The following is a 103,474-nucleotide window of genomic DNA, read 5'->3' on the forward strand; positions in this document are numbered from 1 at the left end:
GTCCAAAAAAGGTCCAAATTAAAAAAAAAGTCCACTTTTTCAAAATCAGCACCCCCTAAAAAATAAATCCTGGCTATCGGCCTGGTCAAGCGTTTTCTATAGTATAGAAAAATGAATGTGTTTTTTTTAAATCTCGCTTGTTCATATAGCGTGTTTCCTGACACTAAGTGTGTTTTTTAAAGTTTGTTCTTGCTGATTTGCATTTAGGACCATGCTAAAAAACTATAGGGGGTGTATTTTTTCAAAAACCTGCAAAGGTGGTACCTTTCAGATAACCTTCTGTAAAAGTATAGCCCCAGGCCTATACAATCTCTTCAGGGCAGGAGTTAAATTTGTTGCGAATCCACGCTACTACATGTTTACGGGTAATTTTGACTCAAAAGGGCAAATCCTGTTTGGGATAGGCCCTATGTTTTGAAATTCTCTGGTCGCGCATACCTTCTCCATGCACTCCGCACTTCTATCGAGAGGCTATCGAGTTAATCAGTTTGTGCAACGCCGGACTAGGCCTACACTCAGAAATTATTTGTTGTTGAGTACAGTTTTACCCGCTGCCTCAACTTTTCTGATTTAGGCCTATATGCTAATAAATTATAGTTTTAAGTAAATGCCAGCTCAAGATCATTTGGTTACTACAACTGAATTGTTTTCTTAAAATTTTAAATTCACATATTAACAGTGAGTTTGGCATATAGGTCTAGTGCAGCAAACTTCACTTCAATAGTTCCCATATGAACAATGAAGTTTTTGTACTGGTTACCAAAATAAAGTTAAAATAAAGCTGAATTTTGTGGGAAAGTGGTCAAATTTTGACAAGTAGGGCCTACCAAAAAAAAGGTTTATTGGGTTATTAAACTTTCTTTGAGTTTCAACAGTAGGATCTACGGTAGGCTTATTTCCAGCTTGAAAAAATGAGCAATATCATGTCAACAAAAGAAAAAATGAGTTAGTCAAGTCTAGCCAACAAAAAAATGTTAACGGATGGGATTTTAAAGCCATAGGCTAATGTACGATCGTATAACATGAAATTTGTTATTTTATTTCAAGCCTGATTTTTTGGCATATTTGTAATAGCCTATGTAGGCCTACATGTCCCAACTTGCACCTAATATAGGTATTGGAATCAGCCAAATTTGTTGTGTTAGTAGGTCAAATTAAAAGAGCAAATTTCGACATAATTATTATGACTTTAAGTCCCGGCTTTAAGTCCCCATAGAACTGCATGTTGAATGGTCGAAATAACCAGTGAGTTTTCTTTAACCTTACCTTGTTATTGTAGCTTAAAATGGACAAAAACTCTACCTGGCAGTTATTCCTAATATTTATTTCATCATTTTGAGCAAAGAATAAACAAAATAAAAATTTGAAAGATTATAATTATAGCTTTTTTGGTCATTTTCTCCAACCTGATTTTTTTTGGACATAATTTTGAATGTTTACACACGTCACAACAATAATAAAAAAATAAAAAAAAGTGGATTCAGCCAAATTCATTGTGTTTCTAGGACAACAGAGCAAACTAGATCTGGCTACAGATCTGGACCTAGCCGGGGCCGGAAATGCCCGTCTTAAAGTTTGACCTTTGACCGGCTATTATGGACATCTCACACCATTAATGGTGCATCACTGTAGCATGTAGGGGCTTTATCCGTCTTCCATAGGCTGAGATACAGCTACTTTTCCGTAATTTTAAACATTTTTGTGCAAATTTGATGTTTTGACCTTCTTAATGACCTTTGACCCCAATATAAAAAAACCTCATATACACCGAGAAAATGCATTGTTACAGTTTAAATAAAAAAATCTACTATGCTTAGTTATGGAGATAAAAATTCTTGAAGTTATTTAGCTTCAAACCGGAAATGACGTCTAAATGACCTTTGACCAAAATAATAAAAATACCGTGCATACATCGAGTAACACTAATGCATATATGAAGTTTATGTCACTCTGGTCTGGTTACGTTTTGAGATTAAAAAAAATGAACATATTTGACGATTTTTGGGTTTTGACCGGAAGTGACCCCTTAATGACCTTTGACCCCAAAACTGTAGACACCCCAAAGACCCTGGTTAGTAGCAATGCATGTGTGCTAATGACAACACTCTGCTATGTATTTTGTAAAAACAGTGATTTTTTGAATATTTTTAGCTTTCAGACCGGAAATGACCCCTTAATGACCTTTGACCCAAAATCGGAGAATAATTTTTGTGTACCTGTAATAGCTGATGCATATGTGTAAGTGACATCATCGTACTATGTAATTTGTGGCAGAAGAAGCATTTTGAAGATATTTGGTTTTATACCGGAAATGACCCCTTAATGACCTTTGACCCTAAATTTGTGAACATCTTATAGACACTGGATATAGCCGATGCATATGTGCAAGTGACGTCATTGTAGGATGTAACATGTAAGAGAAGAAGCATTTTGAAATTTGTTGCCAGAAGAAGAAAGAAGAAGAAAGATCCGATAGCATCACAAGACCTAGCCGGTGTCCCGGCTAGGTAATTAATGACTTTAAATACCCCTTGTTTTATAAAGCGGCTGGTAACTTTGTTATTATTATTATGAACTTGAAGATGATGAAATACTACGCAGCTACGCTAGTACCACTACCATGTCAGCACGAGCCAGTTTAGCCTTCTTCGCAGTCAGTTTCTGTCGTCCTTTCGCGATGAAGCCAAAGGCAGCCTGCAACCCGAGACTAAAGCCATTTGCGTCAATGAAAACGACTAGCCAATCAAATGCAAGCCCGGGAAGCCAATGACCCTGATGCAATCAATTCATTAATATTTGCTCTCACACGCGGTTGCTCATATAAAAATAACAGGGGAGAGCTATCATAATCGCTAGTAAATACTGACTTCTTATTTCTCAGGGGTTTTGTTGAAACAATATCATGAATTGAAATTTAAAGATAAATGATCAGTAAAAGTTGTGTTTTCTTCCAATTATCCTAAGCATTGTACGGTATACATATTTTTAGAATACTGATTGGTTACGTACCATATTTGAGCGGAAGTGCTTACCTAAACAAAAATGGAAGGATCCATCTTCGTGGGACTTTTTTTTGGTCAATGGAGAGTGATACTACATTATTCATATATGCAAATGACCCGGTACTCTAATGTTTGTAAACAGAAAACGCCGGTCGTAGTAAAATCAGAATCGCTTTCGCCGGCATAATAACAACGTGCACGTTTTATCACTGGATATAGTTTTGTATTTTTCTGAACAATATGTCTTCTTAATTTGCGATAATTTTACTTTTCTGTTAACCCAGTATTATGAATAGATGAGTGGGGTTTTATTCTTCGTTGTGTTGATACCAGTTTTGATTAATTTGGGAGAAAACCAGCAGCACGTTTCTTGAATTTGGAGATCTGGAAGAAGAGCATTCCCAACAAAGGTGAGTTGATTTACTATTATTTTACTCATCGTGTAGTATAAATGTTTACTTACGTTTACATAGATACTCGCAAATTATGTAACATACCGGTATTGTAAATAGCCATATCGTACATTTTGTGGAAATATTTACAGGAAAAACGTTATAGTATCGAAACTGAAAACTAATTAGGCTCTACTGTACTTGTAATTTTCCTACTGGTTGCGCGGGAAATTATCACCAAAACTTATATACCACGTGTGGTCAGCGTTCCCGCTAGCAACAATCCATATGGTGATAGAGTTCACAAGTTCACCTTTGTTTTTATTTTCATTAGGCCGTGTAAAATTAATATTTTGGTTCTCGTCCCTCCCTCCTCAATTTCTGGGATTTGTCAGATTTTTTTTTTTTTTTTAGATTTTTCAATTTTTTAGACTTTGGAATGATTTATGAAATCATATAAATAAGTTTATTAGAGAACAAGCATCACTTCCAAGTCTTTTTGTTTTACTCTAGGGGTTTATCCCTCAGAATCTCACATTTGAAAAAAAAAAAAGGGCCTCATCGTTTCCTCGAGCACTGTTGGAGAAGACCGAAAACTACTGACAATGCTAATTTTAATTGGGAAAAAAAAAAAAAAAAAAAACACCTCCCTCCCTCATCAATTCATGAAAATTCTCTGGACGAGAACCAAAACATTAATTTTATACGGCCTTATCTGATTCACAAAACAAATTAATTAACTAATAATTGCAGAATTCACAATCATAATAATCTTTAAGTTCATCATGTTGAAGATTGAAGATTCTTCCGAATATCTCGAATGATATTTACAATACAAGTCATCTCTTCGTCTCATCTGTTTCAGAGCTGATCTTTACTCGTGGATAACATTGAATAACAAATATTTGAAGCTAACATTCTATTGAAAACATAAGGACTCTGTAAGGACTGATATTGGTGGAAAAGACTTTTCCAGACGATGGACAACATGAAGTTCATCACCATAGTTCTGGCAATACACCTCGCCGTATTAGCCATGCTAGTGTATGGAGCTTCGGCAAGTGCTATCAGAGGTAGGCGTTTCACCTTTCGTGTGCTCTTATTAAAATTCCGTAAAATCTTGATTCTGTAAAATTAATCTATTCCCGTGGGAGTCAAACCAAAACAAAAGTAAATTTGATTGCATCATGCATTGTCATGCATTGTAGTTAAAATAGGTACCTGGGCGTAAATTTAGCCATAGGTGACCATAGACCATGACCCAGTAGTAGCACGGGCAAATTTGATTTCTGATTTGATTAATTCGGGCAAAATTCAATTATAATTAGCACAAAAGTTTAACCTAGAAAAGAAAACATATAGAGCTCAATCAAAATTCCTTAAATTCAGCACGAAATTTTAATAAATCAGTCTCGAACATGGACTGGCCCGTATATATGGGGCGTTCTTCACACACACACAAAAAAAACACCGTAATTTGGCGAAAATATGTTATCTTATTTTCGTGATACATTTTCTTAATACATTTGTGTGTTTTTATTATTTTTATCACAATTTTTTTTAAATCCGCTTCTCAGTAAACGACAAGCAACAGCGGCCTTTCCCATTTCCGTCTTTTTGTAAAGCACATTTTCACAATATCAGCCATAAACTAACTTCCTCGATTGTCCGAATCCCGTAGATTTTACCAAATATTTTATATCCTGATGATGTAATTAGTCCAATATTTCAATAATCGTTTTAACGTTTTCGTGGATATTTTTAAGTGCCAGACAAGATAATGTTATGTTAATATATTTTTTCACTAAGGCTACAACACGATAGTATTCCATACAACTAGCCCACATTAGTAAAGACTCCTCCATGTTTGATGTGCGTCATTGAGACAATTCGAATTATCAAGACGACGACGACATCGGCACGTTGATTTCACGTGGCTCATATCGTCTCCTCCGCGAATGATGATGAGGCATTAATTATGAAGATTCTCCCTCCTCTCATGCACGTGCTAAATATTTAAAATTGTTTGTATGAAGTTGATTCTTTATATCATTATGTATAAAGATAAATATTACAGGGTGGTAAACATCATTTGCTTTTACTATTACCATTATAGACTCCTATATTGAAATATGTATAATTATAATAATTCTTGTAAAAGCCCAAATTAATTAATGGCTGCATCAACATCTGTTACTGTTAATAAATATGCGTTAAATTCTCATTGATTTAGCTGTGATTTACGTATCATTTCCATTCACTAATTTTTTTCTAAATTATTCCAATGACGTCGGTTAATTTAGTGAGAATTTTGTTGTTTTCATTCCGTAACAGCTGTAGAGTTTTTCATCCGGGCAAAAAGGTCATATTTGGGATGGATCAATTAATTGCTACATCTAAATATTATCAATCATAATCATTTTCAAAGAAGTAGATTTTGTATTATATCGCCCACCGCGTGCAAAAAGATATTAACATTAGAAGTGTTACCTTTGATCACGTTCGTATACGTCATAAAAATGACGCCGCGTCGCCACATAGGCCCATAAGAAAATTGCTCAAAAGTATCCAGCATACCAGTAATGTAGATTAAAGATTTTTCTTACAAATTGTGTTTTCACAGTTTCCAGGATCTGTGGTTTTCATCATACCTTTTCCCTTTTGTTCGTGTTTAATTTAAAAAAAAGATGCAACATTAACAGTAGTCCGATCCGGTAGTCGTATATTTTCCCCTAACAAAATTGTATAAAATAATAATCATATGATACTCGCATCCTTATCACGGATTCCCTATATACTGTCTCTTTCGCTGTAGATCTTAAGAAACGAGATGCATCCCATTGTACTGATGACACTTTTATGAAAAATGGCCGATGTGTTCCGATTTGTGGACCCGGATATTTTGGCGACAAGAGCACACGGGTGTGCAAACCATGTGTAGCCCCTTGTAAAACTTGTGTTGACTCAGCATCAACTTGCACTAGCTGTACTGAAGAGTCTCAGTACCTATTAGGCAACGAGTAAGTACATTCCCAACAATTTGTTTTCATTTGTTTGTTTGTCTATTTGTTTTTAAGTCTGCTGTAACACAAATATCCACACAAATATGATCCAAATTAGCCTGCTTTGAATATTTTGTTTGAGCTCGATCCCATCAGGACCCATGTGTGTCTCCGCAGTCCGCACGGAGCGACAATGTAACCCTATGTAACTGTAAACAAACGATTTAAGAACATTCTAGTACTAGTGTAAGACTAATAGAAAGCAGTAGAATATTTCTTACGTCATCAGCTATACTGTTAAATGTAAATAAACTCCAACCTACGCAATGCACGTGCACTAAGGCTGAAGTCGTCTTTTCAGCGTTACATCTCCCCCTGCCTTTGAGGCATGACCTACATTCAGTAATAAGACAGTAATGATAATGTAATGATACTATATGTTTAACAAAACCTCAGAGGATATGACTATGAATATTCTATGTCATTATTTTTTTTCACTTCTATGCATGGGATCCGTTGGCTAAATATAACAATAAACAAATATGTTCAGGTTATGTTATAAAATGTTCATTACTTTGATGACGTCAAGGATATAGTAGTGCTGGGTGTCTGTATACAGCACAAGAACTCTCGAGAATAATTTCAGTTCGTTCAACCAAAGATCTTCCCGGAAGATCTTCTACTGATCAGAACCTTTTATTTAAATAACCATGGGTACCTTAGGCACCGTTCAATATTTACGCCAGCGGAGTTGGAATTTTAAGGGGTAATCCGATGGGGGGGGGTGAGTTGGAATCTGATAAGTGTGTAAAATCAAATTAATATTCCAATCTCCAAGGTAAATCAAATGAACAAAAATCATGGCAAAGTTACACAAAATCAACAGAGGAAAACTACATGTATTTTTCCATTCAAAAATCTCAAATATTTCGTGCGTAATGAAGCGATAATGAAATCTAAACAACCAAAAACTAAAAGAGCGTCAAGTTTAGGTGACAAAAAAAGCCCTGTGCGGCGGACAAACCTTTTAAGTACATGTAGGGTCGGTCCAGGGTCACTCCTTGGGCATGTTGGGGTGGGGACAGGTATGCTCCCCCAGAAAGACCCCTGTTTTTAGACCTCGCATCAGCTCCGAAAGACCCCAGCTCTAAATATACACCCTTAAATTGGTCATTCCTCACATTTTTGGATTTTCTAATCCCGTTGGAGCATACCCATCAAAAAATTCATGATGTGCCCCGGGGATCAGGCCATAAAACGGGGTTTTTTACTTTTACATGCATTAACAATCTTTAAGTCCCAACACGGGAAATCTTGGTCGGTCGGGCCTTAGCATGGTTAGACTTAAACCAAGTATAGAATTATGCAAAAGAAGCTCATTTCATTAAAGCATACATATGTATACGAACCACATCCTGGTACCCCTGTCCCATACTGGCCTATTATACGGTATCATGAAAATATCGAAATAATGAAAATAGTATAAAACCAACCTCTACAAATTCACATTTTAAAATTTAATTATTAGTGGTATTTATAGCGAAGATGATTATTACAATTATACAGTTTCATATTATTAATTGAAAAGATTGAAAAGATTTTGATTTTGTTGTCTTTGTTTTAAATTAAAGCTGTGTAGCCGATTGCGGAATCGGTTATTATTCCAAGGGTCCAGCCAGAAGTCGTTTAAGATTGCAAGGTGGAAGTAATAACTTCGAGGGTAGAGTAGAGGTTTTACACGAAGGAGTTTGGGGAACTATTTGTGATGATGATTGGTCCGTTGAAGATGCTAAAGTTGTGTGTAGAGAATTACAACTCGGTGAGTTTACTAGTACTGCCATTGTATTTAGAAATAAATATTACTTAGGCCTACTCAGTCAATTTGTTCATTTATCATGTTTATGTTATTAATTTTTATTCGTAGAATGCAAAATTTTATAGGCCTATAATATGCTTTGATCTTTGTTCGATAAACAATCAATATCAAAATGCTTGTAGAACGCACGGAATGCCAGATTATGATTTGTTTATATTCCTGTTTTCTGTTTAGGCACCGCACTGGATGCTGTACGTGCTGAAGATGCAGGATTTGAACCAGCCCCCTTGAGAACACCGATTCTTGTCGATGACATCAATTGCTTTGGTGCGGAATCCAAATTAGAATTTTGCCAACGCCGTGAGTGGGGTGAACATAATTGTGCTCATTTTGAAGATGCTGGTAGGTTTTAAAGTTTCATATTTTAATTAATGTAAGTGCCTGTCTCGATTAAGCCTAAATTTCGACAATCAAAAGTGACAAAAATTGAAGGTTTATTGTATTAAATGTGGGTTTTTAAACTTTTTTTTAATACATTCTCATTCTTTCTTGCATATTTTTAGGTGTGCGATGTTCCGGACCTGATGTTTCACAACTTTGTGTGAAAACATGCGGTGATGGTTATTACCGAGTACCTAACACAAATCGCTGTGAACTTTGCTCCGAAGACTGCCGAACCTGCCAAGATAGCGCCGATCACTGTCTCAGTTGCGAACACCCGCGTTTTCTGCGAGATGCAAAATGTATGGAAAATTGTGGCGTCAACTTTCACGGTAATACATGGACCCGTATTTGCGAGAAATGTCACGAGAATTGCCTGAATTGCATAGATGATGATCAGAATGACATCTGCACTAGCTGCCGAGATGGGATGTATCTGAAAGATGGAAAATGTGTTTCGTCATGCGATCCAAAACTTGCTAAGAATCTAGCTATTAGACTTGCTGATGGACCATCTGAATATGAAGGACGGGTTGAGGTAAGATCACTTTTATATATAACTTAATAATTATGACTTTGAGTAAAAACGAACGTCAAAAACTGTTTGGGAAGAAACAGAGCTAAAGGGAGCCTGTGCAATCATGGCAAGGGCGCACACCTCTAAATCACTCCGCGCACGATGTAATGTGGATGAGTTCCGGTAAAAACGAAATCTTTTTTGAGGTATTTTGGGCCTTTCTGTGGACTTGTAAGGAAAAAGAGAAGCATGTTATAGCTTAAATAAAAGTTTGAGACCTATAAACGAACTTGGATCCCATAAAAGTTGCATAATCCAATTTTTGAAAAAAGTAGGCCCTCGGATTGAGAAAATGACCAGAAACGGGTTTTCAGAGTAAAAACGGGTCGAAAATGGTCATGGTGCTGTTTAAACGCCCATATCATGAAATCTAATCGGAAGACTACCCGTACATTGAAACATATATTAAATTTTCATCGATTTGCAATCGATTGGTGGTATATTTATGTTCAATTTGTTGCCGAAAAGGTCTAAAATCGGGCAAAGAAGAGACGTGTTTTCACGTGTATTTCAATGGGACGCGCTATTGGTGGTGTGCGCCCTTATAAGGCATGATAGGCTTAATTGGCCCGAAGTAGGCTTTTTACAGGAATCACGTCAAAAACAGGACGGATATGTGTAAAATTCCGATTTTGCGATCTGAATTAAAACTTTACAAGCCACTTAAAGATTTTAAAGTGTTTTATAGTGAAAATGTAATTTAAATTTCTTAATTAATATTGTTAAAGTTCATTAAAGTGATGAAAAGTCAGCAAATTCGGCGTTCTGAGAGTTTTCATTAATTTAATATCGTGATTAAATTTTAGCACGTGTCCTTAAAACGTCTCAAATTTCAGTTTTTTTCGGGGGGGGGGGCAAAATGATGCTTAATATAACAATATGAATGTGTAGAAAATGTTTAAACTTACTTTTATTACGTTTAAAGAAATAAAAATGCAAATATACCATTCAAAAGACGCTGATGCGAGTAACATTTTTGAAGAAAATGACCAAGACTGCTAGAATGGTCAAAATCATAAAAACTGTATATTTTCTGCATTGGACACATAACTTCAAACATATTTTTTTCCAAATCTATTTATCCTAGAGCAATAAAATTTGACAATTTAATCCAAGATGTAATAAAGTTTTCAAATCTATAATGAAAAGAATCGACTTTACAAATGTGCATTATAAGGGCGCACACCTCTAAATCACTCCGCGCACGATGTAATGTGGATGAGTTCCGTAAAACGAAATCTTTTTGAGGTATTTTGGGCCTTTCTGTGGACTTGTAAGGAAAAGAGAAGCATGTTATAGCTTAAATAAAAGTTTGAGACCTATAAACGAACTTGGATCCCATAAAAGTTGCATAATCCAATTTTTGAAAAAAGTAGGCCCTCGGATTGAGAAAATGACCAGAAACGGGTTTTCAGGGTAAAAACGGGTCGAAAATGGTCATGGTGCTGTTTAAACGCCCATATCATGAAATCTAATCGGAAGACTACCCGTACATTGAAACATATATTAAATTTTCATCGATTTGCAATCGATTGGTGGTATATTTATGTTCAATTTGTTGCCGAAAAGGTCTAAAATCGGGCAAAGAAGAGACGTGTTTTCACGTGTATTTCAATGGGACGCGCTATTGGTGGTGTGCGCCCGCAATGGCCACACGTGCGTCATGTTTGTTTACATTATTGTACCCGGTACAAATAACGCACGGAATTGTGGGTAAATTGTTAAAACAAAATGGCAGCCCACACGAATTTCGTTTTTGTTTTTTGCAATGTGCGCGAGGCCGGCGGACGATAAAAGATCGTTTGAATGTTCAAAGTGATTTGAAAAATGATACAAGAAGTCATAGTTACGCTTATGTCAGGATAATGTTGGAATCATGGATTTTTGAAACTGAAGAGTTGGATATGTAACTGGAAGCTTACTAACTTTTTTTACTTTCAGCATGTTCAGTTTCAAGTTCAATTCAACAAGTGCGGCAATTAACAAGATTGTATTATAACCGGGATCAAACTATTACTAGTTCCAGTAACTGCGGCTATCCAGTGTTTCATTTATGTAGTGTATGTGTACATACACCTTAGTACGAGGAACCCATACCGTACTTAAAATAGGGCAGCATCAATAACGAAAATGTCATACCGATAAATGATACGTCTGTTTTGCCCGGTTTTTTTAAGTTTGCCTTGCGAACTACATACACCTTAAGCTAGTCTAAGACTTCTGAAGTTCTGAATATAAGTTCCTCAGTGAGAAAATTTCAGAAAATTGTTGACTAGCCTGCTCTTTAAAGCTATTGAGTATGCATGCATAACTATGTTGTAATAATGCTTTGTCTTTGCATGAGACAGGCATGACCTGTGCATGAGACAAACATACTGAACAATTCTTTAGCTTAGCTATATATTTAAATATCAAGGCACAAGGACTTTTGCATGTTTGATGGCATTTCTTTCAGAATGAGTAATAGGCCTATAGACGGTACCATTGTAAGCAACAGTGACCGATCAACTTTTGTCTTGCGATTTCTAGGTTTACGTTGACGGTGAATGGGGTACAGTGTGTGATGATGAATGGGACATACTGGATGCGGAGGTTGTATGCCGAGAACTAGGCTATGGACATGCTGTAGCTGCTATCAATGCACCGGCATTTGGACCAGGAAGAGGTAATGCATAGAGATCAGCTTTGTCTTTGAATGTTTCAGTTTTGCTCAACTTCAACAGGCTTTTAAAACGTTACTTAATGAAAGAAAAAAAGTTTTAGTACATGATATTATTTCCAATTACCGGTACCTTAATATTAGTCTGTGCGGTTATAAGGATATGGATAAAAGGCACATTCTTTTTCTTTAATTTTGCTCAATTTGGTGTTGTTTTGTTTGTTTTGTCTTGCATACAAGTGTTTCTGTTTGTCAATAAAAATATGATTTTGAGCATTGAGCACCTTCTCCATAGGGGGATTTCGGCACATGACAAAATAGTAAATACCATTATTCATTATTTTGTTTTTAAATTTCAACCTATGCAGGAAACGTTCTTATGGATGATATTGACTGTGATGGGAATGAAGCCGAGTTAATCCACTGCCGACAGAAACCCTGGGGCCAAAATGACTGCAATCACCATGAGGATGCAGGAGTAAGATGCCAAGGAAACACAGCAATGGGTAAGTCTCCATCTACTGAATATATGATTGTGCATACATACATACATACATACACACATACATACATACATACATATAACTTGATTAATTAGATTTGCCTTCAAACAAGCCTACACTTCTTCATTTCATATACCGGTACCTTGAGGTTATTTGGGTGTGTAATTATATTTATTGACAAGTAAGTCGGTAACCCCGGTTACGGTACTAACCAAGCAGAAGTAGAAGTTATCCAGGGTTCCGGTCAGCAAAGCCAAAATGTTGTATACTATTCATATCAAAAGTTAAGAAGAAAAGTTCCAAAGCCTTTATCAAACGAAAGTTACAGCTTAAAAAGTAAAAAAAAAAAATCCTTACCTACATTTGTACCTACCCTAATTTTTTTTATGTTACGCCTAATTTAGGCCTACCTATTTTGTTTTGAAAATGGCACTTTTTTATTTTCACCAGCATCAGTGATTTAGATAGTTAGATTCATTAAATTCAATTCCAAATTTTCATTGGGTTCTTAATTCCCAAAACATAGCTTTTTAAAGGCAACCTTAATTAGAACTGATGAGACATTGTAACAGAGTAAGATATAAAGTAAAGAGTATTATATTACTATTAATATTCTATACAGCAGCTGCCTCTCACCATTCCACTCAAACCTCTTGATGATTTTTTTGGCATGCAGCCAAAAGTATCACTAATTAGTGCTATTTATAGATTTGGACCAGTTTATTTTGAGAAAGAAATATCACACTTTCTTTCCTCAATCAAATGCCTCAAAAATATTAATAAAATTAATAGAAAAACAGCCCAGAGTCTAGTTTTGTACGATCACTTGGGATATGTGTGTTCGGTATATAGCATACCAAAAATACAATGCATTTATTCATGGTTAATGGGGTGTTAACTTGTATGCCATTTTCATTCATAAATTGGCCATTCATTTGATTTCATATTCAAGTGGTTTATTTTATATCTATAATGATTTCCTCTAAGATAGATAATGAGACCCGGTAATGAAACCAAAAGATGAGCAAAACACAAAATAGAAGGGGATTCCCCTTTATGTTTTAAAGTCAGCAATGTTTCTGCATTATGGATCATGTAAAAGTTTGTTGGAAGTGAGAACGCTCAGAGTTCAGGTCACTGAAGTGGCAAATTGCGCCTCCAGGCTAGCAGCCAGTCAAAACACTACGCATAAAGCAGATGTAAATACTACTTGTGCAATGCTATAGTTAGAGCCAATGTCCTTAAAAAGTGATCGGTATTAAAAGCGAAAGAAAATTAGGAGCAATTTTGAACCGACTTTGAACCTGGCTGTGCCAGGGTACTTGCTGTAGGTATAATACCATTATAAACCAATAGGTTTTGCCCTATCAGGAAAGGTCAGTAGACAGTGTGGTATTTGCCTAAGCCTTCTGAATGAGCATCTCAACTGCTGGTATTAGGAGGAGTTTCATGTGTATGAAATGAAAGAATTTAGGTCTGTACATTTTTAAAATGTCAAATTAATGATAATACTATTTGCATTGCCAAATAGAGTGAAGCTCACTTATATCTGGAATATTGAGTTTTACTATGTATGTTTCAGTTGGTATAGAGGAAACTACATTTTGTTGCACTGGCAGAAACTTAAATAATATTTTTTGATGTAAACTGTAAATTTATTAAAAGTGCATACAACCTTGGGTTGTCAAGAAATGTTCTCTACTTACATTGGCAATTTAAAAAGTCTAAATTTAGCAATTCAGATTGATCGCTGGAAGTGACGGCAACATTATGAATTTCCTTTCTTAACCACAAAGTTAATGTTAATCATTCTAGATACAGAATGAGAAAGCAAATGTGTTGTCTTGTTCATGTCTTTTTTTGTCTGCAAAAAACTTACGTTTTTAAATTCTGACTGAGATCTCTTGAACTATTACTGATTTCTTATAAAAATATTTTTGCACATTTAATGATCTCTTGCAAACATCTTCAATGCGGTTGCCAGTACATCACCATTTATAGGTTGAACAAACAAATAGATGTAAAAGGATAAGTTACCATCTTAAGGAGGAGGGACCAATCAGTATTTGGTCATCTCAAATACCCGCCAAATCCTATGCACCTGCCATACTGCAGTTTAGATTGGATAGAAGCCAAGTTTGTGGTTGGAAAAGTAGCCTGCTTATAAACTTCTATCTTGAGCTTAATGAAACCAATACATGTGGAAAATGAATGAGTGCAGTACAAGCATACCGTTTTTCATTTAAGATAGCGCTCATTTGCTACTTAAAACTACCCACCCAAGTAGCACCACACCCAATTGCAAACCCAGCATCAGGGCTAGGATAACCCAGCCATGACCTTATTGGGTTCCTCCCAGGCATTGTCGTCTCTGTTGTTAGTAAACTCAATTACTTCATACATGACTAGACAAGGCATGCTGTGAAAGTGTGGAATTGCAAGCTTAAAACTAGCTATAACCTTAACCTTTAACAACCTTCCACAAAATAATTCCAATTTTTCATCCTCCCTTCAGTATATGACCAATTGGTTTGATTTAGTAAAAATAATGAACAAATTCAGAAATTTATCAAGCCATGAATGATCGGATTGATTAATTAATACAGTCTGCGATTTCTGGTTGCTTTTTTACTTTTTATTTCACATCTATTTTTGTTGATTCCAAAAGGTTAATATTGAAGTTGGGTACAGGATGGGCTGGTAAGGTCAGAAGTTTAAGCTTTACTGACAATCATATGTCCAGGTTGATAGATTTTGTGGTAATTCTTGATAGTAATAGTATCTTACTTCTAAGGCTTCATTCTATTCTAGTATTTTATTAGTAGCCAGCAAACCAGAACTTGTGGTGAAAGACTAGAAGCAGGATATTTGAAAAGACTTCTTTATCTCCAAAATTGGCAAATATCCAATAGTATTTAAAGAAATCCACCGTAACGCCGACTTCCATTTTGCATTCTGCGGTTTAAAGTTATGAATGGTATGTACTGTTGAAATGGTACTGCATTGTAATTTATACACAGTAGCAATCACTTTTAAGTGAAACTGTAGACTCGGGCCATTTCTCAAGTTTAGGAGCCAAAATTTGAGCTAATTTGCAATGGAATTTTGGAAAGGTTGAAACCAGTAACGTTATCCATCTAATTGTCGGCTGCCTTTAGGTCTTTGTTCTATCTGTTTGCATTGACTAATTGATTAATGGGTCAAAGGTTAAAGAAAAATTATTTGAATAGCTAGCCAAGTTTGGATCCTGCACAGGATAGAAATAGATCAAGTAGCCATGTGGGCAAAAGGTCATCTGGAAATAGGTGGAGTAGTAATGTGGCCAAAAGGTCATCTTGTGACATGTGATGAAAGCACGGGATCAATGAAAAGTGTGGACGTGATCACCTTCCAGGATCTGTGACGAGATCCAATTCTGGTGGGTGTGAGCTTTAAGAACAAAATGCATTTCTGACACAGATCAGATAGACTTTTATGTCAATAATGATTTGTCAATTTAATTCTAATTCTAATTCAAACCTATACCTATAAGGTCATGGCTACATTCCATACTGCAGCAGCTTGTTATGAATGCAAATTTAGCCTGATGCAAGACATAATCCTATCAGTAGCAACTACATGTAGCATTCCTCAATTTTTGAAGTTAATAATCTCCGATTTACATTGATTTAAATTCTTTTTGATATTTATTGATATTATTATTACTAATTTACTTTTACTTCTAGCACAGTTGTGGTTTCATGTCGCTTGTACTTTACTACAGATAAACACACCTAAATTTTATGTGGTTTACTGGCATTGTGTTGAATATGAGTGTAAATGAACTTTCTGCATGTGAATTGTTGATTGTATAAATGATCTTAGAAAGTCTCTTCTTCTTTTTTCCAAAATCAGAATTTGTGTTTAAAATGGATGTAAAATTTTCATGTAAAAATGGAAGCTTGCAATAACATCAATTATGATACAGATCAATACTTGTTGCTTAGGCCAAACAAAAAAAAGGTTCATCTCAAAGCTTGCGCGCATTTGTAAAATCGCAAGATTTGGAAAAAAAAGAAATGCGGAAATTCCTTTTATTTCAAATTTTTTTAATAGTTTTTTCTAGAAAAATTCGGCCGAAAATCAGACATTTTTTTTCAAAATACCGTAAAAATACCAAGTCGGGAATAAAAAAATTTAAAAAAATCGCATTTCGCATTTGTTTTCAAATCACTCGTGAGCTTTGAGACAAACCTTTTTTTGTTTGGCCTTATCATCAGGCATTGTACTCATCAAATTTGTAATAATAAATTTCTGAATCATTATACTGCAAATTCAGTGTAAAACAATCCAATTTTTACACTGTAAATGCTTGTTGCTATATCTAGAATGTTTTGTGAATTTTCCAGTTTCATAATGCACTGACAGGGTATATATTCCTTTCAATTTTTGTTTTTGCTTGGATGAAAAGGTTACATTTTTTGCAATAAATAATATCAAATTTTTTTTTTAAATGTTGATATTATTCATTTAGAATTTGGAGCTTCATAGATCTCAAGTTCAAGTAAATTTTGTCTTTTTTTTTTTTTTTAAAAATGCCAAAAATGATATACAACAGGGCAATTCTACTCAAGTCAGTGCATAATGACCAACTTTTGTCTCACTAGTTCTACTAGTTTATTAGATATTGTATTATAGTCATCATGGTAATTTTAGGTGTTTTTGTATCTCTCTCTTTCTCCCTTATACTCGCATATCTCACTCACTTTTGATACTGCTCACTAACTTTACCCCGCTGGGTTGGTGGTGCTAATTTATAAAATCCTGGGTGCTGATGATGATCTGATGATGCTGACCATTTCTGCTTATCCTTCATGCTGTTGCTGATGATGTCACCTCCCCATTAATGCCATGGTGGTTTACTGCTCATGCTTTAAACATAACCATGCATATTCTATAGAGACTATGTGGGGTCCTATTAGACCAGAACTAACAAATGGTAAGTTTGCCTTCCAAAGTCTTTTATTTTATTCTTCCAATGGTGCCTTTTTTTTTTTTTTTTATGTATAAAAAAATTATAAAATGCAGTTCAGGTCAGATTAGATGATAAGGGAAATAAAAGATCTATGTCCATGCATCAAAATGCTAAAAAAGAAATTCAGGTCTAAAAGACAGTGTTAGATATTTAGTTAGTTATTCCTTGGTTAACATAGCTTATACCATTATGTTTTAATTCATTTTATTGCAAGATAACTCATCCTTTTGCATTAAGCTAATAAAGTCATGTTTGAAAATTAACCTCATTTACTAATTTCACAGTAACTTCATCTTCATATGAAGTAGTTGCGTTATTAAATTGGCAGGTTTTGTAGTTATATTTTGTTACAGTTTTTTTAATTTGTTTTTTACCTTTTTAATAAGTAGCTGAATATAAAATAAGAACTTCAATTATATTTAATATTTTTCCATTTATTGATTGAACTTCTTGCGTATAAAACTTTTGATGTACCAGTAATGCAATATAATAAATTGGCACTAAGCCAAAAAAATGGTAGGGTGGGAAATAGAGAAGAACATTTTTTATAACTTCCCCTTCATGATATTATTTTACACTAAAGTATGCTAGTGCCATCTCACTGGTTGGATTTCCTGTCTTCAGTAGATAGCACAACTAAAGTAGGGAATAGTGCATCCTTGATTACCCACTGTGACACTAACTTGGCCCAGGGCCCACTCCCACTATTACCGGTATGCCAGTCAATTGGCGGACTCAGTGCCAACCAGTCACACGTGATGGTATGTATTCTGTCTGACTACCGGTTATACTACTCTTGGCCTTTGTAAGAAGCATTTGAAGCATTGAAGACTAATACCATACTTAGCTATACTTGTAGCCTACATTATACTTTAGGCAGACTTATGATGATTAATGCCATCATGACAAGACAGCGTCCAGATTATTTATAGTTATAACCTTTGCGTGAAACTGGGGCACATTTATTTGTTTATTTATATATGTAAATTTGTTTCTTTAGTTATTTTCAATCCTGGTTTCAATCTTGTCCTAGTAAATACTGGCCAAAATATGTGGGCAACTGTTTAATTGCTTAGCAAAAGTTTGTTCACCTCCAGTTCACATCAATAAGTTCTGCGGTTTGGTCAGTCAAGCACACTTGGCGCGAATCATATTTTCCAATGTTTGTAAACACAAAAAAGGCGGGAAATTTGCCCTCAAAACACACACACATCCACGCATGGTGGCAAGGTGAAAAACCCTGGCCAGACACCTACTCCATGGGTAATCATTAATCGTTTTGTTTTCATTTATTATTACTAATAATACCACATGCCATTGGCGTAAGACAGGTTCTTTGTTTGAGCTTAATGTTATAGAAGTACTTCTTTATAGTCAGGTTCATTGGTGAGGGTTATTCCCAGCTCACTGTAGGCTAGACAACCAATATTTATATGGTTATCCACACATCCTTTAAGGGGACATGGTTCTTAGAAGATGGTAACTTTCGGTTTCCAAAAATGTGGCCAGCCAGCAGGTGGAAGTACTTTTAATTCACCAGCATGTTTTTCTATTTATTTTGATTAATTTAATTTAATTTTAGTTTTAATTGTATTGAAACTTCACAATAAAATCAATAGAAATAAAATTCTTGAAAAGATTAGGCATATTAACCAATTTAATTTAACATACCCAGGTGTTTAACTTCGTGATAATTTTTTGATTTGTCATTATGATCATGCAATTTTCATAGCATGCGCTATTGCCCACACATCATTTATCATATGTAATATAGGTTTTGATCAAAAAAGGTATGTTAAGTGACTGTCCAATATATTTCTTTGTATTGCTGGACAATAACTTGGTACATAGTGACACTGAGTGCTAGAGGAAGTACTTTAATCACGTATTGTCAATAAGTAAGACATTCATGTGGTTAGATGTCTTTTGGCTAAGTTTGTGCAGAACAAAAGTGTGGGTGATGCAATGAGAATGGCATATGCCTGATCTCTGGTTATTCTTGGGGGCATTGACCTGTACAGAAGGAACTAAATGTATTCTACCAATCATTTTTCAATCATAAGTAAATGAAGTAAACTTAAATTAATGGAGTTAATACAATATGAAACAAACTAACTTAAATAATAGAGTTACTTTTAAAAGCAACAATAATTAACATATAATCAAGACTTTGTTATTTGTTATTACATTTGTATCTGTTGTACTACTGTTGTTAATCAAACAGATGATAAAATTATTTACGAGCATAGCGAGCCAAAAAATAGAGGTTTTTTATGCCTTTTTGGCCATAAAAGGTCAAAATTTTAAAAAAGAGTCCAGATTTTCAAAATCTGCCCACTCCCATATAAACCCTGGTACGCCGCCGGGCCTGATGTAAATTGTCCAATTTTTATACCTTGAAATACAAACATTACAATTGTTCAAACTGCTTCTCTTTCAACATAAAATTTTAGCGCAAAAACAAGACAAATCAACCAAACGGAAATGTTGGATCATGTCCAAACAGGGCCAAATTTGTGTAGGCCAGGGGGTGGGCCTAAACATTTCCCGCTAAATCACAGTGGTTATGTAGTTCAATATAATACGATTAAATATTCAATGATATCTATAATGTAAGGTGACCAATTTATTGATAAAGTAGTAGACAATCAATATAATCATCAGTCTAGAGAAACTACATAGTTTACATTTTGGACTTTTGTTATTTTGCAATTTGTGAATAATCTTTTATTTATCAAACAAATTGGTTCTAATAACTGAAATAATACAAATCAGTATGAGTGTATTATGGAAATGAGTTCTGAAAAAGTTGTAATTTTTTAGAACTTAAATAAAAGAATAATGCATGCACCTTTTCTATCCATGTGTGGGCTTAAACAACAAAGTTTAATTGTAATGTTTGACATAAGATATTCATCATTTTAGTAGAACATTTCAACAAGAAATCCTGAGGCAACATAATTGTAAACAAAGTGAAAGAAGAAAAACTTTTTTTTAAATTCCTTAGAGCAAGGCATACTACATTTCCAATGAATAACTAATTCCAGTCGGATCAAGTTATAAAGCTCTTACTGGCGTCTGTTTAAAAATACCACAGATTCCATCTCAAAAAAGACCCAGGAAAAAACTTGGATCTCAAAATTTGTTTTGTATTCTGTTTTACAAAATATGTAGCACTGACAAGTTTAAGCCAAGTATTAAAATAATTTATCAAAATGTAACTCAATTTAAAATATAACCCAGCGATGCCGGTTTTTAGACATTTTGAAATTGTTTGATTTCAATCAATTGTGTTCATCGCTTCCTGTTCAAAGGTACATGAAAAGAAACATTTTTAGGATATTTTTCAAATATTTCAGGACTTTCCGATTCACTGACCGGCATATGTAAATGTGCTATTCCAGTCGAAATCCATACACCCCTATGAAAGACATGACCTTAAAATCTTCCACACAGGGAGTGTGAATTTCAAAGGAGCTTACCTGAATGGGTGACTCCATTTGAAATTCACACTCCCTGTGTGGGAAATTAAGGTCATGTCTTCCACGGGGGTGTATGGATTTCAACTGGAATAGCCCAATTGGATTGTTGTTAAAAATAGTAGTAAATATTAGCTTTGGATAATCAATAGTCTTTAATCAATAGAGTCTGGCTGATAGTCTTTAATCAATAGAGTCTGGCTGATAAAAAGTACTAGTAACCCAGGGTTAGGGGAAAAATGATATACCTGTCTGACTGAGATCCATACAGTCATCGAAAAGGTTGCTCATTAAAAGCTTTTACGTGATATAACAATTTTAGAAGTTGTAGGCGCTGTTACTAACTAAATTGCAGGTGAGAATTTCATATAAAATAGTAATAGATGTAAAAGACTTTAAAAAAGTTAAAGCACCGGGGTACAATACAGCTTCTAATGTTAGTGTTTGCATTATTTTGCAAGGAGAGGTAAAACTACATTGCATATTGGTATTAGTTTCAGTATAATACACCTGTGGGGAAAGTTGCCAGCTAGGCTTTCATGTTGATACCTTGAAATGTGCTATACAATATGTGACAGGTGAAACGCAGAGAAAGAAATAGGTAAATAGGGTATTTAGGGGATGATTGGTGGAGCAGGCTAGACGATGGATATTATTCTTACATGTAATATGACTCTATTGTAAATGTAGAAATATATTTTGTTATAATAGCTGTTGAGTCGTGTTTCAAATACTGATGTAGGGGGAACATTTTCAAGCTGTGCATGTTTGAAACATTGGCTTTCCTCACTTCTTGTTGTATGATCTACAGTAGATAGCTAGACCTAGTAGTAGTGCATGTGTTCTGTTTGATTTGGGAAGAATATTGTTGCAGCAAACAGATTCGGGGAACATATATGATCGTAATTTGAAAACAAGTGCGATTCTATTTTGTTGTCGAGAGTGGACATTTCATGTTTTTATTTAGCAAGTCGCTATGTGTTGTTCTTATCAGGTGCAACAGGAAAGTGCCTGGATGATTGCGGTACGGGCTACTACCTCAAAGATGACTACAATTGCATGTCATGTGCTGCACAATGTTTGAGCTGTAACGACAGCCCCGACCAATGTACGGCATGTAAACCGCCATATTTTCTACAGGTAAGGATCGAGACATATTCAGAGATAATGTTAAGTTTCATTTGTCTAATCACAGATACTTAAACACATGTGTTTAAGTATCTGTGGTATAATGTGGTCTAGGCAAACACGGTCTTTAATATTTTAACTTTCCCCACTCGGATGTCGACTGCAGATGATAAGTTTCAATTTTTATAAAAGTTTTAAAAATTTCAGAATTGTGAATTTTCATAACCATATTTGGAATCAGCATGTAAAATGCATTAAAATGAGTACATCTAGTATTCGTTCAGTGGTTCTTAAGATAGCTCTTGATATTTTATCTCAAAACTCAAACTTTTATATTGAAGCCAATGACCATCACGCAGAGCATTAAGGTTCATTTCTAAGGAAACATTAATAGGAAAGTATGCTTGTTTGGTACTTGTCCATGTACATCTTCCTGTCCAGCTTTTGATTCTTTGTTGCTAATGTTAGCCAGCTTTTGATTCTTTGTTCTATTTTCTTGATAAAACTAATCAGTGCCACTTCCTTTTTGTTTGATGAAATATGTATTTGGTTAAAAGTGAAATAAGGACATCCAGGTTTGTATGGGAAACCAAACCACTTCCTGGAATGAGAAATCCATGGGATATCAATTTGCTTTCAGTGTGTTATTAACCCAGATTTCTCTTAAAACCATATTTACCATTAGACCTTATACATTACATATGTACTAATTGTGGGTTTGTGGTGAAAGTGAAATTTTTTCTTTGTTTACTTGTTGAAGAGTTTTAAAGGGACAATCAAAGCTCCAGTAATTCCAAATTATTCCACACACATCATGCATATGTGTCATGTTTTTGCTCTTTCAGAATATCTACCAATGTAGTAGGGAACCCTACAATGAATATTAAAGTTAGCCACTGCATTATGTCAAAAGAGACAAATCTGAATTTTTGCGATTTCTGAATATTAATGAGCTTATTTGCATATTGCATATTCTTTTTATTTACAAACCTTTGTTATTTACATACCTTTGTGTGGGTGCCACCTTAATTACGAATAGCATAATTCTAGTTTATACCCGTGGATAAGCAATTCTGTGCAAATTCAATAGGGGACGCCATCTCAAAGACTAGCGTAAACTTTCGGTTTTCTCCATAATTTTGGTGATATTTTTTATTGTAAGTGTAGGCTTTATTTTCACAATTTATCAAGGACTTCAGAAAAAAAGTGTCAAGATTTTTTTTGGTCTTTGATGGATCTCTGAAAGTCCCTTTAATTTCAATATTGCTCACACTATTATTATAATTTTCTTTGTTATTGTAGGGTAACCAATGTATAGACCAATGTGCCCCTCTAGAGTACGGCAATACCCTCACACGCCGATGTGAACCATGCGATCTGAATCAATGTGCCCGCTGTGCCGATGGAGAGTCCAATAACAACTGTACCCAATGTGCCGCAGGGACATATCTTAAGGTAGGTTGACTTCCTTGAATCACCCCCATATGAATGTTTGCTTTATGATAACATACCTCAAATGAGAACATAATTGGTAGATTTCTCACAGAAAATGTAATTTTTTTTTAAAGGAAATATTAAAGTATGGCACCCACAGTGAGTTCAGCTCATTACCCATTCGGTCATGTTTCATAATTGTTTGTAAAAGAAACATAAGTCAAGGTTACTTTTGAAGGTAAAAATATTAAAGTGCAACAAACTTGCAACTTGACATTGTTTAAAGTTAATTTAAAAGTAACTATATACATTATGTCAATAAAAGCCAAAACCCCAAGTGTTTTTGTAAGGCCTAAAAAAAATTGTTTGATTGGCGTAACATGAAAAAAAATTAGGGTAGGTCGGTCGGCAATTTTTTTTTTACACACATGTTAAGCTGTAAATTGTGTAAATTTGAACTTTGCATTTTTTTTTTTTAGTTTTCAATTTTTTTTTTTTTTTTTTAATTTAAAATTTTTTTGCAAAAATATAAGAAAAAAACTCTTGGGTCGGGCCTGTTTTTAGGGTCGGTCACGTTACGCCAATCAAACAATTTTTTTAGGCAATTACTCTATAAGTTTGTTTTTCCTCTATATAAAGTAGAGAAATAAATGATTGTATATCTGACTAAAATTTAAACTATAATATTATGTGTATAAATAAATTCAAGTAGGTCAAGATTTATTTTTTAAATATATGTGAACTTTTCTTAACCTATTTACTGCTGTGAAATAATTTGACTAACCCAGTTATAGATTAACAGCGGGATACTATCATAATTAAGTTTGCTACTGCCCTGTATCTGATATGTTATTTCTCTTTACCAGGATATGCTTTGCCTCATATTGAAACTTAATCCAAATAGGTGACCATGATGTCAAGTTATATACATAGTTAAACAAATGATTGGACACAAATAATATTATGATATTTTCACCATGATATACTTTACAGTTTCAATTCCCATAATGTCAATTATGGCATTGGTTAATTGGGACATAATATCATCAGCTTTGTTTTTATTAAAAACAGAAACTTTATAATATGCTTATATGCTTTCCCTGATCTATCCCTAAATAATTACCACTGAGAATTCAATTGTAGCAATATTCTAACACTATTCATGTTTCCTAAACAGCACAATTAAGATACGAACAGCGGTCATTAACTTCTGTTCCCACGCTCTTGTGATGTAACGATTATGGTACAAACAGTTAGTGTGAATAGTGTCAGAGGCTACCTTGCCCGGTAACCACCCTGCTGAGTGCCGGTTATGCAGAAGTTATTACGTAGATTTGTTTTCAAATCAATGTTACTCCACACCTATCAATGGAATGTCAGTATATAGCACAGACTATAGTCTTGTACCTTGGTACTGAGCACCCCTTTGTTTTGTTTGGATATGAACTCACTCATGCAGATAAATTAACAGTTTGCTGACGTAATACAAGCAATTATTGTGTTCCCATGTTGCCTTCTGTGGTAGCGTGGAATGCACTTGAGTTCCAAACTACCGTGTGATCGATAACACATGCGTATGTTCACGAGCTGATTTATTTTATAAATTTAGATGTTATCACCAGATGCTGCACTCCAAACAATTGATTTATTTTTGGTGGACGTCTGGTTTACAAATTCAAATATATTCCATTGTCAACTTAAAGAAAATCTAAAAGGAGGCAATTGTTCTGTGTTACACAGCCAGTCTTATGTTGCATAGTTGTGCACACAGTTTTCTGAGAAAAGAAACCTTTCTTTCTTTTCCCATTGGCCTTGAGTATAGGGACAAAATATAGTTTAAACTATAGTATAGCCATAATTATTGATATGTGACAGTTGAAATGATTGATATTTTAATTATAAGAACCAGGTAAAAATGTGTTCATGTACTTTACTTTAGTCTTTGTGTGTATGAAATGATTGATAGGGATATTATAATGCTACTTGATGAAGTACTAGTATGTGCCATTAGCCTTAGGTAGCTGCAATATTACAGCCTGGTCATGGTACTTAAAACCAAAACAAAACAAACAAACAAGCAGATCTTCGCTATATAAACATTACTTTGATCAATTTTTTTTCTTTGAAATTTTCACATGTAAAAACATGTTTTGATTTTTTGTAAATACCTGATAGGATTATGCATATGTGTAGCTTCCAATGGTCTTTTTTGACTTGGTCATGGGATATATTAGTTCTTGGAATAAAAATAATAAATTTCAATCAAAAAAATTAAATTTAAAAAAATCAAATTTTTTTATTTAAAAACAAAACAAAAAAAACGTCAACCCTGGTTTTTATCACATTGTATCATACTACCAGAAGATTCTAAAAATTGGAAGAAAAAAATCTTTATGTAAAAATGAGAATTATTAACAAAAGATAAAAAACATGTTCTTTAAACAGGGAGCAACATGTGTAGCTGTTTGTGGGCCTGACATGTACCGTCAGAATGAGACTTGTGTTCCTGAATGCGACGCTGGTCTATACGGCAATCCAGTAACATTCCTCTGCCAAGCATGCCCTTCATCTTGCTATGGTTGTGCCTTTGATGCGATGTCAAGACTGCAGTGCACAAGCTGTGTGGTTCCAAAGGTAAGAAATCATCATCAAGACTTTTGTTTTAAAAATAAAGGTTTAGTTTGCACTATTTGATTTGAGACTTGGCGCAAGTGTTCTGCTATTTTCAGTAGACAGCGCGAAAGCTCTTAGCACCATTTAATGTTAAACTTGGCAAAAGTGTTCTATCTTCAGTAGATAGCAACAAAGCTCATAACACCATTTAATGTTAAACTCGGCGAAAGTGTTCTGCTATCTTCAGTAGACAGCAATAAAGCTCATATAGCACCATCTAATGTTAAACTTGGCAAAAGTGTTCTGCTATATTCTTCAGTAGACAGCAAGAAACCTCATAGCACCATTTAATGTTAAACTTGGCGAAAGTGTTCCACTATCTTCAGTAGACAGCAAAAAAAAATCTTATAACACCATTTAATGTTTGCTTGTAAACTTCGTTTGACAGATCTTCAGTAATGGTCAATGTCTGGATAGCTGCCCACCAGAAACATATTCTGCCTTAGTGGAATCCTCAAATCTGCCATCAAATTCTGAACTGAGACTAGTTGGAGGCAATAATCAACTGGAAGGAAGACTAGAGGTATGAGAATGAATATATACATTGCAAACCTTATTATGAAGTCAAGGTGTATAACATGTAATTCTTTAACAGCTTACAATAAAGCTAGCTTTAACAATAAATCTGTGTGTGGGTGTCAAGATGACATTTAAGTCTGAAAATACTCCATGTTCATATGCTTCTGAGAATCCATTGGAAATGAGATTTTGTATTAAAATTTGCTACATATATTGGTTATCATCATTGTTTTGGTTCAACCTGTTTTAAAAAATAGCACTATAACGTATTTGAAACTTGCACCATTGGTGAGATAAGCAGCTCGTAAGCTATTTTTGTATTGACTTAGTTCTACTCCTCTTTCTATTATATAGGTTTTCCACGCCAATCAATGGGGCACAATATGCAATGATTTCTGGGATATGGATGCAGCTCATGTTGCTTGCCAGGAACTCAACCTCGGTAAGTTTTCTTTTCAATTTGAATCTTTTCATTTAACTTTGTTTTGTAATTTCTTTTATACCCAAAGAATTGGTAGTTTTTGGTTACTATTTACAAAGTGGTCCAACTTATCGATGTATTTGTCCACATATAGTCAATGGTTGATTGTGTTTATTTCATGAAATCAAAAGGTTTTTTCTTGTTCAATTGTCTATGTATGTTGGTGGACAATATAAATCATACATTTTAGTAAAATTTCCTTAAATGGCATTGTTTAAGATGAACTGTAATTTATTTTAAGCATAATTTAGTTTTACAACTGTAAAATGTAAACAGCATTTTTTCGAAGAAGGATATCATAGCTTGAGGGGCAAATTCAGAGAAAGACAAGTTAATAAATTATCTTTGATACCTGAATGACACTTTGATGGACACTACAATTGACTTTTAATAATATAATGCTATATATAACCATGTTATATTCCCATGGTGTTTACTTTATATTGGCTTATGTGTGCTACGTGAGATCTAGATCGCTTCAAGCATGCTCAGTGTACAAAATTAACTTTGCTTTTGCACACACAGTCAAGAAAGTATAAATGCAGTAATAAGTTTATAAAGTATATCTACGAGTCCTGATGAAATCAGAGACATCTCACAAAATGATGGACACTATAATTGACTTTTAATAATACAATGCTATATATAACCATGTTATATTCCCATGATGTTTACTTCTTATTGGCTTATGTGTGCTACGTGAGATCCAGATCGCTTCAAGCATGCTCAATGTGCAAAATTAACTTTGCTTTTGCACACACAGTCAAGAAAGTATAAATGCAGTAATAAGTTTATAAAGTATTTCTACGAGTCCTGATGAAATCAGAGACATCTCACAAAATGATGGACACTGTAATTTACTTTTAATAATACAATGCTATATATAACCATGTTATATTCCCATGGTGTTTACTTCTTATTGGCTTATGTGTGCTACGTGAGATCTCGATCGCTTTTGCAGAAAAGCGAATGGCAAGCATCCTCAGTGTGCAAAAATAGCTTAGGTTTTGCACACATGATCAAGAAAGTGTACATGCAGTAATAAGTTGAAGTATTTCTACAAGTCCTGATGAAATCAGAGACACATCAGACACAAGCTTGACATAATATAACATAACGACCACTCACATTACCACTCACACAGGGACTGGCTCCACTAGTATTGTGATAATCGATGGTGTACTTGTAGAAATATTATATAACTTATTATGCTTTCCTGTCAAGAAACCTATCTACTAATTTGTATAAATAATTTTTGTAATGATTTAGCCCGTAATACTATTAGACGTCAAGTGCCTTTACTGTGGAATTCGATAAGCCCAAGTATCCAAAGTTCATGTACTCTCCTAAGTTTTAAAAATATGTATAAAAGTGACTCCTGTTATGAATAACTTAGTCACTTTCTGTAAAAACTTATACTAAAATTTATTATTATGTTAAAATAGTAATTTGTTATGGCCATTGCCAACATTGTCTGGGTCTTGTGTCTTGTCCGGTCTTTGTCTCATATGTTCTTAATCGTATTTGATCATGATTTGTCCTAACTGTAGAACTTTTGTAGGGTGCCCAAAATTTTACGAGGTTGCTCTGTTTGGCCTCCCACCACATGACTTTGTTTTCATTTATTTATATTGTTGCTTTAGTGGTAAATAAATAAATAAATTTATAAATTCAGCTTTAGGAATTTATGAGATCAAATCTAATTCAACATCTTAGTTCTTCAGATTTTATCTTCTGTTTACAACAAATTTATACATTTTCAGAGGTATCAATGTTGTTTTTACGATGGAATAAAGATTTGTATCAAATTCGAGGTTGTTACTTTTTTATGCCACGAGCAAAAAAACCCTTTCATATTGGCCTGTAGAGAAAATAAATATAATGAGTTCACATCATTTTATCAAATCAAATCAAGCAAAAGTCTCCTGAATATGAAAAAGAATACGGTACCTTATAATAAGAGCTTGCTTTGATTCTGGAACTATCTTCAGTAGATAGCAACTGAGACTTGTGTGTAAGTGATGATTCATCCCAGGATTCATCATATTATTATTGTCTATTTCCCCACTTCATGACTCTGAAAATGTGCTATAGATGTAATGTTTTTGTTTTAAAAGTATTTTAATGTTCTGTTGATGAATTTACATATAGTTGCACGATCCTAAAAATAGATATTTTATTGCAATTGTTTTAAAATGATTTTGCAGTATTTTTTGACTTCTGGTTTCAAATGGTAAGATTTGCATGTAGAATACCCAACATAAGCCAGGTGTTATTACTTTATTTGTGCCTACCAGCATTTCCATTTTCTATTATTCAACACTTCCGTAAATTTCACCTAGTATAATTTCCACATCTTGTAAGTCTAAGTGGTTGATTAATAATGTTCCGATGCAGAGTGATGAATGTCGTCCATTTCAACGCTTAAAAATCCTGCACATTGCACGTAGCTGTAGTATTTTAAGTTATGTTAATGAGCACATGAATGTTTCCCACTCGATCAAAAATGAGCTAGATAGAACCAGTCGGTGGCCAGACTGCATACCACAGAAGATAGCTTACCCTTCCCAGAATCCTTTGCAACATGATTATCACCTCATTTTATCAAATGACGCTCCCATTAATTTGGTTCCCTTTATTTTCATTTTGGGTTGATAGTCAAGAAAAAAACATATTTTGCAAGATCTGGATATATGCTCCTCTGTTCATTGAGGGAAATTTGGCCACTATTGACTATATTGCACTTGATAGAAAATCAGTACAGGTACAGGGAGAAATGCATTGTGGGAAGTGTAAGATATCTTCTCTGACTGCGTACTACGCTTTAATATTGGCATCGTGCCAAGTATGCGTAAATGTAGTGCTTCATTATAACATTGAACAGACTGAAGACATACACCAGACAGAACTGGCCTTGGGGCATGGGTATCAAAACATTGTATTATTCAATACCTACTATCAAGATTTTATATAGTCTCAAGTACAGAGGTTCCGTTCTGCTGGCCGCTCTAATATTTAGTTCCGATGTTTAGTGGTATTATAAGAAAGGTGGAGTTTTGGTTATGATTTCTCAACTGAAACTTTATTAATTATGACTTCTTACGAAAATGAGATTGTGATTATGATCAATAGTGATGATATGTATCCATTTCTTTATTTTCATGAGGTCATGAGAAATAAAGTATTCCTTCTAATATATGATTCCACCAACCTGGAAAAATTGATCTTTTGGTGTTTAAATCCCACTTTAAAAATCCCACTTTTTTAAAATCCCACTTTTTTAAAATCCCACTTTTTTAAAATCCCACTTTTTTTAAATCCCACTTTTTCAAATCCCACTTTTTCAAATCCCACTTTTTCAAATCCCACTTTTTCAAATCCCACTTTTTCAAATCCCACTTTTTCAAATCCCACTTTTTAAAAATCCCACTTTTTAAAAATCCCACTTTATTTGTTGAATAGGCTTCAGTATGTTAGAACTGCAGCATATCTTTGTTGTTTTGTTGCTTCAGCATGTAAACATCAATTAATAGATATTTCATTATTCTAATTGCACAATTATAAATAAATTATATCTGAAAAACCATGCCAGACAATGATCAATTCAATTATCAATCAAATTACATTTGATCAGTTTACCATTGAAGCATCAATGTCTTTTATGGGTAGTTAATTAAAACTATAGTCTTACTATTTTCCCTTGTGGTAAATTTCATCACATAAATACTATTAAAGCACATAGAGAGAAGAGAGATAAAGCATAGACCCTGAATTCTTTTTGCAGGGTCTATGGATAAAAGGTGATATAACTCATTAGCAGCTTGTCAACATCATAACTATGCCTCAAGTTTCATCATCCTATCATAGCTTGCATCTCATTTGTCTGTCTGTCTGTCATTGTCTGACATTTTCAAAAGTTAATAATACACAAGCCACAAGGTATGATATGTCTGTAGATATATATTATGCGGCTGGGGTTGAAGTGTCTGTTTTTATTCCAAAAGCTACCGATTTAATTGATCATTGCAGCTTTTCTTTTTCAAGCTATAAAAGGTTTTAGTTTTAAGCCTCATTTAAACAGGAAATACGGACTCTGATTAAAGTATTATGGGTTAAATCATCAGACTGCGATACTAATTCACCGCAATCTTCTTAAGATTTGATTATTTTTGTTACAGTTCCTAAATACATAATGTAGTCTATTTACTTGCTCTGTTAATTGCTTGATGAAGTTGTCTAGCTGCAGTGTCTTGCCCACCGAGGGAGTGACATATTTAGGTTAGTTGAATCGGTATGTGCAGGTTTAAAGAGGAAAAAAGATGGAGAGAAGCAAGAAGATGGTGTAGAGAGAGAGAGGGGCAAAAGAGGAGGGGAGAGAGAAGGGTAGGCATGAATTAAAAGAAGATAGATGAAGAGGAGATATGGGACCGCCATGGATGGGGGAGAGGAGTGACAAGACACAGGCAAATAAGAAATGCTATCTACTGAAGATAGTAAAATTTAATTAATTAGATTATATCCTGTATTATTCTAATTAACGAAGTATTCATTACTATTATGCAGCAAACCACTACTTCCTAATTTTACAAACACTGATATAATATTCAAGTTTGTAAGTGGAATTATCGATAAATATGCAGTGTGGGTGATGAAGAGAATTAGATTATTAGTGAACACCTTCAACTGATGATGTCAAGACTATAGTGTATCAATAATTGCTTGCTTCATTAAAATTGCTTGCTTCATCATAATTGCGATAAGAGGATTTTTGTTAAGTAAATTCAATCCGTTATGTGTCTTACATGATTGAAGTTGATTTTATTTATAATCCTGAATAAAGAAGAGGCGTAAAGGATTTGGATTTCCAAAAAATACCTTTTTTATTTGTTTTGTAATTTCAGTGTACTAATTAATAGCAGATTTAGAAAGTTTACCTATCTGGGTTTATTATGCGTTTTTCTGAAAGGTTATATAGATCTAAGGGAACGGGATGGTAACTTTCTTAAGATATTCAATAAGCATCAATTCTACTTGGAAAGTGGACACAACCTACCAATTTTCAGCTTTAAGCTGAAGGTTTAGCGAGTGTCTGTGACATCATCTAAATGATGACGTAGAGCGTTGTAAAACCACTTTAAACCTATTAGTATCCCACTGTGTAGGGAAGATTGGACGATGGAAGTCTCATAAGACATACACATGACCAAGATGACCAGCATTTAATACCTTATCAAAATACCGCACATTACTGAATGTGTTGTACATATCGTCGTCTGCATCCCATATTGTTGTATCTCAAAAGGCTGCCCTTTGTGATTTTTTTATTTATCATCTAATTGTGATGAGATACACTGTAAAATTAACTTTTTATATTATATTTTGTATTATTATCATAATATTAAAATATCATGTCCATTCTTAAAAGAAAGAAACTGCTGAAATATAAAAATAATAATATGAAATACAACATTGATAGTAAAAGTCACACAAGGCAGCCTTTTGAGATGCGACAGTATGTGATGCAGACGACAGTATGTTACCCATCACATACACTGAGTTCATGATGGATGAGACATTTTGAATACATTGTGTATTGTTGACATAAGCACAGATGATATTTAGATGTCATGATGATATAGCCATCATGATTCGATTTTTGATTATGATGACCAACAAATGTTTTGAAACATCAGAAATGTAAACCCAAGGTTGCTGAAACTATAGGTATATTGAAATCGTACTTTCTGCATCGTCATTCTAGGACAGCCTATCCAAATATCTCACATGAGAATTTTCTTAATTTAGTATGGTGTGAAATTATATTGAGTTTTTCATTTGGTCTTGACAAATGAACTCAAAATAGCAGAACATAAATGTATTATTGCTTGAATGATTCAGCAGTAATGCTTCTTCATGGTAGAATAGAACTTTGGTAAACATGTAATTTTTGATACATCACAATCACATCAGTCACGTACGTTGCTACATGTGCACCATAGGATATAATTTGTTTCATTGTCCAACTCAGTTAAAGACAATATTTTTATAAGAAACCTACGGCAAGTTTGGTGGAAAATTTAGTATGTGAAAACTTTTGCAGATTTCAATCTCACACATTCTATGATATAAGACGAAAATAACTTAGATAAAAACAGCCAAGTACAAATCGATAGCGCACATATCCAAGGTCGATTCTGCTACTGTTACCTTGAGTTCTTACAAATAATATTATTAATGCTAAAATAAGCATCACATAATGTAAAGCCTCACGTATACCACGTCTGTGGAAAATGTATGGAAGTATTTACAGACATATTGGAATTTGTTAGCTATTAGTGGAGCCTAACTACATAACGATCAATATGTTTATTAGAAACATGAGGGATGGACTAACATACAGACAAACATATAGACAAACATGCAGATTAATGGTCACACAGTCATGCTGCAAAACAATATGATTTCATATGTAATTTTATTTTGATGCCAAATACAGCTACAAAAGCATTTTGCATGTGCAGCCCTCTTAAAATCCACATAGATGTATTTTCTGAGTTACATTGTAAAGCACAAAGTTTTAGGCCTGTGGTTGAAGACTAGCTGTTGAAAATAATGGGCCTCAAAAGAAACAATTTTGAAGAAACGACAAAAAAAAAGGAAGAATTCTTGTGTAAAAAATCAAAAGCATTCCAGCCTCAAAGCGCCAACCAGTCCACTTTTACCGACATGATTGGGATTGATGTTATTGTTGTTGTTTTACAAGATTCACATTTTCTTTTGAATGCACCTCAAAAGTGTGTCTTCACAATGGCCTGGTTATGTGGTACTCTGAATATAATTGAAGAAGCGTGCTCATGAATTGTAACCATATATGATGAGTAAACCGACATTACAATAAATAGTCACATTATCGCATATCCTCGAGACAGCACTTCAAAATAGTGTTGACTCATGCATTTATAACTTGCGTGAAAAAAATAACATGCGGTGAATGTTTCATGTGACCAGAAATTCACCCCTTGATGATATGCCAAACATTTGTCTCGTTGTCACATATGCTGACATTTCATTCTATGTTGGTGTCTATCAACTCACAGAAGCAAGTGGCATGCCGCCTTTTGTAAGTGCATGCGAAAAAGGTGCGAAAAGTGCAACCCGTGTTGACAAAAGTGCACGAAGGTGACATTTTATCTTTTTTTTAGTGTACCTGCATGTCTGGTGCATGATGTCCTTAGTTTAATTATTACTGACGTTGGGAAGTCGGGCGTATCTAGGTATAAAATGTTATTTTAAAATGGGGGGATCATTGGGTATAACATTTTGAAAAGGAGTCATTTGGTATAAAATTTTGAAAAAGGGGTCATAGAACATTTCGAAAATATTGAGCAAAATACTATTTTATTCCAAATTTGGACAAATTTATTTACAATTTGCTGAAATAAGAGAATTTGAAAGTTTCCTCATTATTTAAGGTTAGAGATCAAGTTGCATTAGAAAATGCTTACTTCTTTCATGGAACACCTTATAGTTTAGACCAATTTTATTTCCTTATAGCTTGACCGTTATCATGGTATATGTTGCAGTACATCAACCTTATTAGTAACAAAATTACGCATATCCGCCTGAAGCATGTTGTCTGGAACATTAATGTATACATAGAATTATAATGAGATATACTACACGTGTAATGAAATATACTGCAAAGACTCGTGTCTGCATTATTCAATATTGCGGAAATGTACACTCCCGGCCAGGATAGGCGGTAAACGTCATTTGATGGGTAACATAAATTGTTAATGTTCGGCAGTCTAGGACTACCTGCAGACGGTGAATATGCATATTCTATTGCTGAGAGGGAGAAAGCTAAAAATATATTAAAAGTTTGTTGGCCTCTGTAGAAATGTGTTCGCAAAGACACATTCGAATGTGACATATAAAACCACACACGTTTAACATTCAAGTGTGTTTTGAATGTGTGAACAAGGCTTAAAAAATAATGGAAAAAAAATTGTTTAAGTAAATTTGGTTATCTAGTGGTGGTGGAAAACTGTAGCGTTAGTCTTAAACAGTGAAAAAATGGGTGAATGTTTCATCTTGGATTTAACAATAGTTCTCAAATTTCTTAAATTAGAAAGTAAAATTAAAAGTACTACACAATTACAATGAGTGAAGTTCTAGAACCAGCATAAATATCCTAAACACACCCACGTGTGGTAATTACAAGAAAAACATCTGCATTCAGTAAAGATAAATTACTATATCATTGTTATTGTTATATTTCGTTACTCGTGTAGTATACCTAATTATAATTCTATGCTATGATAAAATATTTAGCATTTAATTCATTATTGCTAATAGAAATATTCTATATATAGTAAAAAATATTAATTATTCAAATATTTTTAGTAAAAAGTATTAAAAATTTAGATATACTAGAATAGCAGGCTTTGAATAATTAAAGTTTATGGTTAGGTTCAACACACTTTTATCTAATAATATTATTATTAACCCCCTGAGCACTACCTGCTGATCTAACATTGCCTCTGAATGGCCAATAACATGATATATTCACTTTAATCGCCAATCAGAATGGAGCTTTGCAAATAATTCACCCCAATTTTTTTGCGTAGTGAAATTATTCTAACAATGTTGCTGATTGGGCCAATTGATAATGAAAACTTCTTTTTGGCCAATCGGCAGGTAGTTCTCATGGGGTTAATAAGCATATTCACTATTCAAACCACAGAATGGATAGGGTTGCATCATCTTTTCCCTCACTCATAGCCATCCATTCCATATATGGAAACACGACCCATTTGTGGTTTGCGGAGGAGTGTGTGGCCTGGCCAAGCCAGCAGGTGAAGCATATCATCAGCATAGCCCGGGATGGACAGTCTATTGCCTGAAAAGGTTGCACCCACTTTGTTTTAAAGGCAAAGAATATTAATTTCAAAAGAAAAAGCTCCATATACAATGTCTATGCCTTATAAAAAATTATAGTTACGGTAAAACTTTGCAGATTTTTAATTTCAGTCACCAATTTCAGTCTGCGCCATATTTCATTCTGGGGGCTGAGGTGGAGGATAAAGTGTGAAATTGCAACAGTTATTGTTCCACAAGAATATTACTTGAGATAGCTCTTTGGTATTAGTTCTCCAAAACATGGTATAATTCCAGACTATTTTCCAGATTCTTTGTTTTGCCCAAATAGTTGTATGACTTATTAGTAACATAGTTATCATGGTTATGGTGGATTTTTTTTAATGAAAATTTTAAAGAGGGAAATAAAAAGTGGCAACCCTGTGTGATGGATATTACCAGGGATGATATTACACTGGCTGGATAGTATGCAAATTGTCTGGTCCCTGTTTCTCATAAAGTTTAAGTGATGAAACCCAGGCAGTGAGCGGCATGATGGGCGGAGAGAGACGGCAAAATCGCTCAGCCGTATGGCATTTTCCATACACTTTATTTTGTGGGGTTCATTATCGAACCCCAACAGTTTTAGCTTGTATTAACATAGGCCTACTTGTTTGTGATATTTTAAGCTTTTTAAAATTTCAAAATAATCCCATTCAATTACACAGTTGACAACGGAAATGTACTGAATTTAGAGAATTTGTGGCACACACCACCTGGTGAAACCACAAAATAATATAGAGCAAGACTGGATCATTTTCTTTCAAAAATTGACCTCAACTACAGGGTGTTGTCTAACTGGTTTGGATATGAATGGTATTAATACCAGGAAGAACTTTGTTCTGGCTCCTAAAGAAGATTTACATTTCTCAGTATAGTAGTTCCCCATCAATTGGTTGGGGATATGAATGGTAGTTTACCAGGAAGATCTTTGTTTTGGGTCCTAAAGAAGATTTACTCTCTTGTCTCAGGTATAGTGGTTCCTCATCAATTGGTTTGGGATATGAATGGTATTTTATTTTACCAGGAAGATCTTTTGTTCTGGCTCCTAAGTAAGATTTACTCTCTCAGTATTAGCGATGCCCCATCAATTGGATGAGATGAAAGCTAGATGAAGTTATTGTTTGCTGTTTCTCAGTTTCAGGTTTTGAATAAGTTGTATTTCCATAATGCACTTGGAAAAGTAAAGTGAGACTACATGTAAAAATTAGCTAGACCACTTGTCCACTTTATATAGATGTACTTCAACAAATGCAAAGAGGTTTTTATTTTGTTGAGACATGCTAAATTAGCTCTCACATGCATACATGTATTACGGTATATAGACCATGTTGACCGACTTCAAGACAAAACACCAAGTAGCTTGGTCCTAGCTGAACACTACTAGTGATGATGCAAACATAATGCTATAAAGTTTATTGTTTATTTATAAAGGATGAGAAGAGGAGAGAGGAATGAGAGCTAGAGGATCCAACAGTTGAGTGAACGTCCCAAGTGTATAATATTACTATTTAGCAGATTTTTGTTTTTAATTAAATGAATCACTTGACCTTTCTGTGAAATTAATACTTTAATATCAAAATCCAATTTCCGGGCGTAACATCTTGTTGCACGTGCATGCAGGAACTGAGTTTGACCAATTTAAATGCATGATGCAATTCAGCCAGTATAATGATGCAACTACTAATGGAAACATTAAAACATTCATTGACTAGCCTATTTTCAGGAAATTATCTAGGGCGAGGGAAAGTTTCATTTATGATCATGTGTGTAGTGCTGGTTTTTGCAGGAACTGATTTAATTAGAACAAAATGGGGTTCATAATGAATGGATCAGGAACAAAGTAACTGATGTGGGTCTTAAAGAACTTAAACAACTGATGCAGAATGAAATGTAATATTGTCTTAGTAACTGATTTAGAGTAAAATGGGGGTCTTATGAGGATCTTGCTGAATTGTTGTGAACTACAGGCTTAGAGATGTGATTTCTGAACCAAAAAGCTGTGGCCTTTTCAAATAAAAATCAAAGATATTTGTAGCTTGAGACTTGACAAAATATAGATAACCAATCATAACCATCTCGGGGACTTTAATAGCTATAGATGCCACACACCCAATCTGACCGCTGCACATTGATAGTTGCTTTCAGGGAGAAATGCAATAGCAAATGAAAAGGCATTCTGTCTGCCTTGAGTGCTTTTTTTATGGGTAAGATGTGGACTTTGATAGTTGTACTCATAATTGAGAACTCCTACTGCCCACTGACCAGTTAGATGGACAAACATCTCTGTAGTATTCAAATAAACAAATATTGGCGGAGTCTCATCACTACTAATTAAAGAGTTTCATTCAATGTTGATGGAAATAAAACGTTGACTTGATCAAGTATATCCAGGTTAATTAAGGTTGGACAAATAGAGAATGAAGCAAACATGTTGTTCAGTGATACAGCTTAAGTATAGTCTTTTAGTTTAATTAAATCCTAGGAATTAAACGAACCTAATTCATTGGACATAGTGTAATAAATGCACCTACATATTAGTTAAGGGAGGAAATGACGCAAATGATTCTATTACGGTATTCCGCTGTCGTAATTGTTGTGTTTACATTCAGATGTTAAAAACATAAACATTCCTTTCTATGTTACATGATTTTTAATATCATAGTACGGAATTTGTCTGCAGTGCGGAATTTGTCTGCAGCTGCAATTTGAGTGATTGTCCTTTTTTCATTATCATTCCCAAAGTCAGGACATTAAACTCTTAATCACAATGCTGACAGTCTGACATATGTTTTTGAATATATTTTCAGTCATTTAACATTGTTTTGTTCGTTAGTTTTTTTTTTAAATATTGAGAATCAATAACATAAATATAGCAAAGTGCATTACACCCTGGATTACACCTAATATGCAAAAGCTAAAGAAATTAGTTTTAAGTACAAAATTGTTTGTAACCCATCTTTTGGTCTTTGATGATGAAATCCTGTGGCTGATGCAATATCAGGAGTATTAATGCTCTGTGTGCTAGCCATAGGCTTCAACATAAAAAGTTCCAAGTTTTGAGATATTTTCTCAAAATATCAAGAGCTATCTTAAGGACCACTAAACCAATACTTGGCTTGTTTGTACTGCTTTTAATGCATTTTTCATGCTGATTCCAAATATGGTCATGAAAAGTTACAATTCTGAAATTTTTAATTTTTAATTTTTAATTTGAAACTTGTCGCCTGCAGTCGACACAAGCATGGAGAGAGTTAATCTGACTGTGAGGCACTGCTCCAAGTGTCATGTATAACAAGTAGGATACCTATGAATAGAAATACAACATGAATCACACAAAGTTTACATACTGGGTGTCTCATAAAACTAGTTGGGTTGACAAAATGTGGTGGGTTGATAACATCCATTTGTAATGGATATGTGTTTTATTCTTGTGTCCGCGGTTCTAACATTAAGTGTCCTTATAACTTGTTCAGTTCAACTTGTCCTTATCAACCTGCTGTTTGGAACACACTGTAATGTTCCTAAGTATGACTACAGTATGCCCAACTATTACTGAATACCATGTGAATCTGTTGTATGTGTGTAATTCTGAACAAATGTTGTCAGTTGTCTAATTTAACATTTCTATTCTGGTCCAAATTGCCAGTGTCCAGTGGCGTAGCTATTAAAGTAGCAACATTAGTATGATATTCATGTACTTAGAAGTTTTGTAATAGTCAAACGGTGTATATGTTTTTACTATGTGCATAATTCTGTTGCAGATAAATCTATGGTATTTGAAAGAAGAAAATAAATGCAAATCATTAACCTGTATTGTTTTTTTTTTTTTTTTACAGGATATGCCAGTGCCATTTTGAGTCTGTCAGAAGACATCAATATCGTAGCAGGGGAAGGGTTAATCTGGCTTGACAATGTTATCTGTCTTGGTCAAGAGAAATCTCTGAGTGACTGTTACCATCAAGAATGGGGACAACAAGATCATTGTAATCATCAGAAGGATGTAGCTATTAGGTGTACAGGTAGGTGACCAATGTATTGATTATCCCATCGGTCAGTAAGGCCTAAAAAAATTGTTTGATTGGCGTAACCCGACCGCCCTTAAAATTAGGCCCGACCCAACTTTTAATTGTTGCAACAACAACAAAAGTTCCAAGGGCTTTATCAAACACAATTTAAAAAAAAAATTCCAACTGAGCTACCCTAATTTTTTTTATGTTACGCCAATCAAACAATTTTTTTTAGGCCTAAGGATGAACGTTTGGGTCCATGGAAAATCCAAAGACGTCAGACAGACCCATACAAAAAACATGAGCAGATTGAAAACCTTTGAATAGCATGCTGGTCTGTCATTTCGTTAAAAGAATGAAGAAAAATAGAGGGAGAAAGGGATCAAGGCCACTCCCAACATTCAAGTAACAATTTTTTTGCTCCTAGCCCTTGGGTTAAGATATAAGAAATTGGAAATTCTTACCCCATGCCCCAATCGTCAAAGGCTGTATAATAATTCATTTCTCTAAAAATACAGGTATCATTTTCCAACTAGTATAGACCGCATTTGTGGAACAATTTATGTCTTATGCAAAAACAAATTCTTCAAAAATCATATTGATTACAGATATTTGTAGGTAAAGTAATAAAAGCAAACCATTCACAACAGGAGAATAGAAAAATATGTACAATATATTTTCATTCAAATAGGGCCTTATATCTCAGACTAAAATATACTAAAAAATTCATTTAGTATATAAATTTACTTGTGGGAAATGAATGGCGTCTTCTGTTGTTACAATATACAATGATTACAATCAAGGACAAAACGACATTATTTAAACAGTAGGTTACTTCAAGTCAACTCCAAGGTCGTCAGCATCAAGTCAAGGACATCAAGGAACATTCAACTTCAACATTTACAATTATAGAAGGAAAAGGTTATCGAGATAAATGTTGATTATATTATGTAGTGTGCATGTGATGATTAATGCCGATCCCAGAGTACCCCAGGACAATGAACCTGGGTACGTGCTGGTATAATAAGTATGTCTGACGAAGGCGCCTAAAAAATGAAAAACATTGTGTGCCGTAGCAGGCCGGAAAAAATTGGATTGGTCGGTTGGCTTTTTTTTAAGCGAGTAAGTGTTAATTTGTACTATCAGATATTTTTGTGAAGAAAATGACCAAAGTTAAAGAAATTATAACATGAGAATTGAATTTACAACAACAAATACAAAAATTTTATTGAAATGCTCTTTTGTTCGTGTTTGAAAATTATAGTCGGGTCTAGGAAATTGTTTTTTTTTGTGTTTTTTCCCCTGAAATGTTTGTTCTTTTAACGGCAAACAGTCCATTACCCCAAGACAGAGAATTTCCAAACTTGGACTAAAATCTGCGATATTTGTCTGCCCTCAGAGAGGATCATTTATTCAATACACATATACCAATATTTCTACATAAATGCAATAGTTTGAAGTACTGATCATTTACATCACATAATTTGATAAACATCTTTAACATAATATAACATAGGCCTTTATGATAGAATCGAGTAATAATACCCGTAGACATTACTTCCCGGTAACCTACCACTGAAAGCTAATTAACAATATATAATATAATATTAGGGCTTGAATAAATCGGAGAGCAAACATTATCCATAGCCACTACTTCCCGGTAAACGTACCACTGAAAGCTAATTAACAGTATATAATAATATTAGGGCTTGAATAAATCGGAGAGCAAACATTATCCATAGCCACTACTTCCCGGTAAACATACCACTGAAAGCTAATGAACAGTATATAATATAATATTAGGGCTTGAATAAATCGGAGAGCAAACATTATCCATAGCCACTACTTCCCGTAAACATACCACTGAAAGCTAATTAACTGTATATATTATGACCTGGTAAATCATACCGATAGCCACTACATTCCGGTAAAACTACCACTGAATGCTAATTTAACATAACATAATATTTATCAAGTTAACCTAATATTAATTATTAGGCCATATGATCAGAATTGGTATCATTAACATGATTAAGAAATAGTATAAAGATCAATAAACCGCCCTTAAAGAAGTACATTTTTCACATCAGGGCTGGGCGGGAGGGAAATTTCATCATGATCCACTCTGATCAATTGCAGACAAACAAGTGATTCAAATGAGCTAGGCACCCAACATCACAGTGCACAAACAAAGCAGAGAACTCCCATTAGATATAACAATACCATAACAAAGGGCTCAACCATTCTCTGCTGGGGTAAATTGGTTCTATTTAGACAAGCTAAATAAAACCGTATTACCCCAAGACAGAGAATTTCCAAACTTGGACTAAAATCTGCGATATTTGTCTGCCCTCAGAGAGGATCATTTATTCAATACACATATACCAATATTTCTACATAAATGCAATAGTTTGAAGTACTGATCATTTACATCACATAATTTGATAAACATCTTTAACATAATATAACATAGGCCTTTATGATAGAATCGAGTAATAATACCCGTAGACATTACTGCCCGGTAACCTACCACTGAAAGCTAATTAACAATATATAATATAATATTAGGGCTTGAATAAATCGGAGAGCAAACATTATCCATAGCCACTACTTCCCGGTAAACGTACCACTGAAAGCTAATTAACAGTATATAATAATATTAGGGCTTGAATAAATCGGAGAGCAAACATTATCCATAGCCACTACTTCCCGGTAAACATACCACTGAAAGCTAATGAACAGTATATAATATAATATTAGGGCTTGAATAAATCGGAGAGCAAACATTATCCATAGCCACTACTTCCCGGTAAACATACCACTGAAAGCTAATTAACTGTATATATTATGACCTGGTAAATCATACCGATAGCCACTACATTCCGGTAAAACTACCACTGAATGCTAATTTAACATAACATAATATTTATCAAGTTAACCTAATATTAATTATTAGGCCATATGATCAGAATTGGTATCATTAACATGATTAAGAAATAGTATAAAGATCAATAAACCGCCAAACAAGTTTCTTTGCAAAAGAAACTTGCTATCCCCCCCCCCCCCATTTTTTTTGAGAGGGGGAGGTATAAAGCATGTTAATTTTGCCAGTTTCTGGTTTTAGTTTAAAACATGTACCAGTGATTTTTTGGTGGTAACAAGCACTACATACATATTCCAACCCAATTGGGCCAATGATCAGCCTATTGATTTCTCATAAATTTATTCATGTACCATTTAACTTCTGTAGATAACAAAGTTAGCTAACTTCTATAACATTGAATGTGGTTTTGAGTTTATTCAGCACGATCAGATAGTTAATATCCCTGTAAATGCCAAGCTGTCCTACACGTACATCTAGTTGTTACTAAAATTAGACGAAGTACAATAATATGTAAACCTTGGATTAACAACACTTAACTCGTGCAGTACATTTTGGTATCATTACTTAAAAGACAATCATTATTTAAAAGACAATCAAAGCATTTTATGTCGGTATTTAGAAACTAAAGAGTGTTAACAATAAAACTAGACCACATTAATTTCAATATATGCTTGTTGAAATATTCATTACATCTTCACAAATTTTAAGAATCACGTTTTTGCATCTAATAAATCGCCATGTACATTTAAGGTAAGCCATTCAGGATTAAAATCTTAACCAGACAATATCACAAATTTGGTATGCTTCATGAAATAAAGCATACTGCAAATTATTTTAAAGACTAACAAAGCATAATAATATTTAATGCTGACCCAATGTTAACAATAAAGTGAATGGCCCATGATTTTTGATATGGTTGTTGAAATATTCATAATATATCTTCACAGAATTCTTGAAACATTTCGTTGCATCTAAGAAATAGCCATAACATAAAATATGCGCATTTAATAAATAATTTTAAAAAAGCTTATACCAATTAACTAAATTGTTATCTTGTTGATGGTAAATTAGCGTGCATTTCAACAAGTGTACAAATTTGGTATGCTTATACCCGGGTGCTTATACTGAATTAAACATGCTGCCACTATATCAAAGACAATCCAAAGTTCCAATCCATATTTCAAGATTTGAAACTAATGCCAACCATGTAAACAATGACAAACTGAATTATGCCAACTCTCTATTTATCGCACGTAGTTCCGAAGACAAACTGTTCCTTATAACAGAAGTTGTAACCAACTAACCATTAGCCTATTTTTCGCACTCAATGTATTGCACAATTTAAATATTTGAATTGTTCATTAGATGCATCACACTTTGGACAATTCACTATACTGGTATGCGCGAAATAAAGCATACTACAGTTATTTGTAAAAGCCAGAAATTATAAAAAGTATTTAAAAACTATACAATAATGTTCACCATGAATATCATGTCTCATTATTTTTGCTTGTTGAATTATTCCCTATACTCACGAAATTCTAGAACACAATAATAGAGAGCAGCATGAATACACAATTATAATAAATCTTACCAATTAACTATGTTAGATGGATGCATCTCAACAAGTGTAGCGCGTTTTGGCATGCTTATACTAAAGCTTATACTAAATAAGCCTGCTACCATCATTTTAAAGACAAACGAACATATTTCAAGATAAAGAAACTAATGCTAACAATGGAAACAAAGACAAAATATTTTTTATTGACCAATTGAAATAGGCCTATTCTCTATTTTGCACGCAGTTCTGAAGAGGCACTTTTGTTTATAACAGAAGTTGTACCGTTGTATAAAAATAGGCAGTATATTTTGAACAACAATACAATTGTTACTATTGTACAATTTTTTAATTTTTACTTAGTTATTATATTTGAATTCATGAAATCTTACGATATTGGTATTTCCATACATAAGACGCATTTAATTGAACCTTTCAAGCTTAATGGTAAGTAACAAATACCTTAATTGTTGAGTTATCGCTATTTGAGTGAATAACTGCTATTCTTGATTCGATTCAATTATATAGTATTCTGATTTGATTAAATAGTTTATTGTTCTCAATGTAAGAAATCCAGAAATGCATAGTAATTGTCCTCAGAAGAACACATTTGAAGATTATATGTTGACATTCTTCATGCGCAGATCATTTCTTCATCAGTTACCAATACCATATCCCTACCTACGTCTATGTAGGCGAGATGAGCACGTCAAATAAAACACAGATACAGACCCTTAGTATAACATTATCCATTTGTTCGCAGTTGAAGATTTTTCAGCTGTGATATGCGACTAATTTAAGTTGATATGCATGCACCTTTAGCATGCTTTTCTTCATGGCTAATTATCATTGTCCATCTGTTCGAGTTGACAATTAGCTGTGATTTGCGCCAAATTTAAGTTGATAACCATAATACCTTCAGCTCGCTTTTCTTCATTGGCTTACTACATGTACCAATCCTACCTACTTAAGTTATTGTGTAGGCAAGATGAGCATAACATTGTCAAGTTTTAAGATCGGTGCCGCCACTTTGGCATCTTTTCAGGAATATCTGAAGAGGCAATTAAAGAATTGCGCCATTATCATGATTATCTTTATCATTACTGTTAGTGTTATTAACACTATTTACAAATGTGTTTCTACTTGGTTGTTCACCCGTATTTACTGGATTTGATACCTGTCCTTCCTTTGTCCGTTGAAAGTCCATCCCTATTTAATTGTTGGTGACGGTCCACCGCTGTGATGATGGTTGTTGTTGAAAACCTGATGCATTTAGTTGCCTTGGTGTTTGGTTTGAGCATTTTCAGGTTGAATTGGCTGTATTTCTTGTTGCCAACCCTGTTGTGAAACAGTAAATCCGGGTCAGGGTGTTGTTGTTGTGGCTGTTGGGAGGGAACCGTGGAATCATTTACTCGCCGCCGCTAATTTTTAATGCTGCTGGTTTTCAAGATTCGGCTATTGCTGAGCAAATTGCCCATGAACGCCTGGTCCGCTCCCAAATTCATGCCTCTTCTAAATATTGTTTGTGGATGTCCAATATCACCTCGATTTCAACGATTTCCATCTCTGGATATCTGTCGCAAATTAAAGTTGGACCGTGTCAAATTATCCAATTGTAATACCGAAACTGATGAGTTGTAGATTCATAAATTCATGTTGTTGTGGCTGTTGGGAGGGAACCGTGGAATCATTTACTCGCCGCCGCGAATTTTAATGCTGCTGGTTTTCAAGATTCGGCTATTGCTGAGCAAATTGCCCATGAACGCCTGGTCCGCTCCCAAATTCATGCCTCTTCTAGATATTGTTTGTGGATGTCCAATTTCTCCTCGATTTCAACGATTTCCATCTCTGGATATCTGTCGCAAATTAAAGTTGGACCGTGTCAAATTATCCAATTGTAATACCGAAACTGATGAGTTGTAGATTCATAAATTCATAAACTCTATATCCTGTATCTCGAGCCTTATTTATTACTTCTATAATGTATTCCTCGGTAACGGATTGCTGTCAGCATTTAATATAATTGTGTCTATTTGTTTGTCTGAACCTGTGATATGCGACAAACTTCAATTGATACAAGCATTGATCCCGTCATTTTGTAATACACTGCTCTGAAGATCATATTTATTCATTTCTCATCATTCTGTATGACCTGCAATAAACCAGAAACAAAAAACAGAAAAAGGGAACAAGATTGTGCATGTTTCACCCCGTCATGTTTGCTGTGCAGATTTCAATCCATAAATTAAATTACAGCTATACAATCGTGTAGATACTACTTGTGCAGTGCTATTCCTGTTAACCATAATGGTAATTAATCCTTATTTACCATTTCTTCCATTTATTCTCCTGTATTCTGTTTCTCGGCCTGATCGACAGCTTCCTCCCATTTTCATGATCAAAACTGATGCTCTGTATCAGCTTAAAGTTCTTAGTTTACTGAATCCCTTGGTGAAACTTAACGCTGGGGATCACATCCTGTTATATTTTCGATTAAATGGTGCCCATATTTATTCACTTTGTTATAGGCCTACTTTATTTGTCATTATTGACCAATATTTTAATTATTTAACCATTCTTCTGATTTATAAACCATAATAATCGAACTGTGAATAATTTGATTAATTTATTTTAATTTATTTATTGGTTTGTTATTTATTCATCTATCTATTTATTTATTTTCAATTATTCTTTTTATTTTATTTAAGTACTTACTTATAATTACTCCGTGAACATTGAAACCAATAACAACGCTCATTTCTGTGGACTTGCAATTTAACAGTTGAGCATGTCCCATTTATTGATTACCAAAACAATGCCCTATCGTCAAAACATCACAAACCCCACTTATGGTCCCCACTTGACCGATTTCCACAGCTTGACACTTGCAACTATTCCTTTGTACGCATGTTTATACATAACATGTAGGCCTATATCATGATATGCTATTATATTAGTTCTAACAACTTCCCTGGTTCTATAAATCGTCTAACTTAGTGTCGCCAGCACAGACACTGACTGTTTATACCTAACATACGCATGTTTATACATAACATGTAGGCCTATATCATGATATGCTATTATATATAATATTTCTTCTATAAATCGTCCAACTTAGTGTCGTCAGCACAGACACTGACTGTTACCACACTGACATCTTTTTTAACGGAATACTACTCTAAGCGCGATCCGGGAGCGCGATAGACACCCATATATTACGATAAAGGATGCGACGGTATGATGTTTCTCACTACTAATATAGGGCAGGCCCAGTAAAAGATAGACCTACATAATTGAACGAAGTTATTATGTTATGTATCTCTACAATCATTTTAAAACGACTCACCGCGGATAAATCCTTGTTGGAAGACATGGAACTGATCATGTCGTTGCAATCATTCACGAGCGATTAATGCTGATTTACGGCGATAACTACCGCTAATACAATGTGAAACAGTAAAAATTCATCTTAAAAATTCCATCAAATTTCATCATGATCCACTCTGATCAATTGCAGACAAACAAGTGATTCAAATGAGCTAGGCACCCAACATCACAGTGCACAAACAAAGCAGAGAACTCCCATTAGATATAACAATACCATAACAAAGGGCTCAACCATTCTCTGCTGGGGTAAATTGGTTCTATTTAGACAAGCTAAATAAAACCGTATTTTCCCCACTTAAGTGCCCATACAAGCAGTCAATCATGGAGAAACGTAGACAATGAGAGAAATAAGATGTTCTTCTCCTTCATCTGTCTGGTAATTGACTTTACCATACATCTCCTTTTTGATTGACAATGTGTTGTGTGATGACTCAAGATGGATGATAAAATATAATTAATTAAACCTTATTTTCACAGTGTTTCTGTTTTATGAAATTTTGGAATGAATCAACATAGAAACGCTGTGCAAAAAACATGCAAATATCCCTGCAAATGTTTTTTGCAGACTTACAATAGGCTTACATATAAATAGACATGGTCAGGCTCTAGAAAATAAATTGATGCATACAGGGTCTATGCCGGATAAATTGGCAAAATGGCACAGGACACAAAAATAACCTGGGAACCATGTGGCAGTACATGGGGGGCAGAATCCTGGCCCAGAGTTTGGGGGCGGGGGCAGAATCCTGGCCCAGAATTCACTGTTGGTTTTTCAACATTCTGCAGCACACAGTATGCTTAAAAACAGGCATTTTGTCTTTAGGGCCTCTTCAATTATTTTTTGTTAACATGATTAAATGAAAATGAACAAAATATTAGATTTTCACTCTTTCTCAAATATAAGGAAGGCAACTATTCACCCACACTATTTTAAATTATTGAAACGGCAGGTTTCTGAGAATCTCTCAATCAAGTAACAATTCAATGTCAATGTTACTATTAAAGGTTCATGAACTTTGTCCTTGCATCATTATGTTTCAGCTCATCATAATGTACTTTTTCTCCCAAAAACGTGGGCTTGAGTATAATTGTGGTTTTTCAATGTTGCCACTAACTATACATAAAGTATGTATTTCACGATTCTTTCCTGCTTAATTAGGAAAAAAAGGAAGTCAATTGTCCACTTAACAGATGACCTGGTGTTGAACTTGCTGCTTGTTAAAGGCGCCAATCCCAGAGTGGTGAACACACTTGATTGAATATAATGCACTTGATTAAGCAAGAAATATGCAAGTTTTTTGTCACTTCTTGAATAAAAATTCATTCTATTTCAGTTGTATTGTGTTTTGTGAAATTTTTCTCTGCATCAGCATTTCTTTACAATTTAATAACTTTAATTGCAATGTCAGAGCTATACCTCGCAAAGAGATAATACCCAAAGAGTACCGACTCAAAAATGCCCTGTGTCTAACACTGTTTTGGTTTGTGTCTCATGGAGGGCAAAAAGGGTACCTCCTGTGTTTTTTGGCAAGAGCCCAAAATCAAATGATAATTTGCATCTTTATTTAATTGTTTGTGCACACAGCGCCCAGTGCACGTTTTGGCACGACATGTTACACACGGAAAGCAAGACCCTTTACGGAATTGAAGTTTGCTGGGTGAATAATGAAATAAGGTATACTATTCTGCTCTCCATGAGCAACACACACAAATGGCGGAGTCTATACTCTTTGGTTTTACCTCATTGATACGTTGCAACATTATAGGCCTAAAAATTTTAAAAATCCAGCCTGCTTTTAAAATATCAAGCATATAACAAATAGATAGATGTTTAAAACATTTTACTGTAGGGTGGGAAAATTCCAGGGTGTAAAATCTAGAGACTATTCATCCACAGCTGTGAACTTTTCAACTTGGAAGTTGTAATTTTATTTTTTTATTTTTTTTTTATTCTGCATGAAGAGTTAGTACTTTCAGCTTCTAATGTTATTTGCACATTTTAACATGTTTTATTTTTATCATTCATTTTTTGTACAATTGAATAAACAAAGTTAAAAAGAAAACAACTGGACACTGGAAAGTATGTAACATTAAGAAAGCAAATACAAAAACATCAACCCTTTTACCATAACATCAGCGATTCTTATTAGTTATGGATGATGATTCCATAATAAAGGGTTTAGTTATAAAACATTTATATACGATGTCCTTGACTTGTTCTTGGCTAGACATCAAAGTGCATTGACTGGAATCAAAGAAAATATACTGATGCATCTTGTATATCAACAAAGCAATGACCCAATCATGCAAATCATTATTACATATCCTACAGGCCAAGTCCATCTATGTATAGCCCTACTATAGGGCCTTTTAAACTGTGGCGATCCAAAACCATGCTATATCATAAACATTGGCTATATCCAGAGAACTGCTAAACCCAGTGACCACTCCCCTTCCCCTACTTTTTTTTGGATGGAGCAGTCACTTGGTTTTAGCGGTTCTCGGGTATAGTGTGTTTAAAAGGCCCTATAGTAGGGCTAACTATGTACACTACAATACAGTGTTTATACTGAAAATACTGACATCGGGGTATTGACCATAATATAATTTTTTTTTATCTGAATAATTATCAAAAATTATGCTTTGTGATGATATAAAGGTCATTGGTCTTTGTGTAGAATAATATAAACACCACAGTAAATGAGTGATTTGATTGGTTGGCTAGATAGGTGAATGAACTTTTAAATACAAAATTATTGTATACGGTAGTTCTGTTTTTAATCAGATTTTATTATACCAGCAGATGTTGCTTTCTAAGAATGAAATTTGTATAAGCTTGTATAATTATCTCAGTACTTCCTGACTGCCTCCCACGATTCTCCAAATTTCATTTATGTAATCAAATTTTATACAGTTATTGGTTTAGGTCCTACTATATTATTCTATAGCACCAGCATTTCCTCTCTATTATGTTTATTTCAAAAACCTGGGACCCTCAAATTACAGACCATACTGGTGAAAGCAGTGAGTGTAAATAAAGAAGAGCAGAAAATCTGATAAAGGTTCATAATAGCGACCATATTAACCCAACATGAATACAAATATACCACTTTGCTGACTCACATGAATGTAACCAGATGTGGTTCATATTAAAACAAGCTGGGAATGTTTGATCATTTACATTTTGTCTGAACATAGTCCCCTGGGGTCTTTTTTTTATTGACCGCTACCAACAAAATAGGAATTGCCTCACGCACATGCTTATCAATACTGCCATCGTTTGAGCATAGACTCTAATTTGAGCGTATGTTAAATGCACATTTACTGGTTAGGTTAGTCTGGCGCCCTCTTGCGACCAGTTTTCATCTTAGTAGCTTTTTATTTTCGTTGGTATCAAGATTGTATTGTTTAGATAAAGTTATCCGCAGCATTTGCTCTTTAAAAAAAAATTTAACAGAGGTATTGGTTGGGTCCTGTTGTCGTGGTGGGGCAGTATTGTTTAAATCTCATTATCATAATCTGATTGTATCTTTGCATCTCTCTTGGTTACCGTAATTACGATGGGGTCTGGTTGACCATGTCTGTTTTTTCTTTTTTCCCTTCCACCAGGCCCAAGTACAGGTGAATAAAAATGGAAAAACAAAAAAAAGTTATCTCCATCAGCAAACGTTAGCTAGGTTGTTTAGACATGGCGAATATACTTATATCCTTAAGTGAGGTTTACTCTCTACACCCACATCCCCACCCCACCCCACCCCTATATAGTGTATACACCCCCCCCACACACACACACACCCAAGCAGGAGGGCCTTCTGAAAAGTTTCAACTAACCATTCATTGTGGGTGGCCATTTAGTCGGACATACTGTTCAAAATCATAGTTTATTTTTATCATATCAATTCCCAAATTCATATTTAATTCATCATGTATTTTAGTATTACATTTATAACTTATTCTCTGGCTCTGGCCTCGTAATACAAGGGGTAGCTTGCCTTGATCCACACCTTTTTGTATTGCGCTGGTATAGCAATTGCAAGGGCCTGATAAAGAATAAAGCAGCACATTCTTAGAATAAAACCTATTTTATAATAATTCAAGACTAGCCATGTTTCAAAAACAAAGCATGATGACATAAAAACTGCAGCAACAATAATAGAAAAAGTTGCTTAACTAGAAAGAAACCATATGTTTCAATGATACAGATGCAAACGCCTACGCAGTCTCTCTCGCTCTCTATTCACTCGTTATATCCGAAAAGTGTAGGGTTTCATCATTTTTACTAAACATGTTTGACAACTAAACAAATTGGGCTCTAGTAATAGTGTCATCATATGTGTTGTAGTGTGTAAAAGTAGGTCAACAAAATGTAAATATCATGATGTGATATATAACCTGCAGATGCTTTCTCTTAAACTAAATTGATCAAATATATAAATGAAATGTTTACTTTTCCTATGAAGTAAATATAAAAATAGTTAATTCAGACATAAAAATAGCAGCTGTGGTATTAAATGCAACAGATGGTTTGATAATTGTATTTGCTTTTATATAAATTTTAAGGGGATTAAAAAAAAATTGGTATGTCATTGGAATGACGTAACTATTGGAATTTACAGTAGGATTTTCAGGATATTTAAACAATTATAATTTTAATTTTAATTTTAACTTTTTTGTCACAAATATGGGAAAAAATCATTTAAAGGCATGTGGCATATTGATGTATTTCATTGAATTTAGGTTGCATATTAATTTTATATTGTTTTTTATAGTTCGCTGTTTAGCCATATCCTAATTATCATATTATTTTGTTTCATTTCAGGCCCAGGAATTAGAGAATGTCTATCTACATGCCCAGTTGGTCAATACGCCAATTCCACAAGCCAATCATGTAATTCTTGTCATGCTTACTGCGAAGAATGCGCCAGCAACCCTAACTATACCTGTACCAAATGTGCCGAAGGAACGCACCTCAAGGGTTCCGAGTGCGTAAGTGATTGTGGGCAAGGGCACTACCGCGATGAGGAAGCTAAAGAATGCATAGAGTGTAGCGACAGGTGCGCATCCTGCGACGGACATGCCAATAGATGCACCAGTTGTTCACCAGAATATTTCCTGCAAGGTACGAAAACTGCAAAATACTTAAATATTTTAAACCTTCTTGTACAGTTGAATGGAATTTTTCAATAATTTTGATTTTTTTTCATAATTGAGTATCGCTATGAATAGGATTGGATCTTTTCCTAGAGAAGTCCAAATTAGAGGGATGAGCTTTCGATACTCGGGTGAGTGTCACCTTCAGAGTTGAAATCCATACACCCCCAATGGAAGACATGACCTAATCCTCTACACAGGGAGTGTGAATTTCAAATAGGGTTAACTGAAAGGGTGACTGACATCTTACTCTTACTCTCAAAAAATATTTCCAGGTAGCGACTGTGTCACAGAGTGCGATGACTATAAGCTACTAGTGAGCGATTCAGTACGCATAACACCGGGGCCATTGTTAGGACGTGTTGAGGTGCTCCACCAAGGGCAGTATGGTACCGTCTGTGATGACCAGTGGAATCTTCGGGATGCCGAAGTGGTGTGTCAAATGCTGGGATTGGGACATGCATTGGAAGCCATACCTGAAGGAAGGTGAGTGATGAAGAAACATAACATATGTGATTGGTCGATTGATGAAGAAATGTATAACTTCATACATTTGCATTATCTAACAACATGTGTGATTGGTTGATTGATGAAGAAACATAACTTCATAGATTTGCATCATCTAACAACGTGTGTGATTGGTCGATTGATGAAGAAACATAACTTCATAGGCCTACATATGCATTATCTAACAATGTGTGTGATTGGCAGATTGATTTTCATTTTCATTTTGCTTGTAAACAAAATTTGTGAAAACTATTTCAACAAAATCATCTCTGACATTTATGCTTGAAAACATTTTTTTTTTTGATTTTCTGAATTTCTCATATCAAAAATGGTAAAATGAGGAAAATGGCTTCTAATGAGGTATAACATGCACTAGAGAAGAAGTGATGGCAATATGTGATTGCATCATCTGTTGTGGCTACTGCAATCAATTAGTGTTAAGTTCATATTAAGGGCAACCATGAGTTTACATCCTGCATCTGTTGTGAACAAAATTTGCATATTGACAAAAGCTATTTTTGGATGTGGTTTTTGAACACAATCTGGCTAATAGTTCTTGCTTTTGTTGTTGTTGTTTAACTTGTTTTTAAATAGAATTCATTACAAATTCGATTTTGAATTCACAAAATTTTATAATGCACTTGCCACTTATTCAATGGCAAAAAAAAACCCAATAACAGAAAAACGTTTAAATGCTGGGTATAAAAACATTCAAAAATACTTTTGAAAACTTGCTGCCAAACATTCTAACATAATGTTATTTAAGTGTTGACAAACTATTTTGCATAAATGTTTCCCAAAAATATTTTACAATAACAATTGTAAAGATTATCATATCCACTATATTGGGCTATCCCAGTAGAAATTCATATATCCCCTATGTAAGACATCATCTTAAAATCTCCCACGCAGGAGTGTGAATTTCAAATGTGCTAACCTGAATGGGTGATTCCATTTAAAATTCACACTCCCTGTGTGGTCATGTCTTCCATAGGTGTATGGATTTCAACTGGAAAAGCCCATTTTGTGAAAGCAATGGATGAAACTCTCGAGTCATTTTACAATTTGACGAGTGTTGTTTCTTTTTTTTTCCTCAGAGCTGGTACAGGCTATGGTGCTATCGTCTTAGATGATGTTGATTGTATTGGAAACGAGACATCTCTATTATCATGCAAAAATGCTGGTTTGGGTAACAGTGATTGCCAACATGAAGAAGACGCAGGTAATTATAAGAAACCCTACACATATATCTCTCTAGAACTAGCCCCCTTTCTCAAACCGTGACGCGTCTCAAACAACGAGCAAAGTGAGCAGCGAGCGCAGCTGCGCCGGATGGTACTACAGTTGGAAAATATTTAGATCATCATACAGGTATCAGAGTACAGCACAGAAGCCTGTGCTAATATCTCTCCTTTATTTTAATGATAAATATTTTGATCAATAAGTCATAAAGAATAGCCAATTAGCCATGAACTTACTTTGACTTTGTTCAAAATGAATCATATAAGCACTTTGATCAATAACTTTTAGACAAGATTGAATTTAAAAAATGGTCTGTTTGTCAAATTGGTCCAGTCTATGCGACAATTTTTTAATACTCCATTTGATTTCAGCTTTAGTTACCAATTTAGTTGCATATTTCCAAGTTAACTAAACCAGATAAAACAACTTTACAGATCAACTATTATCAATTCTGCATTTATTTGGAGTAACATGTATTTTTTATAAAGATTTGGAGTAATTCTATTGCTCAGTTAGAAAGATATCAATATTTAAATATTACTATATTTCCTATTTCGCACAATAGTCAAGATCCAATACTCTTTACCTTTTCCCAAAGCTCCAAGATGATATTAAATCTATTATAACCATCCTTATCTTTCATCTCATAGGTGTTCGTTGCTCTGGTCCCATGACATCCAATGTATGCATCAGCCGTGCAGACTGTGCGTCAGGATTCTTTGCTGCTCCGGATGGCAAGAGCTGTGGAGTGTGTTCTGGTAACTGTAAGACCTGCTCAGAAAGTGCTGATCACTGTACTAGTTGTCCAACGGGACAGTATCTGAGTGATAGCAACGTGTGCGTTGAAACGTGCCAAGAAGGCTTCTATGGGGATGATGATGGCACTTGTAAAGCTTGCAGGTGAGTCCATTCAAACATTCACAGCAGAATTACTCACTGTAAAGCACAAAGTATTTGCATGCATGAAAATTGCGTAAGTGACTAGGATTTGTATCAATAAGAAAATGTATCAAATTGTGCTTTATAGTTTTACACTAACTGAAGTTTGTTCAGTAGTTCCAAGCTGCCTTTGACCAATCTTTTGGTAACAAAGTTTGAAGCATATTATTTCATCTTGATATTTGTGAAGTTCAACATCCAACATGGCTTTATTCTCAACTCCGGGTCTCAACTTGAGACGAGGCACACTTTATTTGAAATAAGAAAATGAGGAAAGTTAATTAACATTAGGTCCACGGAGTAGTGCCAAGGCTGTGACTGCAATAGCTGCCCTATTGACATTTCACAAATATGACACCTGGCAGCTATCGTAGATGATTGACCTTTCATGCACTAACTCCTTGTTGGCATTATGCATAATTTGTCCATTTCAAACTGCACATAGTTTCAATATTTATTTGTATATGAATCTTACAGCTCCGAATGCCATGACTGTTTGGGTACACAACTTTACTGCATCAGCTGTCCTACTGGTAAATACCTAGATAACACTACACATACCTGTGTGGATGATTGCAATGGTAAATACCTGGTGGAAGGAGCAAGGAACATCAGGCTTGCTGGTAGTGAGGAACCCTTCAAGGGACGAGTAGAGGTGAGAACTTAATGCTCTGCATGCTAGCCATGCGCTTCAACGGAAAAAGTTCAAGTTTTGAAATATTTTCTCAAAATATCAAGAGCTATCTAAAGAACTACTGAACCAATACTAGGCTAGTTTGTACTCATTTTAATGCATTTTTCATGCTGATTCCAAATATGAAATTTTACATTTCTGAAATTTTTGAATTAAAAAAAAAATTGAGACTTGTCGTCTGCATTCGACACCCGCGTGAAGAGAGTTAAGACTACTTCTTGTACAACATACACCAAAGTGAAGTTGTACTGGGTTGTAGAATTGTCCAGCTAAAAAAATTTGCCAGGGATTGCTATGGTGGGGTGACCAGCATGTAAATATACCTCCACTCCCCCCGTGTGATAGGTAGTATTGAGTTATGTTGTACCAGTACCAGTAGCATAACATGTACTGGACCAATGTGGCAGAATACAAGTTCTTGACCTGACATGACACTTAAAACTAAAGAGTTGAGAAAAAACTAGCATTTTATACATTATGTTTTTCTTTATTTACACATCAGCTCTTACACGAAGGCACATGGGGTACAGTCTGTGATGACACCTGGGACATACATGACGCAGAAGTCGTGTGTCGTCAACTCGGTATGGGAAGTGCAGTCAATGTGTTCACACAAGGTCACTTTGGTCTCGGTAGCGGCATGATCTGGATGGATGATGTGGAATGCAACGGTGATGAGAGAATGCTGATGCAGTGTCGTCAACACATACTGGGACCTGGTAATACTGACTGCACACATCAAGAAGATGCTGGAGTAGAGTGCAGTGGACCCGATTCTTCTCTTGTGTGTGTATCAGAATGCGGAGATGGGTAAGTAACAGACAAAGTGGTATTCAAAGAGCTCAAAGTGGCTTTCCAGATCACTCACTACCGTAGAATTCAGTCTACAAGCATATATGCCTCTAAACGAGGTTACTTTTTACGAAAGAGACGAAAGGCAAATACCCTCCACAAAAACTTTACAATAAATTGGTCTTATGGGTTTGTACAGCCACCTATATCAGTAATATAGTTGCTCAAACTCCAAATAATGGATAGTGTCTGCCTCTCGTCTCTTTCGTCAAAAAAACACCTTGTTTAAAGGCATGTTTGCTTGTAGACAAGGTTTTACGGTATATAGATTGATCATTTTCAAAATGGGGTATAGTATATAGTACATAGTAGGTTGTCAGGTTGAAAGGAAGACACTGGGCATACGATTGACCGAGGCACTAAAGAAGACCAATAAAATATGTATATGAAGTCTGTTTAGCATTTAAACCAAGCATGACTCAGTTGGTGTTGAAAGTGACTTATACTGGTTTCATACTTTCTGCCGCTTGCGCTAAGCGGTGTGACGCTTCATCATGCCGCTTTTTGTTCTGATACGTCAGAGCGGCACCGCTCCAAGTTGATTTGAATTCAACTCTGAGCAGTGCTGCCGCCACAGCAAAGCGGTGGAGTGATCGACATATCAGCTTACCGCTGATCACCGCTAGCGTTTTTTGGTGGGACTGCGCAGTGAAGTAAAATCATCTTCAAAGCGGCAAGCAGCAGGAAAGTATGAAACCAACATTATATTGCATATATATATTATAAGATGTATTCACTACATTTGATGATCTTCTATGGCAGGTTCTTCCCCCAAGATTCTCACTGTGAACACTGCGATCCCTCCTGCATGGCTTGCAACGGTCTATCAACCGATTGTACGAGCTGTCGAGTACCGAACTACCTCAATGGCACCAAGTGCATTCCTGATTGCGGTCATGGCTACTATGGCAACACCAATACCAGGCAATGTGAACGATGCGACGACATGTGCGATGGATGCTTTGACGGACATGCTAACAACAGGTGTAAGAATTGCGCATCAGGATTATACTTAGAAGGTGAGATATTATCTGTATGTTAATGCTCTGCATGTTAGCCATAGGCTTCAATGTTAAAAGTTTTGAGACATTTTCTTAAAATATTAAGAGCTATCTCAAGAACCACTGAACCAATACTAGGCTTGTTTGTACTCATTATAATGCAATTTTCATGCTGATTCCAAATATGGTCATGAAAATTTACAATTTGTAAAAAAAAATTGAAACTTGTCGTCTGCAGTCTAGTCGACTCCCATGTGGAGGGAGTTAAATACATGACTTGACAAGTTTAAAACATGGGCACTCAATTGAAAGATGTTTGCATAGAAATCTGCCCAATTTACCATACTTGCATTTGGCTATTCCAGTTGAAATCCATACATCCCCTATGGAAGACATGACCTTAATCTTACACTCAGGGAGTGTGAATTTCAAATGGGGCTAACTGAATCAGAGCCCATATAAAATCTACATAAAATCAATTAAACTTGAAACTGTCTTAAAAACTATAAGGAAACCATAAATGTATAACTTGGAGTGTAGCATATCCTAACAAAACCGTGGTATAATTTGGATTGTGTAAGCAGCCATGTAGGCTCAAAATATTAAATTCAACAGAATTTTGTTTAATCATTCACTATTTCAATATGTCCAGGTGGTGAATGTGTAGAAAGTTGTGCTACTGGTATTGTACTGCAGAGTCTTCTTCCGGATGCACCATCAACGAAGCAAGTGCGTCTGACAGGTGGCTCCAGTCCACATGAAGGACTGGTAGAAGTGTTCCATGATGGTCAGTGGGGTACTGTGTGCATGAATGGATGGGACCTGGATGATGCTGAGGTAAGCAAAACTTATGTGCTATTTTTAGCTGAAGATGTACTTCGGGGTTAGAGGTCATTGACAGTGAAGTGAAAACATTGCCCCTCCCCCAAATTGCCAAATTTGTTCAAAATGTGTGCAATTTGGTGTAAACTTTTCAAAAAATAGGGTCATTGGGTATAAGCTGATGAAAAAGGGGGTATATTGACAGGCAAATGACACATACCAATATGTGGGAGTGACCCCCCCCCTCGGATTTACTGTGAACATAAAGCAAGTCTTAACCAGTTTTAAAGTAATTGATTCCAATGTGATTTAATTTCAACCTTGGTATATTTGTTAAATATCCAAAACAAAATTGGCAGCAGCTTATTAATTTCAATTCCTACAAATGGAAGCATATATTATATATTCCTGCTTTGTATGTTTATTTGTCACTTTTTTGTGCAAATTAATAAATAATTACCGAACCGTAATAAATGAAAGATCGATGGCAGTAACATGAAATATACTCACTAATAAAAGAAAATGTTCTTGCCATTGTACAGGTTGTGTGTCAAGAATTGGGACTTGGTCGTGCGCTAGATATCCCTCGTTCATGGAGGTATGGCCAATCTGATATCCGCACTCCAATCTGGATGAATGATGTTAACTGTATTGGATGGGAGAACTCAATAGTACAATGTAGCCAGCAAGGATGGGGAGAAGGCAACTGTGATCCAAGACATACTCAAGATGCTGGTAAGAATAATACTGGGCTTATCCAGTATGGCCGCCAATTTAAGGTGCCAAATTCTGCATGGTGTACAATGCTTATTTCCATTTCATTTGTGTAAAAACTAATACTAAGTACATGCATGTATATATTTTGCAGTCTTAGATATGAAGTATCATTTTTATTTCACATTCTAATCAATCATATACACTTTCTTACAGCTGTGGTATGCGATGGCTCAGACTACAGAAGACCAAGCAAAAATGTGTGCCGTGAAGAGCAAGAAGGACCTTGTAGACGAGACAGCTGTTACTCCAGAGTCACCTGCGTGGATCTTCCCCAGGAAAGATCTGTGTGCTTGGAATGTCCGGAAGGAATGCTAGGAGATGGCAAAAACTGCACAAGTAAGTTTGAAAAGAATTGTATCCATGCAAGGCTATACAGTACTCTAAACTTTTTTTAAACCAAATTATTTGGTTACAAATAGTAATGTTGTATTATGGAGGATAAGTTTTGCACCACACTATATTGATCCGAAGTACCAATTATCAACTAATAAAGGAGAACAGAAACAGATGCCACTATCCAAGGACAGACTAATGTATAGCTTATCAAGCCATGAACCAAGCATTGGTGTGCTTTCAAAATTCATTAAAAAAGATGTTTTACCTATGAAGGTGATTTGAAGTTTATTGTAATGCTAATACTGATTTAGAGAGTGTAACGTATGAGATTGTTTTTATGACTTCAAATTTAACTATAATATAATATTGAATATTTTCTGTTCCCTTCAGGTATTTCAACTGAACCCCCTAAATTCAAAGCCATGCCAGAGAACCGTACAGCCCGAGTAGGCTTTGCAGCCAGTTTGAGCTGTGTAGCCGACGGAGAAAATGCCCCACCAATCACGGCAGAAAACTGGCTCAAAGATGGTCAGCCAATATCCAACATTGATCTTAATAGTCAACGCCTCAGGGTACTGAGCTATGGCAACTTACATTTTGTGAGGACTAGGAGAGAGGATACAGGAGTGTACTCTTGTGTCTTGAGGAACACCATGGGGGCTGTCAGTGCAAATGCAACTCTCACTGTTCAAGGTATGTTGTCTTTTCAAGTTGTTGTCTTTATTGGTTTTATTTTTAATATGCAAGGAGTTAAGTTGATTTCCACTTGGATGAGTGAGATGGCATATCTAAGTTTCATATATAAGACTGCTTTGAAAAGTATGAAATTTGTGAAGCGTGATATCAAAAATTATGTATTATTGTTATTAGTATCATTACTATAGTGTCCTGGTTAGACATATAAGACTACAGTATTGCATCTTATGGTTAAATCATAAAATGTGAAAAGTATCTTTCCCAAATTCATCTTAAAAGAAGACCTATGTTTTACATTAAACATCAAAATTCTTTTTTTCAGAACCACCTCAAATCCTTATGGTCAAACATGGCGTTGTTGCTGTGGGAGACACGGCAGAACTGGCATGCATGATTGGTGGTCTGCCTTTGTCTAATGTGTCATGGCATTCAAATGGTGAAAGCTTGAATGAAGGACGCTATACAAATTTCAAGAGCAACGGAACTCTCCTGATTGAGAATGTAACCATTGCTGATGAAGGTTCCTACACATGTGTTGCTGAGAATCCACTCGGTATTGATCATGCTACAGTATCACTCACTGTTAATGGTAAGTTGTCACCGCAATCAATATTCTTCTTCTAGATCCTTCTCTTCACCCTTTTGTCAGTCTACCTTTGTATCTCCAGGCTTTATTTCTGTATCATGCCTTTCTGCTTGCCTTGTCCTTGATCTATGCTAATCTATGATAGTTAGCTGAAAACCTTTGACATGAGCATACTTCCTCGATATTTTTAAAGGCGCCTCTGAGTTTCCACTCTAAACTTTGCCAAATCATCACAATTTGTGTGATACAGTTTCCAAAGTTTGTACAGATGTTGACACAGATAGGCCCGTGTTAAGCACACTCCTCAGGACTTTATTAAAACAAACTGTTATATCAAATAAACTAATATACAACTCTCCATTTCTCATCACAGAACCACCAGTATTTACGGAAACCCCTCAGAACGCTACATCGGAAGAAGGTGCTGAGGTAACACTCAAGTGTCAGGCCACTGGCAAGCCTAAACCATCCATTCTGTGGAAGAAAGATGGCGATGACCTACCTCATGTAGCCAATAACAAGTAAGTTATTTCTATAAGGACTTCAAAGTCTGAGCGGTAACTCGAACAGAACTCACCAAAAGATTGACGAAAGCCATATCAACAATTTAACTGTTGTTGCTATATTTAATTCTCGGACAAGACGTACAATTTGGAAGCAACAAGTGGGTCCACAAGCATTCCACATGCATGTTGTAAACTACCGAAAAAATCCAGTTTCCAAAATAAACATAATATTACACGATTCTGAAATTCACACAAACAGACTTCGTTATGAAATCCCATCAAACATCATACTTCATGTTTACTTAAAAAGTTACCTATTTCAGAGTCTTGATTTAGCAGCAACATAGCTCCATGTTGTTTCAAAGGGCAAAAGAAGTTGAATTGAAGAATCACTCTCTACCATTTAATCAATGAAATCCTCCTCCTGTTTAAATATATGATTTCGCTGATCATTTCAAATGGAGGACCTGTAGTTATTTTAAGAAGCGATCAATTATACCCTTCAAATTTATTGTTTGGGGTATTCTTGTTTACTATATCTTTCATAGCCAAAAAGCTCACATATTCATCATTGTTTCATCTTTTCTGATACACTAGGTACATCCTCCATGAAACAGGATATTTGACCATCACTAACATGGAGAGAGCTGATATGGGTATCTATGCCTGCATTGCATTCAATCCCGTTCAGCCATTGACAGCATTTACAACTGTTCTTGTTAAAGGTAAGACCTGCTTCATATGCTGTCTTTATTTTTTACCTGTGTTGAACTACATCAATTGCCTTTGACATGTTCCTCAGGGTTGACGGAAGATTATATCTCAAAACCAATTTTTCTCTATAGACATAATCCTTATAATTTGGAAAACCCTCAAATCCACTAACTTATGTTTGTTGAGATAGATATGCAGTGAAAAATTTAAAGCAAAAATGTATTTAGTTTAAATGTCACATAATGAGTAGCGTTTATTATTACAACATAATTAATCCATTAATGCCCTGCATGCTGGCCGTAGGCTTCAATATAAAAAGTCCAAGTTTTCGATATATTTGTTCAAAATATCAAATGCTATTTCATGACTGAACCAATACTAGGCTTGTTTGTACTTACTATAATGCATTTTTCATGCTGATTCCAAATATGGCCATGAAAATGAATTTCTTTAAAGAAATTTGAAACTTGTCGTCTGCAGTCAACACCCGTGTGAAGAGGGTTAAAGAACAAATATAACAATTTGTTTTTATTATATTCAAACCACAGGTCTACCGCATGTTCTCAGTCCACCAAAGAACGAGTCTCTCTCAACCGGTGAAACCGTCATCATACCATGCAAGGTCATCGGGGCACCTGCTCCAAAGGTCACCTGGGAGAAGAATGGATTACCTCTGGAGGAAGGTGGCAGGTACAAGTTCTTGAGTGAAGGCTTACAGATCAACGGCACCAATGCTGCAGACACTGGGCTGTACACATGTGTAGCTGTGAATGAGGAAGGAGAGGTTACAAGTAGTGCACAGATTCAAGTATCAGGTAGGTAGAGGCTGAAATAACAGGTCTATTATGCAGTAGTGTAGCCAAGACTCTTTCAGAGGGGGGCTATGTGTGGGAAATTAAAGTAATGTCTTCTATAGGGTGTATGGATTTCAACTGGAATAGCCCAATATTTATTACCAAAGCCAGAATAATACTATATATAATTTGGTTCACCTCAAGTTTGGTAGTGACGTATGTGCATATTTCGCTCGCCGCAGTATCGAATTGCATACATTAAATTAATGTCGCTTAGTGCACACACATGTGTACAGGTGCAGTTTGTCGGCACATTTGCAGCGCAACCACAAAAAAGCATTTACGTCACCACCGAACTTGAGGTAAACCAAATTATAGTGAAATTTGAGCTTTGTTGTAAATGAAATCATTGCATGGCAGAATTTATTAGAAAGTTTCGTCTTGTTTACATTTGTCTAAGATCTTAACAATTAGGAAAATATACATGTACTATATTTCAAACACAACTTTTGAACCCATGTTTGTTGAACAAGTGTTGAAAAGCAATTAGGAAAATATACCATATATAAGTTTTAATCACAAACTTTGCGCCCATTTTTGTCAAACATATATTGAAATTACTCGGCAGTAACTTATCTATTGATCTATGTATTATTCCATTGCAGGAGAAATCATCTATGGAACACATAAAAATGTAGGACTAGCAGCAGGCATCCCTATCATCATCCTCTTCATAATCATAATAGCAATAGTTCTATACCTCTTCATGCGTAGACGTAGAGAGAAGAATGACCTTGCACATAAGCGGTTTGGAGAAGATATTGTTAAGAAATCAAAAGGCAGAAGTCTAACTTTGGATCCACCCGTTATGTTCTCTGGGAACTACGTGAAGATTAGCAAAAATGGAAAAGATAAAGACACACAGGGTATTTTACAGCCTTCCGGTGATGAGTTGAATGACGATCAACTATAACTATATTGTGTGATGATAAGATATATTGCTGATAGCGATCGATAGGCAAAAGTGATGCATGCTGGGAATGAAAATCATGTTTGTCCAACGGTCTCGTTCAGCAATATACCTTATTGACTTTGTTGTAGTACAGAGTGGAAGGTGAAGACCCACTTTCACTCCTTATATTCCAAGGTTCATTATACCTTGCTATATAGTGATGAAGTTGATGTTCAGGGCCCAGAGCAACAGAAAGAACCTAGTGACATGTGATATATTGAGAAAGGTATGACAGAAGAGTCAGCTGACCATCAAAGGAGTCAAGCTTAGACTTTTGATTTGATTTGTTCAGGTTTGACAACCCTGGATAGACCCTTACGAAACTTTTTTTGGTCATATGAACACCGGAACAGGTTGGAACAGTCAGAGATTAACATCCTACTCTTCTCCAAACTGACTGCAAACTAAATGTATAGGTATGGCTCTTCCACTGATGTCTTAACATCCCTCTGAAAGATGGATTTTTTATGGTTCTTTTAAAATACCTGTACCCAACTCTAGATACACCATGGGGAGAGCGGAAGTCTGAATTTAATCTACAGAATTGCCAATTAAAATTCCGACTGTATTTTTCCATGTCAATATCCCAGCAAGTTTTCTGCCATTGGGAATTGAACCCGGGACCCGCACCAGAAGCGAGAATTCTAACCACTAAGCCATCCCTCCTTGAGGGAGGAAAAATCTTCAAGGTGGAAATCTTGCTAATTTAAAGAAATAAATTATTCTTTCTGTAGCTCTGAATCCAGATGTCCTCCTGGATAAATTGGTTGCTAATGCCTGTATTGTATTCCACGAGTGATGATTTAATTTAACCCCATGAGAACTACCTGCTGATTGGCCAAAAAGAAGTTTTCATTATCAATTGGACCAATCAGCAACATTGTTGGAATCATTTCACAATGCAATAAAATGGGGTGAATTATTTGCAAAGCTCCATTCTGATTGGTGATTAAAGTGAAGATATCATGTAATTGACCAATCAGGGACAATGTTAGATCGGCAGGTAGTGCTCAGGGGGTTAAGGTTGTAATCAATCACTGAGGATACACTATATCATAAAATGCACTGCTAAACATAAAGCAGGCAATAGAGACATTTCCAAAGATGTATAATATATTCTCTCTATGCTTGTACTTACCATCTGAACTTTTTCTTTGTGATCAAATTTTTGTGATATTTTCAATTGGATTCTTATAATTCAATTATAATCATTTTGAATATTTCACAATAATTTGACGTGCTATCATATTATCACTCTTTTAACTTCTCAATTCTAAAAGATTGAACTCGTATAAAAGATATTTATTTTATTTTTGTTTTTGTATAAATGTATCTTGTAAATAATGTACATTAATGTATATATATAACAGCTCAAAGAGCAGTGAAATTATTTAATACTAATAGCAATTCAGAAAAATGACACGGAAAAAGTAAATTTAAAGAAAAAGGTCATACATTACTGAAAATGTTGATCTGCCAAAAACAAATAAACCATACATCAATTTTTTTATTTATTATGAAAAGCACACAAAAAAATACTGCTTTAATTCAAGCTCATGGCATGAGAAATATTATCAAATTAACTCTTAATTTCTTGAAGGTACATACAAGAAGAAAATTCTAATTGAAAAAAAAAGAGCTTAAGGCAATGAAAACAAAAAATCTACAGCCCGGCCCAAGCGACCAACATTTTGCGTTTGGGGCGTTTTTTTAAATTTAGGATATATGCAAGTAAAAACAGTTGTGTTTTTTGCTGAAATCTTTCAGAAAAAGAAAATGAAAAACAAATGAACAACTGACACGTTTTGGAAACTCAATCGGCCAGTAGAACTGTGTGGATTTTTTGTTACCACACTGTAAATATTGTAAATTTGCACCTCAATGCAAACCAGACGTCTTCCTGGTTTTATGTGCAGATAATGCAAGTTCCATAAAGGGAAATTGTCCAGGTGGATTTTGAACCTTTAATGATGCTTTTAAAGCATGAGAATGTTATTGGATACCGTACCATAGTAAGTGACTTAAACTCGTTGTTGTGTAGACAAAATGGCTAAAAGCCACATTCAGACTTATAGCGTAGGAATAAAAGTTTCAGACAATTTTCCTGATATCAGGAAATAGAATCTTTTTATGGGATACTGTCTTCAGTTGTGATGCCAGAATTATATAGGAGGGGGCATTGGGGGTAGGAAATGTGAATTTCAGTGGAGGGAAACATTGTATTGTGTTATATGTTTGCTGTTATGTGATTAGCACCAAATGTGCTCGCCTAAATACCAAAGACATACTTGATATAAGTTGACATTTTTGCGACCAGAAATATAATTGCTGGGTAAAATGATCTGTGAAGCATTTGCTATACATAGGTTCAAGTTTTAATCATAATGTAGTAAATATAGTGGTGTCTTATTTGCAGTCATTTTCAGTACAGTATTTGTAATCCACGCTTGAGAACTATGTTGATCACTACAGATGTATAGAATAAACATGGGCATTTATTTGCAAGTAAATAAGTATTTATTTATATTTTCCAACGTGTATACTGTACAAAGGATAATACAATAGTACTATTTATGAATTTGTATTACACATACACATTTCATATTCAACCTTGCAGACCGATTATCAGTATTTCACATTCGTGTTTCTTCTGAAATCGTATTGCAATTGCAATATGCAGGTGCCAACAGTATTCTGTAAAATATATAGTACCTATGTATCAATAGGGATATTATATAGGTCCACAGGGTAAAACTGAACAGGGAATGTAATAGTACATAGCCACTACTTGTGAAGATTTTATACTACATACTGCTACACTCAGTATTGCTTAAAATATGATGTACTGCAATCCAACATGGCCAGAGTTGCAACAATGCAGGGTTTGAGTTAAGAAATTTGTAGGTGTGAGCCACTCTGCACTCTTCTCTGCTTAGGAGAGCTATCAGGAAGATATTTGAAATTGTACATTTACTTGTTGTGAGCCAGTAGTCGCTCTCCTTAAACTCAAGTCCTGACATTGTGGCACTGTGACACATCACATGTGTCACATGTGTCATGTGACACATCCCATGTGTCATGATATTACCTCCTTCATTAGTTTGTACAGAATATAATGATTGACACATCTTATATAGATCTATGTCATGTGTACAGTTCCTTATTTCACCTCAAGTTTGGTATTGATGTCAAAGCTTTCACACTGTTGCAACACAAGGGTGTCAACATACCGCCCTTGTATGCATGCATATAATGCTCTGTGGGATTAGTTTCAGGTGTGCGATTCAATACCAGTGAACTATGCACCTACATCACTATCACCAAACTCACAGTGAAACAAAGTATAAATAGATCTATGATGCCAAACAGGGTTTATTACAAACATTACCTCTTTATCTCAACAATGATACATGTATTCATACCTTAATGATCTTACATAAGTCTATACTATGTGTGTAAAAGCCTCAGCTTAGATATGTACAGTGTTGAGTCAATGACGACTATAAACAACATGCTACCCAATGCAACATAATATGCTATACAGTATAGACAAATTATCATCTATTTTTTCATTGTACATATCATTTAAGTTAATAAGTTGACCATCTATATCTGAAGGATTTTTAACATTGATGCAGTGATTGGTTGATAGTAATGGTAGATTTGTTATATCACAATTAACATTCTATTACATGGTTGTTGACCAATCATATCAAGAAATTGCATAATCTATAAGATTTTGTTACATGTGTAAGTAACAAAATCTTATTATCATTACGCGTGTATAATGATTACACCAAATTTGCATCATGTATAGTAGCAGTTATACCAATATGTATGTATTGTTAATCAACTTTTTTTCTCAATTTAAAATATTGCAGATAAGAAAATAAAGTTCTGAAATGGTGGCAGTGTAGAATAAGTCAAGCACCCACAATGCAATGCAGGAGTCTGCAATTAACAAGTCTATATTTAGGTTATGTTAATTGCATATACATGTAGAAATCAAGTAGACACTTTGCTAATTGGGAATATAACTTTGTCAAATCAAAGTTGGATTTTCAAACTTGTGTTCAATCAGTCTGAAGGCTGCGCTATAGTCCAACATCTTTGTGAGCGATTTTCGTTGCGTTAGGCTGGCCTTTAGTTATCATACTTTTTTGATACTTTGTAGTACTTTTAAGAAACAGTAATGGAAATTTATAAACTATCATGTATTCAAAAGCAAATTTGCTAGTTTTTGCTACAAGCATTTTAGGATGTTACATTCCTGTTACAGCACTGACATTTAAAAAAAATAGCAATCATACATAAAGCTATACTGTAGGAAATAAGCAATACTCAAGTAGAGAAAAAGCATGAAACAAAAACAAGTTTTTATATTTAAAAGAATGAATAAGTGTCTTGTTGCATCATATATGTATATTCTTTGAAAAAGATATGCATTTTTTTTATCTCGAGACAGAAACATAAAAATCAAAAAACAATAGAGCATACAATGCAATGTGTTTACTTCAGTACATGTGCTTAAATTAACATTATATATAAAGACAGATATATTTACGTTAATATATATTTACTATCTGCCAACAATGCATATGTTTTCTGAAATTTTTATGCAAATGTGTACATAAGTAGCTCAAGTCAAGCTTGAATCCATTATTTCAAGTTTGCATATCATAGCGATAGAATATGTTATTTTTTCCTTTTCTTGAGGGTAGCGATTGTGTATTCATCGGTTATTTAACATTTTGGGATGATTTTATGTGATACACACAAAAGCAGTAAAACTACAACCAAAATTAATGTTATTTATAATTATGATATAACAACTTGAGACAGTAAAGAGATGACTTAAATAACTGTTCTGAAATAAAACTGTTTTGTATAGTTAATGTTTAATAATACTGAAGGCGATTTAAAAGTTAACTTCTGTGTGATGTTTATGTTAACATCATTTAGCAGCTGTTTTTTTTATACTTTTTTTTTATAATGATAAATCATAATTTATGATGATAACTAAGTATGGTGTTGCAAGAGGTGTGTAAGTCTTCGACGGAGACTACACTATACCTCAAGTTACACCAGTGCAGCACAACCAATGCAATGTGATGACTTTGTAGTTTAGGTAAAATGCTTTATAACTTTGATGTGCTGCAGCTCCTAAAACCTGAAAGCCGCAAAATGAATGAGATGGGGTTTTTTACAGAGCAAAATAACCCACCCAATTTCTATAAACTTGCACAACAGCAAACTTTCTCAAAAAGGGTTGTTTTATAATAACACTCATGATCACAGTCATATAACTAAGCAGTTTATCCTTCTGATCCCTGTAAATAGATCTTGCTTGTGAAAACATTTTTTTTTCTTTTTGTGGCTTTCTTTATCCAAAAAATGTTAATATTAATACAACTCAACTATGTGTATTGAATAAAACAAAATCATGTTGCAATGTTCTAAAACACCACTTGTGTGGCGATAATGACCAATGAACACAAATTCCAATACAAACATCTTTTCCTGCTTAACCCCATGAGAACTACCTGCCTGTTGGTCAAAAAGAAGTTTTTATTGTCAATTGGACCAATTAGCAACATTGTTACAATAATTTAACCATGCAAAAAATTGGGGTGAATTATTTGTAAATCTCCAATCTGATTGGTGATTGGTGATTAAAATGAAGATATCATGTAATTAACCAATCAGAGGCAATGTTAGATCGACAGGTTGTGCTCAGGGGGTTAATGAAAAGGACTTTCAGTGTTTCAAGAAAAACATCTTTCATTATGTTTCATTTTGTAAAGTTTTATATAAGGTGTACATCGTTTTTTAGAAAACTTATCGCTTAATGTGGTGTTACTTATGAAATATTTTGAGTTTATTCTGAGAATCTGTGGAAATAATCCTTTACTAGATGATACACAAGAAATAGTAGCATGGGTGTTATGTTAGTAATCCCTCAATGAAATCTTAACAATATGCTAATTGGTGCAGGCTTTCATGAAGGATATAGCCACATAAGTCCAGATTTCTTGAAGCTTGGCTATTAAATGGTCAGGCTTCCTAAGCTAGCAGGCTAGCCCTACCAATGTGGATCCAGTTTATTGATTTATTTTCCTAGGTGATGTACAATGTGAAATTGTAAGCACTGGTATAAGACTGATTGGGCTTAAGCTTGGTGGCTTAGGAAGCATGAGCACTAGCCATGCTTCGAGAAACCGGCCCAAAGAGGGATGTTTATCTTGGAAAACTTAACATAAAGAAGTAGATTTATTTCATTCTTCATTAATATTAGATTGGCTGAAACATATGTATGCTTGTTTGATGTCATTGTTAGTTTGTCAACATGTAAAGTAGTCACTCTAAAAAATGTTTTGTGCACTTAGGCTTACTCAGTGTGATTGTTATGATTAGTTTTTTTTGTAATTATTGATGTTACTAATGTAAATACATTGTATAAATCATTGTATATATTTATTGTATTCACAGTTGAAGAGCAACAAGCAGTTGAGTTGCATTGCTATATTGTATATGGAAGCATTTAAATTATTCTAGTTGTTTGCTAAATAAAAGTTTTTGAAAATTGAAATGTTATGATTTTATTACCTGTGGTAACAGTTTAAGCAATTTAAGGACATAAGGATTCATGCTATTTTTCATATCTCCTCGATATATTTTGTTGCTTTTTCTCGTCCTTTTGGTCGATATTTTGAAATAGTTGTAAATTTGATGAAATTTTGACAAGAATTGCATTACGAGTCAAATTTAACCAATATTCGATATATCAAACTAAAATGTATGCCAAAAAATATAAAGTGCCTTCGTCACATCAGTATTCCTGCATTAAGCCTAACCATTCACCCCTAGATATATTTTTTTCAAATATCCAAAATGTCATCCTTATTCCTGTCAAAAAGTGTTAATAGATATTAATCACTCAATTCCTGAAGATCTCTTCTAATTACTGCATTTCTATTAGTAACTTTCTACATTTAATAGTTTACAACACGCAAACTCAAAAGCTTGCATTTTATACAAAATTAACTTCCTCAGAACATTGCAGAAAATAGCAACTTCATGTATTTGTACATAGGCTTAATTCAGCTCACTAACTCTTGATATATGAATCACCTAAAATCTAAAAAAAATTGTTTGATTGGCGTAACATGAAAAAAAAATTAGGGTAGGTTGGTCGGCACATTTTAAGCTGAAAATCACTAATTTTTTCTTTTTTTTTTTAATTTTAATCTTTTTTTTTTTTTTTTTTATTCATTTTTTTTTGAAAAAATAAGAAAAAAAGTCTTGGGTCGGGCCTATGTTTAGGGTCGGTCGGGTTACGCCAATCAAACAATTTTTTTTAGGCCTAAGTTAAATGCCACATTGGCAAAGGAGTGGGAGGTTTGTTCCATGTTATGGTTTTAAAATGTGCACTATTTTTTGAACATATCTCGACATCACAGCAGACAGCTATTGCAAATTGCACTAACCCAGTTAAAATCATATTTGTATATTAAAAAGTTGTGTATATAGCATGTATTGAATGTTATGATAAATAAATCATAAAACACATTGAATATATCAGATTTCTACTCTTATAGTTATTTACTCGATTAATTTGTCTACTTTTAATTTGCTGGAGCAGAAAACATGTATGTACATGTAGCGTCTGGGATGACTATCAAAAGGGTTGGAAATCCATGTTAAACTGGGCTCTTTGTAGCAGCTACAAGAATACATCAGGAAGCAGCCCAATTCCGCACAATAAATATAAAATTAAATTTATAAAAAAATAAATTTATGATATCAATGCAACACTGTGAAACATATCCTCATCCATGGTGTCTTTTTTAAAGACAGTATACTTGTTTTCATTTATGAGCAATGCATTATATTCCCTGCACGTACCAGTTTGAGGTTTTTCGAACCATTTTTTTTTGGGGGGGAGCATATTTGTAATGATGTCCCAACTTAAACAGCTTCAGGCAGGTCAACAGAGCAAATTTGACATTATCGACTGCTCAGTACCAGAAGTGGGTATGTCAGTGCAATTATAGCTGTCATGTGTAGATGTGTACAATACAATGTGTGTAAATTGCCAAATGTTTACAAGGCAGCTATTGCACTTGCCCATTTCTGGCACGGTCGTTATGCCATATTTAACAGAAGTCCACCTTTATAAACCGCTAAAATAGCCAGTGGTTTTTTCACTTAACTTTGTTATTTCGGCTTTTAATAAACACAAAACCTTTCCTGACAGTTTTTGAAATTTTTTAGTATGGAGTAACAAAATTATAATTTGATGGAAAACTACCGTCCATTATGGCTAATATTGATTAGCCAGTTTGGTTTCCAGGTGACGTGTAACTTTCAATTTTGAATGAGTATGATAATGGAAAATCGGTCATAAAAATACTCATAACCATGATTCAGCTCAAAAATGGTCTTATGATACGACTACCCCTATTAAATCACGGCCTTCAAGAAGCTAGCCCTACCATGGGGCCTTTTAAACACGCTATAGGTCAATCGATGCGTCTTCCCATGAAAATAGCGGTGTAAACGCATGGTAAAGCTATAGTGGGAATTCCAATTGAATGAACGCAGCTTTCAATAGCGTGACGAATTTTTGCGTACACTGCACGATGTACGCCAGCGTGTGCGCCTGTGCGTGAGTAACGCGGAAGTGAATCCAACCATGCCAACGCACTCGTGATTGGATAGCATTGTATCCAAGGTCGTGCGTTCGCGTTGTAGTTTGAAATACGCAATATACGATCGCGGTTGGATCGAGTGCAGCTGTTAAAAGCTGTGTTCATTCAATTGGAATTCTTACTATAAATAAAAATTCCTTTAAAAAAGGAATGGAGCGCCCAATGTGAGCTTGGACGTGATATGGTGAATTCCATGGTGTGTAGAATGGTATCATAATGATTTTTCTAGGGAAGAGTAGAAGATGATCAAATGCAAGAGAAATGTGTTTGATTGGGGAAGGTGTATGACAGGACCGTTTTGGATGAAATAAATGGGAATGAAGCTTTCGTGTCAATTTGCGATTATGTGGGGTGGGGGATTTCTGTTTTTGGGACCTATTATAGTGAGGATATTGCTTTGGATATTGAATATTGTTGAATTTCGTTATGCAGGGGTATATGATGAATAGTATAGAAGACACATGGCAAAATATGGGGGGGGGGGGTTATCCCCCACCCGGGATCTACGCCTATGTTGACCAATAGAAAACGGGGGCTAAAAAATACTTTTTTCCATGACTGTATAAAGGCCACCTGTCACAGGGGAAGTTGCTCAAAGTTGGCAAAATTCTCCAGAAACGCCTAAAATTTCTTTATAATGTTATGTAAACCCAGCAAACACAAAACGTTTTCGACATCATTCGCAAAAGGTTATATATAAAAGGTTGTCAGAAAACGTTTAAATGTCGGGTTATATAAAGGGTATATTAAGAGTATAAAACGTTTTCATAACTTTAAAAATCATTTTTTGATAATCTACTGCTCAGCAAACAAAAATGTTTTACAGAAAACGTTTAAATGTCGGGTTATATAAAGGGTATAAAAACGTTTTAATAACATTCCAAAAACATTCTTGAAAACTTGATACAAAACATTTTAAACAGAATGTTATTTTGCGGTTGAAAAAATATTTTGCGAAAAATGTTTGCCCAAAATATTTTCAATAACGTTTTTAAAACGTTTTAATGACCTTTATATAACTCGACATTTAAATGTTATTAAAAGGTTTTGAAAAAACATTTTAAGAACATTTCTGTGTTTGCTGGGTTCAAACATTTTAACATAATGTTATTTAAGTATTGATACAATATTTGGCAAAAATGTTTGCAAAAATAGTTTACAATAACATTTTTTGAAAACATTAAAATATATTGTTGTAGTGTGTTTTCATACAAAACGTTATCATGACCTTTATATAACCCGACATTTTAATGTTATTAAAACGTTTTTACCTAAACCAAAAGCCAAAATATAACTTATTTAAAACGTTTTTAAAACGTTTTTGTGTTTGCTGGGAAAGTAGGCCTACGCAAAGCTGCCTGACATTGCCTGGCCACATTGAAAAAATTTCTGCAACTTTGTACAATAAGCGCTGACTTTACACAGTTTGTGCCCAGAGTGAAGCAATTTTGAGTAATTTTAAAAACTTTCGAGCCTTTTTTCAGCAACTTCAGGCAATTTTGAAAAAAATGTTAAGCAACTTTGTGCAACTTAGAATAACTTTATGAAATTTTGAGAAAATTTTAAGCAACTTTGGGAAACCTTTGAATAATTTTATGCAATTTTGAAAATATGTTAAGCAACTTTCGGAAATTTTGACAATTTTGGGCAATTTCCCCTGTGACATGGGGCCTTATATAATTTGATGATAATTATTATATGGGGCCCAATTTATCTATTTTACATCCCTGTGATATTAAACACTAATGAGAAAGCTCCAATCAGGCCTGCAGCCAGGCCAGGGGAGTGCAGGTGCAACGCCCCCCCCCTCACCCAAAAAAAAAAAAAATGCAAAATATACAAAAAGGCCCAAAATTTAAGAATTTGCAAGCGTAGCGAGCCAAAAAAATCCGGTTTTTTAAAGCTTTTTTGGTCAAAAAAGGTCAAAATTTGGGGAAAAAAGTCAACTTTTGCCCCCCCTTGGAAAAAAATTTCACTTTATCAAAATCAACACCCCCCCCACAAAAATTCATGGCTACGGGCCTGACCCCAGTGAAATGATATGAAATCAATAAGTCAGGACATGTGTGTTATGTGTTGCGAGCAAAATGGGCAGTTGAAAAAGGCCAGCTGATTATAGGAGGGGATATTATCGGAACAAAATGGAAGTTACGCTTTAAGTCAAGTGACATTGCTTGAAAATATCTCACTCAAGCAAATTGCTTGTTTCCTGAGTCACAAATACGCGAACCATAATTCATTCGAATTCCATATCTAATAACTTCATAAAAAAAGCATTTTATTCCCTCTTAAGAAGTTTGACTTGGCCTATAATTTAACTTTATGTTAACTTAAGGGCTGGGGTATGAACGTTTGGACAGTATTTATTTTGGGACATTAGAGCACATCAGACATATCGAATTGCATTCTGAATACGAAGAATGTCATTCTGATATCAAATAATTTTGATTTTTGAAATTCGCAATTTGATACACATTTTATGGCAAATCATTAAAAATTGATATTTTTGATATTTAACAGTACTTGAAGTAAACTTTATAAATCTGATGATTTATACTTAAAGTGTATGTAGGTGGGGTGAAAAGCCGACGATCAATTGAAAATTTTGACCTTTCGTATTGAAGATATGGATTTTTTCCCCAAAACACCAAAAAAATTAGGTCTTTTGGGAAAAAAATCCATATCTTCAATATGAAAGGTCAAAATTTTCAATTGACCGTCGGCTTTTTCCTCCCTGCTACATACACTTTAAGAATATATCATTAGATTTATATAATTTACTTCGAGGACTGTTATATATCAAAAATTTGAAAAATATCAATTTTTATAATTTGTCATAAAATTTGTATTATATTGTGATTTTAAAAAATGAAAATTATTTGATATCAGAAAGACGTGCTTCGTATTCAGAATGCAATTCGATAGGTCTGAGGTGCTCTCATGTCCCACAAAAAATACTGTCGAAACGCAATAAACGCTAATTTTGGATCCCTTAACATAAGGCAAAATAAAAAAATAAACATGTTTCACGTCCCCTCCCGCTTCCTTTTTTGAGGTTTCCTCAAATATATTTTTATTTTTTGAAATTCAGTTATAACTTTTCAAAAAATATGTCTAGGAAATTGGAATGCTTTCGATAGCCTTGTTAAGATACAAGAAACATTTTAGGAAGGTTTTGTGATCATTGGAGGGGGTGTAACTGTCAGAACAACAAATAAAAAAGGGCCTCCTCCTTTTTCCAGGCATTATTGTATACGCTAAAAGAGCTCTAAGTATGGGTATTTACACCAATTTTGCGATAAAAAATAGAAAATAAAAAGCCCCCTCCTCCTCCTTTTTTTTGAAAACCCGGACGTGAAACATGTTTTATTTTTTACTTGGCCTAAAGTTAAATTATAGTTACTGTTAACATTTCAGTTTTCTAATTATTATAGTTATTATAATTGCTAAAATATTGTATTGTTCCCGGAGCATTGTTTCTGGACAAGTGTCTGCACAATATATCAACATTTTGATATAAAAATATACATACGCGTCACTGCCCCCCCCCAATGTAGAATACCAACGCTTTTCAGCGAACAAATGACAATGAGAAAATGTCATACAATTTTTACTTTAAAGGTAGCGGCAGTAGGTCTACAAGTTTTTGTCTAAAAGTAACAAAATGCCAAAATTATCAAGCTAAATCTCTTTGCCTAGATGCTTCCCACACATATTGAAAATGGCATTTAGGCCTACGCAACAATCCCAGTTGTATTAGTCCCTGACAAGAATCTTGTGCTACGGATGTATGGGAAATAGGGGAATACCGAAAGGACTTGTGGGATATATAAAAAGTTTCTGGATTTAACTCACCACCTTACATTTCAGCGATGAATCATCGAGGAGCCACCATGGAAACGTGGTCATATTACTATACATTCGTACGCTATACATAACTTTATAATAATAATAATAACAATTAATTATATTCATATTTGAGAGAACCATATGTTATTTTTTATGTATTTAAATGATGCTGCCCATGCTGCCGTAGCATATCTACAAACCTTTTTATGGGAAACAAAATGATTCATGAACGATATAGGTGCTGGTCAGTCACCATACTGCTGCTGTGCACGGTGTTATCATGCAAGGTAAGTCAACAATGTTAATTTTTCTGTTTTACCTTTTGAAGCCTTTATTGCCTGATAATAAAATTTCTGTACGTGTATTAATTGTACCAATTTGATGAATAAGGTATACTATAATAAAATAAAATGAAACGAAATAAAAAGAAAATAATCACACGCATATTATATGGTCGAATCCAACCAAAAGTGTCCACGGGCCAAAAATTAAATTCCGAAATAAAAATGTCTCCACAATTTTTTCCTTTTGCCCATTGATTGATGACATATTGGCCTTATAGGAACCAAAAGTGCCATTACTAATCTTGAAAAATAAATCCAGGACGTGTGATAGTAAATGTGATATCAAAACCCAATGTTACCTACGAATACCACTAGGATGCTTTCACTATCGCAATACTAATCAACCTAAAACAAATGGAATATTCCCATTAACGCTTTTTTTCGTGTAATGTAGACCACAGGGTGTCAGGAAAATGCTAACTCAACCAGAAAATATTTGTTTTTATTTTTATAACGCGATCAATATGATCTTAGTCAATTTATGCTAGTTTATTTTTGAAAATGAAGTTTAGGTCAGTTTCTGTATTTTATTTATCAAATGAGTATGAATCAATTTACACATTGTATAAGAACGAGTATGATATATGTTTTCAAGAATATTAGGAATTATACGCATACACCTAACGCTTTATACAATGAAAAGGTGAAGAAACCCGGGTATTCGTAGGTAACATGAGCGATTTAACAATATCTATATTGAGTTTATAGGTTTAAATTTTGCTATTATGGTAATGAATTAATAATATGGTAGTTTTTAGATCTCTTTCAGATGGTACGTCCAAATGAATAAATGATATTACCTTAGATCAAAATTTTTTGATGCTTTTAGCAAGATTTTGACCACTTCATTTTGATATACAAGTAGTTAATCAGCAATTTTACATAATAAATAATTGTTGAATGAATCCATATATGGGTAATAATAGTGTCCTGGGGTACCGCTTAAAGTTTTGACAATTAATTTCCATTGGTAGGGACACTTCATTACACATGTCATGTATTATGCTGTATTCGTAAGTAACATTTCAGTATTTGTAGGTAAGAATTAGACTTTTGGTGGATATCGCAATCAAAACTTCATTTTATAAAGCACTTTGAAGGTATTATTTTCTTTATGTGCGTTTATTGATACTTTAGACCCTATCATGTATTAATATTGTCGGTTCACAGCGGTTGAAAGAGGATTGAAGTAAGAAACAAAGGCACTAAATTGACTTTAATTTGCTTAATTGCACACAAATCGCTTAAAACCGTTATTGCAGACTTGTGAAGTCCATCTTGGAGTCAGTTACGTCTTGTGGCCTTTCGTTTGAGGGCAACTAAATTAGCTTTATACCAGGGTCCATCAATGTGTTGTCTAGATCATGAGACAATGAGAACAGTCGTTTTTTCCATGGTATTCGTAGGTAACCTTAGCGAAAACGTCAAAAGTTACCTTCGAATAAATCAATTTGGACACAAACTACTCAGAAACCAGAAGGTCGGTAAACATTTAAAATGAAGCACACATGACAGTTGACAAATCCAAGTATTTATCCCCTTCTAATCTTCTTTGAATCTGATTTTTCTTTCAAATGAGCAGACCGTCGTCTATTTCAGTACATATTTTTCACCAATTAAGCCGTATTCAGTTTTGCATGGTGGGCATGTATGTGAATTCGCAACTTTCATTGACATATGATTTGGTAGCAAACATACAGGCCTTCATTATGTTCCAATATGGGCATTGGCATGAATGGCGGTTTTTCACAATACTGTCATGATGTCAAAGTGTATTCGTAGGTAACATTCGGTTACCGAAATTTACCTACGAATACTTGCTTTTATTGTTGACATCTCAGAAATATTTAAACGCAGGTTATTGAAACTTGGTAGAAATAAAGAGTGTATTACCCTGCACCTATTGCTTAACTACTGTTTACTATTCTCTCACTTTGTGGAAATGGCACAGCTTTTAACATGTATTCGGAGGTAATGCATATTTTTTACCAAACCTACCTTTGTGCCATTTAGAATTTCTGGCAGCTAAACACAATAATAAAAATGTCCGAATGCAATGCATTTTAGTATTGGACATATCAAAGCTTGTATCAATTGCGCAATTATTAGTGATTTCCATTTTTAAAGATATATCTAGTGCTATGAAAAATTGTATTCGTAGGTAATGTAAAAAATACCACTCAAAAAATTATCACAAAAAATTCATAATTATGTACAAATATGTGAAAAATTGAACAGGCAATCTTTGAGTACACACCTTTCAGGAAATTAATTTAGATTCAATCCAATGACTTCTTTTCACTCAATTTTTGAAAAAATGGGTAAAAATAGCATGTTTTGGGGTCTCTGTGTCTAAGTTTTTCACAGAGGGGGTCTTATTATATATGGCGCGAAGCGTATGATCAAATCGAATAAACACAATACAAAAACGAATGCCAATTGATTAATACTTTTAAGTTATGGCTCTGAACATGCCGTGTACACTTTTCGTTGGATTCGACCATATACTAAAATTCAGTTGAGGCCAAGTTATAATTAGGCATATTCTAATTTTAGCGCATATCATGTGGTCATTATAGCACAAACTTCTTGGCCTGTGACAGGATCAGGAACTTGAGGCACTGAAGAAAGAGGCTGGGGTTAATTGTAACGAAAACTCTGGATAACAATTGTGGCATTATTAGGGCCTATTAATGTTTTTAGAGTAGCAATTTCTGCAATGGTAGATACCCATCAAACATAAAAACGTTCTCAAATGTTTATTCAAAATGTCGGGTTACATAAAGATCATGACTACGTTTTTAAAACGTTATTGTAAAATATTTTGGGCAAACATTTTTGCAAAATATTTTGTCAACACTTATCAAAAAACATTCTGTTCGCATGTTTTGCATCACGTTTTCAAATTTGTTTTATGAATGTTATTAAAACGTTTTTATAAATCGTTGTGTGTTTGCTGGGTAGCCTATATGGTGAATAAACTTGGTTTGGGTCAGGATCGATACTTTTTCTGAACCCTCTAGACCTAAATAACCACTTCTTTAAGGTATGCATGATCAATTCATCAAAAATTGTTATGATTGTCACATTTTCCTCTATCGTGAAATAATCTAGTTGATAATGACAATAATCATATAGTGAATATCTTACTCTCCCTCATTTTCTGCTTTTTGCAATGCTATAAATTTCAATGAGGATTTTAATTAATTTTCAGCTTCAGTTGTCTAAAATTCAATACTAGATGGCATAGGATCTGTTGCTGCATACACGTACCAAACAACAACAACAATAAAACAAATTTTGCATGACGAAAACAATTACCAAAAGACATCTGGCATTAAAATGTGGTAATGGCAATCGATGGGCGGCAAGGGGGAAAAACCACCATGTCAGATGGGGAGAATGAAATCGAGACCGGTTTGACGTCTCCTAGGAGGGGGAATAAGGGGAGGGAAATACGGGGGGGGGGGATAATGTCCTTACGGGTGGCCAAATGTCCCACTCCTACTTGTTACGTATACGCCACTGCAAAGTATGTTTCTGAGTTTAAAATGCAGAGCAGATCTTGTTACTATAAATGTTAGACAAGTGACAAAATAGGCTTTCAATTAATTGTGGTGTCATATTGCTGCACAATTAATCCATAAAACAATATTATACTTCAATTTTGTAAACATGGCTCTGAATTCAAGTGCAGAGCAGATGTTGTTGCTCAAGTTAATTATTAATTAATTGAAATGTGTAAAACCATACGTATAAATTTACAAACGGGCAAGATCGCCTGTAGATTTGACACCGGATATCTTTGATTTGCTTCTTAATTTACTAATAAGTTTGGCTGACCAGCGTCAATTATAGGCTACTACCCGGAAATAAAAACAAAACAAGTTCAATACCAGACTGATTGGTATTAAAATACCAATCAGTCTGGTATTAAACTTGAATCACATTTAATACTGTCACATTTGTCTTATTTTTTTTTTTTTTTAATATATTTTTGTTCTTCAGCAGATGCAGTAGCCATATACATTGGCTGTGCCATTGGCTGTTGTTAAGTGTAATTTTGGCGAATTAAAAAAAATCAAGTATGAGGTAAGTACAGTTACTTTTTTTTAGAAATGAGTAAATTATAAACCTTTACGAACTACCTTCCGGGGGAGGTTCTCAATGGAAATGAGGGTACGGTGGTATGTGGCAGATTCGGGGTGCATTTTCAGTCATTTAGTTTAGACTCGGGTGCATTTTCCAGCATTTTTGTTTATTGATGGCCCTCAATTTTATGCAAATTTGGTTTAAGAAAGGGTGTTTTTTTATCTTCTCGAAAATGTGTCAAGTTTTCGATAATTTTCCCAAAATTGTTATAAATTCGGGTCTGTTATTCGTTGGTTTAAAGTCGGGCAGTTTTTCGGAGTACCATCCACATCCCTACCCACACCAACGTTGAAAACCCTCCAAATTGAGAAACCTTATTTCGGACATGATATGGATGCATGCAGGCTTTAATTGTCCAGGGCCTGTCTTTTAGTTTTATTACTGTAGAGTGAAATAGGTTATAATATTATAAGGAGCTATGGTAGCTTATGGTGTTATTGAGGTGTAGTCCAGAGTGTAGTCCATATCTCATCAGTACTGGAAAAGATGATATGAAACCGAGTGAGGACGGACTGGGCGGGTTAGGTCGTCGGAAAAGAAAGGGACAATTCTTCAAAAGACTAACACTGAAGCTCTACTCTATCTTTTGCTACAGCATAATGACATTCAGCTCAGACTGCAGATGGGACATATAATTGGTACGAATAACTTCGTAACAGCGCGCCAAACCTGTGTTTTTATATAATCGCTTCAGTCTTTGATGTCCCAAAAATGGCACTGCAGTGGACAACACTCTTAATGTTTGGCTCAATCATGTTGGCCTTTTCAACTTGCCTTGTACTTTTGAGATACAGTACTCAAAGTAAATCATTGGATGACCCATCACATGAACCAAACTTAGTGGCTAACACAGACACTAATGGAAATACTGAACAGTTTATAATTAAGGACCATCAAAAAGACAAACCACCACGCCCCCATATTGTGTTTGTCCTGGCGGATGACTTAGGCTACAATGACATCGGATACCATGCTGTCCATGGTATGTCTGCAGTCAGAACACCACACTTGGATACACTGGCTTCAGAAGGTGTCAAACTGGAGAATTATTATGTGCAACCTATTTGTTCACCATCGAGGAGTGTCCTCATGACAGGGAGATATCTGGTGAGTTATTCTGATAACTTTTAGGTGCAACTGAATCAATTGCCTGGAGCAATTGATGCCATTCTATGATAACATAATAGTTTACGATTCTTTACAATACGTACCAAAACTAATTTATACCATCTGATAAAATTGACGTTGATCCACAAGCCTCAGCACACTTTACAGGTTGTCGCTGACCACTACGGCCCCACATAATTCCACAAACCATTAAACAACAATTCAGGGACTTTGCTGCTTCAAGACATTAAACAAATAACCATCGCAACCAGGATCAGCTCCCCGAGTTTCGTACGGGTTACAACGAGACAAATTAGCAGTAAGTTCCTTGTCCAAGGGAATGTCAAGCTAACTCATTTTTCCACGAGAGCGTACTAGGCACCGCCAGGGTTCGAACCCACAACCTCTCGCACCAGAGTCGAACGCCTTATCGATTGAGCTAACGTGACTGCTACAAATGTCCGGCATAATTTTTTCATTATCAGGAGAAATAGAATAACACCCGGGGATTAACATTAGTCTCCAGTAGTTCGTTTCTTGGCACCACCGCCACTCCCAGTAGGGTTAGGTTTTAGGTTAGGATTATGATTAGGTAAGGACTAATACTAGCCCATTCAGCGATTTGCTCATTCGGAAAATCATAAAATTCAGTTTTTGCACCTTTGTTGAGTAGAAAAGATTATAACATAGCCTGCTCGTGGTTCAGCCAAAAGCGCAAAAGGATGGATCTACGATTAGCTTAGGTCGGTTGGGCGTAGACACACGCGTTTATTGTGACGGATAAAAATTCGTAGTTCTGGGGTTAAAGACAAAATAAGACATTTTACATGAAGCTGTAGTATCTCAGATATTATGAATCGAGATCAAAAGAAGCTTTCAATTTATTTCCAATATTTTGAATATCCTCATCGTCATCGTCCGTCATGGCATGTATATTTTAACCTAAAATATCATGCATTCGCCCCTGGTTTTGCTTGGCGATCATGGCGATTGGTGGCACCTGAGACGAAAATACATATTTTCGTCTCAGTGTAAGCACACTAATCAAACTAGAAAACTTTTCTAATACTTTTTTAAAATAATTTTGACGACTTATCCTGCGAAAGACTATTGACTTGTCCTTTATTTATAAGCTACTCTAATACGTTTATAAATTTTCATGTTCTCGTGGAATCACTGAAAATCCCTTTAGGTAGTTATGGGGGAGCAACTGTAGAACAATGATGGAACCACAGTCCTAACCCTAACTCTAACTACATAAAGCATTTACCAAAGCATGGAAAAGAAAGGGAAGCAACTGTAGAATAGTGATGGACCCACAATCCTTACCCTAACTCTAACTCTAACACTTAAAGCAATTACCAAAGATCGGAAAAGAAAGGGGAGCAACTGTGAACAGTGATGGAACCGCAATCCTAACCCAAACTCTAAAGAGTGCTACAAAGATCGACTTACATGACTTACGGGCTTAGATATTTATCATATACCATTAAAACCACTTCATGTGCTTCCTTGCTGGGTGTGCGGTTCATCGGAGTCCAAGATACGACTTAACGTTAGCAAACTTTTAGCGGTATTCATTAGTAACTAATTACAAGCTGATTTCAATCACACATCTGCTCACCATACTTCATGCATACCATGTATTGAACTTTTGACTTTGAAATTCATGCGCTCGTTCTTAGATCCGCTATGGTTTACAACATCGGCTATTTAAAGCACCTCAGCCAACCTGTTTGCCTCTAAGTGAAACCACCTTACCGGAGAAACTAAAAGAGTTGGGTTATATGACACATGCAATAGGAAAATGGCATCTTGGTTATTGTAGAACAGAGTGTTTACCAACGCGTCGCGGGTTCGACTCTTTTTTCGGTAAGTTGCGCTGATATCCTGATCAATAAAATGAGCACATTGATGTAAATGTATTAGATTATAGTAATGATCAATATAAAAAATGTGAAAATTATCCGAAAAAGTGTCTCTGGTTCAAAACTAAAATTTTCAAGATGGTACCGGCAGTCATCTTGGATTTCTGGGTGAAAATAACGCCGTAATGTCAAAATAATGTCAGAATCGAATTTCCTCGTGATCGACTTACCCGAAAAAGTGTCTTTGCACATGACTATAGGTGCTCTGGTTCAAAACTTAATTTTTCAAAATGGCTCTGGCGACCATCTTGGATTGTAAATGTAAAGCAGATAGCTCCTTGCCCTAATTGCCTGCCGTTTTCTTATTTCAACTCGGTATTTACAGCCCCTTGTATTTACAGGCCAACACTGTATCTTGTTATTAGCTGATAAATGTGATTTAGAACGCCCAAATTAGGTAAACATGCATGTACAAAACGGTGGATTCTACTCAACAATACCGAAGCTGAAATTCTGAAATGACTCATGTGTATAAACTTTAAAGAATAATACGGCACTGCACCTGTGTTTCTCACTCCTTTCCAGGATATGCTGTAGGAGGAACGGATCACTACGTTCACAACAGGACATACATTTTTAAAAGCAACCCGCTAGGAGCTTCTTATTCCGTAAATGCATCTTACATCAACAGTACTACTGATAACAATTTGAACACTGTCATTGATGATTTGGAAGACGTGGGACCTGCAAAATACGCAGGCAACAAGGACAATGGAATTAGAGAGTATTGGAGCGGGAAAGATTTGTGGGAAAATGAGACTGTAACATGGGAGCATAAAGGAGTTTATTCTACAACATTATTTACAGGGAAAGCCCAGGAAACCATTGAGAAGCATGACTCGAAAAAGGTAATCTTGGTATAATGATTCAATTGCCGTTCATATTCTATATTAAAATATCAATAAACAGTCGTTTGAGTACATCTCTGATTGAATAGGATTACGATTAATACATTGCTTGATTTATGTTTTGTTTTGCTTCTCCTCAACCCCCTTTCTAACTGTTTCTTCATTATCTTCATCTTCACTATCTTCCTTCTACTTCTTCTTCTTCTTCTTCTTCTTCTTCTTCTTCTTAATTTTTGTCTTCTTCTTTTATGACTTTTGCATCTTCTTCCTCTTCCTCTTTCTTCTTTCTCTCGTTGCTCCTTCATCTCCTCTTCTTTTTTCTCATCCATGTCATTCACCCTGATCCTCCATCCCTTTCCAACTGTTTCTTCATCATCTTCATCTTCCTTCTCCTTCTTCTTCTTTGTCGTTTCTTCTTCTCCTTCTTCTTCTTCTTCTTCTTCTTCGACTTTCGTCTAATGCACATTCCTTCTTCTTCTTAATTTTGTCTTCTTCTTTCATGACCTTTGCATCTTCTTCCTCTTCTTCTTCCTTCTTTTCTCGTTGTTCCTTCATCTCCTTCTCCTCTTCCTTTTCCTCCTCCATGCCAATCACCCTGATCCTCCACCCCTTTCCAACTGTTTCTTCGTCATCTTCATCTTCGTCATCTTCCTTCTCCTTCTTCTTCTTCTTTATCATTTCTTCTTCTTCTCTTCCTCCTCCTCTTTCTTCTAACTTCTTCTTCTTCTTCTTCTTCAACTTTCTTCATCTTCAACTTCCGTCTAATGCACATTCCTTCTTCTTAAGTTTGTCTTCTTCTTTCATGACTTTTGCATTTTCTTCCTCTTCTTCTTCCTTCTTTTCCTCGTTGATCCTTCATCTCCTTCCGCTCTTCCTTTTCCTCCTCCATGCCTCTTCCTTCTTTCTCTCATTGCTCATCCATCTCTTTCTATTCTTCCTTCTCCTCCTCCATGTCATTCACCATATCTTTGCTATCGAAGCCCTTGTTTCTCTACCTCGCATATAAGAATGTACACAGACCTCTCCAGGCTCCACAGCGATACAAGGACATGTTCAAGGACATCAAGAACATTGACAGGCGTTTAATGGCTGCAATGGCTTATATCATGGACGAAGGAGTTAAAAATGTCACAGATACTCTCAAGAAAACAGGAATGTGGAACGATACAGTCTTGATATTTTCTTCAGGTAACTGCAAGTTAAAGACAAGGAAACACAGCTCCATAACCTGATAACTGATTCCTTGTCATTAACTTATTATTAATTTTGCTATATATAATATTCAAACTAAAAACATCTTAAGCCAAATAAAAAAATAAGTATGTTTCACGTCCCCTCCCTCTTCCTTTTTTTGAGGTTTCTTCAATTTTATTTTTATTTTTTGAAATTACAGTTATAACTTTTCAAAAAATGTGTCTATGAAGTAGAGATACTTTCTATAGCCTTGCTAATATACAAGAAACACTTTTATAAGGTTTTGTGGTAGTTAGAGGGGGCCTATCTCTCAGAACAACAAATAAAAAGAGGCCTCCTCCTTTTTCCAGGCATTTATTGTATACGCTAAAACAGCTCTAATTATGGGTATTTACACTGATTTTGAGATAAAAAATAAAAAATAAAAAGTCTCCTCTTCCTCCTTTTTTTTCAAAAACCCGGACGTGAAATATGTTTTTTATTTTACTTGGCCTTAAAATATATCCACGTACATAAATGGCAGCCATAAAAAAAATCATCAAGAATTTGAACCTGGGACCTTCGGATCACCGGATAGATCTTCTACCAACTGATCTAATGATCCAGGTGGAGAAGAGCAGTGATGTTAACTTATTATCTATATGCCTTCAGCCTTCAGTTCAATACAGTTTATTTCTCCGTTTAAAAATATCTTGTCTATAGGTGTTGAATCCGGCGCAATACGTATTTAATACCTCTGCCCGGTTCGAACATTATTGTCAGAATTGATTTCTTGAATAATATATTGAATTTATTATTTTCTGAGTAATATTTGCTATGTCCAAAGATAAATTAGTAAATACCCATTGATACGTTTGGAATTGAAGGCAAATGTGCACAAGAGTGTCCCGTCTTTGGAAGGCGGTGCTATGCTATTGGTTCCGTGTACAAAGAGTCCGTTAAGGAGCCATCTTCTTAAGGGCTGGGGTATGAACGTTTGGACAGTATTTATTTTGGGACATTTGAGCACATCAGACATATCGAATTGCATTCTGAATACGAAGAATGTCATTCTGATATCAAATAATTTTGAAATTTTGAAATTTGCAATTTAAAACACATTTTATGGCAAATCATTAAAAATTGATATTTTTGATATTTAACAGTACTTGAAGTAAACTTTATAAATCTGATGATTTATACTTAAAGTGTATGTAGGTGGGTTGAAAAGCCGACGATCAATTGAAAATTTTGGCCTTTCGTATTGAAGATATGGATTTTTTTTCCCAAAACACCAAAAAAAAAAAAATAGGTCTTTTTGGGGAAAAAATCCATATCTTCATAATGTCAAAATTTTCAATTGACTGTCGGCTTTTCCTCCTGCTACATACACTTTAAGAATATAACATTAGCTTTATCTAATTTACTTCGAGGACTGTTATATATCAAAAATTCGAAAGATATCAAATTTTTATAATTTGTCATAAAATTTGTATTATATTGTGATTTTCAAAAATTAAAATTATTTGATATCAGAAAGACATGCTTCGTATTCAGAATACAATTCGATAGGTCTGAGGTGCTCATGTGCCACAAAAATACTGTCGAAACGCAAAATGTTCATTTTAGATCCCTTAAGGGATCTAAAATGAGCGTTTATTGCGTTTCGACAGTATTTTTTGTGGGACATGAGAGCACCTCGGACCTATCGAATTGCATTCTGAATGCGAAGCATGTCTTTCTGATATCAAATAATTTTAATTTTTTGAAAATCACAATATAATACACATTTTATGACAAATTATAAAATTCGATATTTTTCAAATTTTGATATATAACAGTCCTCGAAGTAAATTATATAAATCTAATGATATATTCTTAAAGTGTATGTAGCAGGAGGAAAAGCCGACTGTCAATTGAAAATTTTGACCTTTCATATTGAAGATATGGATTTTTTCCCAAAAAGAACTAATTTTTTTGGTGTTTTGGGAAAAAAATCCATATCTTCAATACGAAAGGTCAAAATTTTCAATTGATCGTCGGCTTTTCATCCCACCTACATACACTTTAAGTATAAATCATCAGATTTATAAAGTTTACTTCAAGTACTGTTAAATATCAAAAATATCAATTTTAATGATTTGCCATAAAATGTGTATTAAATTGCGAATTTCAAAAATCTAAATTATTTGATATCAGAATGACATTCTTCGTATTCAGAATGTAATTCGATATGTCTGATGTGCTCTGATGTCCCAAAATAAATACTGTCCAAACGTTCATACCCCAGCCCTTAAGCAACGACACAAAATTGTATACTTAATTATCTGGTTCAACAAAAGGACAGATGTTGAAGTTATCTTGTTTAAATAACAGATAATGGTGGTATGCTTAAGGTTGACGCTGCAGGAAACAACTGGCCACTGAAAGGGGGGAAATGGAGTCTATATGAAGGAGGAATACGAGCAGTAGGATTCGTCAACAGTCCGTTACTTTCTAAACACGTTAAAGGCACAGTTAACAAAGAACTGATGCACATCAGCGATTGGTTCCCTACGTTAGTAGATGGCGTCGCAGGTGGAAGTACCGCACAAATGAAGAAACCACTAGACGGAATTAATCAATGGAAAATGATCAGGTACGTAAGAGGAGAATTTTCAGAACTTTGTTGGGAATGATCCGGGGAATGATAATCTTTGTACAGGCTCCATCAATATGCAGTTTCAAGTGATTATGGACAAGAGTGTCGCATCCAAAGGTAATGCAAGTCGTAGATTAAAGTTATCAGACACATGTATGAGGTTTTGAAGATGCAAATTCTTGTACTACATTTGAACATTGTTGAAAGACGCAGGCTTTTTAATAAACGTCAAAACTGATCCCAGTGGGCACAGGTTAGGATTTCGACGTTGATACAACGTTGAAATTTCAACCTGATTTCAACTAACCTCTAGGTTGAAATCAGGTTGAAGTCCATTTGCAAATACAACGTGATTTCAACCTGATTTCAACGTCGAAATTGATTACGACGTTGAAGTTTCAACGTGATTTCAACGTGATTTCAACGTCAGGTGTGCCCACTGGGTGATGTATTACAATCTTTTTGATACAGCCCGTGTATCTTTAGCACTGTTTAGTGGACACCATGCACAATTGACTGACAAATGACTTGTTAAAATGTATTGTAACTGCCTAAAACATTTAACGCTAGCTTAAGGGCTCGGATAGCGACGTTTTCACGTATTTTTGTGGGACCTGAGAGCACATCAGACATATCGAATTGCATTTCGAATACGAGGAATGTCTTTCTGATATCAAATAATTTTAATAATTTTAAAATTTGTATCATATCGCGAATTTCAAAAATAAAAACTTGGCCTATTACTATGCAAACGTTGCTATCTGATTCCTTATTATTTGATCAGATTTAACTGACGTTCAAGACATGGTTTTAAAATGACACCAAGCAACTTTCTAGCCTTAGCGAAAAAGGAACAATACGTATTATATATTACAGATTTCTCCGATTCGGGTGACAAATTCAGGGAAAATCATCAAAAGCATGGTTTCAACCAAATGCTCACATATTCAATTATTCAGTGAAATCAGTCGCACTAGTATATAGACCCTACATATTTTTTTTAATTCATAGTAAAGTTATGTTGTTGATATTTTTGCACGACGTATAATAAACATTGAAATCCAGCGCATCTTATCTTACTTGATCAATTTGATATACAAATTTCAGTGAAGGTAACATTTCCAGCAGAAGTGAAATTCTATTAAACATTGATGAACTAGAAGACTTTCCTCAAATGGTGACTTCAGAGTATGACTATTGGCAAGCTAATATGGATAGAAAGGAAACATTAAATCCATTGATACGAGCTGGTATCAGGAGTGGCGATTGGAAATTACTGACCGGAGCCAATATAAGAAGTGGTGAGTAGATGACAATCATATACGATGCTACGATATTCTGAACTTATTAGGAGTGGTGGGTGGGCCAATATAAGAAGTGGGGAGTAGATCACAATCATATACAGTGCTACGATATTCTGAACTTATATTAATTAAATTTTGAAGAGCCTGCCAAATGGGATTTACCTTTTGTAAAATAGTCTCAGGATATTTATTACATAAGGAACATTATATAAAAACAGGGAAAATCTGTTCCAACTGACCAGCGGGGAACCAAAGGATGGATCCAAAAGGATACAACAGTGTCACACTAGCAATGGATAAAACAGGGAAAATATGACACAACATCCAATGGGGGAGTCACACAAAACATATAAATAAAGCTAAAAAAATAAGGAACACTGTCAACTTAATGCCGGCTTCATGTTATCCAAGACCGAATAAAAAGACTAGTTTGCGTATGACGTCCTGTCAACCAGTCCAAAATTGCCGTACTGTGCATACTGCAGTTACTGTCCGTTTTCCTATACACAATACACAGTGCTCTTTCCCATTGACGCGTGACCTCTACAAATAGCCCTACGTTAAAAGTATGGGGATATGACTAGTTAACGTCGCTGTGTGAAAATAACCGGCCAATATTAAAAGTACTCTTCTAAAGTTCTAGAAAATATAGTTTTTAACATGTCCTAAATTTTTAGCTAATTTAGATGTTTGGAAATATTCGTACTTTGGTGTTTTAGTTAATGTTATAGGTAATAGTACATTGCCTAGTTAACCTCGCTGTGTGAAAAATAACCGGCCAATATTAAAAGTACTCTTCTAAAATTCTAGACAATATAGTTTTGTAACATGTCCTAAATTTTTAGCTAATTTAGGTGTTTGGAGAGGGTCGCACTTTTGTGTTTTAGGAAGGATATGTAAACGACAGATAACACCAAAAATATGAAGAAATTATTTCCAAACCGTGTTAAGTCAACAATCATTATGTTGCTCATTTTCAAGAATGCTGGTTTACAAAAAGCACGCCATTGTCTCATTTCGTGAACAAAGGTACACATACCATTGTTTCCTTTCGTTTCCTTTATAATCGGTTACCCAACTGAAGCTATAATACCAGCTTTATTGCGATATCGCACATGAAAACAGACACTTGTGCACAACCAGAGAAGATCCGATTTAATCAGTTGAGCTGTTTCAATGAGTGTTATCTTGGTTTAATAGCTTTTAATGGGGTTAAGTCCTGCAAAGGTCGAGATGAATTCTACTGTAGACATGACTGCATCATGGCAAGTCAGCAACCAATCACGCCGCGCCTTTGTCCTATTCTTTTTAATAGTCTTTTTAATTCGGTCTTAATATATTGACATGCCGCTTGCCGCTTTGCCGCTCAGTGGTGGTGTTTGTGTAACTGCGCAGTCGCCGCCGCACCAGAAACACTAGCAGTGACCAAGGCGGAACAAGCAGCGTCTTGCCGATAAATCGATCACCTTGTCACCTTGCCCAAAGTATCGGATCGCAAGCAGTTGTATTCAAGTCAACTCGGGAGCGGTGCCGCATCTGACGTATGACACTGCACTCTATTTTGGCCAATGAGAACAGAACGGCAACATTGAGTTCGGAGTGATGCCGCTGCCGCTGCCGCCGACTTCCTCTTGCATTTATTTGCAAGCGCAATCACAAAGCAGAACAAAGAGTCAAAGCAAAGTTGTAGCTTATTGATATTGCCCCTTATAATTGAACATAAACCAAATTTCTTTCGTAACATAATATATAATTATTTTGTTTGTTGTTATTCTTTCCTTCAGCAATATGGCTTCCACCACCTGAGTCTGGTATGGGTAAACAAGCACTGAGGGATACATCGCCTGAATGCTTTCAACGACAATCTGTCGTTAGACTATTCAATATTAAATCTGACCCGACTGAAACTTGCAATTTGGCCAGAAATTCGAAATATTTACCTATAGTAAAAGAACTTTCAAAAAAATTACGGAAATATGCCAACCAGGCCGTTCCGGCATACTATCCATCAGAGGACCCGATGGCGAATCCCGCATTAAGAGGAGGAGCTTGGACACCGTGGTTGGACAATGATCTGGAGACGTTCTCGAAAATATACCCATTAACTTTTCAGCCTTACATGTAAATTTTATGAGATCTTGCTTCCTTCCAGAAATCTGAAATTCAACATTGTTTTTTGTACTAGATTGTTCTTTTGAGAATTATTATTAAAGACCGTGTTCAACAAGGAATTCACAAACGTTTCCTGAACAATTCATCGTCTTTTTCCTCTTAATATTTCCCATAACCCATCGGTGCTGATTCTGCCGAATTTAACTCATCATCAAGAGGGAGTATGAATTAGTCATGTTGGATATAGGCGGCAATTTCGATTTTCAGTTTGATACATGCTAAAGTGAAAGTCTGCTTTCAATTCTCGCTATTCACAATAAGGGCGCCGCCAGCGGTTTGCGATGTAATCGTGATGTATCATGGGAAAAGGTCGACATTCAAGTCCGCGCAATACGAATATTACCATGCTATTACATAGGAACACGTGACAATATTTTTTAGTTTGGAATGGAACAATACATCTTTCACCGCGTGATTATGTTTCGACCATTACACGAATTTAAGACAGTTAATATTTGTTTTATATCACTCATGCATAAATTCTATTACTAAAATACTATTGAAGGTAGGAAATACATTTTTTCATTAACATAACACCATGTTTTGCCGTGATATACTTCACATTTTGGGGTCCACCCATAACTAAATCGGCGAGTCCAAGAGTCAGCGCACGGCTTGGCGCAGGCGCACTACGGCAGAGCACATGATGGTAAAGACTATCACACGGAGAGGGTGATAGTAAAAATGATAAATGGTAATCAACCAATGAACTGTCTAGAATTTATGAATGAGTGATATAATACAAAAGGTGCGGACGCCTGGACGGTTTAAAGTCGTGAGCTATTCGTCAGTGTGTATGTTCACACGAAACATTTCAAACACATTCAAAGGTATCAATACAATCACGAAGGTTCGTTAGTCTCAAAATCATTCGTAACTTACGACGAGTCATAATGTCCATTTCACTAAACATATATACTTATGAGTGGTACCCTTCATAACTAATAGGGATGTATTACAGGAATCCTTCGTAAAGTTACGTCTAGTATTGGGTATTCGTAACTTTAAAAAACGGTTACTTGAGTTACGAAGGGTAAAAAGTTTAGTGAAATAGACCCAGTTCATTAAAAGATTATGTTTATACAGGCTGTTATACAAATATTAACTGTCTATGAGTGTGATGGTCGAAATATAATCACGAGGTGAAAGATGGATTGTTCCATTCCACGAGCCGGAACGGCGAGTGGAATGGAACAATACATCTTTCACCGAGTGATTATATTTCGACCATTACACGAATTTAAGACAGTTAATATTTGTTTTATATCACTCATGCATAAATTCTATTACTAAAATACTATTTAAAGTAGGAAATACATTTTTTTTTTTTTTTAACACCATGCTTTGCCGTGATATACTTCACATTTTGGGGTCTACCCCATAACTAAATCGGCGAGTCCAAGAGGCAGCGCACGGCTTAGCGCAGGCGCACTACGGCAGAGCACTATGATAGTAAAGACTATCACACGGAGAGGGTGATGGTAAAAATGGCAAATGGTAATCAACCAATGAACTGTCTAGAATTTATGTATGAGTGATATAAATCAAAATGATTTCAGCTTTCAGTGGTTGTGGAAAAGACTGCCTCGTCAAATGCAACATATGAACTGTCGTATCTTATTTTATAGATTGTTGACTTGCATAATTTTTTAATGTTTTATACGTTCATAAAACTATGCTAAAAGTATATCATTGTCATTTCAAGATGATCCAATCTTGCATATTGAAAAAGCAGGCTTGTCAATAAATACCAAAAACTGATAGGTACCAATCATTTTGATACAGCTTGTATGTCTTAGTTTGACAAATAATTTGATTTTACACATAAAATTGAAATGCATTTATTTAGCTTGTAGCAAGACTAAATGCTGATCCCGTTGTATTAAAGTATAAGCTAATTGAGGAGACTTTTTGAACTTGTTTTGAAAAGTTTGCCAGAGCGCGACGCAACAATACATGAAAGTTTGTGAAAAGCCGTACATCAGCATTCATACTTGCGTCTAGAAGATTATCTATTCAAAAGAAAAGACGTTTTGAAAAGCGAAACATGACCTTAATTAAAAAGAAGCGTAGCAAGTTTAAACAACTGAAGCTCAAAGGTAAGCCATCTCGGACTGGTATTCACCTACCTGGTATAAGTCTCACAAATATTTTAAGATTGCATATTCACACTTATGTTATTTATTCTAAAAATAATATAAATTTATTTATTTATACATACTAAGAACTAGAACACGGTGTTAAATATGTTATTTTTTGCGATCAAAATTGTGAAAATTTATTCGTTTATTAATTTAGCTTGGTTCCGCTTTATTTTGGACAAAAGATTTATTCTATGAACTTTTGAAATACATTTTTACAAATAGATTACAATTTTAAAATAAACACGGTTTCCGTTTGCCATATATAATAAAGTATCCGTATTCTGAAAACAATTAGAAACATAGCTATTCTTAACATTAGTTAATGTTGGAATAATTCAGTAATTTTACATCATAGACGAAATTGTTTTCAAGTCACTATCTGCACCAGTCTTCTTCGTATTTTCACTAACCAAGCTCATCGAACGATCTTTTCTTTGCTTTCTAAATTTGCTTACAAGAGCTGAAATAGTGTACAGATATGGGTTAATTGCAGAGTTTATCGGTAAAAGAAATGCTACCGACCACGCAAACACCGATGGAGGTAACGTCAAGACTCTAAACTGTACCAAGATTCCTAGGATAATGACTGGAAACCAACAACAGAAATCTGTGGCTACTATAGCCGCTACCTTTCCTGTTAATATCAATTGGTTCTTCATTTCTTGTGTGTGCCTAACTCTTCTAGAAGACTTTCGTACCGCTCTTAAAATACCAATATAACAGAACAAAATGACGAAGTAACAGATTCCATTCAAACCTAGGAAAACAGCTGATGAAAAATACATACCGGTAACTTTACCTTGATACACCGATTCCACTTCTCTATGAAAAAAATGTATTCGACCAATGCTGATTGGGCGCAGTACGTTAGTACTTGCATACTCATCAAGCAGCGCCAAAGGCAAACCGATACAAACATGAGAATTGTCGTAAAATTTACGATTTATTCCCGCTAAACTTGAAGGAACGACACCTAATCCAAACGCAAGTACCCATGTGCAGACAATTACGACACCAACAGATTTTCTTCCGAGTCGTTTGGAAGAATATGGGAACTGTATGTGCACAAATCGGTCAATACTGATTAAGGTTACAAAAAACACAGATGCCTCACTTGATATTATGGAAATAGCACCGCTTGCTCTGCAAGTAATGCTAGATCTCCAAGACTCCGCTTTCATTGGAAAGCTCTCTCCAAAATAAACATCGGCTGTTGAAATTGATACCATGTAAACGCCCATAAGAAAGTCCGACAAAGCCAAACTAGTAAGTAACCGATCTTGAATGGTGTTTTTCTCCGATTTTAGTGTCAGGAGTTTCAAAACTAACACAAATGAATTCCCAACGAGAGCGTTTAAACCAATAAGCCACATCATAACCACTAAAACCCTATCAGGTAGTAATCTTTGGCACGTAAGATAGGGAGACCTGTCATCAACTGCACTACAGAGAGCTTCTTTTACCATGTAACACTCGCATACTTCTTGTTGACTTGCATAAATCCTAGCCCCTCTTGGAGCCTTTGAAAATGTGCTACTATCTATGCGTGTCAATGGATTTCTCTGAACGTCGATCAATTTCAGGTTGCTCATATGTTTAATATTTGGCACTGTTTGCAAGTAACCAGAAGAAAGGTCACAAATTAACAGGTTTCTTACATCTCTGAAAATGTCAAAGTCAAGATGTGTAAATGGATTTCGTCCTATATACATCATTTGTAAATTAAATAAACCTTTAAATATATCCCGGTGTAAGGTTTGAAACTGATTTACTGCCAAACCTAAAAATTGTAAGTTGGTGAGACCTTGAAAAATATCTTCATCTAATTCTGATAACTGATTGTAAGCTACATTTATAACTTCCAGTGTGGTTAAATTGGCAAATATGTCACCACTTAAAGAAATCAACTTATTTCTTCTAATGTTCACATCTTTTATATTCAACATACCATGAAAAAGTGTGTTTGGCAAATTTGTCAAGTTGTTGTCATCAAGAAAGATATAAGAGAGCTTTGACACAGCGTGGAAAATATCAGAATCGACTGATTTCAACTGATTCTTTGCCAGAAATAAACTTTCCAGACTATCAAGCCCTTGAAACGAGCCCGTTGACAAAGCGCTTAATGAATTCGAGCTCAAATCAAGGCCAACTACATTTGTTAAACCAATCAAGCTACCGGGAGTTACAGTTTCAAGTTTGTTTTTACTAAGATCTATTACAGCAATGTTGGTTTGGTATACAATACGTTTAACATGTTTTTCGGTAGACTTATTGTTTATACATTGAAACGTCACTTGCCTGTTATACTCAAGAGCAGTATTACACAAGGAGTTGAATTCATATCTACAAACATTCGGAATAGTTTGCATGTATAGTCGATAAACGGAATCTTTGTCTTCATGAAAGTCACAAGTAATTGTCTCATTGAATACAGTTAATTTCGAGCAAACTGTTTCCTGAGGAAGAGAGAGGTTGTTTGCACAATCTGCAGATGATTCTGTCGCTGGACTCTCTTTCAAAAGAAGACTTGCATTCCCTTGAAGATTTAATAGAAGATATTCGTGATGGAAAACAGCGTTACACGTCGTCTGCTGCGTTCCGACAAATTCATATTTGAATTGACATTCACTTAAAGTTCCTAATCGTTCAACCCAGAATTCAAAGTATCCCATATTGGAGTCATGATCTGGAAACTCTACCAGAATGTTCGTGTGTGAAGAGGAAACAGTGATACTACAGAGGCGATGTTGGTCTCCTCGGAAGTTAAAGTGACCCTCAGACCAGTTTCTATACAGAGCACACGATGCATCAGTTTGGTTCCACGTTGGTGTAACCAGCAAATGTGCAGCAGCTAAGGCACTCGTGTGGATGTTAAATACGATGTCCTTGTGAATCGCAATGACGGAAAGAATGACCACAAATTTCAGATCGAACGGGGACCTAGCCATTTTTCTAGCTTAAAAGACGAACGGTAGTATCAAATAGCAATCTGTAAAGCAAGGAAAAAATAACTGAAGTTAATTTAAATCATTTCAAGTCGTTATACCTGAATGGGCTATACCGAGCTCACAATTTGCAAGTATGAAATAAAAAACACTTGAGTGGCAAATTATAAAAAAAAAAAAGAATAAATTATTTAGCAACTACCTGAACATTAGCAGTGTCATCCACATAACGTCTTACCCGGGCAGCTGATGCCTAGTATCAAAATAAGGTCTGATTATTGAATCAGTGCTTGAAATAAAGTGGGTGCTGCTGGTACTTTTGTCAATTTCGTGAAAATCACTGCGGACCCGCCGATACGCTACCCAGCGGGCCCATATAGTCAACGCGGACTCAATTCTGACTCCAACCTCAATCCATGGCATTACCATGCAGCAGTGGCGTAACTTTGGTTCAGGGTGCCCGGGGGCGAAAGCAGATCGGGTGCCCCTAACCAATGGTGTGCATGGTGCAAAGCCCCCCCACCCGGACAAAAAAATGAAAGAGAAAAGTGCTCTTCCGACAAAAATTGAAAGAGAAAATCGGGAACGCAAAGGAAAAGAAAAGTGACAAGAAGCCCGTTTTCCACCAAAATTCATCCCGATCATGGGCCAAAATAGTGCAAAATACAAAAGATTTGCGCGCTGCTCGCGCGCACAATGTCCCTATTATACTTTGATCAGCTCGTAATAGGCGGGACTTGTTAGGCTTTTACCACTACGCCAAAAGTAGACCCACGTTAAGAGAGCCATTATTTGACCTGTCCGGCCTATATTTTGTGTGTTAAAGAAAGTAGACAAAGTATAGGACTTGCATTAGTAATTTGTGATGCTTCTGGAGAGGTGTGACAAAACAATTCTCAAAGTAAAATATTTTGATATTAATCAGCGATGTTATAAAGCCCGCCGATTAGGAGCTGATCAAAGTATAAGCCCTTTCCACCCAGATCATGGGCCCAAATAGCGTAAAATACAAACATTTTGCTCGCTACGCCCGCACATTGTCTCAATAAAGCCTTTTGGGAAGATCAAAGACTTAAATGTACATACTCTCTCTAAGAAAACCGAAAATTCCTCTGAAAATACCGGGTCAAAATTATGCAAGCGCAAAATTGCTTTCGTTTTTGCCCTCAAATATTATCCCCCCGACCAAGAAAGCTTGCTATGCACTTGATTGAAAGCCATACATACACAACTTTAAAAAAAAACAGTGTTTCCGATCAAATTAATTTCATCTTTCAATGAACTTCATGTTAACAAAAATGTTTTCATCTTCTCCAATTGCTTTACTTTTCAAGATTTATCACTAGCTGCAGTGACGTAGCTAGAGGTTGTGGTGCCCGGGAGCAAGAGTACAAAATACCCCTTCTTCCTAAAACAATTGCGCGCGGGCGCGCGAAATGTCAGGCTTAAATACCACTAATTTGGTATAATCAAGTTGAATTTTGGTCTTTCAAATGACAAGTTAAGGTGCACTGCGCGCGAAGCGCGCGAAAATTTTGTGTTGAGGGGGGCACCCAAATGAAGATTAATTCTCTCCATGGTACTAAAGGTGTCCAATTCGTTCCTATAACAAAGTATTATCGTGTCGAAATGCATGTGTATCCAGGCCTGGCCAGGGTGCCCCTTAGCCCGGGTGCCCGGGGGCGCGGCCCCCCAGAGCCCATAGGAGTTACGCCACTGCCATGCAGTTGTTGATTTGCAAGTCTAAATCTGAGCATGTTTATATTTTCACAACGGTTTTGAAAGCAAATAATTAAAAATATAGTAAGAGAAGAAGAATTTTATTACTAACCTATTACTCCGATCAACATTAGCGTGTATAAAGTTTTAGACGAAGAAGATAGCAAAACCAAGATACCTGAACCGGTTTCTAACCGAGATGAATTCCCGTGAAGAATTATGACAAAGCAATAAACAAACGGGGACGGGAAACGATTTTTATGGCAAAATTTCGATGCAGAGTGCATCTTCCTCATGTCACTTTAATAATGATAAAAAAATAATAGAAGTAGTCACACATATTTAAGCTTACTTTTTGCTGGGTAAGTGTTAGTAGGCACATGATTACATCGCTCACGCTATGTTAGAGAAATGTTCTGAGTCCCGTGATTGTAACGTTCAAGGTTTCTACAAGTCACCTCTGCTATTATTTCTACCATGCACGCTGCACTTTAAAACATATTGCAGCTGAAAGAGCTGACTCTTTTGATGATACTTTAAGGGATCTGGAATGAGCGTTTTGAGCGTTTCGACAGTATTTTTCGTGGGACATGAGAGCACATCAGACATATCGAATTGCATTCTGAATACGAAGAATGTCTTTCTGATATCAAATAATTTATATTTTTTGAAATTCACGATATAATACAAATTTTATGACAAATTATTAAAATTTGATATTTTTCACATTTTGATATATAACAGTCCTCGAAGTAAATTTTATAAATCTAATGATATATTCGTAAAGTGTATGTAGCTGGGAGGAAAAGCCGACGATCAATTGAACATTTTAACCTTTCGTATTGAAGATATGGATTTTTTTCCCCAAAAGACCTATTTTTTTTTGTGTGTTTTGGGAAAAAATCCATATCTTCAATATGAAAGATCAAAATTTTCAATTGATCGTCGGCTTTTCATCCGACCTACATACACTTTAAGTATAAATCGTCAGATTTATAAAGTTTACTTCGAGTACTGTTAAATATCAAAAATATCAATTTTTAATCATTTGCCATAAAATGTGTATTACATTTCAAAAAATCAAAATTATTTGATATCAGAAGGACATTCTTCGTATTCAGAATACAATTCGATATGTCTAATGTGCTCTAATGTCCCACAATAAATACTGTCCAAACGTGCATACCCCACCCCTCAAAAATTCGCAAAAATGCAAAAACAACGAATTTATTTATATTAATTATTTATTTAATACAGCTGTTGTCTGCAAACACAGTCATATAAAAATGCAATACAAAAGGCCCCTATCTAGTCATGCTAGTAGCCCTAGAAGCCGTGGCATAGCCAGGATGTTAGTGTGAGGGGGCAAGCTAAATTTTCATTTGTCAGTTTTTTGTTCCGTTTTTAGTCCTTTTAAGGACAAGTTACTCTTTGCATCCATTTTTTTCTCCTGAAAATTTTTGGGAATGGAAAGGGAAACATTTGCCTCCCTGTCCCCCCTGGCGAGGGAGGATGTTGGTCCTCTAGCCCCCTGGCTAGAGAGGATGTTGGTCCTCATGATTGAGAACAGGGGGATAGTTCGTTGGTAGATCACCACCACAGTCATCTTCGGAGTCTAGCTTCACCCTTAACTGCACTCACCAGGTTATAAGTATTTCAGAACCAACTGGTTCCCTCCTCAGTGGATACTCTTGATGTAGTTCTCTCTTGGAAGATGACAAAATTGAGAAAAAATCACCTTGTTGCAGTTCAATCATCTGGAATTTCTACTGTTCCGAAGTCTCTGGGCTTAGACCAGACATAAGCGGGTTAACCGGTTTATGAGTACTCAACTTTCCCCATTCCCTCGGAGCATATCAATGGTGTTGGTATAAACTCTATCTGTCGGAATGCCTTGGTGTTCTTGCATATCCATAGCCAGATGATGTACCTGGCTCTCAGAGCTGTTTTGGAGGCAGTGTCTAGAATTGGTTTTGGCACTTGGCTAGTGATGTGCTACAGAAGACTCTGCTTCCCACTTCTACTGGGAAGGAAAACACCGGGAAGTGCTTATATAAGGGAGGTGCTTTGGCAAGTGCTTATAAACACAAGTGTGGTTGATGCAATTACATAAAGTTCTCTCCAGGATTTTAGATTCACTATGATAGAAAGTAATTACTATAGACGACAAAATTATTTTCTACACGTTACATTCTGTCATACTATCAGGCCATGAAACTGGGAAAAACAGTGTTGTCAAATCTACTCGGTGTTTATTACTCTAATGACTGACAAGCGTATGAACCAAATTATACATGCTTCCTATAACTACCTTCACATTAATATGTCATTTGTTCCTAAAACTAGCATCAGAGTTGTCATATGATGATTAGATTGTTCGCGTAATTACAGCCTATCGTGTTCATGGTCATGGCCACGAAGTTTTATGCTGTAAACACAATAGCTATGTATAACTTCAGAAAAGTTTCAAAATGTTAACAGAATACTCAGCAATCCGAAAAGCATTGTGTTCTACAGAAATGAAATTGCGCAGAACAAAATGATCAATATGCATGCCTCCAAACTGACTATAAAAATAATTGTTCAGCTTGCAAATGCGACAAGCACAGGAGTAATCCTACATTAGTGTCATTTTCACTGTTTACTCACGTTACCATGGCAACGGGTGCGATTTATTTCAAGCGTTAGGACTTGCTAAATCATCATACCTGACCATAACTGTGGCCAATTTTAACATTGAAATCTCAGGTATGATTATAATATTAGGCCTCCGAAGCCCCATTTCATTGTCCAGTTTTCTGACAAGTCCGTATCAACGAGCCGCTGATTTGCGCCACTTTGTCGGGATTCTAAGTTTTTTTCTCACCGTTGACTTTGCGAAAAGCTCACATCTTGACCATTCAAATCAGTTGGAATTTAAAAGGTTATTGAACGAAATACGAAAGGTCAAAATTTTCAATTAATCGTCGGCTTTTCATCCCAGCCACATACACTTTACATATCGTTAGATTTATTAAGTTTACTTTGAGGAATGTTAAATATCAAAAATATCAATTTTTAATCATTTTCCATAATATGTGTATTATATCGCGAATTTCAAAAAATAAAAATTATTTGATATCAGAAAGACATTCTTCGCATTCAGAATGCAATTCGATATGTCTGATGTGCTCGCATGTCCCACAAGCAATACTGTCCAAACGTTGCAGAGCCCTTAATGCTAACATAAAATAAAGGAGAAACCTAAAAGGAAAAAATTATTGGAAATACCAAACACATTCTTTAATTTTTTTTCTTGAATGCAAGAGCTTTAATCTTGCGTGTTTATATTTTAGACTTGCATGTAAGAGCTTTTTTCTTGTGTGTTTGAAATGTGTAAAATGGATCCAAGCATTAATTTTATATTATGATGACCTATTTATCAAATTTCTAACACACCGGGAAAAAGCTTTTGCACGCAAAACTAAAATTTCAGACACTCAAGAAAAACGCTCTTGCACTCAAGAAAAAGAATGAAAGGTTTTTGTTTTGTTTTGAAAGGCTTCTCTTTTATTTATTAGTGATAACGATTTTAAGAAATGGGGCTCAGTGAAGAACGCAACTAAAAATAGCAGGTGAAATCAATAGCCTACCCCTCCCCCACCTTTTTTTTCTTCCTTTTTTTTAGGGTTAGGGCAATGGTTCTGGTTTAAAGGTTAGTTGGTAGTTAGGCTGCCGGGGTTGTATAATTGTGCAAGGTTAGGACAACCTCGCTTTTCTGTAAAAAAAAACGTTTAAAAATGAAACAAAAAATATATAAGAGCGGCCTGAAAAATTAATGTGCGGGCGGTTGAAGACGTACCCCGGTCGAGGACTTCCAAACAATTTTTGGCCCAATTATGATTATTTATCACAGCATTCTGTTATTCAAATATTAATAAAGTACAATTC

At 35.1% G+C, this 103,474-nt stretch overlaps 2 protein-coding genes across 2 annotated transcripts; both read left to right on the plus strand.

Annotated features, from left to right (window-relative positions):
- The first annotated feature begins 3,186 nt into the window (after window positions 1-3,186).
- LOC140159504 (scavenger receptor cysteine-rich domain-containing protein DMBT1-like) lies at window positions 3,187-71,705 on the plus strand. The gene is made up of 31 exons (XM_072182993.1): window positions 3,187-3,412; window positions 4,260-4,467; window positions 6,210-6,414; window positions 8,028-8,215; window positions 8,447-8,614; window positions 8,776-9,191; window positions 11,760-11,895; window positions 12,258-12,395; window positions 17,332-17,370; window positions 21,880-22,025; window positions 23,316-23,468; window positions 25,893-26,081; window positions 26,509-26,643; window positions 26,994-27,081; window positions 39,879-40,061; window positions 52,698-52,997; window positions 53,305-53,515; window positions 54,634-54,758; window positions 55,429-55,678; window positions 56,195-56,372; window positions 56,914-57,221; window positions 58,026-58,282; window positions 58,917-59,101; window positions 59,629-59,821; window positions 60,017-60,199; window positions 60,590-60,892; window positions 61,218-61,484; window positions 61,855-62,002; window positions 62,585-62,712; window positions 63,250-63,516; window positions 64,161-71,705. Exons 2-31 carry the CDS (start codon window positions 4,374-4,376, stop codon window positions 64,466-64,468), a joined length of 5,889 nt encoding a protein of 1,962 aa, XP_072039094.1. The 5' UTR covers window positions 3,187-3,412; window positions 4,260-4,373; the 3' UTR covers window positions 64,469-71,705.
- A 9,712-nt stretch (window positions 71,706-81,417) lies between these two features.
- On the plus strand, window positions 81,418-92,793 carry LOC140158978 (arylsulfatase B-like). Its single transcript, XM_072182280.1, has 8 exons — window positions 81,418-81,503; window positions 82,159-82,670; window positions 84,356-84,542; window positions 85,124-85,446; window positions 86,427-86,634; window positions 88,996-89,257; window positions 90,368-90,561; window positions 92,349-92,793. The coding sequence occupies exons 2-8, from the start codon at window positions 82,275-82,277 to the stop codon at window positions 92,687-92,689; spliced, it is 1,911 nt and encodes a 636-aa protein (XP_072038381.1). The 5' UTR covers window positions 81,418-81,503; window positions 82,159-82,274; the 3' UTR covers window positions 92,690-92,793.
- Window positions 92,794-103,474: the final 10,681 nt, after the last annotated feature.

The sequence above is a fragment of the Amphiura filiformis genome, chromosome 8 (genome assembly GCF_039555335.1).
Source record: "Amphiura filiformis chromosome 8, Afil_fr2py, whole genome shotgun sequence".
In the NCBI taxonomy this organism is placed as follows: Eukaryota; Metazoa; Echinodermata; class Ophiuroidea; order Amphilepidida; family Amphiuridae; genus Amphiura; species Amphiura filiformis.

What these genes read in the sequence shown, in the direction of transcription:
- LOC140159504 (XM_072182993.1), top strand. Translation starts at nt 4,374, where the DNA reads ATGGACAACATGAAGTTCATCACCATAGTTCTGGCAATACACCTCGCC. An exon ending in ACCAGAATATTTCCTGCAAG is followed by an intron (nt 52,998 to 53,304) that starts GTACGAAAACTG and finishes AAATATTTCCAG; the next exon opens with GTAGCGACTGTGTCACAGAG. An exon ending in TGCACAGATTCAAGTATCAG is followed by an intron (nt 63,517 to 64,160) that starts GTAGGTAGAGGC and finishes ATTCCATTGCAG; the next exon opens with GAGAAATCATCTATGGAACA.
- LOC140158978 (XM_072182280.1), top strand. Translation starts at nt 82,275, where the DNA reads ATGGCACTGCAGTGGACAACACTCTTAATGTTTGGCTCAATCATGTTG. An exon ending in TCATGACAGGGAGATATCTG is followed by an intron (nt 82,671 to 84,355) that starts GTGAGTTATTCT and finishes GCTCGTTCTTAG; the next exon opens with ATCCGCTATGGTTTACAACA. An exon ending in AGAAGCATGACTCGAAAAAG is followed by an intron (nt 85,447 to 86,426) that starts GTAATCTTGGTA and finishes TTGCTATCGAAG; the next exon opens with CCCTTGTTTCTCTACCTCGC.